This window comes from Populus trichocarpa, chromosome 18 (assembly GCF_000002775.5).
Source record: "Populus trichocarpa isolate Nisqually-1 chromosome 18, P.trichocarpa_v4.1, whole genome shotgun sequence".
Lineage (NCBI taxonomy): Eukaryota > Viridiplantae > Streptophyta > Magnoliopsida > Malpighiales > Salicaceae > Populus > Populus trichocarpa.
In genome coordinates, this window is record NC_037302.2 from 771,593 (window position 1) to 913,154 (window position 141,562).

At 35.6% G+C, this 141,562-nt stretch overlaps 8 protein-coding genes and 4 long non-coding RNA genes across 25 annotated transcripts; 6 read left to right on the forward strand and 6 right to left on the reverse strand.

Annotated features, from left to right (window-relative positions):
• The first annotated feature begins 3,770 nt into the window (after nucleotides 1-3,770).
• On the forward strand, nucleotides 3,771-5,975 carry LOC112324898 (uncharacterized). The gene is made up of 2 exons (XR_002978879.2): nucleotides 3,771-4,573; nucleotides 5,509-5,975. It is a non-coding gene; the product is annotated as an uncharacterized LOC112324898 (long non-coding RNA).
• Nucleotides 5,976-6,085: 110 nt separating this feature from the next.
• LOC18107187 (glutamate receptor 2.2) lies at nucleotides 6,086-79,159 on the reverse strand. 13 transcript variants are annotated; one of them, XR_008058087.1, is made up of 6 exons: nucleotides 78,682-79,157; nucleotides 74,106-75,451; nucleotides 73,661-73,973; nucleotides 73,139-73,545; nucleotides 72,220-73,036; nucleotides 6,086-6,150 (listed from the first exon to the last, which is right to left on the reverse strand). XR_008058087.1 is itself a non-coding variant. In XM_052449103.1 (6 exons), the coding sequence occupies exons 1-6, from the start codon at nucleotides 78,965-78,967 to the stop codon at nucleotides 6,387-6,389; spliced, it is 2,943 nt and encodes a 980-aa protein (XP_052305063.1). In that variant the 5' UTR covers nucleotides 78,968-79,151; the 3' UTR covers nucleotides 6,136-6,386. The 13 variants fall into 13 exon arrangements, 11 of the variants coding, with proteins under 11 accessions (XP_052305063.1, XP_052305062.1, XP_024445286.2 ...); XM_052449103.1 differs by having other exon boundaries at nucleotides 6,136-6,846; nucleotides 72,906-73,036; nucleotides 78,682-79,151; XM_052449102.1 differs by lacking the exons at nucleotides 72,220-73,036; nucleotides 73,139-73,545; nucleotides 73,661-73,973; nucleotides 74,106-75,451 and adding exons at nucleotides 7,071-7,477; nucleotides 7,594-7,906; nucleotides 8,042-9,387; nucleotides 44,972-45,133 and having other exon boundaries at nucleotides 6,136-6,977; nucleotides 78,844-79,146.
• Nucleotides 16,293-20,865, reverse strand: LOC18107171 (glutamate receptor 2.1). The gene is made up of 5 exons (XM_006373105.3): nucleotides 20,440-20,865; nucleotides 18,230-19,572; nucleotides 17,781-18,093; nucleotides 17,297-17,697; nucleotides 16,293-17,204 (listed from the first exon to the last, which is right to left on the reverse strand). The coding sequence occupies exons 1-5, from the start codon at nucleotides 20,708-20,710 to the stop codon at nucleotides 16,575-16,577; spliced, it is 2,958 nt and encodes a 985-aa protein (XP_006373167.2). The 5' UTR covers nucleotides 20,711-20,865; the 3' UTR covers nucleotides 16,293-16,574.
• On the forward strand, nucleotides 21,734-23,499 carry LOC112324992 (uncharacterized). The gene is made up of 2 exons (XR_002979012.2): nucleotides 21,734-22,446; nucleotides 23,195-23,499. It is a non-coding gene; the product is annotated as an uncharacterized LOC112324992 (long non-coding RNA).
• Nucleotides 42,742-75,059, forward strand: LOC127904723 (uncharacterized). The gene is made up of 2 exons (XR_008058089.1): nucleotides 42,742-42,832; nucleotides 74,867-75,059. It is a non-coding gene; the product is annotated as an uncharacterized LOC127904723 (long non-coding RNA).
• A 13,809-nt stretch (nucleotides 79,160-92,968) lies between the features above and the next one.
• On the reverse strand, nucleotides 92,969-97,402 carry LOC18107522 (glutamate receptor 2.2). 2 transcript variants are annotated; one of them, XM_024590184.2, is made up of 5 exons: nucleotides 97,074-97,402; nucleotides 94,407-95,755; nucleotides 94,015-94,327; nucleotides 93,511-93,917; nucleotides 92,969-93,399 (listed from the first exon to the last, which is right to left on the reverse strand). In XM_024590184.2, exons 1-5 carry the CDS (start codon nucleotides 97,360-97,362, stop codon nucleotides 93,052-93,054), a joined length of 2,706 nt encoding a protein of 901 aa, XP_024445952.2. In that variant the 5' UTR covers nucleotides 97,363-97,402; the 3' UTR covers nucleotides 92,969-93,051. The 2 variants fall into 2 exon arrangements, with proteins under 2 accessions (XP_024445952.2, XP_052305069.1); XM_052449109.1 differs by having other exon boundaries at nucleotides 93,236-93,399; nucleotides 93,515-93,917.
• Nucleotides 97,403-103,482: 6,080 nt separating this feature from the next.
• On the forward strand, nucleotides 103,483-103,909 carry LOC112325054 (uncharacterized). The gene is made up of 2 exons (XR_002979061.2): nucleotides 103,483-103,599; nucleotides 103,692-103,909. It is a non-coding gene; the product is annotated as an uncharacterized LOC112325054 (long non-coding RNA).
• Nucleotides 103,593-109,229, reverse strand: LOC7465450 (glutamate receptor 2.8). The gene is made up of 5 exons (XM_002324325.4): nucleotides 107,220-109,229; nucleotides 105,290-106,629; nucleotides 104,865-105,177; nucleotides 104,332-104,738; nucleotides 103,593-104,254 (listed from the first exon to the last, which is right to left on the reverse strand). Exons 1-5 carry the CDS (start codon nucleotides 107,494-107,496, stop codon nucleotides 103,673-103,675), a joined length of 2,919 nt encoding a protein of 972 aa, XP_002324361.3. The 5' UTR covers nucleotides 107,497-109,229; the 3' UTR covers nucleotides 103,593-103,672.
• A 138-nt stretch (nucleotides 109,230-109,367) lies between these two features.
• On the reverse strand, nucleotides 109,368-111,700 carry LOC7465449 (transcription initiation factor TFIID subunit 10). Its single transcript, XM_002324324.4, has 6 exons — nucleotides 111,411-111,700; nucleotides 111,253-111,317; nucleotides 111,008-111,070; nucleotides 110,478-110,535; nucleotides 110,346-110,396; nucleotides 109,368-109,625 (listed from the first exon to the last, which is right to left on the reverse strand). Exons 1-6 carry the CDS (start codon nucleotides 111,525-111,527, stop codon nucleotides 109,545-109,547), a joined length of 435 nt encoding a protein of 144 aa, XP_002324360.1. The 5' UTR covers nucleotides 111,528-111,700; the 3' UTR covers nucleotides 109,368-109,544.
• Nucleotides 111,701-112,423: 723 nt separating this feature from the next.
• On the reverse strand, nucleotides 112,424-116,392 carry LOC7476228 (uncharacterized protein At1g32220, chloroplastic). Its single transcript, XM_002324323.4, has 10 exons — nucleotides 116,177-116,392; nucleotides 115,573-115,690; nucleotides 115,395-115,483; nucleotides 115,254-115,309; nucleotides 115,104-115,159; nucleotides 114,851-114,944; nucleotides 114,006-114,085; nucleotides 113,674-113,716; nucleotides 113,260-113,351; nucleotides 112,424-112,809 (listed from the first exon to the last, which is right to left on the reverse strand). Exons 1-10 carry the CDS (start codon nucleotides 116,230-116,232, stop codon nucleotides 112,630-112,632), a joined length of 864 nt encoding a protein of 287 aa, XP_002324359.3. The 5' UTR covers nucleotides 116,233-116,392; the 3' UTR covers nucleotides 112,424-112,629.
• A 668-nt stretch (nucleotides 116,393-117,060) lies between these two features.
• On the forward strand, nucleotides 117,061-120,282 carry LOC7476227 (disease resistance protein RPM1). Its single transcript, XM_002324903.4, has one exon. The coding sequence runs from the start codon at nucleotides 117,209-117,211 to the stop codon at nucleotides 119,957-119,959; it is 2,751 nt and encodes a 916-aa protein (XP_002324939.1). The 5' UTR covers nucleotides 117,061-117,208; the 3' UTR covers nucleotides 119,960-120,282.
• Nucleotides 120,283-137,120: 16,838 nt separating this feature from the next.
• LOC7476226 (protein GLUTAMINE DUMPER 2) lies at nucleotides 137,121-137,923 on the forward strand. The gene has a single exon (XM_002324902.4). It carries the CDS (start codon nucleotides 137,200-137,202, stop codon nucleotides 137,734-137,736), a length of 537 nt encoding a protein of 178 aa, XP_002324938.4. The 5' UTR covers nucleotides 137,121-137,199; the 3' UTR covers nucleotides 137,737-137,923.
• The last annotated feature ends 3,639 nt before the right edge of the window (nucleotides 137,924-141,562 follow it).

A 141,562-nucleotide genomic window follows, 5' to 3' on the forward strand; every position in this document is an offset into this window, starting at 1 on the left:
GAAAAATTTGAAATTTGAGGAGAAAAGCCCAAATTTGGATGTTTATGGACTTAATTGGATTTTTAAATGAATTTATAGGAGATTTGATTGTAAGAAAAATTGATTTTTAAGTCAATTTGGGCTTTAATTAGAAGAAATTTAAGTTCCGGGGCCAAAATATATTTTTTAGGAATTTATTTGGTTAAATCAAGGGCTTAATTGCATAAATATTGAAGTTTAAGGACCAATTAGGGACTTAATTGAAGAAATCCGAAACCAAGGACCAAATTGGAAAAGGCGCGTAAGTATAGGGGCTGCAACTAACAAAATCCGGGGGCCAAATTGAAGAAATTGAAAGTTTAAGGACCAATTAGGGACTTAATTGAAGAAATCCGAAACCAAGGACCAAATTGGAAAAGGCGCGTAAGTATAGGGGCTGCAATTAACAAAATCCGGGGGCCAAATTGAAGAAATCAGAAGTTTTAGGGTCAATTAGGGAATAATATTGAACGAAATTGAAAGTCGGAGGACTAAATTGAAAATTGGCCAAAGGAAGAAGGGGCAGGAACCAGGCGACGCGTCGCCCGGTACTGTTCATTTTCTTCCCCACCGAGCTGCCCGAGTGGCCGACTTCCAGGCGTGTTTTCTGCCTCGTTTGGCCCCCAAATCCGACAAAGCATGCACCAACATGTCCACCTGGAACCCATTTATCCTGGGGAGTGGTCCGGTTGGGTCAAAAAGGTTTGGAACGGCTCCGTTTTTTGGCCCAAATCGTGCACCTCGGGCAGTCTGCAAATTTGGCAGTTCGAGGTGCACACTTTGAACCAATGGTTTGAATCACTCAAGTCGAATCAAGGGCTGGGACGTTTTTCTGATTGAAGACAAGATTACCCTCTTTCCGGCCCTATAAATAGGATCAATTTTCATGCTCAAAGGGTTGGCAAAGGGGAGCTCAAAGTTGGCACAAAATAAGCTTTTCCTGCCCGGTTTCCTGCAACCAGCCCTCATTTCCAGCTTCTTTTCCCAAACCAGAGCAGCCTCCTCTGCATTCCCCCATCTCCCTTTTACTCGCCCCTCTCTTTGACAGAACACGATCCCTTCACTCTCTCATTTTCCATCACAGCAGCCCCATCCCATTTCCCTTCCGGCAGCCAGCAACAAGGGACAACCCCCTCTCCTGCAAAGCCAAACCAGGGCAGCCCCCTCCCTTTCCTCTCATTCTCTTCCAGCAGTCCCAAAGAAACACTGCCCCCTCTCCCTCCCATCAACACAACGCCAGCAACAGATCTTCACCGCAGCTTCAACAGCCCCAGCAACGCCTCCCGCGGCCTCCTCAGCAGCGACAGCCTCCACAGGAGCAAGCCTCCTCCTTCCAGCTTCTGCACCGGCCAACAGCAGTCCTCCTTCCTCCAGCGACGCCCAGCAGCAACCGGAGTAGCAGCTCCTTCCTCAGTCACACCAACAGCTCCAGCCGAGAGCTTTCCTTCTCCTCAGCAGGAATCTGCTCCTTCTTCTTCCAGCCGGGACCAGTGCACGCCAGTGAAGCCACCAGCCTCCACCGCGGCACCGCCTCCTCCACGCCAGGTGCTCTTCTCCCTCCTCTTTGTGCATCGGTTTGGTTCTTCTCCTGCATGCAGAACGAACAGCGTTCTGCATGCAGGAAGGGGGGGAAATAATTCCCCCCGTTGGTTTTTTAATTAGGCTGGGCCAGATTGGTTCTGGCCCAGCAATATGGGTTTCCTTCTGTGGGCCGGACTGATCCTAGCCCAGCCCATGATAAAATAGATTTTGTTTGGGCCGAGATCGACCCAATACCTCTTGGCCCGAGGTCGGCCCAACACATTTTGGGGCTGAGTCCGGCCCAGTTCGTTGGGCCGCCCCAGCCTAGCCCAATTATATATTATATACTATGTATATTGTATTGTGTTTTGTATTATTTATATCTAGATATATACATAGAAAAATTAATTAATTTCTTCGAAAATTATTCCAAAAAAATATGTGATTTTCTGCAAGTTTATTACTGTATTTTGATCAATATCGGTTTGTATTTTTATACTGTAAAGATACAAATCCGGTATTCAAATACCCGGTTTACATCAAAAACATCAAAGATTTTCAAAAGAATTTTTTTTTTGCTTAAAAAAAAAGAGGGGTTTCTAAAATATCTGCAAAAATATTGTTGATTTTTCCTGTATTTTTTAATCAAAGTGGATTAATATTTGGGTTGTATTTTTATACCGTAAGGATATAAACCCAGTATTAAAATACCCGATTTGCGTCGAAACGTAAAAAAAAAATATACATAATTAAAAAATGGGTTTTGTTTTAAAAATACGGCCTAGTCTCTCCAATATATATATATATATAAATATTATAACATCTTATTTTCACACAACAAAGGAAATTTCAAAACAATATATGTATTATCATGCATTTTGGCTTTAATAACCAGTTTATTCAAGCCATGAGAACTAGGCCAATATTTCAAAAATTCTAAAAAAATCTTTTTGTCTTCTTTTAGTATTTGGGATTACGAATTTATACGTAAAACGTATTCCTGATATTAAAAATATGGGTTTTTTACATAGATGTTAGAACGGTTAGGTTTTTACCCGATAAGATAAGGACCTCCTTATTGAGGAGGACTTTTCTTGAACCATAGACAGACCAACAACTAGGAAACACAACGAGACCTTGAATTTTTATCAGACAAATAAACAATGCAGCTTACCTTAGGTAGGGCGTATTTGGGGTGCTAATACCTTCCCTTTACGCAACCAGTCCCCGTACCCAATCTCTAAGACCAGTTAGGGTTCCTAGTGACCAAAATACTAGGTGGCGACTCCCATTCCATTTTCCACCAACAAAAGACAATATTTTCTTGTCCCTCATATTGGCCAAATAAAGATAGATAAATAGGGACACACATCACATTTAGATTGAAGTTGAATCTTCGCCGCGACGCGTGGGCGACGTGCGACATTCTTGAGAAATATGATTAATGGACTTAGAAGATATCTATTTTCTAACATTAGCAATCACCTTTCTGTTAAGCCCATTCTATTTTTCCTCATCCATATCATAGACTTTATTTTTTGCACTCAAAAGGCAAAGCGAAATTATTGCAATATAGGTGATCTTCCATTATTGTTTTTCATAAAAAATAATTAGAGGAAGTGAGCTTTATCATGCCCAAATCTTTCTTTTCCATTTTAATTGCACAAGAAATTCAATTTACACAGCCAGTGCTCTGATACCACTCTATTGGGAAAACCGGACACCAATTTAACTAAATACACAATTCACAAGTCCCAATTCTTTTCCCTCTTTGTGCAATTAAATTAGGATCAACCAATCAACAAAATTATGCAATCAAGCACACAATTCAACACCAAGATTTTTTTTACATGGAAATCCAGATTCGGGAAAAACCACAGGACCGTAGTTCACCTAAAAACTTCTACTATCAACAAATAATAGGTTCACAAGTGTTCTTCCTTAGCTATAAATAAGGGCTACAACACACACACACACACACACACATATATATATATATATATATATATATATATATATATATATATATATAATGATGAACAACCTATTCTTTGAAATACAACAAGATTAAAGATAGAAAGGCTTGAGAAAATCTCACAACATTAACATCCCTGTTTTCTGCAAAAATAACAAACTTAGACATTATCAATTTTCAATTCAATCATCTAGAATGAAGAGCAATGTATTTGAAAGCTGTTGTCGAAATCTTAGCCTGGTACAACAGCGAACGAACTAGAAATCAGAGAATAAAGACAGACTGCTCAAGCTGTCTACGCGCTCTCTTTTTCTCTTGCAAGGCCATTCTGCCACAATAGTGAAATTTCCAATTTATATGAGGTAGCCAGCACACCTCAACCTCTTTATTCAAATGTGTGGTGTGTGGGTGGTCCCATTGTCATGGTGCGGAACCACCCAACACCTATCAACAAAGAAGTAATCTCCTGTGAGGCCTTTGAAACTAGTGTTCGATAAAGCTTGAAGAAGGTTTAGACCATTCAAAGACACCCCAAGAGTTGCAAGATCTGTTGATGAATTGCTAGAACCATTTGCCTTTTTAAACCCTAAATTTGCAGTTCCACCTTTCTCCACCGCCAAGGCCAACGCCGTTGCAGCATCAGAGGCCCATAATCCAAAAATGTTAAACTCCGCATCAAAAACATCAGGTTGTCTTCGAATTTCCGCTTCCAGGGAACTCGAAAATATTTGAGCTCTCTTGTATTTGGAACAGAAGGCTTAACGCCCAATACCCCTTGCATTGTATCAGTGACAGAAGGATCGGGTGTACTCAACAAATCAGCTGTCAAACAATCAGTCATGATCCAAACAAAGCCTTCAGTCATCATCCCAATCTCTTTTGCTTTGGCAAAAAGCCGAGTGCCAAGAGAACGATACATATGCACGATGAAAACTCTAGTTTGCATTGTCATCAGCTTGTAAAGCTCCTCGCCAATTTGATCATCAGTGGCTGATGGAGAAATGACACTCCGGTAGGGGACTCGAGCTTCTACCGCTTCCAAAGCATCAGTTAAATAAGGTATCACTCCCTCTCCATACTCATTGTCACTGTAGACGAGTACGGCTTCTCTCCAACCATTTGTGATTTTAGCTGCATTAAATAAATGTATTGTAAAAATTAGATTTTGGTGAATTATCTTCTTTCTTGTAAAATAACAAGGGCAGAAGTTCAACTGGGACAAAATTCTTCACTTTGTTATTATTTGTTGATCTTCAAGATAAAGTCAATTATCAAGCAAGTTTTAGTCCAGCCATTTCTAGTTGATTTTTCTTCTTTCTTGTTCTTCTTGTTTTTTTTTTATAAAGAAAATACAAGAAAGTACTTGACTATGAGATAAGCAGATGGCTCAGGCCCAAATAACCAACCAGAGGCCTCATTCTTGATGGCCTCAAGTGCTTTTTTGACACCTAGAAACCGATGGACAAGTGTTTAAAGAGTTGCCATGCCGTATGGATTGGAGGCTTCAAATATCAAACTCAAAACAAGTTTTAACAAAGATGATTAGAATAATTCTATAGAATAATAAAATAAAAATAAATTATTTGTAAAAAGTAACTTATAAAAATTTAAGTTAATTCAAGTTAATTTTTAAAATTCATGATTCGGGTTTTATGGCTAGAATTATTTGATAGTAGGCAAACCTAAAAAAGTAAAGCAAACTTTTTATAATTAAACTTCTCATGTTAAGAATTTATTCATGATTATGATGTAAAAAATGAAATGTCTCTGTCAAAAGTACTACTTTGATAACAAGTATACGGCAATAATGTATTCTTATATATATGCATTGATTACATTTTGCTTTCCTCGTAAATATAAAGAATTTCTACCATTAAATGCTGCATAATTAAGGAGGTAAATTAATTATCATTATAATCAGAAAAAAATAATTAGCATTTTTTTTTTTCTTTCTGAAAACCAATGGATTTTACTAAAGAAGAGATGTTTTACAGAACACGCCATCAAGACAATGACTAACAGCTAAAGGTATAAGAAAAGGGACAACAGAAAAAATGGAGAGGTAGAGAAGGACCTGCGGCAGCTGCTCCGACAACATCTCTCTTGGAGTCCCTAGTGGTGAGGATCAGCCTGGTTTTGTAGCCACCGTGAGTGGCATATAGAAGTCTGAGAGGGCCATTTTAATGCAACTCAAAGCAATATTGACATCAAAACATTCCAAGTCTAGAACCACACCAACGTTCACTCCAACATATGCTGTTGAGTTTTGGGCCAACCCCATTTCTATGAACAATATCTTTAAAGAAAGGAACAAGAAGATCAGAACATGCATTGAAGGGTACCTTTTCTTCATCCTCTAATTTGTTTCCAAACAATTTGATAAAAATCCTTACAAAAACTTGAAGATGGTTGGAAATATGAGGGGGGTTTCTTTAAAACATGGTAACTTAATTTTGGATAATGCTTTTGTTTTCGTTTTCACAACATAATTTCTCTGGAAAGTCTGGAATTTATGTGGCCGCAAACAAGGTATGCAACTGCTTGCATTCCCACAATATCTTGGGAAATTGCTGAAGAAAATCTATAATTTGTGATAATAATTTAATAATTCTGAAACTCAGTTTAATCCTACCTAGCTATAAATATGTTATATATAGTAATTCTATATTTACAATTTGAAGTTCGAGTGTCACAAACGAGGAAATCAAACAGAGTAATATGTATTCTATAGTATTGCCTCCTGCATGTTCCTTTGGACTTTCCCATGAATTGCCAGGCCTCTGATGGCCTACAATTATATTACAATGCTACAACTACATCTACAGGTCTATAAGTTTCCCAGTGTCAAACTGTCAATGGTATCATCTGAAAGTCAATTGTGATCATGTTCTACTTCAAAAGCTGCTAGTCTTTCTTGATTTGGGTTTGTAAGTTGATCAATATTTATTACTACCTCTTGAGATGTTTGCCTATCTGGACTGGAATCAACAAACTCTGTAGAAGACTGATCTCCATCTCCAGGGAAATAACTAGTTTGAACTGAATAGGCCGATGGGCTCGGCGCACCCATACTAGGCAGACTAGTGCCATTGCTGTCATTCAGCCCACTTTTTCTGAAAGTATGGGATTTTAAGTCCCTCTGAATAAAGATCCTGAAGAAATTGCGGACTTTACTCCTTGTGGAAATTCTGGAATTTAAAGGCCTCAACATTTTCCTTTCCTTGTAGACAAACATGACCATGAATATAATGAGAGCTAAGAGTGATGCTACTCCAGCAATTAAAAATAAGCCCCAGAAACTCTTGAGACTAAGGCTGTTAGATGTAACCGAGGTGCTGGAATATGGACAATTGCTTTGTTTTCCAAACCAAGCATTCTCAATTTCCTTCATTTTATCTCCCTCTGTCATGTTTAGAACTGCCCTTGATACATCTGGTACCAGAGGAGAACCTTTAGGGAAAGCCTGAAAATCACAACACAAAGCAGCAAGCCAGTCTTTATCAGGGTTGACAAACTTTGTACATAAAGAGAAATGGAGAGGGGTGAATGAACTTACAAATCCGAAACCGTCTGTTTTAAATGTAGGATCAATCATGGCATATTTAGAGCAATACTTTGACAGAAAGAGCCTCATATATGGTACTTCATCAAAAGCAGCAGCAATACCACCATTTCCACTTCCTTTTGATAAAAGGTCATCACATTGTTCTGTGGAATTATACACAATGAGCTTGGACTCGTCGAAACCCAAGTCTAATAAGATTCCCAGAACAAAAGAACCCTCCTGGTAGCCCACATATTCCCCCTTCTTAACGAGCTCATGTACATCAGTAACTGTAGGCCGCAGCTGCTGGACTGTAAGTAAACTAGTTAGACTGGCAGTGTAGCTTTGTGTGAGAATCAGCACAACAAAACACCATATGATTACCACTGCTCTAGACAAGTTGCTAACAACTATCTCCCCTGCAATCATAGTTGAAAAAAATAAAGATGAAGTCAATTTGGTGTTTGAGACACTAAAACAAATATGGTAAACAAAAGAAGAAAAATTTCAAAAGAGAAAGGGAAAGGAAAATTACTTTGTGCAAAAACCATGGTTGAGAAAGAAAACCAGAAGCTAGTGCCGGCTTGATGTAAAGCAGGCCCTCTAAAATCTTCATTGATTCTGTGTTCAAGAATCCAGATCACAAATCCAATGAAAATAAAGAAACAAAAACTTGTCACCCAGAGATCCCATGTCAGAGGCCTCAAGAAAACCCATGCATTTTTGCTGTTGTTGTCCACAATAGGGACGATCATGGAAACACCACTTTCAGTGTAAGGCAAAGTAAAATCAACATACTGGGATCTGTTGAAAACAATAGTTGTATCTCCAACTACAGCATCAAAATTCTGTTGATAGCAAGCAAAAGAAACAAGATATCAATAAAAATTAGATTTGCATGCATGAATATTGTGTCTCAAATCTTGTTTAAGATATAAAACTGAATGTGATCAAGTATAGGAAAAGGTTGGTGAAAGTTTTACCTTCAAGTACACTTGATATATCAGATCATTGTAAGTTCCAGCTGTCTCGCCGTCAGGCTTGGCAAAGGGGATGTACTCGTAAGGCAAAGCATAAGGCAATGCTTTGACAACAGAATCAAAAACATCTATGCTGTATCCAGTGACGGTTTTGGTGTTAGAACTAGGATCTCTTGTTACTTTCACAAACTCACTGAAACCATCCTTCACAGGCACTCCTATTCTCAACTTCTTCCCATTCGTTGGGATCTCCCAACCCTTGGGAACAGAAGTTGTATCACCCGGCCATATGACAGTTGAAAGATCGGAGTTAGAACCTGAGTACGCAGTCATATTATTTGCTGAGTTCAATGTTTTGACAATCCCTTTGGTTGATGTCCAGAATCCTATCTCTCTTCCCCCATTGCCATTCACATTTATTATCTGGAAAGCTGATGACTGTAACTGTCCATTATCGAAAAGGTAATCTCCCGTAAGACCTTTGAAAGTAATGTTTGATAAAGCTTGAACGAGGTTTGGACCATTTAAAGACACCCCAAGAGTTGCAAGATCTGTGGATGAATTGCTAGAAACGTTTGCCTTTTGGAAGCCTAAATTTGCAGTTCCAGCTTTCTCAACTGCCAAGGCCAAAGCTGTTGCTGCATCATATGCCCATAAGCCAAAAATATTCAACTCAGCATCAACAATATCTGGATTATCTTGTTGGAATTTTCTTTTCCACCGAATTCGAAAAGTTTCGAGATCTTTTGTTCTTGGCACATAAGGTTTCACACCCAATGCACCTTGCATTGTATTAGTGACAGAAGCATTTGGTGAACTCAAAAATTCAGCTGTTAGACCATCAGTCATGATCCAAGCATAGCCTTCACTCACCATGCCAATCTCTTTTGCTTTGGCAAAAACCCGAGCGCCAAGAGATGGAAACATGTGCACAATGAAAACTCTAGTTTGCATTGTCATCAACTTGTAAAGCTCTGAAACAATTTGATCATCAGTGGCTGATGGAGAAATGACACTCCGGTACGGTACACGAGCATCAACTGCTTGCAGAGCATCAGTTAAATAAGGTATCACTCCCTCTCCATACTCATTATCAATGTAGATGGGTACTGCTTCTCTCCATCCAAAGGCTTGTACTAATGCACTTATGGCATTCACCTGAGTTGAGTCATTTTGGGTAGCTCGGAAGAAGAAGGGACTCCTGATGGAAGTGAGAGAAGGACTTGATGCAGAAAATGATATAATGGGCACCTGAGCTTTTTCTCCAAGTTCAATAACAAAATTGGCTTGCATTGATGTTGTTGGGCCTATGATTGCTTGCACTTCAACATTTTTTATCAGGTCCAGGGCTGTACTTGTAAAAGGATTAAGAAAACAATTACCGTATAGATCAATTATTTTCAATAATCAGTAAAGATTAATCATAGAGACTTAATTATGATTATATTGTACTTTATATAAATTAGACTTCTGATAAATCATGAATATAGTGGTTATGCAGAGAAAGCAAGGAATGGATTGTACTTGGCATTTGGGGTTCTCCTGCCCCTCCTAAACAACGAGAAGAAACAGCAACCTAAAAATCAGCACACCTCATCTCCTTTCATTGATATGTCGTGGGATATTTCATGAAGTCAAGCTTGTAAAAAGTGGAGGTTACGAGCATTCATGTAGGGATCAAACCTATGTTGATGGTTTAATATCTGTTACAGGTTCTATTGACTCCTTGTAACAATCTTTAGTACATAGTCTTCGGCTACATCCACTGATCTTTTGCTTTTGTTTTTGAAATGAGTGAAATAATCTTTAATATATATGTAATATAAATAATATAATTATGTTGATTATACGATGAGTGTAATTGATTAATTCTTGAATATTTATATGTTGCTTTATTATTTGAGTACTAATCTATTCTTGAATTATCACTCGTATTATGTAGAATTAAATTATATTTGATATTATATTTATTTGCTTTGATAATTATCTGAGTATCTATTATGTCTTGATATCGGTATACTTGTCAGTAACTTTATGCTAATGGAGTGTAGTTAGTCTATGTGCACATAGTGTTCTATATACCTTGCTAGTGAAAGAGCCAACATGTGGCGACTGATTCTTCCATAGTGATCAGGGCTGCAAAACCTCGTCTGTTATCAGAACCTTAGGGTTTTGTCTATTGTCTGAGCCAATAACTTTGTCTGATCTCTAACATATATTCCTTTACCATATATACTATTATGCTTAATGTACATGTGTGTGTCTATGTGTGTCTATTTGTTTCAGTCCTTATATTTATAAATAACTAAAATATTTATTAAATATTGTTAATCCCTCAATGAATTGGTTGAATTCACCCTTTCATTTTAATATTATTTTAGGTTTTTAGGTTCCATTAGCAGGTTGACCTTTAATTGAGAGTTCCTGCTACTTTATTTGTTGGCATGCCTTACTTGCTTCCACAAGGTTTTTTTTGTTCTGTAAGATTCGATGTTTTAAATGTCAACTATTACGTTGTTTTCATTCAAGTTTAGATTTTTCTTCAAATATTGGATTTTATTTAATGTATTAAATATTTTAAATTATGAATTGTTTTATTGGTTTTGAGGAATATTTGAAAGATTACAAAATACTATGTGAATTCTATATATATTTGTTTTATAATATATATGTTCAAAGGTTAAGCACAGGTGGGTGTCTCCATGACACCGCTCCAGCGTTGCCGGTTTCCGGCTATAAACTTAGAATTTGGGTCATGATAATATAATTATTTTTCAGAGAATAAAAAAATAAATTTAGAATTCACATCTGACAGTTTTTGCACATATAAACATCCCACTAGCTAAAAAAGAATAACAAACCATGTCCCATAGAGTACAGCTCACATATATGACTTTTAGAAGGAAGCTAGCCACAAGTGTAAAAAAGAATAACAAACCATGTCCCATAGAGTACAGCTCACATATATGACTTTTAGAAGGAAGCTAGCCACAAGTCCACAATTTTTGGATGACTTTTGACTCTCCTTACAATACTATAATGTGGTAAGTATTCATGAGAAATCCTTAATTTCATTAAATTTTCCCCACTGCTATAGTCAGTAGTAATGCTAATTAGATCATAGCTAAAGGAAGTTGCAGGGCTCATGATCACATCACGGGGTGAATAAATTTTTACTATTGAATTGTATGCATAAGTATGTTGATCATCAGTTTAAAACAAGAGAGTAAATTTTCAATATTAGATCAAATCAACAGTTTGAGAGAAAGCTGGGATCAGAGAGAGAACCTGCTGCAGCTGCACGAACAACATCGTTCCCGGAGTTCCTGGTGGTGAGGACCAATCTAGTTTTGTAGTCACTATGAGTGGCATAGAAGTCTGAAAGGGCCATGTTGATGCATGTCAAATCAATATTACCACCCGAAAATTCCAAGTCAAGAACCACACCTACATTCACTGGAATTGTTGCTGTATTCTGGGCTACCAGCACTTCTATGAACCAAATCTTTAAAGAAAGAAAGAAAAAGACCAAAGAGAGAAAAGTCTTCGAAGGGATTTTCTTCATCTTGTTGTGTTGTATGATTCTAGTTTGTTTGGTTGAAGCTTGAATGACTGCATCTCTTATTTATAAGGTTTGTTGGGTGTGGAAGATCAATCAAGTCTATAATTGGATGATTTTTTTATATTTTATATTTTTTGCTTCCTAATCAATCAATCTAGTTTGTAACTTCTTGGAAATTGTAAAGATTTCATGAAGATTTGCTTTGGTATTACAATTCTCTTGTTAGTCACTGAATCACATTTTAAGTTAATATGTAAAATACATGCACTTGGGTGTCTAGCTATAATAACTTATTAATTATTGAAGAGTTGTCCTTATACTCTAAGGTATCCCCTTGGTCTGACTTCATCACCGTTTACCTTGTCAAAGTCAAATGCATATCTGCAATGGTTATAGAATATTCAAGCTTGTAGTTACATTGGCATCTAGTTTTCTAATCAGCAACTTTTTAATCGGAAAAAACAATCTTGCTCGTTGCAACAGAAAGAAAGAAAGAAAGAAGAAGCCTAATTCAGTTAAAATTCAGTGAAATCTCAAGCCAATATCATCAAGATTCAACTATAGTTATAAAATTCGAATCAATCAGGTCGACATACGACCTAAAGTCTAACCGATGCCTTCAACATTTTTTTTTCTTGGCAACCAATCATTAAATACTACATGCGTTATTATTTTAATACAAAAGAAGTGATAAGATGATTAAAAAAAATATTTTTCTATGGTTAGAAATCTTCAAATTCAAATGAAGTCTTTAAAATTTTCTAATCGTGACAAGAATGACTACCTTTTAAATTCCTGAACCTCGCTCTATAACCAAAAGAAAAGGAAAAATAGTAAAGTCTTTATCTCAATCTAATTAAGAATAATTAAAATTCTTGGTTGTTATTTTCAAGGGCTAGATCCCTTCAACAATTTTATTTTTCTTGGCAAACAATCATAAAAATACTGCATTCGTTATTATTCTTCTACTGGCCTGACAAGGCCTTGCATAGGAAATTCAATCATTGACTTGACTTGCTTGTAAGCCGGAACCATCGCTTCCATTATCGGAAGCATCCTTTGTCACGTCACAAAATCTATTTTAAAGACACATCGTTTTCTCAAGTTCAACATGAATATTCTAACTTATCTAGCCTAGTTAAGAATTGAGGTAGGTCGTGTCAACTTTAATACATTTGCTGATGGTTGCAAGGATGATGAAATCTGAAAACTGACCTAACTGGAGTCCTCTATTATAAGAATATCTTCGACTTCTGTTTTATATTCTTTTGATTGCTTGGAAGTAATGCATGACAAGTTGACTTTCTCCAGGTTTGTTGTAAGTTAAAACCTTCAATGACTATAACTAGGGGAAACTCCTAAAATACTTCATTTTTATTCATCCAAGTCTACTGCAAATACAAGCCAACAATCATATTTATACTTGTCCATGTGTAAGCCCTGATCCTTAAAAAGAAAAAAAAAGAAGCTTGCAATAAACTATCAGAATCCCTCACTAATTGCTTGACTTTAAGTCCTGAAAAATCAGGATTAAGCTAGGCTACACCATCTATAATCTTTACTCTGCATATATTGATGACACTTTCGCCTTCAAAATTATCTGTACAATCTAATTAATAGCTAAGAGCTAGGTTGGCTTAGCTTGTCACCTGTGACTATGAAGTTGGGAACACCGCTGAATTGAGTGACAAGGTGAATAACAAAGTTGGCACCTAACAGACCGTGCATGTATTAGACCACTGATTTTAGGAAGAGGAACGATTGCCTTGCTGCCAATTGTTGTTGTTAGGACCGCTGTTCCCACGGTATGAACCATTACCACTGTTAAAATTTATATGAATTATTACTACTGTTAAAATTTATGTTGTTGCTGCTGCGCGAGTCACCATCCTTATTCTTTCTTTTAATTAAAATCTAATTAATAATAAAAGATATTATAAGCTTATATAAATTTTAAGCTCAAAAAACTTAACAAGATATGTTAAAAAATAATATAAATTATATTTTAAAATCTCACTTATCAACTCAAGCTATTAGGCTGAATTATTTCTTTGACATTAAGCATTAGGATTGGCAAAGGGAATGTACTCATAAGGTAAGTTTCCACTAAATTTTGTAGTGTTATATTTGGGATCTCTTGTCACTGTCAGAAGCTGGTTGAATCCACCCTTCATTGGCACCCCTATCCTCAACCGCCTTCATAGGCCATATAATAGTTAAAGGATTGGAATTAGAAGTTCTGTACGTGCTTTCGTTGGTTGTTATGTCCAATGTGTTGACAAGCCCTCTAGGTGTCCAAAATCCAATCCCTCTTATTCCATTTCCCTTCACGTTAACTATCTGGAAAGCCGATGGTTGCAACTGCCTATCCAATAACCTGCAAGACCTTTGAAACTAGTGTTTGATAATGCTATAAGAAGGTTTGGACAATATAAAGAGACCCCAAGAGTTGCAAGATCCGTTGATGGATTGCGAGAAACATTTCTTTCTGGAGGCCAAAATCTGTAGTTCCAGCTTTCTCAATTGCCAAGGCAAATGCCGTGGCAGCATCATAGGCTCGTAGTCCATAAATGTTCATGTCAGCATCAACATTGTCTGGATTATCTTGTTGGAATTTCCATTTCCACGAGCTCGAAAATCTTCGAGCTCTTTTGTTCGATCTTGGTACATAAGGTTTAACACCCAATACCCCTTGCATTGTATTAGTGTGGATGAAGTCCATAAATCAGCAGTAATACCATCAGCCATGACCCAAACATAGCCCTCACTCACCATTCCAATCTCTTTCGCTTTGGCAAAAAGCCGAGTGCCGAGAGAAGGATACATGTGCACAATGAAAACTCTAGTTTGCATAGTCATTAGCTTGTATATATAGCTCCTCAACAATTTGATCGTTTGTGGCTGATGGAGAAATGACACTCCGATAGGTGATACGAGCACCTACTGCCTGCAAAGCACCAGTCAAATAAGGTATGATTTCCTCTCCATATCCGTTGTCAATGTAGATGGGTACTGCTTCTCTCCATCCAAATGCTTGAAATAACAAACTAATATGACATTCACTTGAGTTGAGTCATTTTGTTTTCCGCGAAAAAAATATGAACTCCTGATTGAAGTAAGAGGACTTGAAGCAAAAGATGATATGATGGGCACCTGAACCTTTTCTCCAAGGTCAGTAACAAAATTGACTAGCATTTATGTTGTTGGGCATAAGATTGGTTGCATTTCCACAACTTTTTTTTTATCAAGTCAAGGGCTATCTTTTGAGAGAGCACAAGAAAAATTAAGGACTTCAATTCATTGGCATAATCACTGAAGATTAATGGGAAAACAAATGACAGTAGAGAAAGAACATGCAATTAATGGATTACACTTTCTTATAGGATAATCTTCAAAATGAATTTTCAATTAAGGAGGGTCTGAGTCCTGTAATTCTACAGTCATGTCATGTCTTTGGATTTCAGATCTTTGCTCTTTCCTCTGCCCCATCACAAATCAACACAAGACATGACAAGGAAATGCCAAACTTACCGTGATTCGAGCACGACGCAGAGATGTTGGCTGTAAGAGTCCTAAACAAGTGATCACCCATGAAGAAAGCTTTAGCTTATTGTGAACATTTCATCCACTGACCTATAAATTTGAATTCATTTTTGTCAAAATCACAAATTGACTCGTAAAATTAAATTTTACGAGTCAGTTATATCTAACGTATAAAATTGAACTATAAACTTAAAAACTAGTAAAATCAGACTTGACTCGTGCAAAATTAATAAAATCAGTAAAATTAGACTGAACTTACGAGTTTATTGAAAGTATAAAATGAGTGGTTTTCTTGGTCTTGTATGAATAATCGGTCGACTAGTTCTGGGTTTTCCAGAAACTAATCGACCAGTTACCCTGTAATTTTTAGTTTTTTATGTATTTTAAAGTACTTGAACTTTTCTATTGTTTATTTCACTTTTGTTTTAATTGTGTATATATTGTTAGTAATTTACTACTTAGCTAGAATTATCAATATATAATTACATAAAAAAATTTAATTATGATTTTACAATCCTAATTTACATTGTATTTTCTATGTCGTGGAAAAAAATTTGTTTTTGACAAAACTTGTTTGCATCTATCCTGTTTAATCTATAAATAATTTATTTTTACTACTTTCTGAAGCTAATTTTTCAACTGAAGTTTTTCCTGCTTTTTCTGAAGTCCAACGATTTCTATATGAAAAGCAGAGGGGGCAATTCTAAGGCCCACTGTCTACAATAGGAAACACAAACCAAAGAGTACAGCTCACAGAGATGATCTTTGAGAGCAAGTTACCCACAATTTACCAAGACTTTTTTTTTGTACCCTCCTAATTTATGGAAATTATGTTTTTAATCACTAGTCATTTTTATTTGAAAAATGAGATATTAAAAATTTTAAATTTTATTTTGATTTCTTATTAATATTTCAAACAAGGTATTGGAATTAAAATGTTATCCTAATTAATTTTGTCATTTCTATTTCAATTCCTACCTTTCATTCCTATTTGATCCTTTCATTCCTATTAATCAAACAGCATTTAAGTGCTTTGATCACTGGGCAACTTTTCATAATTATAAATATTTTCTTTTCTTGAAGGTGCATCACAAATGTCAATTATTCAGGCCAGCCACCATAACACATTTACATTGGAATTCATCAAAATCTTGGAGGGGGGAACAACACATGTATATATATAAGGAATTCTCCAAATTCGTACAAGGGAGCAGCCCCTTCTGGTCTCTTCCAGGCTTGTTCATTGGATTTTAAGCTATACAATGAACTTGAACCGGTTATACTAAAATTACTGCATATGATAACTACAAGTGTATCGACATTAGTGGTAAGAGTACAATGTATTATAGGACAGCAAGTCATATGAGAACGAGAAAAACCGAGAGTGTAGCTGCGCCGGACCGTTGTTGTCTCAAGGAGTCCGTAGAAGTCCTAGTAGGATTTAGTCCTCTGATGAATAATAGCATGAGACCTTTGATCGGTACGAGTAGGGGTCTCATGATTAACATCAGACTTCTGATTGTCCTTAACAGGCCTCTCTTGATTTGGGTTGGTGAGCTGATCAGCACTTGTTACTTGAGGGGCTTGGCTATATCGAATGGTATCACACCCTGCAGAGGACGGATATCCATGAATTTCAGTGTGAGCTGAATTGCCCGATTGACTTGCCGTGCCCATACTTGGAAGGTGAATCCCATTCCTGTCATTCACTTTGATATGGGATGTGAAGTCCCTTTGATTGAAAATGATAAACAAATGTCGAATTTTACTCCATATTGAAGTTGTGGAGTCAGAGGGTCTCAAGGCTACTCTCCCCTCCTGATGAACAAACATCACTATGAAGATAATGAGAGCTAAAAGTGCAGCTATTCCAGCAATTAAAAATAATCCCCAGAAACTATTGATACTAAGGCTATTAGATGAAACGGAGGTGCCAGAATCTGGACAACTAGTTTGATTGGCAAACCATTTATCCTGGATTTCCTTCATCTTATCTCCCTCAATCATATTCAAAATTGCCCTTGATATCTCAGGTACTAGAGGAGAACCTTTAGGGAAGACCTGAAATTCACAACAAAAAATGGTTGTAATAAACTATAGACTGATAAGCTATAGAGTGAAATGGAAATAGAAAGATGGGAAAGTGAGCTTACAAAGCCAAAACCGCCGGTATTGAAAGTAGCATCAATCATGGTATATTTGGAGCAATATTTTGACAGAAATACTTTTATATATGGCACTTCATTAAAAGCAGCAGCAATACCACCATTTCCACTTCCTTTGGAGAAGAGTTCGAGGCATTCTTCTGGAGAACTATACGCAATGAGCTTGGACTTGTCGAACCCCAAGCCTAACAAGATTCGTAGAATAAAAGAATCCTTGTGGTAGCCCACATACTCCCCCTTCTTAATGAGCTCATTTACATCAGTAACTTTTAGCTGCTGGACTGTAAGTAGGCTAGATAAACTGGCGGTATAACTCTGTGTGAGGATCAGCACAACAAAACACCATATGATTACCACTACTCTAGACAAGTTGCTAACCACTCTCTCCCCTGTAAATTGATAAAATTAAAGTCAATTCCGTGTTTATATATATATATATGTTTAAGTGTTTCAACAGGAGAAGAGAACTTACGTTGTGCGAACACCATTGTTGAGAAGGAAAACCAGAAGATAGTGCCAGCTTGATGTGAAGCAGGTCCTCGAAAATCTCCATTTATTCTGTGCTCAAGAACCCAGACAACAAATCCAATGAAAACAAAGAATAAAAGACTGCTCACCCAAAGGTCCCATGTCAAGGGTTTCAAGAAGAACCAAGCATTTTCGATATTGTGGCCTTCTATAGGAACAATAACGGAGACACCGCTTTCCATGAAAGGCAAGGTGTAGTCGATGATCAAGGATCTGCTGTAGAGAATGGTAATGTCTCCAACCACAGCATCAAACTTCTGTTGGTTGTAAAATAAAATACATAAGAAAGAATATCTCAAAAAAAAACAAAGACTGGCATCAATGTGTATGATAATATTCCAATATTATCATACACATAGAATAAGTACAGAAAAAGATAAAATTAAGTTTTACCTTAAAGTACACTTGATAGGACAGATCATCGTAAGTTCCAGCAGACTTGCCGTCAGGCTTGGCAAAGGGGACATACTCATAAGGCAAATCATAAGGCAATGTTTTGACGACAGTATCAAAAACATCTATGCAGAATCCAGTGACTATTGTGGTGTTAGAACTAGGATATCTTATGACGTCCACAAACTGTCTTAAGCTAGACTTCACCGGTACTCCTATTCTCAACTTCTTTTCTTTTGTGGGAATCCCCCATCCCTTGGGAACAGCAGTTGTGTCCCCTGGGAAAATTACAGTACTTGAAATACTGGACACAGAATTCGGATTCGTACCATTACTAGGAACGAATTGTTTCACAAGTCCTTCTTTTGGTGTCCAGAATCCAATCTCTCTTCCTCCATTTCCATTCACATTAACTATACGGAAAGCTGGAGATTGCAACTGCCCATCAACGAAATGGTAATCTCCTGTTAGGCCTTTGAAACTAGTGTTTGATAAAGCTTGAAGAAGGCTTGGACCATTGAAAGAGACACCAAGAGCTGCAAGGTCCGTTGATGAACTGCTAGAAACATTTGCCTTTCGGAAGCCAAAATTTGTAGTTCCAGCTTTCTCAACTGCCAAGGCCAAAGCCGTCGCAGCATCATAGCCCCGTAGTCCGTAAATGTTCAACTCAGCATCAATAATATATGGATTATCTTGTTGGAATTTCCTTTTCCACCGAACTCGAAAATCTTGGAGCTCTTTTGTACTTGGAACATAAGGTTTAACACCCAGTACCCCTTGCATTGTCCCAGTAACAGAAGGATTTGGTGAACTCAACAAATCAGCTGTCAGACCATCAGTCATGATCCGAACACAGCCTTCACTCATCATACCAATCTCTTTTGCCTTGGCGAAAAGCCGAGTGCCAAGAGAGCCATACATGTGCACAATGAAAACTCTAGTTTGCATCCCCATCAACTTATAAAGCTCCTCAACAATTTGTTCATCAGTGGCTGATGGAGAAATGACACTCCGGTAGGAGACACGAGCATCTACTGCTTGCAAAGCATCAGTTAAATAAGGTATGATTCCCTCTCCATATTCGTTGTCGATGTAGATCGGTACTGCTTGTCTCCACCCGAAGGCTTGAACCAAAGCACTTATGGCATTCACTTGAGTTGAGTCATTAAGTGTAGCTCGAAAATAATAGGTACTCCTAATGGAAGAAAGAAAAGGACTTGTTGCAGAAAACGACATTATGGGCACCCGAGCTTTTTCTCCAAGGTCAATAACAAAGTTGGCTTGCATTGATGTTGTTGGCCCTAAGATTGCTTGGACTTCCACATTTTTTATCAAGTCCAGGGCTGTGTTTTGATAGAGCATAAGAAAATTTAAGAACATGCAATAATCTTTCACAATCAATGGAGATCAATGGGAAAAACCAATGACAAAATGGCAGTTTTGCAGCAGAGAAAGACCGTGCAATTATCAAACTTTCTTAAGAACTCAGTTTCAATTATAAAAAATGGTGGTTTGAGTCGTTTTACAGTTATGTCTTTGGATTTGTAAGCTCTTATCTTTTCCTCTGCCTCCCTCACCACAAATCAAGAAAACACATGACAACCGAAAATTGTTAGAAGATGATGGTAGTTTAGGAGGTAGTTTAAAGGTGTTAATCATCAAGGATTGAAACGAAAATAGTTTGATAGTTAAGATGTTTAGTTGTAGTGGTCTGGTGAAAGTACTTAGTTTATAGTATGGATTCTTTGGAAATGATTGAAGAATGTGGGACAACCAAAGCAAAACTTTGTGAATAGAAATTACAACATACTAGGCAGCAGAGGAGAGTTTTAAGACTTGGATTTTAAGATTAGCATAGTTGTTTTGGCTTGGTTTATAAATGATGGTTGCGTGGCTATTTATAGCCTTCTTAACCGACCTAAATGTAACAATCTAGACAAAGTTTACTACAGAACACACCATACAATTTGCTGAAAATTTTGCCTTTCCTAGAACAATTCTAGAGTACTTTGAATTGTGGACTCTCTGACTTTCCTAGAATTATCCTAACTTAGCTTTGCACCAACTTGTAGTTTGCTTACAATAGCACACCATACAATTTGCTGAAAAGATCTTGATTATTTGCTACGTAATAACAAGTATAGTGATTCATGATTGGAGCATACTGATGATAACATCAAGTTTTAAAAGGTGAGAGTGAGAGAGGGGACCTGCTGCAGCTGCACCAACAACATCTTTCATGGAGTCCCTGGTGTTGAGGACAAGTCTGGTTTTGTAGTCACCATGAGTGGCATAAAAGTCAGAGAGGGCCATTTCGATGCAACTCAACGCAATTTTGCCATCCAAATCACTGTCCAGATCAAGAACCACACCAACATTCACTGGGATAGATGTGTTTTCAGCCATTCCCATTCCTGTGAACAGAATCTTTACACAAAAGAAGAAGAAGGAGAGAACAGCGTTTGAATGGTTTTTCTTCATCTTATTGTCCACCTATGGTCGTGCTGACTCCAGGTTAGTTAATATTTTTTGTTTAAGCTTTGAAGGAAAGATCCCTTATTCATAAAGCTGTGGACCTTAAAAAGTGTAGTTTCCTCACTGCTAGGGTATTCATGATTTGAAAGAGTCAAAGCCAACCATTTTAATAAATTGGTGACCTGAGGCGAGACAATATCATATATTGATAAAAAGGAATCTCCCAGAGTTTAGCAGGCTTGTTTTTTTTTATTATTATTATTATAATAATTGAAATTATATTATTTATTTATGGTTAAAAAAGTTTTTAGGTGTATGGTAATAATTTTTTGTGAAAATATTTTTCGTTTAAAAACGTTTTAAAATAGTATATTTTTATTTTATAAAATTAATTTTTAATATTAAAACAAAAAAAATAAAAAATAAATTTTTTTTAACAAATCTGTCATTCGGCACTCCCAAACGAGAGCCAGCTAAGAATTAAGACTTAAAAGTACATGGACCAGCGACTAAAGACTCTTCCTAGACCACATCTTTTTTTCAATGAATGGGAATGTTTGTTTTCACACTGCACCTTATTTTCAAAATTTTATTTTTAAATTATTTTAATGTATTAGTATAAAAAAAATATTATTTAATATATTCTTATATAAAAAATATTTAATAAACAATAGTTAATGTAATTCCAAACATTATCTAAAATTACAAAATGTTTTAACAAATATTAATAGCTATCAACCACTGTCCCATTAAAAAAATGAAAACAGACTCTTCACCTAACCCATAAGACAACCTCAAAAATCAAAATTACATATCTACCCCTTCCCACTTCTCCCTCCACCAGAAGATAACCAGTTGCGCCAGACCCGGAACGCGGTTTCAAAAATTTAAAATTTTATTTTATTAAAAATTTTATTTTTATATTTTAATTTATTTTAATATAATAATTTTAAAAATATTTTTTAAAATTTAAAAAAATATTATTTTAACACACTTCAATATAAAATATATTAAAAAAAAAACCTCCTAAATAAACCTCATCCACACCTCAAGCCAACGCCAAACTCCAGCTGATAACCCATAGATGCCCTGCCCCCTTCTTCCTCCTTTCAAACCGACAGACAGCCCACAAACCATACGATCTCTTCCCAAAATCCAGACACCAGATATCCCCGCACCATTACTAGCAGCAGAACCGTGAAGACCCAGTAGCGCCACTATCCTCGGCACTATAAAACCTACGCTACAGACGGTGTTTGAAAATACGATTGACTGTATTTCTCAAAATTTTAAATTTTTTTTTAAAATTATTTTGCAGCCCCCAAAATGGGAGAAGAAGGTGTTCTGTCTCTCTTTGTTTTTTTCTTTATTAGCTTTCTAGAGAGAGGTAAGAGCTTCTCTCTCTAGAAAGCTGTTCTGTCATCTCTCACTGTCTCAAGAAGTTTAGCACGGACTTCAACAAGCAAAAGAGCGGGAAAACCTCAATTTAGCTCTCCAAATATGAACTTCACTATCAATCCTCAAGCCTTTTGGTTTTATCAATTTTCTCCTACACATTACAAAATTACAACTACATTACGAGAGAAAAAAACCTAATTCAGGAGGCGTTTAGCACTGCGGATACAGACTCATCTACACTGTGGATTTATAAGGGTTGACGATTTAATCCTAAAAAGAATGGAGGGAGACAGAAAAGATTGTGTGTTTGTTTATTGCTTAGATATCATCACAGCATGTCAAAGGTGCCATTCTTTCTCTTGATTCTGGTTTCATTTAGGGTTTGATTTTGTTGGTCTCATTTAGGGATTGACCAGCTCTGTATTTCGGAGAAAGATCCCCCTCCCCAATTCCCTTTTATCTGTCTAGGCTGATTTTTGAACCGTGAGGATTTTACTTGCTTGCTTAGTGTATTGTTAGTTCAAAATACAATAAAAACGATTCTTAATTAATGGTAGTCTTAAATTTTAAGATTTATCTGGTTGAATGTTCTTTCCTTTAATTATAATTTTTGTTTCAATATCGCAACTGGAAATTTGAGCCTGGGCCCTATAACAGAGATACTAGACTGCACAAGCAAGCTGCTTTCAGGTTTTTGGGTCAAGCCTTACGGGAATGCTTTGAAAATGCAAGTAGTGGAAAGCTCTAATGAAGGAATATTACTAGATTACTCCTTTTGCATGTGTTTGTTCAAAAGATGGATTTCTTTTGTTTGCGAAACACTTGGAACTTGGATTGCTTAGCATGCTGATTTTGTTTTCTGAATTTATGCTCATTTTCCAAAATTACAATTTGGAAGTTTTTGTTTTTCACTTGATTCTTTGCATTCCATTACTTCAGAGATCTCATTCGAACAAGCACAAATCCGTGATCAATCCCATGCACATCATTTTCGATTCCCAACATGCCTGCCGCTTTTTGGATTTCGACAAAAAAAAATTTCCCTTTTTTCTCCCTTTGTAGCTGACACTAACAAAGATCACCGTGTTTCAGGTCCGGTCGGTCTCTAGAATGATCATAGTTGTTTGCCAGGGTTTTCTGTACGTGTTGGAAGGAGGCTGTCCTCAACAGATCTGGAGTTTTCTTCTCTGCTGGAACTGTCCCAGGAAACGTTTGGTAATCAATGAACTCGAGACTTTTCTTTGAGTTTCATGGTTCATATTTTTGTTAGATAAGATATGCAAATTCATCCATGCCTGTAAACAAAACTGATTGAATTAGCAATTTTTCCTTTGATAAATTGCAACATTTGTGCAACCTTTTTTTAAATTTGATGAAAGAAGAATTTTGATGTTTCAGATCTCTGTCTAATACAAGGGCCAACTTTTAAGGCCGATTCAATGCACAAAACATATCTGACCCCGCGGCCAACGGATCTAGTAATCAATATTAGACGTTAAAAATTTGAAGGAAAAATGTTAAGAAAGCAAGATTGTCTTTTAGAAGATATTGGTATTTATTTTGATGCTTTGAAGGGAAACACTTAACAAGTAAGTGCAAATTAGACATAATTTTTTTCTCCACCGGGAGGCCAAACGTGAGACTTTCTTTTAACAGATCAGTCGTGTAGTAAATCTGGGTCACCATTATTACTGGTGGCGTTTATAGAAACGTGCACTCAAGTCCAGTCCACACATAGCGCCTAAACCCAACTAATTTTCAGGTGCTGGCCCAAGCACCCCTTCATGGGTCCGGATATTATACTTGGACCCAATTATTTTAAGTGTTGGGGTGATGTAAGTCTGGATGGTCCAGGCATAACATCTAGACACATTTAATTAGGGTGTTGGGCATGGTTGTACCTAATTTTTTTAGGGGTGCTGAACATGTATCCTAGCACCTTTATGAACTCGGGTACATGCCTCGAGCTCAACATATTTTTTAAAGTTTTTTCTAATACTCTACATATATCTTTTAGTATTTTATATTGATTTAATATATATTATTTTTAGTAGAATATAACTCAAAATATCATAAAAGTGAAGTTACACTCCAACCCCTCATCTTTATAAAAGGACAAGATTTATAGGTTATAAATACCTTATGAATTCTTCAAGTTTCAGGTTCACAATCTCTTTATTCTTAACTTTTTCAGCATATATATTTTGAGAGTCTATCTCTCTAAAATATTATTGTATTTTCTTTCTCTACAAAGTTACTGACTTAAGCAACGAAGAGTCCACACATTCATCAAAGAAAATTTTTCCAGGTACTAACTACTAGACACCACCTATTACCAGCTACTAACCATTTGAGCTTTCTATATTAAGTCATCAAATATCTTGACCAGGAAGAATAAATACGACTGCTTGAACTAAGAGATTAATCAATTATTCAACACATCAACTTTATTTTTAAAAATCTTGCATTTAGGGACTTATCAACTAATATTTCATATAGACTAAGAGTCGAGGATATACCTATTAGGAATCGACTTCTTCCAAAAAAGGAATCGAGAGTCCTGTAAATTTTAGGTGCCATTTACTTCTCATGAAACGCTTTTTCAAGACAAAACTTATTGGTATTTATTTGTTAAGTGTTTCTGCTTAAAGCACTAAAATGAGCTCCAATTTATTTTAAAAAGACAATTTTTGTGTTAATTAATAATAAGTTTACTTTTTCTTCACCATTTTATTATCGTATATAATCAAAAATTTTACTTTGTTCTTACACTAAAATTGTCTTTATAAATTTATTGGTATTTATTTTGATGCTTTGAAGGGAAAAACTTAACAATTAAGTGCAAATTAAACATAATTTTGCTTTCTCCATTGGGAGGTTGGGAGCCCAACGTGAGACTTTCTTGATAAGGATAACGTTCACAATACTAAGATTGTGGATAAACACTGATATTTGTCACACAGTGTTTCATTGTTTCCAGTTCTCTATTCGTTCCTGTCTCTGCATTGTTCCTATCTCTGCAGATGAATCCTTTTGTAACTACAACTCTTATAAAGAGTTTCCATTGTAACAGACTTTACGTGTATATATATGGCTGAGAAAACACTGTTTTACTCAAGCAATTTCAGTTGTAATTTAATTCTTTCATGGTATCAGAGCCTCTCATAGCTAACGCTTCCAACGATCCTATGGCTACTGCTTCAGATTTTTCTCCTTCCGCTGCATTTCATCTTCCAGCTCAAGTTATTTCCATCAAACTCGATGGAACTAATTTCCTTGCCTGGAGTGCTCAATTGCTTCCTCTGTTTCGAAGTTATGGACTCATGGGAATTGTTGATGGTTCTGATCTTTGTCCTCCTCAATTTTCCAGCGAAGAACATAAAGTCCAAGGTATTACTAATTCTGCTTATATGGCTTGGCAGTATAAGGACCAAACAATACTTGGATGGATTATCTCCTCATTATCTCCTTCGGTGGTTTCCACCATTTATGGCCTTGAAACTTCTCGTCTTGCTTGGCAAGCCCTTGGTGCACGTTTTGCTGCACCATCAACTTCTCGAATTTCTCTTATCAAGCGAAAGTTGCAATCTTTGCAACAAGGCTCCTTGTCTTGTCAGAAATTTCTGGATGAAATCAAAACTCTTGCAGATGAACTCACTGCCGTTGGCAAACCTATTGATGATTCTGATCTAATATTATATGTTCTCAATGGTCTCAACTCTTCATTTCATTCATTTGTCATAACGTATATGCTCCTCTCCAAAGAGAAATCCATGTCTTTTTCAGATTTTCATGCAGAACTACTGAACCATGACCTTATGCAACAATTTCATAGTCAGTCTCTTCACCATGAGGCAGGTTCCTATGCTCTTTACTCACATAAACCTGCAGCCAAAATAGGTTCTCGTCACAGCAGTAATAAATCTCGCTTCTCAGGGGCATCTAAAGGATCGGGTAGTGCTTCCTCTCAGTTTCGGCAGCCCCTACCTCACCTCCCACGCCCATCTTCATCAGCTCCTTCTGACTCTCGTTCCCGATCTCCATGCCAAATCTGCAAACGAGAGGGACATCAGGCCTTGGATTGCTTTAACCGCATGAATTACTCTTTTCAAGGACATCATCCTTCCACTGACTTAGCTGCCATGGTTGCAGAAGCCAATACAACTTATTTAACTCAACATCAATGGTATGCGGACAGTGGTGCTAATATTCATGTTACCTCAGATATTGCTAATCTTGCAACTTCTCACCCGTATGAAGGTGATGCTTCCGTGGGCGTAGGTAACGGTACAGGTTTGCACATTTCTCATACTGGCAATGCTTCTATTAAAACCCTCTCTTCTACTACTCTTGCCTTAAATAATGTTGCTTATTGTCCTCAAGCATCAGCTCATCTCCTTTCTATCAATAAATTCTGTCAGGATAATAATGTTCTTTTTGAACTCACTGGTTCTGATTTTTCTGTTAAGGATATCCTGACGGGGAACACGCTCCTGACGGGACCAAGTGATAATGGATTGTATCCAATCAACCTTCGTCAACTATCTGCTTCACCATATCATGCTCTCACAATGACTGTTGGCGTCAAGGCTCCTACTTCCATCTGGCACTGTCGCCTGGGCCATCCTTCCCCAGAAATTCTTCGTCGTGTTATTTCCAAATTTTCTCTTCCAGTTAGTGATTCCATCAATAAAACATCAATTTGTGCACCTTGCCAACTAGGCAAGTCTAAACAATTGCCCTTTTCTGATTCATCAAGAGAATCCACTGCTCCCCTAGAAATAATTCACTCTGATGTCTGGTCCACTTCCACACCTTCCTTGAGTGGTTGTCGATATTATGTTATTTTTATTGATGATTTTTCTCGTTTTTGTTGGATGTTTCCTATTTCAAATAAGTCTGATGTTTATTCTACATTTGTTAAATTCAAACTTTTAGTAGAGAAACAATTTCAATTCACAATTCGACAATTTCAAAGTGATAATGGTGGTGAATACTGTTCCACCATTTTTAAACAGTTTTTAAGGGATAATGGAATTTTTCATCGACTATCATGTCCTCACACTTCTCAACAAAATGGCCTCGCTGAGAGCAAACATCGTCATGTTATGGATATGGGACTTACTCTTCTAGCTCAATCAGGCTTATCAAAGAAATTTTGGGTTGATGCTTTTCTCACCGCTATCTTTATCATTAATCGACTACCCACTAAAATTCTTGATTATGTTTCACCATATGAACGTCTTTTTCATCTTCCTCCAGACTTCACATATTTTCGAGCTTTTGGATGTCAATGTTTTCCATGTCTTCGTCCTTACACAAATGATAAATTATCATATCGTAGCATGCCTTGTATTTTCATTGGTTATAGCTCCAATCACAAAGGATTTCGGTGTTTAGATCCTTCGTCCAGACGTGTCTATATCTCTCGAAATGTGATTTTTGACGAAGAGCAATTTCCTGCACACTCCATTATCACAGGTCCTGCCAACTGCGTCTCCTCCTCAGGTAAGTCTCCAGGTCTGTTCTTCACTCCTCCTTCACATATTTTCTCCTCATCCTCTGATTTTCCTCCTCCCCCAGCAACTTCCTCACCTACCAAGGCTCTTGCTGACCTTACCTTATATGATATTCATACTGCTCCAGCTGTTAATTCAAATGAATACCATCTCCACTCCTCTCTCCCATCTCTCCATTCTGGCCAACCCGAATCTTCTGAATCCGTTCCAATACCTAGTGCACCAGCTCTTAGTCCTTCTTCTGACCACCACCACAATGCCATCCTTAACCTCCAAAATGGTGCCCTGTCTACTCATGAGCCTTCCACAAAAATAATCACTCGATCACAGACTGGTCATCATAAGCCTCGTAGGTTCCCTGATTTTCATTTATATTCCACTCGTCACCCCCTTCAAGCTTTGCATGCAGGTTTGGTTTGTGTTGAGCCCAGTTCCTACGCTCAAGCAGAATCCATACCTGAGTGGCGTGCGGCAATGGACAGTGAATTTCAGTCCTTGTTACAGAATGACACATGGTCACTATGTTCTCGTCCCCCTGGTAAGAATTTGGTTCCATGTAAATGGGTTTTTAAACTCAAACGGCGACCTGACGGCAGTGTTGAATGTCACAAGGCCAGATTAGTCGCTGTGGGATATCTACAGAGAAGTGGGGTTGATTTTCTTGACACATTTAGCCCAGTCATCAAGCCTTCTACTATCAGAATGGTTCTTACCATCGTTGTGTCTTTCAACTGGGATATTCGTCAACTTGATGTCTCTAACGCCTTCCTTCATGGTGTGTTAGAAGAGGAAGTTTATATGACACAACCCAAAGGATTTGTTGATCCTGCACACCCCGAATTCGTTTGTAAGCTTCATAAATCTCTTTACGGGTTGAAACAAGCTCCTCGTGCCTGGTTTAATCGACTGTCCACTGCTCTTTTGGCTCTTGATTTTCAAAGTTCACAAGTTGATCCCTCACTATTTGTCTGTCATCGTGGCAATGTCCATGCATTCTTCTTAGTTTACGTGGATGACATTCTGGTTACCTCAAATGATCAGGATTTTATTACCACTCTTATATCTCAATTACAACTTGAGTTTGCTATGAAAGATCTTGGCCAGTTGACATATTTTCTGGGAATTGAGGCCATACGCAATTCATCAGGGTTACATCTTCGACAAACCAGGTATATCATTGATCTTCTGGACCGTGTGCAACTCACTGGTATCAGCCCATACCGTGCACCTTGTGTCTCCGGGTCTAAGCTATCCAAGTTTGATGGAGAAAGTATTCCAGACCCATCTGAATATAGGCAAACAGTGGGGGCTTTACAGTATATAACTCTCACACGCCCTGACATTGCATATTCAGTAAATCAACTCTGTCAACACATGCAAGCGCCTACTTCTGCTCACTGGACAGCAGCCAAACGTGTGCTACGATACTTAAAACACACACTTGATTATGGTCTCTTCTACAGACCGGGTTCTTTTGCAATCAATGCCTATTGTGACTCTGATTGGGCCGGTGATCCTGACGACAGACGCTCCACCTGTGGCTATGGTGTTTTTGTTGGGTCCAATCTCATATCTTGGTCTGCTAAGAAACAACCTGTAGTGTCAAAATCCAGTACTGAAGCTGAATACAGGTGTTTGGCTCTAGTGACAGCTGAGGTGTATTGGCTGAGAATGTTGTTGCATGAGTTGCAGGTTTCTCTTGCTTCTGCTCCAGTCGTATGGTGTGACAATATAAGTGCCTTAGCTCTTGCCTCCAATCCTATTTTCCATGCCAGATCAAAACACATTGAAGTGGATTACCACTTTGTCAGAGAAAAGGTGGCCAACAAAGATATACTACTTCAACACGTTCCCACCTCTCTACAACCTGCAGATATTTTTACCAAGGGACACACGGCTGATCGGTTCTGTTACCTCCGGGATAAACTTTCTGTGACAGATATCCCTGCCAGTTTACGGGGGAATGATAAGGATAACGTTCACAATACTAAGATTGTGGATAAACACTGATATTTGTCACACAGTGTTTCATTGTTTCCAGTTCTCTGTTCGTTCCTGTCTCTGCATTGTTCCTATCTCTGCAGATGAATCCTTTCGTAACTACAACTCTTATAAAGAGTTTCCATTGTAACAGACTTTACGTGTATATATATGGCTGAGAAAACACTGTTTTACTCAAGCAATTTCAGTTGTAATTTAATTCTTTCATTTCTTTTAACCAACCAGTCATTTGTAGAAACGTGAACTATGTGCTCTATATCATCTCCCAAACCCCTCAACTAAGAGGGCTACGATGATACTAATCATATCTCACATCAACTATCATGTCGAGGGTTTAATTATGCATCTTATAAGCCTTAGTATGAAATAGATTTATATTATTTTATAACATGTATTCTTATGTAAAAGCTCATTGTAATTAAAATTTATATAAATCAATATTATTTTGTGTTTAATTTTATTAAATAAAAATAAAAATAAAAATAAAAATAGTAAATTTATAATTTATAATTTTTTTATTAATAAAACTCTAACACCAATCAAAAAATCATCTAAACCTCATCTCTCCTTTTACGGGATGCCTTTTCAAGAACCCGAAGGTGGAACGTACAATACCTCCTCTTGAGGATCAACCGTCTAGCTGATTCATACCCATATCATCAAATGTGAAAATAAAAAATTGAAAGAGGAGGATTCCGACCCATTTGCATTTACTTGGAAATTTCTCATATTGACATCTAATGTCAACAAGACATGTAAAACAGATACTGTGAACCCGAAGGTGGAGCGTACAAATACCTCCTCACGAGGGTCAACCATCTAGCTGATTCAAACCAGCATCATTAAATTTATTTAACTTATTTGTTAAAAAATTTTTTGGAAGAGGAGGATTCCGAACCATTTGCATTTACTTGGAAATTTCTCATATTGACATCTAATGTCAACAAGACAGGCAAAGCAGATGCACTTGGATGTATGGATAGATCGCGTATGATTCCATGGAGTAGTTTCTGGAGTGGGATTAATACTAATACTAATCAAAGATATTCGTTGTCTTATTTCATTGCGTTTACCTTGACTAAATCAAAGTACATGTGGTCAATGGTTGTTGCATTATCATCAGATTCTAAATTTTAAGGTGTCGTTGGCAAGGGGTTACGCTCCCCCTTCATCGATCTTCTTGAGTATGAATTTTTTAAGACTATATCAAATTGTAAATACATTAGTACGTACAAATAATTGCGGATTACTTATTTAATATCTTGAAATTTCTTAGATCATTTTGCTCGCATGTTAATTATCACTTTGAATGTGAATTTAGGAAGCTGTAAAAAAAATTATTATAATGCGAAAATTGAATGGTTGGTGATGATGCTCTAGAATCTAGTATGCTAAGTAAGAGTTTTTAAACGTTTGAGTTTTTGAACGTTTGGACAATGAAGGATCACATATTCATGTTAATTTTCTATTCTTCATAACTGATGGCCCAGAAGATTGGTGATAGAAGCATTGATTCCTGCAAAATAGTCCATGTTAATAGGATTTTGGAATTCTCTAATGATTAAGTCAGTAACTTCATAGTGAGAAGTTGTAGTAAATGAGTATTAAATTCTAAAAATAAAAATATTTGTTGTTAGCTCATGTATGATATATGCTGAAAATATGTTGTAAGAGAATGAAGATTGTGAACCCCTTATCTAGGTCGTTCAAAAAATATTTATAACTTTTGCACCTTAAACTTGTTTCTTAAAGTTTGAAAGTTTTTTTTTTTCACATTCAAGTGGGGTGGGAGTCTCTTACATCAACATTACGTTAATGCAAGTGTCTTCTTACATAGAATTAGTGGTAAGGGGAGTACCACGTATCTATAGAAGGTAATCCTATATCATTTCATACACAACATTAATACTAATGGGATCAACCCTTATAATTAGTATTAATGTTTATGGACACATAGCTGACTCTTAGAGGAACTTTACAAAGCTAGAGCATAGGGAGATGATGAATCTGGGTTCCCCTATTGTACGTTTAGGTCAGGGACGATCCTAGACCCAAAGATATTGAGTCTAACATCCTTCTAGGTCCAAAGGTACTTGGGTTTAGCTCGTAACTAATCCCAAGAAAGTTGGGTCTGACATCTTGTCAAACCCACAAGCATTTAGGCCTGACATATAACTTAGCCTAGAAGAGTTAAGTCTGACATCTTGCCAGATCCACAAGCGCTTGGCCTTGATACGTGGCTGAGCAAAAAAAAAATAAGTTTGATATCTTGTTAAACACACATGTGCTTGAACCTGGTATATTATAGGGCACAAAGGAGATGGGTCTAACACCTAATTGCCAACCTTTTTTTCCACCAGTTTTGACCATTGTTAAGTTTTTATAATGGGTCATCTTTTTCTTGACCTCTCTATTCATAGAACTTTTGAGTAAATGCATTTTAATACAAAAAAAGTTGATTGATAAGTTGAGTATTTGAAGATTTGAAAAATAAAAAGCACCAAATCCCAGCCTCCTCAACCCATTTCCCTAGATTCTATAATAATGTAAGGGGCTGTTTGGTATCCTTTTATTTTTTATTTTGTTTTTTGTTTTGTTTTAAATGAAAATAAGATACAGAAAGGTATTGGTGTTAGTTTTTTTTTTTTTCAATAAAATAAAAGGTAGCTTTTACACTGTTAGCTTATTATTTAGAAGTCGGGTTTGGTTCCGCACTTTAGAAAATAGATGTGAATCATGCCTAAGCTTGACTAATATTTCTGTAGATGGACTCGAGTCATCCTCAGTTAAGGATGGATCTCCAGGAAGTTCTGTGAAAGCTGAATCCACCGGTGGGCTTGGCGTGACAAATTAAGGCAGATTAATTCCACTGTGGTCATTCCGTTCGTTTTGTCTAGAAATTCTGTAGATCGAGTCCCTTTGAAAGAAGATTCCTAACAAATTTCGAATTCTAGTCCATATGGACGTTCTAGATAATAAGAGCAGAAAGTGCAGCTATTCCTGAAATTAAAAATAATCCCCCGAAACTCTTGAGACTATGGCTAGTAGATGAAATCGAGGTGCCGGAATCTGGACAACTGCTTTGCTTGCCTAACCACGCATTCTCGATTTTCTTTATTTTACCTCATCCAGTTAAATTTAGTATTGCCCTTGATATATCAGGCACAAGAAGAGAACCTTTAGGGAAGACCTGAAAGTCACAAAACGAAGAATCGTCTCAACGCTGAGGCCCAAGAATGGTTTATATGAATTTTATAACAGTATGAACTATGTATGCACTTAAATGAGCATTAGCAAAACAGAGAAATAGGAAAGTGAACTTACAAAGCCAAAACCGCCTGTTTGAAATATAGGAGCAACTGCGGTGTATTTAGTGGAATACTCTGACAGAAACACTTTCGCATATCGCAATTCGCCGAAAGCAGCAGCAATACCACCATTTCCACTTCCTCTGGAGTAAAGGTTGTCGTATTCTTCATAAGATTTATACCCCATGAGCTTGGACTCTTCGAATCCCAAGCCTATATAACAACATTTCCAGAAGATAAGAACTTCTCTGATAGCCCACATACTCCCCCTTCTAATGAGCTCATTTACATCTGTGATTTTAGGCTGCAGCTTCTGGACCGTAAGCAGGCTTGTTAAGCTGACAGTGCAACTCTGTGTGAGGATCAGCACAACGAAACACCATATGATTACCACTACTCTAGACAAGTTGCTAACCACTCTTTCTTCTGTAAATATAAACATAAACTGGTTAATTTGATGTCTGAGACATTTGCATTCATAATTTTGAGAACCTGAAATTAAACAAGCACACATATATAAATATATGATTTTATTAAATATATGACCATGTATAATCTCTATTTAAAATATTTTTTCAAAAGAATAAGAAAATTCTTTGATTCTTCCCTTGGATTTGGTACATAGTGACTTGATTTATTTGTGAAATTAAACCAAGATTTGTGCTTTGCAAGAACTCCAATTTTGGTGTGTATTGTGAAGCGAGATTTAATGATTTAATGCTTTAAATAAGTACTTTTGATTTGTCTTCAAAGTGTTGTTGATGATTTGTCTTCAAAGTGTTGTTGAAAAACTCCTATGGAACGTTTAGGCTTGATTCAACAAAGCTTTGTTTTTTATAGTCGTCAAGCATAAATGAAAGAAGCTTGAAAACTTTTGAGAGAACTTCTTTACTTGAAGAGAGAGATTTCTTATTTAAAAAGTTTGTCTTGAAAAAAATTTGTATCTCCAAAAATTCCTTACTTCTTTTTCTTGGTTGAGACCTTCTATTTATAGAGGTTTATATGGCTCTCAGGTCTTTTTTCAATATGACATTATTTTATTGATTGTTTTTTTATTGATATGATCTTGTATTTATGACAAGATATATCTTGAATATCTAATTTTAGTGTCAACCTTTCATTGACTAAGAAATATATGAAAACACATTTATTTTATAAGTTATTTATTTCAATTTTAATTTATTTTTTTATTAAAAAATAAAATAAAAATAACATACAGTAAAATTTGATGGGTAAATGTTTTTTGCTTCTACCATATGAGACACATATATATATTGGAGTACTGCTTCATAACAGGAGAAGAGATTCATAAGGGGAAGGAAGATTACGTTGTGCAAAACCAATGGTTGAGAAGGAAATATTTTTTTTATATATAATAATAATTGAAATTAAAAAGTATTTATGTTTGTGTGGTAGTTATTTTTTAAAAAAATATTTTATTGTTTGTTTCGGCACTTCCAAACTAGAGCCAGCTAAGAATTAAGATTTAAAATTGTGTTTGGATGGGAGATAACTTATGCCTTTTTAAAATAAAAAGTATGTCTTTTTTAATTTTTTGAGGTATGGTATGTGTTTAAAGAATATTGTAAATCCACCACACCTACCTCCAAGCCAAAAAGTACATGGACCAGCGACAAAAGACTATTCCTAGACCACATCTTTAATGTTTATTTTCACAGATAATTTTATTTTTAAATTATTTGAATATATTGACTTAAAAAATAAAATTTAAAAAATAAAATTTAAAAAATAAAATTTTATATATTTTAAAATAAAAATATTTTAGAAAACAATAATTAATGTAATTTCAAGCATTATCTAAAATTACAAAATGTTTTATAAAAGATTAATTGCTATCAACCTGCACTGTCCCATCAAAATAAAAATATGAAAACAACAGATTCCTTTTACCTAACAAATAAGACAACCTTAAAATTTAGAATTACATATATTAGATGCCCTGTCCCCTTCTTCCTCCTTTCAAACCGACAGACAGCCAGCAAACCATCCGCTTCCCAAAATCCAAACACCATTACTAGCAGCAGAACAGTGAAAATCCAGTTGTGCCACTTGTTGGGGATTCGGACCGGTGATGTACTGATAATTGCCCATTGAAAGCTAAGCACACTGATATATAATTTAACGTGGTTCGGTAACCGCCTATATCCACAGAAGAGGTCTATATTATTAGAGATACAGAAAATATACAATACAAATACATAGAGGACAAGGATCACTTCACTCTTTCTCTCTTCTTCTCTTCACATCACTCTCTACTCTCTCTCTCTCTCTCTCTCTCTCTCTCATTTTGCTCTCAAATAATACATCTATTTATAGGCATCAATGGTAAGGCAAGAGGCCATAAATTATGGCACAAATGGTGGCAGCACATGGGTTGCACCATTTTTGTCAAATGGTTGATGCAATTTCCATTGTAGCCTTTTGACAATGGCAACCTTACATCTTAGGGTAGGCTACACATGTTGCTGCCCATTAAATGGCAACATCCCAACAATCACCCCCTTTGACATTTATATGGGCAATTGTTCTCTTGCCTCTTCAGCACAAGCTTGCATCCTACAACTCTTCCAAGCTTACCATTCCGAGAGCATCTTTAGCCAAGTTTACATGTACTTGCTACACCTTTCAATCACCAGAATTACCAAAGCACACCCTTGCTCACACCAAAGGATCACTTCAACCAGATGGTCTCCCACATCACATCTGAAGAGTGTTAACGCTTGTCTCTAGGACACAACATTCCCCTTCGAGCGTATCAACCATGCTCGATCCGGAATGATTTATCAAGCTTCACACCAAAGCTTACAACACCCCCTCAAACGGATATTCCAAGTGCGACAGTCATTATCTAAGTATCTCAATATGACCACAAGCTCACCACTATTCCAAGAGTCTACTCATCCAGGAGTTGCGTCTGCCCTCTGTTCCACTCTAGGAACCACGCCTTACTTCTCCATGAGTCTCCCACTCTTAGTCTTAAGAGTCCAGGTAGCTCTCCACCTTTAACCATGGGGACAACCCATTAATTAAAGGTTGATCCATATCTGTCTTCATACTCTGAGTATTACAATGCCAATACCAAGCTCACCACCTTGACAGGAGTCAACTTGTTTCAGGAACTTGCGCATGCCCTCTGCTCCTTCATAGTAGTCGCGTCTTAATGCTCCATAAGTCACCCACTTATCTTCCAAGGCAAATGTCTTCTAGTTCATTGATCTTTAGCATGGGGGCAATATCCATGAAAGTCAATCTTGCATTTGTCTTCATACTCATCATAGCTACTCCATTGGCTATCCATACACCTGTCCACTCATATCTAGCCATCACATTAGCTCTGGGTGTTCTGAACTGGGGCTCCTATCATGGCCCTCACACCTTTTCTAAGGTGTCTCCGCTCGTCGTCATGCGGCAGTCTAATCTTGGGCTCATTTCATGGCCCTCACACCTTTTCTAAGGTGTCTCCGCTCGTCGTCATGCGACAGTCTAATCTTGGGCTCATTTCATGGCCCTCACACCTTTCATCTCAGGTGTCTTCGCCCGTTGTTATAGGACGGTCTGATCTTGGGCTCATATTGTGGCCCTCACACCTTCTCTCCAAGGTGCCTTCACTTTTCTTAGGCGGTCGCATCCCCCTACAGCTGAGATGCTTCAGAGTGGCTCTAAAATTCTCTACCACCATGTGAACTATAGGAGAGATCACTGCCACTGACCACATAGAAAGAGAAAGTTGCGGTACACACCTCACAATCCTCCATCTCGATTTCTATGTTTGGAGCATCTATACCTTTCTGCTTGACAGCTCCACCTACACCAACTCTCTTTGGTGTCTTCGCCTTTCATGATAGGCGGTCCTTTTATCACAGGCGTTTGCACCCCCTCAATTAGGTGTCTCCACAACAACTCTCTTTCCATCTTCGCATACATTGGAAAGTCTTCGCCTGTTGCCTTTATTAAGAGCACAAGAGACTTCTTGTTGTACAACCTTCACATAGTCTCTGCTCTGAGCTTCATCTGGGAACTCTTCTTCTCCTTGCACCTGTTGTCTCATTACAATACCTCATTGGATCCTTCGGGTACTTTTGCACAATCTCCGTGTGTCCTCGTGCAATTTCTGTTCTCCAGATTTCTCCAGATTCCTTGCTTATGTTTGACAGCAGCTTATCCTGTCACAACACCTATCCAAGTCAAAATAGGGTGTCAATCTTTATCCCTTTGCTGTATTTCTCTTCCATTATCAGGGTCTTCATCAATTCTCCCTTCGAGAAATCACAGTCACCGAATCTAACTTCTTTGGAGAAATCACCACTTCATCAGATTCTTGATCATATGGAACCCAACTGTTCCTTTGTGTCATCATCCTGCTAGTCTTCAACAGTTTCATAACAAACTGTTACATAAACGAAAATAGTACCGTATGGATAATCCTTCAACTAAGCAAGTTCCCAGGAAAGATTGGAGGGGTCACACCGGTCTCGCTTAAAAATCAATCTCTTAAACAGAACTTCTTAGGCCATATCTATCCATCGTATTGTCTTTCCGTATATACAACCATTTGCTAGCTTTGTTGCGGCTTTCCTTTACAAGTGATCTGAGGTATCCTAGTTTTATACCTGATTTCTCAACATCTGGCGAGACTACCAGTGCATAGATTCGTCAAGATTGGTCTTCATCAATTTCCACTCTCCACCTCAAATCATCCACATGATCGGGTCTCCAGAGTGTCCCAATTTTGCCTTCCCTCAAGGCAACTGAAAAATTCCCCACTTAGCAGTTCAACACACATAATTGGGCAAACGTGTGTGACTTCTTCTTCATCTTTATCGACCACCATGATGACCTTCAAATGCCCCATGATCGGGCAATCTCTCTTTAATACTTCACCACCACCACTTTCGGTCCAAATCTCAACGATCGGCCCATACCATTGCATTCAGAACGATCAAATTAGCTGGAAACAAGTCTAAAATCATCCAAATCGCATTTCAGACGGCTAAGATTTGATCAAAACAATTCTGGCCTTATCAACGGCTCAGATTCAATCTCAGATCCAGTTGCACGTAGACTCCGCTACACAGAATCCTATCCCTCAGCTCGCGACTCGACTCAACTCAACTCAGCTCCACTGGGCTCGGTTCCACTCTGCTCGACTCGCGGCTGATGACGTGGCAGATGGGTCCCACTGTGCTGACGTGACAGCTAACTAGACGCTGACATGGCATGCCAACTGTGCATATTGACGCCCATGCTTACGTCATGATGATGTCATCCTTATCCGAGTCAGCCACGTGGGTCAAGTCGTTTGGTATTCGGGTCAGGTTAGCCCATCCAGGTGAAGAAGACACATGGCACGCGTGAGGCGCATCGGCGCACGTGGCCAGCCTGCTCGCCCGCGCGTGGGGGCGCGTGCAGCCATGTCCGACGTCTGATTTTGACGCGGTTTTCACCAGTGTGCTCATCTCTTTCTCCTCTACACAGTGGTATGGTCAAAACACAATTTTAACAACTTTCATTTTTGAGCAAAATCAAACACCACTTGAAACCATATGCTTTAATACCACTTGTTGGGGATTCAGATCAGTGATGTACTGATAATTGCCAATAGGAGGCTAAGTACACTAACACACAATTTAACGTGGTTCGGCAAACCACCTACATCCACGGAAGAGGTCTATATTATTAGAGATAGAGAAAAGATATAATACAAATATATGGAGGAGGAGGATCACTTCACTTAAACTCTACTCCTAGCTCTTACACAATGCTGCATATGGCAGCAGGGCTGCTGCCATCTTTCTCTCTTCTTCGATCTCTTCACATCACTCTATACTCTCTCTCTCATTTTGCTCTCAAATAATGCCTCTATTTATAGGCATCAATGGTAAGGCAAGAGGCTATAAATTATGGCACAAATGGTGGCAGCACATGGGTTGCACCATTTTTGTCAAATGGTTAGTGCAATTTTCGTTGTAGCCTCCTACTTCTTAGGGTAGGCTACACATGTTGTTGCCCATTAAATGGCAACATCCCAACACCACTATTTGATACTATAAAATCTATGTAATTAAAAATATTGTTGAAATTATATTTGTAATTTTTATATTTTTAAATTGTTTTAATATATTAATTAAAAATAATTTTAAAAAATAAAAAATTATTATTTTAAAATAAAAAATTATTTAAAACCACAATCACTTTCGTACATACAAACCCAAGCGTTACAACCTGCAACAAAAAACACACTCGATTTTGGCCAGAAATTGCAACCCCATTCTCACCCAAAAAAGAAGAACCACTGGCAGCTGAGTGGAGGAAAGTCGCCTCCGAATATATGACCAGTGCTATGCATCTCCTTTTGGCTTACCCACAGACCCATCATCGAAACCCCAATGGCATACTAACGGTTACCTCAGACCACCCCTCTGACAGCCCCCAAAAACTGATTTCTCCCCCTTCTCTCTCATGGTCTCCGCTGGAAATTCCTAGGCCGATCTGATGTGGCACTTCAGTTGATACAAGCCTTCAATTCTTGATTTGGGAATCAGTAAAAAAAGATCAGGCTGGTAAGACAAGTACATGCCATCAAGACAATGACTAACAGCTAAAGGTATAAGAAAAAGGACACCAGAAAAAATGGAGAGGTAGAGAAGGACCTGCGGCAGCTGCTCCGACAACATCTCTCTTGGAGTCCCTAGTGGTGAGGATCAGCCTGGTTTTGTAGTCACCATGAGTGGCATATAGAAGTCTGAGAGGGACATTATAATGCAACACAAAGCAATATTGACATCAAAACATTCCAAGTCTAGAACCACACCAACGTTCACTCCAACATATGCTGTTGAGTTTTGGGCCAACCCCATTTCTATGAACAATATCCTTAAAGAAAGGAACAAGAATATCAGAACATGCTTTGAAGGGTACCTTTTCTTCATCCTCTAATTTGTTTCCGAACAATTTAATAAAAATCCTGACCAAAACATGAAGATGGTTGGAAATATGAGGGGGGTTTCTTTAAAACATGGTAACTTAATTTTGGATAATGCTTTTGTTTTCGTTTTCACAATATAATTTCTCCGGAAAGTCTGTAGAATTTATGTGGCCGCAAACAAGGTATGCAACTGCTTGCATTCCTACAATATCTTGGGAAATTGCTGAAGAAAATCTATAATTTGTGATAATAATTTACTAATTCTAAAACTCAGTTTAATCCTACCTAGCTATAAATATGTTATATATAGTAATTCAATATTTAGAATTTGAAGTTCGAGTGTCACAAACGAGGAAATCAAACATAGTAATACGTATTCTATAGTATTGCCTCCTGCATGTTCCTTTGGACTTTCCCATGAATTGCCAGGCCTCTGATGGCGTGCAATTATATTACAATGCTACAACTGCATCTACAGGTCTATAAGTTTAATTCCCAGTGTCAAACTGTCAATGGTATCATCTGAAAGTCAATTGTGATCATGTTCTACTTCATAAGCTGCTAGTCTTTCTTGATTTGGGTTTGTAAGTTGATCAATATTTATTACTACCTCTTGAGATGTTTGACAATCTGGACTGGAACCAACAGACTTTGTAGAAGACTGATCTCCATCTCCAGGGAAAGAAATAGTTTGAACTGAATAGGCTGATGGGCTCGGCTCACCCATACTAGGCAGATTAGTGCCCTTGCTGTCATTCAGCCCACTTTTTCTGAAAGTATGGGATTTTAAGTCCCTCTGAATAAAGATCCTGAAGAAATTGCGGACTTTACTCCTTACGGAAATTCTGGAATTTAAAGGCCTAAACATTTTCCTTTCCTTGTAGACAAACATGACCATGAATATAATGATAGCTAAGAGGGATGCTACTCCAGCAATTAAAAATAAGCCCCAGAAACTCTTGAGACTAAGGCTGTTAGATGTAACCGAGTTGCTGGAATCTGGACAATTGCTTTGTTTTCCAAACCAAGCATTCTCGATTTCCTTCATTTTATCTCCCTCTGTCATGTTTAGAACTGCCCTTGATACATCTGGTACCAGAGGAGAACCTTTAGGGAAGGCCTGAAAATCACAACACAAAGCAGCAAGCCAGTCTTTATCAGGGTTGACAAACTTTGCACTTACAATACATAAAGAGAAATGGAGAGGGGTGAATGAACTTACAAATCCGAAACCGGCTGTTTTAAATGTAGGATCAATCATGGCATATTTAGAGCAATACTTCGACAGAAAGAGCCTCGTATATGGTACTTCATCAAAAGCAGCAGCAATACCACCATTTACACTTCCTTTCGATAGAAGGTCATCACATTGTTCTGTGGAATTATACACAATGAGCTTGGACTTGTCGAAACCCAAGTTTAATAGGATTCCCAGAACAAAAGAACCCTCCTGGTAGCCTACATACTCCCCCTTCTTAATGAGCTCGTGTACATCAGTAACTGTAGGCCGCAGTTGCTGGACTGTAAGTAAACTAGTTAGACTGGCAGTGTAGCTTTGTGTGAGAATCAGCACAACAAAACACCATATGATTACCACTGCTCTAGACAAGTTGCTAACAACTGTCTCCCCTGCAATCATTGTTGAAAATAATAAAGATGAAGTCAATTTGGTGTTTGAGACACTAAAACAAATATGTTAAACAAAAGAAGAAAAATTCAAAAGGGAAAGGGAAAGGGAAAGGAAAATTACTTTGTGCAAAAACCATGGTTGAGAAAGAAAACCAGAAGCTAGTGCCCGCTTGATGCGAAGCAGGCCCTCTAAAATCTTCATTGATTCTGTGTTCAAGAACCCAGATCACAAATCCAATGAAAATAAAGAAACAAACACTTGTCACCCAGAGATCCCATGTCAGAGGCCTCAAGAAAACCCATGCATTTTTGCTGTTGTTGTCCACAATAGGGACGATCATGGAGACACCACTTTCAGTGTAAGGCAAAGTAAAATCAACATACTGGGATCTGTTGAAAACAATAGTTGTATCTCCAACTACAGCATCAAAATTCTGTTGATAGCAAGCAAAAGAAACAAGATATCAATAAAAAATAGATTTGCATGCATGAATCTGTCTCAAATCTTGTTTCAGATATAAAACTGAATGTGATGAAGTACACGAAAAGGTTGGTGAAAGTTTTACCTTCAAGTACACTTGATATATCAGATCATCGTAAGTTCCAGCTGGCTCGCCGTCAGGCTTTGCAAAGGGGATGTACTCGTAAGGCAAAGCATAAGGCAATGCTTTGACAACAGAATCAAAAACATCTATGCTGTATCCAGTGACGGTTGAGGTGTTAGAACTAGGATCTCTTTTTACTTTCACAAACTCACTGAAACCATCCTTCACAGGCACTCCTATTCTCAACTTCTTTCCATTCGTTGGGATCTCCCAGCCCTTGGGAACAGAAGTTGTATCACCCGGCCATATGACAGTTGAAAGATCGGAGTTAGAACCTGAGTACGCAGTCATATTATTTGTTGAGTTCAATGTTTTGACAATCCCTTTGGTTGATGTCCAGAATCCTATCTCTCTTCCCCCATTGCCATTCACATTTATTATCTGGAAAGCTGATGACTGTAACTGTCCATTATCGAAAAGATAATCTCCCGTAAGACCTTTGAAAGTAATGTTTGATAAAGCTTGAACGAGGTTTGGACCATTTAAAGACACCCCAAGAGTTGCAAGATCTGTGGATGAATTGCTAGAAACGTTTGCCTTTTGGAAGCCTAAATTTGCAGTTCCAGCTTTCTCAACTGCCAAGGCCAAAGCTGTTACTGCATCATATGCCCATAAGCCAAAAATATTCAAATCAGCATCAACAATATCTGGATTATCTTGTTGGAATTTTCTTTTCCACCGAATTCGAAAAGTTTCGAGATCTTTTGTTCTTGGCACATAAGGTTTCACACCCAATGCACCTTGCATTGTATTAGTGACAGAAGCTTTTGGTGAACTAAAAAATTCAGCTGTTAGACCATCAGTCATGATCCAAACATAGCCTTCACTCACCATGCCAATCTCTTTTGCTTTGGCAAAAACCCGAGCGCCAAGAGATGGAAACATGTGCACAATGAAAACTCTAGTTTGCATTGTCATCAACTTGTAAAGCTCTGAAACAATTTGATCATCAGTGGCTGATGGAGAAATGACGCTCCTGTACGGTACACGAGCATCAACTGCTTGGAGAGCATCAGTTAAATAAGGTATCACTCCCTGTCCATACTCATTGTCAATGTAGATGGGTACTGCTTCTCTCCATCCAAAGGCTTGAACTAATGCACTTATAGCATTCACCTGAGTTGAGTCATTTTGGGTAGCTCGGAAGAAGAAGGGACTCCTGATGGAAGTGAGAGAAGGACTTGATGCAGAAAATGATAAAATGGGCACCTGAGCTTTATCTCCAAGTTCAATAACAAAATTGGCTTGCATTGATGTAGTTGGGCCTATGATTGCTTGCACTTCAACATTTTTTATCAGGTCCAGGGCTGTACTTGTAAAAGGATTAAGAAAACAATTACTCGTATAGATCAATTATTTTCAATAATCAGTAAAGATCAATCAGAGAGACTTAATTATGACTTTATTGCACTTTATATTAAATTAGACTTCTGATATATCATTAATATAGTGGTTATGCGGAGAAAGCAAGGAATTAATGGATTATACTATGCATTTGAGGTTCTCCTGCCCGTCCTAAACAAAGATAAGACACAGCAATCTAAAAATCAGCACACCTTTTTTTTTTTTTTTATAGTAAACGAGTGAATTATATATTAAAATCAGCACACCTCATCTCCTTTCATTGATGTGATCTGCGATATCTAATGCAGCCCAGCTTGTATAAAAATTGAAGTTGAAGGTTCTAAGCATATAAGTAAAGATATAACTCAAATAGACTATATAGATATTCTAATAGATATTTTTATAGACTATTAAAATAAATCTAAATTCAAAATAAGATTTAGTCATGTCAGACTAGGTTATTAGCTTAAAACTACGATAATGAGAGATTTGGTAATTAGATCAAGCTCAAATTTCTCAAGATAATAAGCAGTTTTTCTACATGAAACTATTTAGTTTTTTTTTTCCAGACCATTTGATCTCCCATAAGTAGGTTTAGAAATTGCTATTTAGACTAGTTTTGTTATTTTTCCTATGATTTTTTGGATTATTTATTTATTTTGTTTAATTCTTTTTATGCCTTTAAACTTTAAGTTATTTTCTAATAGAGATAAGTTTTCTGATGAGGGTCACCATATATTTATTTTTCAGGAATAAAACTATGAATTAAAAGTTCATATCTTCAACTATTTTTACTCATTAAAACTTTTATGTTTTTTGTGTTATTATTATCTTGTTAGCTTCCACCTACATTAATATATTTGAGATAAATATTATAAATTTAAGAGTTTTGTTGTGTGTTATTTTAAGGGTTTTAAGAAAGAATAAACCTTGTTTCTTGTTGTATCATGTCCACTGATCCATTCCTTTATCATGTCCAGTACTAATCTCAATCCCATTTAATAAAAAATAGATTAGATTAAAAAATAAAAAAAAACATTATTACAATTAATAATATTTTGTGAGAAAGAGCACAGTAAAATCTCTTTCTTTTTTAGTTTTTTTTTTTATGTTTTTCACATTTAATAATATAATAATAATTATGAAATGACATAATTAACAATACATCAATTAATAAAATGATGTGGACAAATATAATGATATATAATAATTTTATTAGCTTGGTCCATAATCATATTTAGTGAACTAAGGCTTAATTAGATAACAAGCATTAAATCTTTAGGTGTTTGCTGAGGAGGTGATGGATTTGCTCTCCACGATATCATTATTTTTTTATATAATAAGCGAGATGAATTATTAAAACAGCTCGTTTAAGGTTCACGATTAAAGTTTCTCATAAAATTTAACGGGAGGAGGGTTTTAACCTTAGTGCATACATAAAACATAGTTGGAGCAATGATTTATAACCGAAGCAAGCTGACTGCAGAATCAAGAAAGAGGAGGGAGAGAGAGGGAACCTGCAGCAGCTGCACCAGCAACATCGTTCTTGGAGTCCCTGGTGATGAGGACCAGCCTGGTTTTGTAATCACCATGAGTATCATAGAAGTCTGAAAGAGACATATTGATGCAACTCAACCCAATCTTGCCATCCAAGTCATTGTCGAAGTCAAGAACCACACCTACATTCATTGGGATTATAGATGTTGAGTTCTTGGCCATTCCCATTTCAAAGAAGAAAATCCTCAAAAAAAGAAGGGAAAAGAAAGAGAGAGCAGGCTTTGAAGGGTACTTTTTCCTCATGATCATATTGTTGTCTACTTGTGGTTGAGCTGATTCCAATTTGTTGGTTTAAGCTTGAAAGAACTCTCTCTGATTTATATAAGGCTGTGGCCTTTAGGGTACTTCAAACATGTGGATCCTTAAAGCCTAGAAGAAGATCTCAGAACAGTGGTTGGAGAGGGCCCGACTATTAATTTAAGCGTTGAAAAACAGGAGAGGTTTCCTGAGTTTTGTTGCAAGGAAATTTCATGCTTTGATCAAATACGTTCCTTGTCTCTGATTTCACCGTCGGGGTTACCCTCGACTAATTAGAAATTTCAGCATATGGTTGATGTTTTTTTTAAAAATGTGTTTTATTTAAAAATATATTAAAATGATATTTTTTTTATATTTTAAAAATTATTTTTAATATTAGTGTATCAAAATGATTTATAAACACTAAAAAAATATTAATTTGAAATAAAAAAAATAAATAAAAATTTAAAATTTTTCAAAATATTTTTAAAACATAAAAATAAATATAACATATGATAGCTTCATACTTGTTAGACTGTTTGAAGTGTTGGCTTAAATGATAAATATAAACAATGTAACGTATGGTTGCTTACTTGTTAGACTGTTTGAAGTGTTGGCTTAAATGATAAATATTTTTGTTTTCAGGATTATTATTTTAAATTCAAATCTAGAAAAAATTGTAAAAATAAAATAAAATATGAATACTTCAATCCGACTGTGAATAATTTATTTAAAACTCGATCGAGAGGGAGAGCTGATAGAGAGAAACCTAATCATACTCGATTCCTTATTCCTTCTTGCAGCCAAACAATAGCTTTTATGGGAAAATCTAATTCAATAAATTAATTATCATCCCATTAAATCTCAATCCTATTATATTATTTTAAGCTTAAAAAACACTAATGTGTTGTCAACCATACATTTTCTCCCTTACATCATCATATTGTTTTGGATCTTTTCGAATGTTTTCTTGTAAACAAGCATCAAACAGTGCACGCTTGATTTTCTTCAACTCAAGACAATATTTGTATATGTAAGTCGTCTATTTCACTTACTAAGATAATGAATAGCATCCTTTCGACGAAGCATCCTTTGTCATGTCACAAATTTGTTTTCAACACAAAACGCCATCTCATATCAATTAAGTTTGAGGTGTGTCTGATTATGGTAGCGGTTACTTTTCAAAGTGTTTTTTCTTAGAAATGTATCAAAATAATATATTTTTTTATTTTTTAAAAATTATTTTTGACATCAGCACATCAAAACAATCTGGAAACACCAAAAAAAAAATAATTTGAAGTAAAGAAAAAGATAAAAAAAATTAATTTTTTTCAAAAGCGCTTTTGAAACGCAAAATAAATGGGGTTTATACTGTCACCTACTTCTTATTTGCTATCTAAATCTCAATCATCCATTTTCTAGACTAGCTTAAGATATTGAAATACTTCATATAAGCTCACATTAAGTTAGTTTATATATATATATATATATATATATATATATATATATATATATATATATATATATATATTTCTGGACGCGACTCACGGGTGGGTATCCGTGATGGCTATTTTCAAGAGCCAAACCACTAGGAAGAGCCTGCCAACTCGAGGTCCCTAGTCAATTACACAGTTACATGTGGGTTGGGAAATTCAAGTGGTGGGATATTTCGAATTAGGGATGTCATCTCCCCCTAGTTGACTCTTTACCAATTGAGCTACTAGCTCACTTGTAGTTTGTAGTTTAATTGACATCCATTTCTCCTTTCTATCACGAGAGACTTGGGGTTCAAGTGTGTAAGAAAACAATTAAGAAAAAAAAAGAAAGTTGGATGATTTGTATTTTTATCTCAACTCAACTCAACTCAAGTTATTAGATGAAGTTTTAAAATATTATCATCTAGCTCTCTTCGTTTCTTCCTCCTTGTTGTGACCTAAACCCATTTACACAAAGAGATTTTTATTTTTAAGCTTTAGTTTAGTTCAAGAAAGGTTGAATAAGCAAGTAAGTAGTTCCCTCTCATATTATTTTCGATTATGGTTTGTTTATAGAAGGATTAAAGAAGAGATTAAGGTTTTGTTATGATTTTGATGATGTGTTATGGGTTAAGAAATTTGTTTCAACTTTGGTAGAAAATATGGACATAATGCTCTGGAGGTTGAGGATAAAAAATTTAATTTTGGTCCTTGATTTATGAAAATTTCTTTTAGTCCCTAAACTTTGAAAAATTATAATTTGACCCTTGAAATGTATTTTGGAATTCTAGGCCGTATTCTTATTAGGTTAAGGGTGATGAATCTCATTTTGATAATTGATATATGTAATTTAAAGTTTAGTTCCTCAATTTTGGAAATTTTGAGTTTAGTCCCTGAACTTTAAAAAATTTACAATTTGGTCCCTAGAACGTAAATTGAGATTCTGGACCTGAACTTTGGAAAATTTACAATTCGGTCCTAGAATGTAAATTGAGATTCTGGACCGAGTTGAGGATGGATTATAGGTGAAATTTCAATATGATTATGTATTTATAGTTTGGTCCTCCAATCTTGGTAAAATCACGTTTTGGTCCCTGTTTTTTTGGAAATTTGTCATTTTAGTCCTTAAACGTATAGACTAAACCTGATTTTCTTATATGCATTAGAATCTTTTATTTGTGTTGTTTTTTAGTTTATTATGTATTTTTGTTGTAGGTTCTTCTAACGATCTCCATAGAATTTTCAGGTCTTTCATCTAATATTCCTTTTACTTCTATATTTTTTTGGGTGAGTAGGATAATCTTTAATATACATGTAATATAAATAAATTATGTATGTTGATTATATGATGAGTATGGATGATATTCTTGAATATCTATATATATGTTGATTTATTTTTCTAATACTCATTAGTTTCTTGAATATGTATTCGCATTAAATTATATTTTATATAACATTCAGTTGCTTTGATAATTATATGAATATCTGTTATGTCTGGATATCGAACTTGTCAGTAACTCCATACCAACGGAGTGTAGTTAGTCTTTGTGCACATCGTATATGTATTCCTAGCTGGTGAGAGAAGCACCAGCCTGTGCGCGTCTAATTATCCCAAAATGGTCACCTTTGGTGTTATCGGATCATCTTCGGGTGTCATCGGATTATCTTCGGGTGTCATCTGATCTCTGACATGTATTCCACTACCATATGTTAATATACTTAGTATGTATATTTATATCAAGATATGTATGACTTACAAATTATTAATATCTAAGATGTATATTAAATGTTATTTCCTCACTAAGTTGGTTGAACTCACTCCTCATTTTATGTTATTTTCATGTTTTTAGTTTATGTTAGCAGGTTGATCTTGTTATTTGTTCCTGCTTCTTCGCTTTTGTTTGGCATGTCTTGTTTGTTTCCGCGAGGTTTACTTTTAATTTGTCTTAGAGTGCTCCACCATTACACTATTTTATTTAAAGTTTGGGTTTTATATAATGTAACACGTATTATGAACTCTTGTTTTGTTTTTATCTGATAAACAGATATTTTAAAAGTTTATAAAATGTTGTGTATTTTATATAATTTGTTTTATGATATGTATGTTCTAAGGCTTAACATAGGTGTGGTGTTCTGCTGGCACCGCTCTTGCGTTGCCGGTCATGGACCCGGGATTCGAGTTGTAACAATTAGTTATGCCTAGTAAATTAGAGTGGTTAATTTATGATTAAATCCATGAATTTTCCTTTTGTGTTGAACCATTGAAATTACAGTCCCAACTATCGACTGTTCTAAGGGAGATTTTAGGAAGGAATATACAATATAAAATATGCCAGTTTTTTCTTTTTTACTTAAATAGAAATTAAGAATAAAAAAATTTGAAAATGATTGATGCCTAATCTCCAACTGACAATAGAGTTATTGTCATAGACTCAAGTTTTTTGAAGTAACACCAAATATATGGCTACTAGATGATTGACCTACGCTGCGCTACGGGTCAAGTAAAATTTTTCTTGAACGTAAAAACAAAGCGGCACATGTAGTTCACCCCTTGGTCCGACAAGGCTAATTTTTGCACCGTTGAGTTCATATTAAAGAACCAAACCCTACACTATGGAATGATCAAAATATGTTTTTGACAACTTTAAAAATTTAGACATAGCTCAAAAAGTCTTCTGTTTTTTATAAACGAAGCTCTTATACCAATTATTGGTGGGAGAGACCACTGATGGTGGTTTTGAAACACTTAAGGAAGATAAAACAATTTGTATTATTTCATAAACAACAAGCTTACAAAAATTGCAAGCTCTTAAACACTCACCTTCTCTTTCTCTCTACTGTTTCTCTCTTTTATTTCTCACACTCAATAATATAGACTTAGTTGCCTATTTATACAGAAAATGAAAGTGTGAAAAATTAGATTTTAAGTGTGAACACAAATGGCTGGTGGTAGTGTGAAGGCGCCTTGCGGCTGTGGTTGGTGGCAGCCATCCTTGTCCTTCTAGAGTGGAGGTTGAGTTTATTGCAACATGCATTGATAGTTATTTCTTAAAGAATTGATTTGTAAAATGCCCTCATGAATATACCATCTATGTAAAGATAAAGGAAAGTGGTGATACTCTTATTGTATGCTTGTATATAGATGACTTGATCTTTATAGGATATTATACAAAAATATTTGGAGACTTCAAGAAAGCAATGATCAAAGAGTTTGAGATGATGGTTATTGGTCTTTTGACATACTACTTAGGGATTGAGATCAAGTAAGGAGAAGATGGAATTTTTATGAATCAAGAGAAGTTTGTAAAAGAGATTCTCAAGAAATTCAAAATGAAGGATTGTGTAAAAATGAATACTCTAGTTGAGTGTGGAGTGAAGATGTCAAAGAATGATGAAGGAAAGATGATAAACTCTACAACATTCAAAAGCCTATTTGGGAGTTTGAGATACTTGACCTGCACTCATCCAGATATTCTCTTTAGAGTATGACTTGTAAGCAGATTATTGGAGAGACCAATTATAACACATTTCAAAACATTAAAGCGAATCCTTTGGTATATCAAAGTTACTATTGATTTTGGCTTGATCTTTGGATATTCTAATAGCTTTGAACTTATGGGTTATATCTATTGTTACCCATTTTTTGGGATCCCCACACAAAAAAAGAGAAAATACAAAAAAATCAAAAAATTATTGTCGGGCGAAAACCAAAATATATATGTTAGTGAGAAGAGAATGTCAGAGCACTTAGAAAATAACCAAAGATTGGTTAAGGAAAATCAAAAATACAAAGATTAAAATTTGATAGTATATTTCTTTTACTGATAAAGGCCCTATCGACAAAGGAAATTTAATTTCAAGAAGAAAAGTCCAAAATCAGATGTTTAAGGACTCAATTAGATTTAATTGAAGGTTTAATTGAATTTATGAAGGGTTTAATTGCAAGAAAATTGATTTTTTAAAGTCAATTTGGGTTTTAATTAGAAGAAATTAAAGTTTAGGAGTCGAATTACAATTTTTAAGAGTTAATTTGGTTAAATCAGGGGCTTAATTGCATAAAAATTGAAGTTTTATGGGCAATTAGGGACTTGATCGCAAAAATCCAAAACCAAGGACCAAACTGGAAAAGATGTGCGGATATAGGGGCTAAAATTGACCGAATCAGGGGCCAAATTGAAAAAATGAAAGTTTGTTGATCAATTAAGGGTCAAAATGCACAAATTCAAAACCAAGGACTAAAGTGAAAAAGACAGCCAACTTTAGAGCTGGTATTTGAATTTGGCAGGAATGCAATTGAATTGATTCTTAATCAAAATCTGAATTGAGGGCTTGATTCAAGAAATAAAAAATTATGGACTAATTTAGAAATAGAAACCTTTTGGCGCCTTTTTCTTTTAAATGAAACAACTTGTTTTGTACAAAATGACGACGTTTCATTCACTGTTCCGTAAAAAAAAAAAGCTGAAAACAGTGTCGTTTTTTTATGGTACAGTTTGCCATCTTCTTCCGTTGGATGCGCTGAAGGCAGGGGAAGAAGGTTTTTCTTCCCCTCCTTTACAGGGTTTATCTCCCCCCCTCCCCTTACTTGCCCAAAAACCTCATCACAACACACACCCCCTCATAGCCTACCACCATGATGAAATGGGCAAAGGGAACAAGCCCTATAGGCAGCCCTGGGGCGACTACACAGTGGCAGCCCAAGCCACCCTACCCCTTTGCCATGACTGGATAGGGGTAGGCTACCTCTCTCCCCTTACCCTTTATAAATACCCTCTCACCAGGAGGTAGAAGGGGGATGAAAGGATGAAAAACAAAGACAAAAAACAAAAGAGATGAGGAAGAACAAAAGAAGAACAAAAGAGGAAAAAAAAAACAGAGGAAAAGAAAGAAAAAGAAGAAACATGTGCCTCTACACAGAAAGGAAAAAATAGCAGCAACCATCATTTTTCTCCCCACCGCCATTTGGAACCATTGTCATTCTGCCACCATCACCACCAACGCCATCGCCAGGTCAGCCTCCCCTCTCCTCCTCCTCCTTTTTCTTCTTCTCCTTCGGTCGCCCTTCGCTATTCAAGTGAACAGTGGAGAGTTTTCTCCATTGTTTTCTGTACGACCCAAACCAAAATGGTTGGGCTGGGTCCAACCCAGTCCCATAAAAAAAAGATTTGTTGGGCTATCGTCGATCCAACACTCTTTTGGGCCAACATCGGCCCAACCCCTGTCTCGGGCCGACCTCATCCCAATTTCTTCTGGGCCGATCTCGGCCCAGCCGGGGTGGGCTTAGCAGGCCCATCCTAATATATATTAATTATAAACAAAAAAAATCCAAAAATCCTTTCAAAAATTTTGTGATTTTCTCGTAGATTTTCCTACCTTTTTTTTATTATTATTAATATTGGTTTGTATTTTTTTAGACTGTAAAGATACAAATCTGGTATTAAAATACCTGGTTTTCTCTGAAATGTTCCGAAAAATAGATATAGAAAAATAACAAAAAAAAAATCTTATTTTCATGCATATGGCCAAGTCTCTCAAAAATATATAAAAAATTCATATCGCATTTCTATACAAAAAATCAAAAAAATATGTATTAGCAAGCATTTCGGGCTTTAATAACCAGTTTATTAAAGCCATGAGAATTAGGTCAATATTTCAAAAATACCAAAAAAATATTTTGTTTTCTTTTAGTATCTGGGATTATGAATTTATATGTAAGATGTATTCCCGATATTAAATAAAAAAGGTAGTTCTTTTTTTATAAACATTAGAACGATTAGGTTTTTATCTAATACGATAAAGATAACTCCTTACTAAGCAGAACTTTTCTTAAACCTTAGACATACCAACAATTAGAAAACATGGCAATACCTTAGTTTATATTAGACAATTAAACAATACAGCTTACCTTAGGTAGAGTGTATGAGAGGTGCTAATACCTTCCCTTTACGCAACCAATCCCCGTGCCCGATCTCTGAGACCAGTTAGGGTTTCTAATGACCAAAATACTAGGTGGCAACTCTCATTCCCTCTTTCCACTGGTAAAGGACAAGAATTCCTTATCCTGTCCATTTCCCCACACCATACCATGAATTTCAAGAGGATGCTCGCCGCGACGCCGCATACGGGCGACAATAGTGATAGTGATTGGGATGGAGATATGTATGATAGAAAGAGCCCTACAAGTTTTATTTTCTACATAGAAGACACAACATTCACATAAAGTTCAAAGAAGCAACCTATAGTCATATTATCAACTTGTGAAGCTGAATATGTAGCTACTATAGCACGTGTTTGTCATTCCATATGACTAAGAAGATTATTGAAAGAGTTGTGAATGCCATGAGAGAAGCCTACGAAAATTTATATGGACAACTCATCAGTCATTGCTTTAGCAAAGAATCCTATGTTTCATGATAAAAATAAGTATATTGACACAAGATTTCATTACTTACGAGATTGCATTACAAACAAGAAAGTTGAAGTCAAATATGTGAAGACCCAAGATAAAGTCGCAAATATTTTCACCAAACCACTCAAACATGATGTTTTTGCCAAAACGAGAGATATGCTGGTAGTTATAATTAAAGAAATCAAGTTTAAGGAGAGATGTTGAAAGTAAATCAGATTTTGGTTTTTCTGTAAAATAAAGGAACTGATCTACCGGTTGAATTAAATGAATTGGTTGACTGGTTCAGAAATGGTCAATCGGTTGAGTTAGCAAAATACTTTTCCTTATCAGTTTAGGTTTTTCTTTTATTAAATTAATTATATGATTGTTTAAGATTTTTTACCTATAAATAATTTTGTAATCAGAATTTGAGAGATGTAATACAAAAAAGAATAAGAATGTATATTGGAGAAAACACTTATTGCAAAAACATCCTCTCTCAAATTTTTCTTGTTCAGTTTTTTTTTTTTTTAAGATTATCTTCTACCACACCTAGAGTTTCTCTTGATTTGGGAGGACAAGCTGATTGATATTTTGTACTTCCTCTTGATCGGGTTGTTGTGCATTTGGATCTTGATCATCATCATTGTCTGCCGGTGGAAGATCTCCAGGGATAGCTATGTGGATCGGATTCAGTTCACTTCTACTGGATGTTAAGTCCATTTGAATGAAGATTCTGAACAAAACAAGAACTCTGCTCCATGTTGTTGCTCTTAAATCAGAGGGCTGCAAGAGTACTGCTCTGTGCTCGTAAACAAATATGGTTGTGAAGATCATGAGAGCTGAAATTGAAGCAATGCCAGTAATAAGAAATAATCCCCAAAAACTCTTGAGACTAAGGCTATTAGATGAAACTGAGGTGCTGGATTCTTGACAACTGCTTTGTGTGCCAAGCCATGCATCCTCAATTTCCTTCTTCTTATCTCCTTCGGTCACATTTAGAACTGCCCTTGATACATCAGCTACAAGAGGTGAACCTTTAGGGAAGACCTGAAACGCAAAAAAGAATCCACATGAGAAATTTTGTGTGCTCATGCACGAAGGATATATCAGACAGAGACAAGAAGAGCAGGAGGAAGGAAGAGAAGTGATCTTACAAACCCGAAACCGCCAGTTTTAAATGTTGGTTCAATTATTGTATATTTCGAGCAATACATAGATAGAAAGAATTTCATGTATGGCACTTCATCAAATGCGGCAGCAATGCCACCATTTCCACTACCTCTGGAAAAAAGCTTGTCGCATTCTTCTGGAGTATTATAAGCCATAAGCCTGGAGTCATCAAAACCCAAGTTTTTCAGGATTCCCAACACAAAAGAGTTCTGCTGGTATCCCACAAACTCCCCCTTTTTAATGAGCTCATCAACATTAGTAACTGTAGGCTGGAGCTGCTGAACGGTAAGCACGCTACTTAGGCTGGCAGTGTAGCTTTGAGTAAGAATGAGTACAACAAAACACCATACGGTTACAACTATTCTAGCCAAGTTGCTAACCACCCTCTCCCCTGTAACATAAAGAACATAGGTATCATAAACATCAAGTCAATGTTTGAGATTGAAGTGCTTTGAGAACTATAAACTCAAAAGGTGAAGCGAAATTACTATGAGCAAAAACCATGGTTGAGAAAGAAAACCAGAAGCTAGTGCCTATTTGATGCGAAAGTGGCCCTTGAAAATCTTCATTCATTCCGTGTTCAAGAACCTAGACCACAAATCCAATGAAAACAAAGAAACAAAAGCTTGTGACCCAAAGGTCCCAAGTCAAAGGCTTCAAGAAAACCCAAGCATTTTTGTTTCTGCTGTCTTTGATTGGAACGATCATGGAGACGCCACTTTCCGTGTAAGGCAATGTAAAATCAACGTACTTGGACCTGTTGGCTATGATAGTTGTATCTCCGACCACAGCGTCGTAACTCTGTTTTCAGTAATGCGTTACCTATAGGAACGGTGCTAATGTGATGAAGCATAATATAGAAACATGAGAGGGGTTTTACCTTTAAATACACTTGATAGACCAGATCATTGTAAGTTCCAGCAGACTTCCCACCAGGCTTGACAAAGGGGATGTACTCATAAGTTATGGCATAAGGTAATGCGGCAACTGCAGCTTCGAATATAGCTATGCAGTATCCAGTGACTGTTGTCATATTGGAATTGAGATCTGTTGTATCCTTCACAAATTGACCGAAATTGCTTGAACTCGGTACTCCTATCCGCAACTTCTTCCCATTTGTCGGAATCTCCCAGCCCTTGGGAATAGAAGTTGAATCCCCTGCCCATATAACAGGTGCCAGACTGGACTTGGAAGTAGAATAAGTACCAGTGGTATTTGCTATTAAGGGTTTTTGCGAGTCCCTTTCTCGGCATCCAAAATCCTATCCTCCTTTCTCCATTTCCATTCATATTAACTATTTCAAAAGCCGATGGTGTAACTGTCCATTAATGAAGAAGAAATCTCCAGTTAGACCTTTAAATCTAGTGTTTGATAATGCTCGGAGGAGGTTTGGACCATTTTGAGAGATTCCCAGATTTTCTAGATCAGTTACTGAAGTGTTAGAAACATTTGCCTCTCGAAAGCCTAAGTTTGTTGTACCAGCTTTCTCAATTGCCATGGCCAATGCTACAGTAGCATCGTAGGCTTGTAGTGCATAAATGTTTAACTCAGCATCAACCATGTCTGCATTATCTTGTTGGAATTTCCTTTTCCACCGTAACCGAAAATTTCCTAGCTCCGTTGTTTTCGGAATATAAGGTTTAATACCCAATACCCCTTGCATAGAATCAATGACAGAAGGATCTGGTGATGTTGAGAGACCTACAGTCGGCCCATCAGTCATGATCCAAACGTAGCCTTTACTCATCATCCCAATCTCTTTAGCTTTGACAAAAAGCCGAGCGCCAAGAGAGGCAAACATGTGCACAATGAAAACTCTTGTTTGCATTGTCATCAACTTGTAAAGCTCCTCAGCAATTTGATCATCAGTGGCCGATGGAGAAATGACACTCCGGTAGGGTACATGAGCATCAACTGCTTGCAAAGCATCAGTTAAATAAGGTATAACTCCCTCTCCATATTCGTTGTCCATGTAGATAGGTACTGCTTCGTTCCATCCAAAGGCTTGAACTAATGCTCCAATGCCATTGACTTGACTTGAGTCATTTTGTGTAGCTCGAAAAAAATAGGGACTCCTGGTGGACGTAAGAGAATCACTTGATGCAGAAAATGATATGATGGGCACCTGAGCTTTTTCTCCTAGATCAATAACAAAATTAGCTTGCATTGATGTTGTCGGCCCTAAGATTGCTTGCACTTCCACATTCTTTATCAAGTCCAAGGCTGCGATTTACAAAGATGATCGAGAACAAAAGGATCGACTTAGCATTTTTTTTTTTTAATGATTAAAGATTAATGGAATAGATTTACGCATACTCATATCAAGAATATGTTGGTAATCCAACCAATAAATCATATCTTTTATATGAAAAAGACTTGAGAAAAAATCGAAATCAAGGTTCTCTAAAGAAGTGACTCATCACTAACAAGCAGACAGATTGAGTACCCTACTAACAGTAAATCATAGCAAGCAATCATTAAGATTTCTCTTGTTACTGCTTTAACTTTTTTATCTCCAGCTGGTGGCTAGATTTATGCGGTTGACTTTCAAAGATGGGCAGATCATGACTATATATTTTGCCTCTTTGCATGTGATATATACTAGGCTTATGCATGGTCCTAGACAGTAATATCTTAGTTGTTATTTAATTAAAAAAATAGCTCGACTAAGTTTGATAATTAATCTAAATAAACTTATGATCTAATCAAAAACTCAATCTGGCTCAGGACTAGGAGTACTGGAGTTTTTGGCAAATCTGATGGGAGTCCTAATGGCCTAATTACTCTGTATATGTAAAATGTAGCTCTCTCTCTAAATTCTTATATCTCTTTATCATCTGTCTTGGCTTTGAACAGCTTGGTCCATGTAGTAAATTTTTTTCTTCAATTTCAGACATTCAGTGTATTAATGCATCTATATAGAAAATATTGTAGGCATACTATATAGAAAATTAATATTGTAGTCATACTCTTGTATTGTAACCTCCACTATTACTATTATATATTGCCTTACACATATATATAGAAAGGGTTGGCTAACCAATAGGTTAAGCCTCCTAATTATTCTCAACTTTGTATCAAAGCCTTCTGTAATCAAAACTCTTTTTCCCTCTCCCTATGGACTCTACTACTACTGCTGACTTCTCCCCCCACCAAATCGGTGGTGCAGCCTAGCCGGCGAACCACTTAGAAGCTACTGCTACTAGTTCTTTCTCCCACCAGTAGCAGCCTCAACCTGCAGAGCAGAACCATGGTTCCTTCTCCCATGTTTTTGTCGTCCCTCTTCACATCATGGGGACAACAACTTCTTCTATCATTGCGATGTCCAACACTCATCAAGTGGTCTCATTGAAGCTTACAAACACCAACTATCTCTATTGGCGAATGCAGATGAAGCCATATCTTCTTGGTCAAGGTGTTTTCCATTTTGTCGATGGCTCAGTGCCATGTCCTCCCTCTCATGTTTCTGACTGTTCTGATGGTTCTTCTTCAGCAATCAACCCTTTTTTTCTTCGTTGAAAGCAATAGGATCACCTTATTTTATGCGTGTTACTCTCCTCTCTCTCCATGGACGTCTTGCATCTTGTGGTAGATTGCTAGACTTCTTGTATTTGGCGTACTCTTGAGAAAGTGCTCGTTTCTCCATCGAATTCTTGCATTATGCAACTCCATGGGGCTTTTCAAGATATTTGGCAAAGAGATGCTTCGGTTACTATATACATGCATCACACCAAGTCATTATTTGATGAATTGGCTGCTGCTGGCCGACTCATCTCTCTTGAAGACTTCAATCTCTATATATTTCATGGTCTTCGTGGTGAGTTTAAAAACTTGGTAACTAGTCTTATGACCAAGGCAGAACCGTTGTCATATGCGAACCTTCACAACCATCTTCTTACTCATGAGTTTCTGCATAAGATTTCTTTTCCATCATTGGCCGTAAATCCACCTCTGCTGCCCACACCATCTTTACTGCCCTATGCTCATCTTGCCTGGCAATAGCACAACTCCAATTTTAGGCGTAACAAAGGTTGTTCCCGCGATAACTGGCGCTCAACAGAAACACGTACAATAGCAATGGCAAGTCTGATTTTCATGGCTCTCATTCTTCTACTCCCATGGACTAAAAGCAAGGTCATTGGCAGCAGCCTAGACGGCCTGCTGCTTGTGGGTAGTGGTCTCCTCATCGGTCCTTTGAGCAGAACATCAAGTGTCAACTATGCTTCTTCTTTAGCCCCACAGCCCCACACTATACTTAGTTTTGCAGTAGTCACCAGTCCTCTACCCATATTGTTGTTGGTCCGGTTTCTGCCCCTACTTGGTTCCCGGACACCGGTGCGAACCAACACGTTACGCCTGATCTTGCGACTCTGACTGATTGTGCACCCTATCTTGGTAATGATCACTTGCATGTTAGTGATGGTTGTCGCACATGTGCGGCGTCGCGGCAAAAACATCCACCCTCAAATTCTATTTTATCTAAAAATGTGGCAAATGTGGGGAGACAAGGAATTCTTGTCTTTTATTAGTGGAAAAATGGAATGGGAGTCGCCACCTAGTATTTTGGTCACTAGGAACCCTAACTGGTCTCAGAGATCAGGTACGGGGACTGGTTGCGTAAATGGAAGGTTTTAGCACCCCAAATACGTCCTACCTAAGGTAGACTGCATTGTTTTAATTGTCTGATAAAATCTAAGGTCTTGTCGTTTTTTTTTCTAGTTGTTGGTCCGTCTATGGTTTAAGAAAAGTCCTCTTCGGTAAAGAGATCCTTATCTTATCGGGTAAAACCTAACTGTTCTAATGTCAACAAAAAAAAATTAATATCCGGAATACGTCTTACATATAAGATCATAACCCTAGATATTAAAAGAAAACAAAATAATTTTTTTGGAATTTTTGAAATATTGGCCTAGTCCTCGTGACTTTAATAAACTGGTTATTAAAGCCAAAATGCATGCTAATATAAATTTTTGAACCTTTGTTGTATGAAAATATGATATGTTTTTTTTATATTTTTTTTGAAAGACTAGGCCGTATGCATAAAAACTCAACATTTTATTTTTATATTTTTATATTTTTTTATGAAAACCAAGTATTTTAATACCAGATTTGTATCTTTACAGTATAAAAATACAAACCAATATTGATCAAAATGCAGTAAAACAATATACGAGAAAATCACAAATTTTTTTGAAAATATTTTTTGAATTTATTATTATTTTTTATTTTTATTTTTAGGCTGGGTCCAGCTCAGCCCTTGTGGCTGGGCTGGACCCAGCAGTCCTATCCGGGTCACTGGCCTAACCCAATGACCCGGCTGACTAAGGCCTGCATGCATGAACTATTCACGCATGCAGTTCACTTCGCACAGTGTTATATAACTACAAAAGACAAAATGCAAGGAAAAAAAAAGAACTTACCTGGTGCGGGGAGGCAGAGCTAAAGACGATGACTGGACGATTCTCCTGGGCTGACATGCGGTGGCTCTACAGGCGATGCTGCTGGCGGTTGCTGACTGGAGAATGGCTTGGACGGTGGCCGGCCTTTCTTCTTCTTCTCCTCTGTGTTTTTTTTCTTCTGCTTTGTTCTCCTCTGTTTCTGTTTTCTTCTTCTGTTTCTCACGGTGCTGTTGCCGGGTGTGCTGTGATGGCTCTGAAGGCGGTGCTGCTGGTGGTTGCTGACCGGAGAATGGCTTGGACTGTGGTCGGCCTTTCTTCTTCTTCTTCTCTGCGTTTTTTTTTCTCCTGCTCTGTTCTCCTCTGTTTCTGTTTTCTTCTTCTGTTTCTCACGGTGCTGTTGTCGTGTGTGTTGCGGTGGAGGTTGCTGGCCGGTGGAGTTGCTGTGGGAGGCGACGGTGGCTCTTCTCCTCTCTGTGCAGAGGCGTGAGCCTTTTTTTTTTCTTCAGCTTCGTCCCTCCCTCTCTATCTCGTTTTTTTCTCTTCCTTACGTTCCCCCTCTACTGTTTTTCTTTTCCATCAGGTCCTTCTCCCCCTCCTTCTCCTTTTTTCCTCTCCTTTTTCCCCCACTGTTTTCTTTTTCTGCTGTCTCCTTCCTCTTTTTCCTCCTTTCTTTCGGTCTTCTTATCCTGCTTTTATAGGCAGAGACAGCCTTGTGCTGGTAACGGCCGGCTTGTAATCTGCATGTAGAGGGATCACAGCCTTAAAGCATGCTCCATAACGGATGCCATGCTGCAGAAAACGCCTCAGCCTTTACTGCTGAAAACGGCTGTATGGAAGAGACAATGAATAGTGTCCAAGAAACGGCGCCGTTTCAAAATTCAAATAGATACTTCTGAATTTTTTTGCAATTTTGTAATCAAGCCCTCGAAAAAATTGTAATTGGATCCCTTGATTTTAGCACCTTTTCCGGTTTGGTCCTTGGTTTCGGATTGTTTCAAATAAGTCCCTAATTGGCTATCAAACTTCAATAATTATGCAATTAAGCCCCTGATTTGACCAAATCAACTCTTCAAAATTATACTTGGACCCCAGAAGTTTAATTTCTTCCAATAAAAGCCTAAATTGACTTAAGAAATCAATTTTCTTGCAATCAAACCCTCCATAAATTCAATTAAACCTTGAATAAAATTTAATTGAGTCCATAAACATCTGATTTTGGACTTTTCTTCCTCAAATTGAATTTTCCTTATCAACAGGGCTCTCACTGTCAAATTTCAACCTTTTGTATTTTTTGAATCTCCTCAACCAATTTTGGCATTTTTTCGGCATTCTAGCATCCTTTTCTCGCTCCTATTATTTTTTGGATTTCTTCTGAATATGTTTTTGATATTTTTTTGTATTTTCTCATTATTTTTGTGGGAACCCAAAAATGGGTAACAACAATTGTAAGGGTCTATCCATATCCCATATTGGACATAACATGTTACATTCCCCTAAACGCACCTTTACATTATCTAATGTTCTCCATGTTCCTCACATTACCAAACCATTGCTATATGTTCAGAAATTTTGTCATGATAATAATGTTTATTTTAAATTTCACGCCTTTGTGTTTTATGTAAAGGATCTCACCACCAAAGCAATGCTCTTTTCTTTTCAGGGCAATGATGGTCTCTATGTTTTCTCTAAGTCTTCTGCCACCACCATTCCTCAAGCTTATTGGTCTCCTTATGTCTCTGCCACTGCTGATCTGTGGCATCGTCGATTGGGACATCCTACTTCCTCTATTTTTAATTTGTTAGTTTCCAAAAATAAAATAATGTGTGCTTCTAAACGCTTTCTTGTTCAATGTCAAGCTTGTCCGCTTGGCAAGTCGTTGCGTCTATCATTGCGACTTACGGGCCATAAAACTATTACTCCATTTGATTTAATATTTAGTGATGTTTGGGGTCTTGCTCCTATGTTCTCTTCTGATGGTTTTCGTTACTTTGTTATTTTTATCGATGCACATACAAAATATATATGGTATTTTCCGCTTGTTGCAAAATCTGATGTGTTTTCTATATTCCAATGTTTTCAAGTGCTTGTTGAGCGTCAGTTTTCTCACAAAATTAAATCTGTTCAAACTGATTGGGGTGGTGAATATCAGAAGTTAAATAGTTTCTTTCAAACTATTGGTATTCGTCAGAGGTTAATCTGTCCTCATATGCATGAGCAAAATGGCAGTGTTAAGCGTTGTCATCGTCATATTGTCAAAACTGGTCTTACACTCTTAGGCCAATGTAGTGCTCAATTATAATTTTGGAATTATGTGTTTGAATCTTCCATATGTCTCATCAATTGCATGGCTACTCTTGTCCTTCAAAATCAGTCTCCTTTTGAATGTTTGTTTAATCATACTCCTGATTATGATTTTCTACGTACTTTTGTGTTCTTAGGTTATAGTTCCTCGCATCTTGGCTACCGTTGTCTCGATTTTGCATCTCAACATATATATGTCTCTTGTCATGTTCGTTTTCATGAAAGTGTGTTTCCTTTTGCAGCTTCTGAATAGATAGCACACCCCTCAGCCATTCCCTCAAAGAAATTAGGCTAAGTTCGACCCAAAATAGTTGGCCAAGATTGGCCCAAAAAAGAGGTTAGGCCAATGTCAACCCAACAATATCTTTGGGATACTGGGCCGGACCCGACCTAGTATTTTGGTCTGGGCCGACACTAGTCCACCTCAGGAACAATAGACTCTCCACTATTCACTTGTAGAATAGTGGAGGAGGGAACGAAGAAGAAGAATAAGAAGAGAAGGAGGGAGAAGAAGAAGAATAAGGAGGAGAAGGAGCTGGTAGTGGCTCACGGTGGTGCTGGCGGCGACTAGGCAGATTAAGACAAAGAGAGAGAGAGAGAGAGGTTATTGTTCTTCTCTTCTTCTCTATTTGTTTTTTTCCTGTTATCTTCTCTTGTAAGTTTCCTTCTATTTTATTCTTTGTTCGTCTGTCTGGTTCCTCTGTGTTTGTTTCGTCCCCATCTCTCCTATTTTTTTCTTTTTTTTTTGTTTCTTTCGTTCTTTTCCTTCCTTTTTTTGTTCCTTTTTGTCCTCACCCACACCTCCTGGTAAGGGGGTATTTATAAAGGGCAGGGGGAGAGAGAGTTACCTTACTCTTGTCTAGTCACACCAAAGGGGTAGGGTGGCTTTGACATCCATTATGTAACCGCCCACAGAGCTTGTCCCCTCTGCCCCTTTCATCATGGTGGTAGGTCATGAGAGGGTGTGGGTTATGTTAGTGTTTTTGGGTAAGTGGAAGGGAAAGAGAGAGATAGAGGGAGAGACGTTGCAAAGGAGGGGAAGAACATTTGTTTTCCATCTTTATGATGACAATCTTTCTCTAATTATTTGTTTTATCATATATAGTGTAGCAGTCTCTATCAAAGTAAAGAGCATAACCTTTTTTCATTATTTAGCCTACGCTTAATAAATTATTTTTAAACTTTAGGATAAGCAATGCATCGTTGACAAATTCCATACCTTTCTCCATCTCCATATTATAGAATGTACTTATATAGGAAATACTGTATAGGAAATATTGTAGACATACTTTTGTGTGGTAACCTCCACCATTGCTATTGTATATTGCCCTACACATATATATAGAAAGGGTTGGCTAACGATTAGGTTAAGCCTCCTAATTATTCTCAACTTGGTATCAGAGCTTTCTGCCGTAAGAACTCTTTTCTCCCTCCCTCCCTTTGCAGTCGGCCCTCTCTTTACTTTTTCTACATGGATTCTACTACTGCCACTGACTTCTCTCTCTCCACCGGTGGTGCAGCATAGCCGGCCAATCATCCCCAAGCTGTTGCTGGTGGTGTCTTTTCTCCCCCACAGCAGCCTCCACTTGCAGAGATTATCTCTGATTCTTCCTTCCAAGTCTCTACCATTCATTTGCCTCTCATGGGAACACACACTCCAGCTATTGTTCCTGTAGCGAACACCCACCAAGTCGTTTTGTTAAAACTTACAAACACAAATTATCTCTATTGGAGAATGCAGATGAAGCCATATCTCCTTGGTCAAGGTGTTTTTCACTTCGTTGACGGCTTAGTGTCGTGTCCTCCATCTCATATTTTTGACAATTCTGCTAGTTCTTCCTTTACCATCGGCCCTTTTTTTCTTCGTTGGAAGCAATAGGATCAACTTATTTTGAGTGTTTTACTCTCCTCTCTCTCCGTGGATGTGTTGCATCTCGTGGTAGATTGTTTTACCTCGCATTGTGTTTGGCGCACTCTTGAGAAAGCGCTTGCCTCTCCATCTAATTCTCGCATCATGCAACTTCATGGCTCCTTTCAAGACCTTTGGCAAGGTGACTCATCAGTTAGTATATACATGCAGCAAGCCAAATCGTTATTTGATGAATTAGTTGCTGCTGGTCGCCCCATGTCTCTTGAAGACTTCAATCTTTATGTGTTTTGTGGCCTTCGTGGCGAGTTCAAAGACTTGGTAACGAGTCTCATAACCAAGGCAGAACCGCTGTTGTATGCTGATCTTCACAGCCACCTTCTTACCCATGAATTTCTGCACAACTCTTTCCATTCCATGGCTGTCGCTTCCTCTCTGCTGTCTTCTTATTCTCTTCCGCAACAGCCACCTCTGCTGCCAACACCACAGTTTGCTGTTGGGAATATTTCTGCTACGCCTTGGTTCCCCGACCCGGCGCAAATCAACGTCACACCTGATCTTGGAACTCTGACCGATTTTGCACCCTACCTTGGTAATGATTATTTGCATGTTGGTGACGGTAAGGGCCTTGACATATCCCATATTAGACATACTACATTACATTCCCCAAAACACATGTTTACCTTATCTAATGTTCTCCATGTGCCTCATATTACCAAACCGTTGTTATCTGTTCAAAAATTCTGTCATGATAATCATGTTTATTTTGAATTTCAAGCTTTTATGTTTTATGTGAAGGATCTCATCACCAAGGAAGTTCTCCTTTTCGGTCAAAGTCATGATGGTCTTTATGTCCTCTCCGAGTCTTCTGCCACGTCAGTTCCTTAAGCTTTTTGGTCTCCTTGCATCTCTGCAACTGCCGACCTGTGGCATCGTCGTTTGGGTCATCCAACCCCTCGTATTTTAAATTTGTTAGTTTCTGGAAATAAAATCGTATGTACTTCTAGACATTCTCTTACTCAGTGTCAAGCTTGTCCTTTAGGCAAGTCGTCCCGTTTGTCATTACGACCTACGGGTCACAAAACTTCTACCCCTCTTGATTTAATTTTTAGTGATGTTTGGGGTCCTGCTCCTATGTTTTCTTCTGATGGCTTTCGCTATTTTGTTATTTTTATCGATGTGCATACCAAACATATATGGTATTATCCGCTTGTTGTGAAATCTGATGTCTTTTCCACTTTTCAACGTTTTCAAACACTTGTTGAGTGTCAGTTTTCACTTAAAATTAAATCTGCTCAAATTAATTGGGGCGGTGAATATCGTAAATTAAATAAATTTTTTCAGACCATTGGTATTAATCATCGGTTAATTTATCCTCATACTCATGAACAACATGGCACTGTTGAACGTCGTTATCGATATATTGTCAAAACTAGCCTGACCCTTTTAGGCCAGTGTAGTGCACCATTGTGATTTTGGAACTATGCTTTTGAATCATCGGTATACCTTATGAATCGCATGCCTACTCATGTTCTCCAAAATAGATCTCCGTTTGAGTGTCTGTTTCGTAGCACTCTTGATTATAACTTCCTATGTATTTTTGGGTGTCTTTGTTTCCCCCTTTTGCGTCCATATCATGCTCATAAATTAGATTTCCGGTCTTCTCCTTGTGTGTTTTTAGGCTATAGCTCATCCCATCTTGGTTATCGTTGTCTTGATTTAGAGTCTCATCGTATTTATGTCTCCCGTCATGTTCGTTTTCATTAAAATGTCTTTCCTTCTGAGAAGTCTGAATAGGTAACATCCTCACCGGTACCTCCCACACAACATACCTATCTTCCATCTTTGCACCCTCCTCCAAGTTTTCAGCCTACTGCTCACCCAACTGGCCCTCCCAACAACCCAATTTTGCTCTCTATCGCACCCCACAAGACCACCCTTTTACCCATAGCTTCTGCCACCCCTTCATCCCCATCCCACACTGCCATACTGTCACCATATACTTGTCTTTCCAATGATCATTGTGTAGGAACAGGTTCTCCATCATCGTATGCGCATGTTCTCTGGTCTGTTGCAGCAGAGCAGCCAGGTTCTGCTACAGAACATCCCAGTTCTGCCGCAGCCTCACCAGCTTCTGCAATACCGACCAGTCCATCCACTGTTTCTCCAGCTGGTCTACAGCTCTATGTAGACCTCTCTTCATATCCTCTTCAGCACCTTCTAGGTACAGGTCACATTACTCCATGTCCAGCAGCTTGTCAACATCCCATGGTCCTCCGTCCAAGACAGCCCAAAACAGCATTGTCTACCGCCACTACCACAACCTCTGTTGCCTCCTTCAACTGGGTAGTTTCACCTCCATCTCATGAGCCACTTGTTTTTAATGATGCTAACAGATATCTGGCGTGGCATAGTGCTATGCGTGAGAAAATTCAGGCCTTACGCGCAAACAGAACTTGGACCTTAGTGTTGTTTCACCCCTCTATGAATGTTGTTAATAGTCGGTGGGTGTACAAGATTAAATGCAGGTCTGAAGGTAGCATTCAGAGGTATAAAGCGCGTCTGGTTGCTAGAGGTTTCACTCAGCAAGAAGGTATTGATTACTCTGAAACCTTTAGTCCTGTCATCAAACAGGCGACCATCAGATTAGTCTTCTCCATTGCCGTTTCGTGTGGTTGGAAAATTCATCAGCTTGATATCATAATGCCTTCCTTAACGGTGTTCTTGGCGAGGAGGTCTACATGAAACAACCTCCAGGTTTTGTTGATTCTGCTCTCCCCTCTCATATGTGTCGCTTCATAAATCCCTATATGGTTTAAAACAGGCTCCGTGGGCTTGGTGCACTCGTCTGAATGATTTCCTGTTATCTATTGGTTTCTGTGCCTCTAAGGTGGATACCTCATTGTTAATCTTCTCTGTTGGTGCTAATATTTGTTATCTTCTGGTCTATGTTGATGATATTCTGCTTACGGGTAGCAACTTTCTTCTACTCTAACACCTCATTCAGCTACTGAGCTCAAAATTTAAGCTTCGCGACTTGGGTTCTGTTCATTATTTTTTGGGTATAGAGGTTCAGTCTACTAGTATGGGTCTTATGCTCCACCAACATAAATATACACTTGACATCCTCATTCGGGTTGGTATGTTATCTTGCAAACATGTTGATACTCCTATCTCTACATCCAAAGCTACCATTCTGCCCGATCCATTATTTTCTGATGCTACACGCTTTTGTTAAATTGTGGTTGCTCTTTAATATCTCACTTTTACGCGCTCGAATATTTGCTTTGTTGTTAACAGAGTCTGTCAGTTTATGCATGCTCCTACATATTCTCATTGGGCTGCCGTGAAATGCATCCTGCGTTATCTTCGGGGTACGGCATCCCATGGCTTGCATATAATTACTCGCAGTTCTTCTTGTGCCTTACATAGTTTTACATAAGCAGATTGGGCAGGCAGTGTTAAGGATAGAAAATCTACGGGTGGTTACTTTGTGTTCTTTAGTCAGACGTCGATTTCGTGAAAATCTGGTAAGCAACACACAATTGCTCGCTCTTCTACTGAAACTGAGTACAAAGCCTTAGCCGATGGCAGTGCTAAGGTTATTTGGCTTCAGTACTTATTAACAGATCTCCAGATCCGTCTGCTTCTACTCCTATCATCTGGTGTGACAATCTTGGTGCCATTTATTTGTCTGTGAATCCTATCTTTCATGCTCGCACAAAACATGTTGAGGTTGATCCTTCACCCTCAACTTGAGGGGGCATATTATAGAATGCATTTATATAGAAAATACTATATAGGAAATATTGTAGACATACTCTTGTGTGGTAACCTCTATCATTGCTATTGTATATTGCCCTATACATATATATAGAAAAGGTTGGCTAATCATTAGGTTAAGCCTCCTAATTATTCTCAACTCTCCACGATGATATTGCCTAATGATATTGCCTTTTACTTTTGCCTTGAGCATTGCATTATTTCCAAATTTGAGTTTAGAATTGATTAATGAGTCTCGGTTGGTCAAAATAGTATCCTTGCTCGTCATGTAGTTGTTGCACGAGCTATCAATATACCACGCATCTTTCTTGTCTTTAGTGGCAACATGACAGCATTAGAATAACTTCTCTTCATCATCATTCTTCTCACAAAAATTGCTTGGTGATTATTTTTGTTGCGAGAATCCTTTTCTAAATGTCCAAATCATCCACAAGAGTGACAGTGTGGCTTGCCACGGTTTCAACAATCTTTCTTTAGATGATTTGTATTTTTACAAATGCTACAAAAAGGATATTTTCTCTTCGACTGGTTACCTCTTCTTCAAAAATATTATTTTCTTCTAAAAATTTCTCTTCTAGAATTCTCCATAAATCTCTGGGCATTATATCTCTCGACAGAGTCTTCTACATAGCTACTCAATCTTTTTCATGTGCTTCCAAAGAGCCCACTAGTTCAGCTACTGACAAGGTTGCTAAATCTTGCGATTGCTCTATAGCAGTAACTATAAAACTAACTAGAATTTGTTCAACAACCCTTTAATCATAAAATGTTTTTTCCTAGAGATCTCATTTGATTTACTACTAGTTTAATTCTTCCTTGATAATCTTTAATAGTCTCATAATCTTTCATTTAAAAGTTCTCTAATTCCCTTCGTAGTATTTGGAGTCTAATGATACGTACCTTAGAATCACTAAGAAACTCCTCTTGCAAAATATCTCAAGCTTGCTTTGCTGTTGAAGCTTTAGTAATCCTTGTTAAAATTGTATTAGCTAGTGACTATTGAATCAAATAAAGAGCACTAGCATCCTTTTGCTCTTTCACCTCTAACTCCTTCTATTGTGCTTCTTCTAAAATTGAGATATTTTCTAGGATGTTTAATCCCTTCACTACAGTATCCCAAAGCTTTTGAGACTTGAAAAGTTTCATCATTTTTATTTTCCACAAATCATAGTTGTTTCCATGAAAAATAAAAAGTGGCATAGAGATAGATTTTGATGAATTTGTGGCGGCTATAATGAACCCTAATGCCCACTTATGATCAATTATGCTTTGATACCATTGTTAGAAGATGATGGTAGTTTAGAGGTTTTAATAATTAAGGATTGAAATGAAAATAGTTTGATATTTAAGATGCTTAGTTCTAATGGTTTGGAAAAGGAGGACTTAATTTATAGTTTGAAAATGATTGAAAGATGTTGACACACAAAGCAAAACTTTATTAATAGGAAGTACAACATACTGGGCATAAAGGTTTTAGTACTTAGATTTAAGATTAGTATAGTTTTTTTTTTTTTTTTTTTTTTTGATAAGCATACAAGATAAAGCCAAGATATAGCAGAGAAAAGCAACCAAAAGGTCGCAATACAAAATTGGTACATCAAAGTAAAAAAGGAATCCATCAACATATAAAGATCGGACAACATAATATCAATCCGGCAAAACTATATCTATCTCCAGAATCACAACAGCCAACATCTTCAAAAGAGATTAACATAGTTGTTTTGGCTTGGTTTACAAATAATGGTTGTATGGTTATTTATAGCCTTCTTAACCAATCTAAATGGAACAATCTGGATAAAATTTACAACCATAGCACACCATACAATTTGCTAGAAATTTTGCCAACCCGCTAGACAATTCTAGACTACTTTGAAATATTGTGGACTAGAAGTCTTTCTTTGACTTTTCTAGAAACTATCCTAACTTAGCTTAGCTCTAACTTGTAAATTAGCTTTTGAAGTATTTTCTACAATTGATTTCAGGAATCTTAATTACTTAACAAAAATAAATAGTTACTCTCGCATGCTTTTCAATCTATCTGGTATCACATTCTTCAATAACCCATTTGAGATCCTCGACATCACTAATAACTTTTATGCATGTCAAAAAAAACACACACATCACACACTCTTTCCCAATATCTCCTTTTGCTCTCTTATGGTCACACCATCAAAAAAATCGCATAAATTTAGAAGATGTTTTTTTGGGTGACTTTGATAGCAAGATATGGGTTCATGTAAGCATTCGAAGTTAATTCAAATAGAAAAGATCTTGATTATTTGCTACGTAATAATAAGTATAGTGATTCATGATTGGAGCATACTGATGATAACATCAAGTTTTAAAGGGTGAGAGTGAGAGAGGGAACCTGCTGCAGCTGCACCAACAACATCTTTCTTGGAGTCCCTGGTGTTGAGGGCTAGTCTGGTTTTGTAGTCACCATGAGCGGCATAAAAGTCTGAGAGGGCCATTTCGATGCAACTCAACGCAATTCTGCCATCCAAATCACTGTCCAGATCAAGAACCACACCAACATTCACTGGGATAGATGTGTTTTCAGCCATTCCCATTGCTGTGAACAGAATCTTTACACAAAAAATGAAGGAGAGAACAGCCTTTGAATGGTTTTTCTTCATCTTATTGTCCACCTATGGTCGTGCTGACTCTAGCTTAGCTAATATTTTTTGTTTAAGCTTTGGAGGAAAGATCCCTTATTTATAAAGCTGTGGACCTTAAAAAGTGTAGTTTCCTCACTGCCAGGATATTCATGATTTGGAAGAGTCAAAGCAAACCATTTTAATAAATTGTTCACCACAAGACGTGGACCTGAGGCCAGACAATATTGTATATTGATAAAAAGGAATCTCCCAGAGTTTAGCAGACTTGTTTTTTATATATAATAATAATTGAATTTGTGTTATTTATTTATGATTAAAAAACTATTAAATTAATTTTTAAAAAATATATATTTTTTTAGAAATATATTAAAATAATAAATTTTTTATTTTTTAAAATTAACTATTATATTAAAACGATAAAAAAATTATTTTAAAAGAATTAAGACTTCAAGTACATGGAACAGCGACAAAAGACAATTCCTAGACCACATCAATGTTTGTTTTCACACTACACTTTATTTTTAAAACTTTATTTTAAAATTATTTTAATGTATTAATATAAAAAATAAATTTTAAAAAATAAAAAATATTTTTTAATAAAAAAACATTTTAATAACAATAGTTAATGTAATTCCAAACATCATCTAAAATTACAAAATGTTTTAATAAATATTAATAGCTATCAACCACTGTCCCTTAAAAAAAAAACATGAAAACAAAAAATTCCTTAACTCTTCACTTAACCGATAGGACAACCTTAAAAAAGTAAATTACATATATACCCTTTCCCACTCCTCCCTCCACCAGAAGAGAACCAGGAGCGCCAGACCCTCCAGCCATGCCGCACTCTTCCTCCACACCATAAAGCCAACGCCAAACTCCAGCTGATGACCCATAGATGCCCTGTCCCCTTCTTCCTCCTCTCAAACCGACAGACAGCCCACAAACCATCCGATCTCTTCCCAAAATTCATCACAAGCAACAAAAAACACACTCGATTTTGGCCAGAAATTGCAACCCCATTCTCACCCAAAAAAGAAGAACCACTGGCAGCTGAGTGGAGGAAAGTCGCCTCCGAATATATGACCACTGTTATGCATCTCTTTTTGGCTTACCCACAGACCCATCATCGAAACCCCAATGGCATACTAACGGTTACCTCAGACCATCCCTCTGACAACCCCCACAAACTGATTTCTCCCCCTTCTCTCTCATGGTCTCCGCTGGAAATTCCTAGGCCGATCTGATGTGGCACTTCAGTTGATACAAGCCTTCAATTCTTGATTTGGGAGTCAGTAAAAAAAGATCAGGTTGGTAAGACAAGTACATGCCATCAAGACAATGACTAACAGCTAAAGGTATAAGAAAAGGGACAACAGAAAAAACGGAGAGGTAGAGAAGGACCTGCGGCAGCTGCTCCGACAACATCTCTCTTGGAGTCCCTAGTGGTGAGGATCAGCCTGGTTTTGTAGTCACCATGAGTGGCATTTAGAAGTCTGAGAGGGCCATTTTAATGCAACTCAAAGCAATATTGACATCAAAACATTCCAAGTCTAGAACAACACGAACGTTCACTCCAACATATGCTGTTGAGTTTTGGGCCAACCCCATTTCTATGAACAATATCTTTAAAGAAAGGAACAAGAAGATCAGAACATGCTTTGAAGGGTACCTTTTCTTCATCCTCTAACTTGTTTCCAAACAATTTGATAAAAATCCTGACAAAAACTTGAAGATGGTTGGAAATATGAGGGGGTTTCTTTAAAACATGGTAACTTAATTTTGGATAATGCTTTTGTTTTCGTTTTCACAACATAATTTCTCTGGAAAGTCTCTGGAATTTATGTGGCCGCAAACAAGGTATGCAACTGCTTGCATTCCTACAATATCTTGGGAAATTGCTGAAGAAAATCAATAATTTGTGATAATAATTTACTAATTCTGAAACTCAGTTTAATCCTACCTACCTATAAATATGTTATATATAGTAATTCAATATTTACAATTTGAAGTTCGAGTGTCACAAACGAGGAAATCAAACAGAGCAATATGTGTTCTATAGTATTGCCTCCTGCATGTTCCTTTGGACTTTCCCATGAATTGCCAGGCCTCTGATGGCCTACAATTACATTACAATGCTACAACTATATCTACAGGTCTATAAATTTCCAGTGTCAAACTGTCAATGGTATCATCTGAAAGTCAATTGTGATCATGTTCTACTTCAAAAGCTGCTAGTCTTTCTTGATTTGGGCTTGTAAGTTGATCAATATTTATTACTACCTCTTGAGATGTTTGACTATGTGGACTGGAATCAACAAACTCTGTAGAAGACTGATCTCCATCTCCAGGGAAATAAGTAGTTTGAACTGAATAGGCCGATGGGCCAATACTAGGCAGACTAGTGCCATTTCTGTCACTCAGCCCACTTTTTCTGAAAGTATGGGATTTTAAGTCCCTCTGAATGAAGATCCTGAAGAAATTGCCGACTTTTCTCCTTATGGAAATTCTGGAATTTAAAGGCCTCAACTTTTTCCTTTCCTTGTAGACAAACATGAACATGAATATAATGAGAGCTAAGAGGGATGCTACTCCAGCAATTAAAAATAAGCCCCAGAAACTCTTGAGACTAAGGCTGTTAGATGTAACCGAGGTGCTGGAATCTGGACAATTGCTTTGTTTTCCAAACCAAGCATTCTCAATTTCCTTCATTTTATCTCCCTCTGTCATGTTTAGAACTGCCCTTGATACATCTGGTACCAGAGGAGAACCTTTAGGGAAGGCCTGAAAATCACAACACAAAGCAGCAAGCCAGTCTTTATCAGGGTTGACAAACTTTGCACTTACAATACATAAAGAGAAATGGAGAGGGGTGAATGAACTTACAAATCCGAAACCGTCTGTTTTAAATGTAGGATCAATCATGGCATATTTAGAGCAATACTTTGACAGAAAGAGCCTCATATATGGTACTTCATCAAAAGCAGCAGCAATACCACCATTTACACTTCCTTTCGATAGAAGGTCATCACATTGTTCTGTGGAATTATACACAATGAGCTTGGACTTGTCGAAACCCAAGTCTAATAGGATTCCCAGAACAAAAGAACCCTCCTGGTAGCCTACATACTCCCCCTTCTTAATGAGCTCATGTACATCAGTAACTGTAGGCCGCAGCTGCTGGACTGTAAGTAAACTAGTTAGACTGGCAGTGTAGCTTTGTGTGAGAATCAGCACAACAAAACACCATATGATTATCACTGCTCTGGACAAGTTGCTAACAACTATCTCCCCTGCAATCATAGTTGAAAAAAATAAAGATGAAGTCAATTTGGTGTTTGAGACACTAAAACAAATATGTTAAACAAAAGAAGAAAAAATCGAAAGGGAAAGGGAAAGGAAAATTACTTTGTGCAAAAACCATGGTTGAGAAAGAAAACCAGAAGCTAGTGCCCGCTTGATGTGAAGCAGGCCCTCTAAAATCTTCATTGATTCTGTGTTCAAGAACCCAGATCACAAATCCAATGAAAATAAAGAAACAAAAACTCGTCACCCAGAGATCCCATGTCAGAGGCCTCAAGAAAACCCATGCATTTTTGCTGTTGTTGTCCACAATAGGGACGATCATGGAGACACCACTTTCAGTGTAAGGCAAAGTAAAATCAACATACTGGGATCTGTTGAAAACAATAGTTGTATCTCCAACTACAGCATCAAAATTCTGTTGATAGCAAGCGAAAGAAACAAGATATCAATAAAAATTAGATTTGCATGCATGAATCTGTCCCAAATCTTGTTTCAGATATAAAACTGAATGTGATCAAGTACAGGAAAAGGTTGGTGAAACTTTTACCTTCAAGTACACTTGATATATCAGATCATTGTAAGTTCCAGCTGGCTCGCCGTCAGGCTTGGCAAAGGGGATGTACTCGTAAGGCAAAGCATAAGGCAATGCTTTGACAACAGAATCAAAAACATCTATGCTGTATCCAGTGACGGTTTTGGTGTTAGAACTAGGATCTCTTTTTACTTTCACAAACTCACTGAAACCATCCTTCACAGGCACTCCTATTCTCAACTTCTTCCCATTCGTTGGGATCTCCCAACCCTTGGGAACAGAAGTTGTATCACCCGGCCATATGACCGTTGAAAGATCGGAGTTAGAACCTGAGTACGCAGTCATATTATTTGTTGAGTTCAATGTTTTGACAATCCCTTTGGTTGATGTCCAGAATCCTATCTCTCTTCCCCCATTGCCATTCACATTTATTATCTGGAAAGCTGATGACTGTAACTGTCCATTATCGAAAAGGTAATCTCCTGTAAGACCTTTGAAAGTAATGTTTGATAAAGCTTGAACGAGGTTTGGACCATTTAAAGACGCCCCAAGAGTTGCAAGATCTGTGGATGAATTGCTAGAAACGTTTGCCTTTTGGAAGCCTAAATTTGCAGTTCCAGCTTTCTCAACTGCCAAGGCCAAAGCTGTTGCTGCATCATATGCCCATAAGCCAAAAATATTCAACTCAGCATCAACAATATCTGGATTATCTTGTAGGAATTTTCTTTTCCACCGAATTCGAAAAGTTTCGAGATCTTCTGTTCTTGGCACATAAGGTTTCACACCCAATGCACCTTGCATTGTATTAGTGACAGAAGCATTTGGTGAACTCAAAAATTCAGCTGTTAGACCATCAGTCATGATCCAAACATAGCCTTCACTCACCATGCCAATCTCTTTTGCTTTGGCAAAAACCCGAGCGCCAAGAGATGGAAACATGTGCACAATGAAAACTCTAGTTTGCATTGTCATCAACTTGTAAAGCTCTGAAACAATTTGATCATCAGTGGCTGATGGAGAAATGACACTCCGGTACGGTACACGAGCATCAACTGCTTGCAGAGCATCAGTTAAATAAGGTATCACTCCCTGTCCATACTCATTGTCAATGTAGATGGGTACTGCTTCTCTCCATCCAAAGGCTTGAACTAATGCACTTATAGCATTCACCTGAGTTGAGTCATTTTGGGTAGCTCGGAAGAAGAAGGGACTCCTGATGGAAGTGAGAGAAGGACTTGATGCAGAAAATGATATAACGGGCACCCGAGCTTTTTCTCCAAGTTCAATAACAAAATTGGCTTGCATTGATGTTGTTGGGCCTATGATTGCTTGCACTTCAACATTTTTTATCAGGTCCAGGGCTGTACTTGTAAAAGGATTAAGAAAACAATTACTCGTATAGATCAATTATTTTCAATAATCAGTAAAGATCAATCAGAGAGACTTAATTATGACTTTATTGCACTTTATATTAAATTAGACTTCTTATATATCATTAATTTAGTGGTTATGCAGAGAAAAGCAAGGAATGGATTATACTTTGCATTTGGGGTTCTCCTGCCCGTCCTAAACAAAGATAAGACACAGCAACCTAAAAATCAACACACGTCATCTCCTTTCATTGATGTGATGTTGGATATCTGATGCATCTGAGCTTCTATGGAAATTGAATGAATATATTGAAAGCCTAATAAATATTTTTATAGACTATTGATCCAGATTCAAAAGAAGATTTAGTTGTGGCAAATTAAATTAGTAGCTTAAAACTGTGATAATTAGAGATTTATCAGTTGGATAAAGCTCAAATTTCTCCAAATAATTTTACTAAGTAGTTTTTCTATATAAAAATATTGTTTTTTATCGGACCATTTGATCTCCCAAAACTAGGCGTAGAAATTACTATTTAGACTAGTTTTGTTATTTTTCCTATGAATTTTTGGATTATTTATTTATTTATTTATCTTGTTTTAATTCTTTTTATGCCTTTAGATTTTAAGTTGTTTCCTGATGGAAATAGATTTTCTGATGTATTTAAAGGAGGGTCACCATATATTTATTTTTCAGGAAATAAAACTGTAAATTAAAAGTTCATAACTTCAATCCTTTTTACTCATTAAAACTTTTATGTTTTTTTTGTGTTATTATTTTCTTATTAGCTCCCGCCTGGATCAATATATTTGAGATAAATATTAAAAATTTAAGAGTTTCTTCCTTACAGTTTTGTTGTGTGTTATTTTAAGGATTTTAAGAAATAATAAACCTTGTTTCTTGTTGTATCCTGCATCACTACTAATCCATTGCTTTATCATGTCCACTGATCTCAATCCCAGCTGCGCTAGTTGTTACTGATTTCCCTTCTCGTACTATCAGTTCAAATTCTAGGATAATATGAATCTAAGTTTTTCTCCTTTTCACCCACCAATAATTTTGCTCAAATAATTAAGATTTGGCGTAGCATTTGAGGATGTAGCTACTGATGGCTACAGCACTCCAAAACAGCGCACAACCTCTATTACATCAGCGTTGCTGCCGACAACAATTAGCAAAATAATTTATTAAATGAGTTAGTAAATCCTAAATTATTATCCAAGCAAAAGCTAAACAAGTGACTTCTTTGGCACGGATTATTCAATTACTAGGTAGCTTTTAGTTACTGTTTTAAGAAAGAAAAAACAAAGACATAGGGGACCAAAAACATGTTTTCATGTCCTTCATGTTTTTGAAAACTCTAAAATTTACTCTAAAATTATTATAGAAACATATTTATTTGTGTGTCCTTCTCTATCCTTCTAAACATGTATTTGTTCTTTCTATATTTTTATTTTTTTAATTTTAATGTTGAAGGATGAAATAAAAAAAATCAATTAAAAAAAATGACCTAAGTAAACCCAGATAAACTACTAAACTCACGACCTTGGTCATGAGATCTAAATAATCCAATAGAAAAAAAAATTAAAACAAATTATGAAGCTCAATCCCCAATCAACCAAGTATTGAAAGATAAAATTGAAAAATATTTAGATAAAAAAAAAAGACACAAAAAATACTCGAGTCAACCTAGGTTAACCTGTCAAATTTATTACCCAAGTCATGAGATGAAAATAACCTCATAGAAAACAAACTAAAACAAATCTTGAAACATAACTCACAATTAACCCAATGTTAAAGGATAAAATTGAGAAAAAAATTCAATTAGGAAAAGGGAAAAAAAAAAACTCAAGTCAATCAAGTTATCTCGTCAAACTCGCAGCCCAAATCATGAGACTGGGATAACCTCATAAAAATTAAATTGAAAAAAATTATGAATAAACCTAATATGGAAGAACGAAATTGAAATTGAAAAATCCATAAAAAAGGATACAAATAAATAACTCGAGTCAGCCCAAGATAACTCGTCAAACTCGTGACCTGAATCATAAGATAGGAATAATCTTATAGAAAGCAAACCAAAACAAACCACGAAACTTATTCTCAATCAACCTAATATTGAAGGATGAAATTAAAAGAAAAAAAGTTAATTAGGAAAAGGAGAAAAAAAACTCAAGTCAACCGAGTTAACTTGTTAAATCTGTGGCCTAGATCATGAAACTAGGATAACCTCATAAAAAATAAATTGAAAAAAATTATGAAGTTCAATCCCTAATAACCCTAATATTAAATGATAGAATTGAAACTAAAAAATTAATTAAAAAAACATAAAAAATGACTCGAATCAAACTGAGTTAACCAACCAAACTCATGACTCGAGTCATGAGACAAGAATAACCTTATAGAAAGTAAATCATGAAACTTAATTTTCAATCAACCCAATGTTAAATGATGAAATTTAAAGAGAGAGAAAAAAACCAATTAGAAAAGGTAGAAAAAAACTTGAGTTAACTGAGATAACTTGTCAAATCCAAGGTTCAAATTATAAGATTAGGATAACCTTATAAAAAGTAAATTAAAACAAATTATGAAGTTCAATATCCCCAATAAACCTAATGTTGAAGGATGGAATTGAAATTGAAAAAAAAAGATTATATTATAAAAATAAAAATAAAAACACTATATTTTGTGAGAAAGAGTAAGTAAAATTCCTTCTCTTTTAGTTTTTTTTTAATGTTTTTCACATTTAATAATATAATAATTATTATGAAATGACATAATTAACAATACAGCAATTAATAAAATGATGTGGACAAATATAATGATATATAATAATTTTATTAGCTCGGTCCATAATCATATATAGTGAACTAAGGCTTAATTAGATAACAAGCATTAAATCTTTAGGTGTTGGCTGAGGAGGTGTTGGATTTGCTCTCCACGATATCATTTTATATATATATATATATATATATATATATATATATATATATATATATATAATAATCGAGATGTATTATTAAAACAGCACCGTTAAGGTCCACGATATCATTTTAGATTTAATGAGAGATTGTGATACAGAAGTTTCTCATGAATCATCCGTCTAAATTTAACGGACGAGGGTTTTAACCTTAGTGCATACATAAAACATAGTTTGAGCAATGATATATAACTGAAGCAAGCTGACTACAGAATCAAGAAAGAGGAGGGAGAGAGAGGGAACCTGCAGCAGCTGCACCAGCAACATCGTTCTCGGAGTCCCTGGTGACGAGGACCAGCCTGGTTTTGTAATCACCATGAGTATCATAGAAGTCTGAGAGGGACATATTGATGCAACTCAACCCAGTCTTGCCATCCAAGTCATTGTCCAAGTCAAGAAGCACACCTACATTCACTGGGATTATAGATGTCGAGTTCTTGGCCATTCCCATTTCAAAGAAGAAAATCTTCAAATAAAGAAGGGAAAAGAAAGAGAGAGCAGGCTTTGAAGGGTACTTTTTCCTGATCATATTGTTGTCTACTTGTGGTTGAGCTGATTCCAGTTTGTTGGTTTAAGCTTGAAAGAACTCTCTCTTATTTATATAAGGCTGTGGCCTGTAGGGTACTTCAAATATGTGGATCCTTAAAGCCTAGAAGAAGATCTCAGAACAGTGGGTGGAGAGGGCCCAATCATTAATTTAAGCTTTCAAAAACAGGAGAGGTTTACTGAGTTTTGTTGCAAGGAAATTTCATGCTTTGAAATTTCCTTGAAAACTATCCCTCCGAGGGCCCAACCATTAATTTAAGCTTTCAAAAACAGGAGAGGGGTTTACTGATTTTTGTTGCAAGGAAATTTCATGCTATGAAATTTCCTTGAAAACTATCCCTCCCCGAATTGTAATGTAAAAGAAGTCCAAAACATGGAAGGATGTTGGGATATGGTTAAGTAAATTAGATTTAGAAAAATATCAAATAATTGCTTAACATATATAGTTCCTAAAACATTGGAAGCAAATCACACTTCATACGAAAAGAGATTGAGAGGACAGGAGGAACAAAAAGTCATTTCCCTTTTCTTATTTTTCTTGTTATACATGTCAAGATGACAAGTATTTGTATGACTTTTCCCCCTGGCTTGTCTGCTGTTACCGATCAAATATGTTCCTTGTCTCTGATTTCACTATCGGTTACCTTGACTAATTAAATCAGTGGACGTACGTATGGTTGCTTCATACTTGTTAGACTTTTTGAAGTGTTGGCTTAAATGATAAATATTTTTGTTTTCAGGATTATTATTTTCAATTCAAATCTAGAAAAAATTGCAAAAATAAAATAAAATATGAATACTTCAATCCGACTGTGAATAATTTATTTAAAACTCGATTGAGAGGGAGAGCTGACAGAGAGTGCCCTAATCATGCCTATAACAACAAAACAAAGAAAGAAAGGTATCCGATTCCTTATTCCTTATTGCAGCCAAACAATAGCTTTTATGGGAAAATCTAATTCAATAAATTAATTATCATCCCATTAAGTCTCAATCCTATTATATTATTTTATGCTTAAAAAACACTAATGTGTTGTCTAGCATGCATTTTCTCCCTTGCATCATCATATTGTTTTGGATCTTTTCGAATTTTTTCTTGTCAAACAAGCATCAAACAGTGCACGCTTGATTTTCTTCGATTCAAGACAAGATTTGTATATGTAAGTCGTCTATTTCACTTACAAAGATGATGAATAGCATCCTTTCGACGAAGCATCCTTTGTCATGTCACAAATTTGCTTTAGACACACTGCGCCATCTCAGACTTGAGGTGTTTCTAAGCGTTGTAGTAGTTGTTTTTTAAAATATATTTTTTTAATTGTATCAAAATAATATTTTTTATTTATTTTTAAAAAATTATTTTTGACATCAGCACATCAAAACAATCTGGAAACACCAAAAAATTAATTTGAAGTAAAGAAAAAAAATCAATTTTTTTCAAAAACGCTTTGAAACACAAAAACAAATGGGGTTTATACTATCACCTACTTCTTGTTTGCTATCTAAATCTAAATCATCCATCTTCTAAACTAGCTTAAGATATTGAAATACTTCATATGAGCTCACATTAAGTATGCTTATAAGTTTGTAGTTTATATATATATATATATATATATATATATATATATATATATTTCTAGACGCGACTCACAAGTGGGTACCCATGATCGATGACCATTTCAAGAGCCAAACCACTAGAAAGAGCCTGCCAACTCGAGGTCCCTAGTCAATTACACACTTACATGTTGGTTGGGAAATTCAAGTGGTGGGATTCAAACTAGGGATGTCATCTCCTCTTAGTTAACTCTTTACCAATTGAGCTACTAGCTCACTTGCAGTTTGTAGTTTAATTGACATCCATTTCTCCTTTCTATCATGAGAGACTTGGGGTTCAAGTGTGTAAGAAAACAATTAAGAAAAAAAAAAGTTGGATAATTTGTATTTTCATCTCAACTCAACTCAAGTTATTAGATGAAGTTTTAAAATATTATCATCTCGCTCTCTTCTTTTCTTCCTTCTTATCATGACCTACACCCATTTACACAGAGAGATTTTCATTTTTAAGCTTTAGTTTAGTTCAAGAAAGGTTGAAGAAGCAAGTAAGTGGTTCCATCTCATATTATTTTCGATTATGGTTTGTTTATGGAAGAATTAAAAAAGAGATTAGGGTTTTGTGATGATTTTGATGAAGTGTTATGGGTTGAGAAATTTGTTTCAACTTTGGTGGAAAATATGGACATAATGCTCTGGAGGTTGAGGATAAAAAATTTAATTTTGATCCTTGATTTATGAAAATTTCTATTAATCCCTAAACTTTGGAATATTATAATTTGACCCTTGAAATGTATTTTGAAATTATAGGCAGTATTATTATTAGGTTAATGGTGATGAATCTCATTTTGATAATTGATATATGGAATTTACAATTTAGCCCCTCAATTTTGGAAATTTACAATTTAGTCACTGAACTTTGGAAAATTTGCAATTTGGTCACTGGAATGTAAATTGAGATTCTGGACCGAGTTGAGGATGGACTATAGGTGAAATTTCAGTATGGTTATGTATTTACAGTTTGGTCCTCCAATCTTGGTAAAATCACGTTTTAGTCCCTATTTTTTGGAAGTTTGTCATTTTAGTCCCTAAACTTAGGAGACTAAACCTGATTTTCTTTTATGCATTAGAATCTTTTATTTGTGTTGTTTTTTAGTTTATTATGTATTTTTGTTGTAGGTTCTTCTAACGATTTCAATAGAATTTTCGGGTCTTTCATCTAATATTTCTTTTATTTCTATATTTTTTTCAGGTGAGTAGAATAATATTTAATATACATGTAATATAAATAAATTATGCATGTTGATATTCTTGAATATATATATATATATATGTTGATTTATTTTCCAAGTACTCATTAGTTTCTTGAATATGTATTCACATTAAATTATATTTGATATAACATTCAGTTGCTTTGATAATTATATGAATATATGTTATGTTTGAATATCGAACTTGTCTGTAACTCCATACTAACAAAGTGTAGTTAGTCTTTGTGCACATCGTATCTGTATTCCTAGCTGGTGAGAGAGGCACCAGCCTATGCACGACTAATTATCCTAAAGTGGTCACCTTTTATGTCATCTGATTATCTTCGGGTTTCATCTGATCTCTGACATGTATTCCACTACTATATTAATATGCTTAGTATATATGTTTATATCAAGATATGTATGACTTACAAATTATTAATATCTAAGATGTATATTAAATGTTATTTCCTCACTGAGTTGATTGAACGCACCCCTCATTTTATATTATTTTTAGGTTTTTAGTTTATGTTAGCAGGTTGACCTTGTTGTTTGTTTCAGCTTCTTCACTTTTGTTTGGCATGTCTTGCTTGTTTCCGCAAGGTTTACTTTTAATTTGTCTTAGAGTGCTCCACTATTACACTATTTTATTTAAAGTTTGGGTTTTATATAATGTAACACGTATTACAAACCCTCGTTTTGTTTTTATCTGATGAAGAGATATTTTGAAAGTTTATGAAATGCTATATATTTTATATAATTTGTTTTATGATATGTATGTTCTGAGATTTGGCGTAGGTGTGGTGTCTTGCTGGCACCACTCTTGCATTGCCAGTCATGGATCTGGAATTTGAGTCGTGACAAATAGTTATGCCTAGTAAATTAGAGTGGTTAATTTATGATTAAATCCATGAATTTTCCTTTTATGTTGAACCATTGAAATTAGAGCCCTAACTATTGACTGTTCTAAGGGAGATTTTAGGAAGGAATATACAATATAAAATATGCTAGATTTTTTTTTACTTAAATAGAAATTAAGAATAAAAAAATTGAAAGTGATTGATGTCTAATCTCCAACTGACAATAGAGTTAGTGTCATAGACTCAAGTTTTTTGAAACAACACCAAATAAATGGCTATTAGATGATTGACCAGCGCTACACTACGGGTCAAGTAAATTTTTTGTTGAACGTAAAAACAAATATTCAAATGTTGCTAATGTTTTTTTCCTAGCAGAAAAAAATTAAATTGTGTAAGGGTTTACCCGATGTAACCCGATTGATTTTATTAGGCCAAAAACAACCCATACAACTCGTGAAAACAAATTTTGACTAAACAAAATTTTAAGATAATATCTTTTCTTACTATTAAAATAACAATATGTTGGATTGACCTTGGACAACCCAGGTTAACGTGTTAAATTCATGACCTGGGTTATGAGACTATGATAACCCTATAGAAAGCAAATCAAAATAAATTATTAAGCCTAATTTCCAATCAACCTAATATTGAAGGATGAAATTGAAAAAAAAAATCAATTAAAAAGAGGACCTAAAAAACAACCCGGGTTAACATGTCAAACTTGCAACCCGGGTCATAAGACCGAGATAACCCCATGAAAATAAAATAAAAAAAAATTACAAAATCCAATCCCTAACCAACCCAATATTGAAGGATGAGATTAAAAAAATCAATTAAAAAAAGAACATGAAAAACAACCTGAGTCAATCTACTAAACTCATGACCTAGGTCATCAAACTAAGATAACCTTATAGAAAAATATTAAAAACAAATTATCTGATTTAACCTGGATTAACCTGTTAAATCCGCGACTTTGATCTTGAGACCAAGATAACACCATATAGAGAAATTCAAAATAAATTATAAAGCTCAATTCTCAATCGCCCTTGTACAACCTAATGTTGAATGATGAAATTTGTAAAAATCTTAATTAAAAAAATGACATAAAAAATAAGTCGAGTTAACCGTTAAGCACTATTATCGAGTCATGAGACCAGGATAACATAAAAAAACAAACCATGAAGCCTAATTCCCAATTAAACACAAAATTAATTGATGAAATTGGAAAAAAAAGTCAATTTAAAAAAAAATAAGTCAATTGGGTTAACCCGCCAAACTCATGACCCAAGTCATGAGACGAGGACAACTTCATAACAAATAAGTTCAATGTTGAAGAACTCATGACCTAGGTAATGAGACCGATATAACCTCTCAGAAAGAAAAAAAAAACGACTTGATTTAATCAGGGTTAAAATCTCAAAACTCGTGACCTTGATCTTAAGACCAAGATATTCTCACAAAAGCAAATCAAAATAGATTATGAAGCTCAATTCTCAACTAACTTAATGTTGAATGATAAAATTGAAAAAAAAATAATTAAATAAAAGACACAAAAAACAATCCGAGTTAATTCGGGTTAATCCGTTAAGTATTATTCTCGTGTCATGAGATCAAGATAACCTAATGAAAACTAAATAAAGCAAATCATGAAATTTAATTCTCAATCAAATCAATATTAAAGAATGAAATTAGAAGAAAAGAAATTAATTTTGAAAAAGAAAAAAATCTGAGTCAATCGAGTTAATCTGTCAAATCATAACCCATCAAACCTAAAATCAATATTATAAGAGTATGATAAATAAATAGAAAAAAAATCAAAATTAAACAAAAAAAAATATTAATTGAAAAAAAAAACGACAAAACAAAACACTAGTGATTTGTGAGGAGGCTGGGTACACTAAAACCCCCCTGCTTTTTTTAGTTTATAGTTAATTAATATATGAAATGAGAAAAGCCTTGAACCAGATGATAACAACAACTCGAAGGGGAGAATTTGTAGGAGGTTAAAACACCTGGAAATTGGTGCACAAAAAGGTTCTTATGGGTCAAAATCGTCTGATTGGTTGGTGCATTTGACCTGTAATGGATGGCTAATGTGATTAGTTGGGTAAGGAACCAGGTCCGTGCTATAATTTCTCACCGCTAGCTAGAACATAGAGAGGAAAAGGTCCATATGCACGTTATTGGGTGGGGACTCAAACTTCACCTTAGTTTACCAGCTCCTTCACCATACAAAAACATGCATTGCAAAATACTCTTGGTTGTTTTTTTTTTTTTTAATATCATGGGCACATTTTTGGACATAATCCATTGGTTATAAATAGTTACTTTCAAGAGCCAAACCATGGGAAAGAGCACACTCACTCAAGGTTCTCAGTCTATCACACACTTTCGATTGAAATATACAAGTGGTAAAATTCAAATTAGGAATGTTTTTTTTTTCCTAGTTAACTCTTTACTACTTGACTATTGCTTGCGTAGCTACTAGCTCACTTACCAGTATTGGTTCTGATCAAATATGTTCCTTTGTCTCTCATTTCGCAATCGGTTAGACTTTTTGAAGTGTTGGCTTAAATGATAAATAGTTTTGTTTTCAGGATTATTATTTTAAATTCAAATCTAAATAAAATTGCAAAAACTTTTTTTTTTATATGAATACATCAATCCGACTGTGAATAATTTATTTAAAACTCGATTGAGAGGGAGAGCTGATAGAGAGTGCCCTAATCATACTTATAACAACAAAACAAAGAAAGAAAGTTATCTGATTCCTTATTGCAGCTACTTTTCTGGGAAAAATGCTAATTCAATAAATTAATTATCATCCCATGAAGTCTTAATCGATCCTATTATGTATGCTTAAAAACCTCTAATGTGTCATCTAGTGTACATTTTCTCCCTCACATCATCATATTTTTTGGATCTTTTCGATTTTTTTTCTTGGCAAACAATCATCAAACAGTGCTCGCTTGATTTCCTTCGATTCAAGACAAGATTTGTATACGCCAGTCGTGTATTTCACTTACTAATTAAGATAATGTAGAGCATCCTTTCGACGAAGCATCGTTTGTTGAATGGCCACTGTGGTGCAATATGTGCTGGAAATGACAATTGTCAGGAGATGGAAATGGGAAGGCCTATATATCTGTAGTAAGAAGCAATAAAGTTGAAGATAATATTAACAACCATTTCTGTTTCTTTTGTTGCAGAAGCAACTTCAAGTACATGTTGTTTTCCATTTTTTAACTTCGTTGACTTTAACTAGTTTGCAGTAGCAGTGGTTTGAGTATAATTCAATACCAAGACGAAATCTCATATTTTTAAGGGTTAACATCAATCTTTTATTAAAAAGTCAAAATCAATGAAATTTTTTATTTTTATTTATTTTTATTAAAAAACCAAAAGCGATAAAATATTCTATTTTTAGGGATTAATGTCTAAATGTTTTTATTAGAGAAACCTAAATCAATGAAATCTCTGTAGTCTTGTGATTCCTGTAGTTCAGATTACCTTGATTACTTCTGTTTTTGTGTGCTGAATTTGTTAAACTCGAAACCATTTGGTTGTTTATCCTGCCTTTAACAGGCTTTATTTTATTTATAAAAAAAAAAAACGTAGCATCCTTTGTTATGTCATAAAATTTGTTTTCAAGACACAGCACCATCTCATATATATCAAGTTCAAATTATACTGCCACCTACTTCTTTTTTGCCATCTGAAATCCCAATCCCAATCATCTATCTTCTACAATAGCTTAAGATATTGAAATACTTCATATCAGCTGACTTTAATCAGTACAGGGTATGCTAACGAGTTTGTACTTTAACTGGCATCCATGTCTCCCTTCTATCATGAGAGAGTTAGGGGTTTTGAGTGTGTAAAAAATCAATTAAGAAAAAACAAGAATATAGAGATAATTTGTATTAGATAACAAGGTCTAGTATACTATTTATATTATTTTATAACACCTTGAATGTTAAAATTCAAGCATTAGCTGGCCCTTGATTATTATTATTATTTTTTAATCAAGCTAGGGTCAGACTTTGCTTTCATGATATATGGATATCAAGATACGATGACTATTTATTATTTTCATTTCTTCAATCGTAGCTAACAGGAAGATAAATTTCCCATGAGCTTATATCAGTCTATCATTCATTATATATTCAACTCAGTTGTGTGTAGAATGTTTAGAGGGCAAACAATTTCCCATGAGCTTTCCAAATAAGTCTACATCTAGAGCAAATCAACCCCTACAAGAGATACATACAAATATATGTGGTCCTATTCAGCCATACTCATTTGATAAAAATCTATATTTTCTATTTTTTATTAATTATTATAGTAGAAAAATATGGGTATATTTCTTAAATGAAAAGTCTAATGTATTTAATTATTTTAAAAAGTTTAAGGCATTATTTGAAAAAAAAAGTGGTTACTCTATAAAATCACTTAGGACAGATAGGGGGTGAATTTTGTTCTAATGGGTTTTATAAAGCTCAAGTTATGAAAAGACTCCTAACAGTGCTTAGATCCCTACAACAAAATAGTGTGGTGGAGAGAAAGAATAGAAGAATTCTCAACATGATGAGAAGCATGCTCAAAACTAAGAAGATGCCTAAGAAGTTTTGGGTTGAAGCTGTAGATTATGTTTTTAATTGTCAAATAGGTATCCTACGAAAGGCTGGAATGGCATGACTCCACAAAAAGCATAGAATGGAAGAAAGCCAGTCAAACATGATGTTTTTGCCAAGACGAGAGATATGCTAGTAGTTATAAAGAAATCAAGTTTAAGGAGGGATGTTGAAAGTAGTTAAGATTAGAGAGATAGTCTTTTGTATAATTGTGATGAATGATTGATAAACCAACCATCCCTTTGTATTTATACTTTTAGGGTTGTATACAATACAATAGTGGAATGTATTACACATAATAACTATCCCTATAATGTATTTACATATAAACTGGACTCTTTCCTTAATACACCCCGTCAAGCTGAAGGTGGAGATTCCACCCGAAGCTTGGATCTAAAATAAGCAAATGAGACTGGAGGGAGAGGCTTGGTAAGAACATCCGCGAGTTGATCCTTTGAAGAGATGAATCGTACCTGAATTTCTCTCTTAGCAACGCGATCACGGACAAAATGATAATCAACTTCAACATGTTTAGTACGAGTGTGGAACACCGGATTGGCAGATAAGAAAGTAGCCCTTAAGTTATCACACCATAACGTGGTCATGGACGAAGTGGAAATCCGAAGTTCTGCCAATAAAGAACGAATCCACAAAATTTCAGCAGTACCATCAGCCAAGGCTTTGTATTCTGCTTTTGTAGAAGATCTAACAACAGTGCGTTGTTTCCCGGATTTCTATGAGATAGGTGTAAAACCAAGGTACACAAGATACCAACCTGTTGATTTTCGATCGTCAATACTACCTGCCCAATCAGCATCTGTGAAACCATGAAGAGTCAAGAGAGAGTCTCGAGTAATGTACAGACCACAGGTTGCTGTAGCCTATAGGTAACGTAGGATACGTTTAACAGCAGCCCAGTGATCATCAGTAGAGGCATGCATAAATTGACATACTTTGTTGATTGCATAGCAAATATCAGGTCTAGTGAAAGTAAGATATTGCAGTGCTCCAACAATCTGTCGATACCGTGTCGGATCAGAGTGAAGAGTACCAGGCACAATTCCTAGTTTAGAGGAGGTAGACAGAGGAGTATCAACCGGTTTGCAGGAAGCCATACCTGCTCGTTGGATAATATCGAGTGCATACTTATGTTGACTTAATAAGAGACCCATAGCTGTAGGTTTAACTTCAATGCCCAAGAAGAAATGAACATAGCCCAAATCCCGAAGCTTAAATTCTGTTTGCAGTAAAGTAATCAATCTATGAAGCAAGGCTGAGTTACTCCCGGTCAGTAAAATATCATCCACATACACAAGTAGATAAATCATGGCACCATTAAGAGAGAGAATAAACAGAGAAGTGTCAACCTTGGATGCCTGAAATCCAATGGAAAAGAGGAACTCACTCAACCTGTTGTACCAAGCTCGAGGTGCTTGTTTCAAGCCATACAAAGATTTATGAAGAGGACACACATAAGATGATTTAGCAGAATTAGCAAACCCTGGTGGTTGTGCCATGTATACCTCCTCTTGAATAATGTCATTCAAGAAAGCATTATAAACATCCAACTGGTAAATATTCCAACCATACGACACAGCAATAGTGAGCACAAGACGTACCGTTGTAGGCTTAACCACCGGGCTAAACATCTCCAAATAATCAATCCCCTCTTGCTGAGAGAAGCCGCGGGCAACCAATCGTGCTTTATATTGGTCAATCCGACCATCGGCATGGCGTTTAATCTTGTACACCCACCTACTACCAATCACATTCATAGACGGATGAGAGGGCACCAATGACCAAGTGTGATTAGAGTGAAGTGCCCGAATTTCCTCCTGCATGGCATTATGCCAAACCAAATACCTGTTGGCATCCTTAAAAGACAGTGGCTCCTGTTGAGGTAATGTTGCAACCCGGGAGGAAGTTACAACACTGAAGTTAGCATCCTTGGGTGGACGTGGTCGAAGCAACATAGGATGGAGGTGGGCCGGCTGAGAGAAGTTGTTATCAACACTGGCCGGTATCTGCTGAAGCTGGAATTTGGACAAATCAACACGTAGATTAATTCCATGAGAGGAATCAGAGGAAAAACCTGATGAGGAGCTCAATATATGTGCAGGTCGTGGGGTAGAAAAAGCTGTAGAATCTGCTGGAGTCACCGCTAGAATAGGGGAACCAGCAGGGGAGCTAGCAGGAGCAAGCTGAACCTGTACTGCATGCGAGGGTGGCGAATCTGAATCTGTACCTATAGCCTGATCATGATAATAACATGCAGATAATGGTAAGGGAGCCAAATGAGATGTAGGTGGTGTGGGGGGTAATGGTGGAAGGGTTGGAGATGATGGCTTTGGATGATATAAAGTAACCAGTATAGTGGCAGCAGTAGAATTTATAGGTGGGACTGCAATCTGTTTAGATTTACCTAGAGGAAAAACATGTTCATGAAACCGGACATGACGAGAAAGATAAATATGTTTGGATGACAAGCCAAGACATCGATAACCTAAATGAGAGTTACTATATCCTAGAAAAACACAAGCAGATGAACGAAAATCTAACTTATGAGTATTGTATGGACGGAGGAATGGAAAACAAAGAAACCCAAATGTTTGAAGAAAAGGATAATCAGGAGATGATTTTAAAAGACATTCGAAAGGACTCTTATAATTAAGAACCCGAGTCGGCATGCGATTAATCAAGTAAACAGAACTTTCAAAAGCATAACTCCAATATTTAAAGGGAGCGTGACATTGCCCAAGAAGGGTAAGTCCAGTTTCGACAATATGTTTATGACGACGTTCAACCATGCCATTTTGTTCATGGATGTGCGGGCAAATCACACGGTGATGAATACCAATTGTTTTAAAATACGTATTGAGTTTTTGGTATTCACCACCCCAATCTGTTTGAACAGATTTTATTTTTAAAGCAAATTGACGCTCAACGAGTGCCTGAAATTGATGAAAAATATTAAAAACATCAGACTTAGCAACCATCGGATAAAACCAAATAAACTTTGTATGAACATCCACAAAAATAACAAAATACCAAAAACCGTCTAATGACAACATAGGAGAGGGAGGGACCCCAGACATCACTAAAAATTAAATCAAGAGGAGCTAGAGTTTGATGACCCGTAATTTTTAAAGTCAAACGACATGACTTGCCCAGAGGACATGCAGGACAATTAAAATAAAAAAAATTTGACGTACATGACACTTTTTTATTTTTCACCAACAAATGCAGAATGCGTGGGCTTGGATGCCCAAGTCGACGATGCCAGATATCAGCGGAAGTAGAGAGACATGTAGATGAGAAAGCCTGAGGCAATGACATGGCAGACGACTCGGACAAAACATATAGATCATCTCTACTCTGACCGGAAAGAAGCACTTTCTTTGTCATGAGGTCCTTAACATAAAATAGACAGGAATGAAATTCAAAAAAACACGTTATTCTCAAGGCAAAATTTTTGAACAGACAGCAGAGGTTTTTTAATGGCAGGAACATGTAAAATATTGGATAAAGTAAAGGTGTGTTTTGGGGAATGAATTTTAGAATGAGCAATATTGGAAATAACAAGGCCCTTACCATCACCAACATGCAGATGATCATTACCAAAGTAAGGTTCTAAACTCGTCATAGTAGCAATATCTGGCGTTACATGATGATTTGCTCCCGTATCAGGAAACCATGTGACAGGTGATGTTGCGGGAGCATTATTGAATGCAAGATTGGCATTGGCTTGGAGATGATGATTAGCCAACTGAGAGCACTGTTAGGCAGTATGCCCATATTCATAACACAGCTGACATTTTACACTGTGATTATACCCACCAAAACGATTACCTTGTTGCCCAAATTGTCCTGATAGCCGAGAGGGAGATCCAGAAAACTGTCCTGAGGAGAATCGGTGTCCCTGTTGCCCAAATTGTTGACCTGAAGTATAGCTATTGTTTCCATTATTTCCACAATAAGCATTGTTGTGATTATTATTATTTCTCCAGCCCCCACAAAAACAGCCTCTTTTAGCATTATTGAAGTCAGAGTGATTCTGCATAAAGAAAGCAGCTAGTTGCTGCGTTGGGGTTGGTAACAGAGGTGTTGTTATGGTTGGTTGGAGAGCAGCTTTGTGGAGAAATTCATGTGTAAGTAGACTACTATGGAGATCAGTGTAGAAGATGGGATCAGCCTTGGTGGACAAGCTGGTGACAAGATCTTTAAATTCACTACGTAACCCCCGAAACACATATAGGTTGAATTCTGCCAAGGAGATTGGTCTGCCAGCCGCAGCAAGTTCATCAAACAATGCTTTTGCCTTCTGCAAGTAGGTGCTGGCAGAATCATCATGCTGGCGTAACTCTTGGAAGGAACCGTGAAGTTGCATGATCCTGGAATTTGAAGGAAACGCAAGAGCTATTTCCAGCGTTCTTCAGATATTATGGGAGGTGTTACAATCCATAACTAAATGCAAAACTTCCACTGAGAGAGAGGATAAGAGGGCACTCATGATTAAGTGATCTTGCTGCTTCCATGTTAAGTATGCAGAATTGACAGAGGATGAAGATACCACAGCAGATTCCAGATGAGAAGGAGGACATGTTGATGTGCCATCAACAAACGAGTATACGCCTTGGCCCAAGAGGAACGACTTCATCTGCATCCTCCAATACAAAAAGTTTGTATTGGAGAGTTTTAAAGACATTACCTGTTGCGTGTTAGGGAGAGATATGATGGCAGGAGTAGGGGACACACCATAGGTGGTTGTCGGCGCCATAATAGAGTAAAAAGATTGGGGTGCAGATGTAGCAGAATAATGAAGTTCTTGATTGTCCATAAGGGAAAGAAGTTTGGCAGATGACGTTCTTGATATTTAAGAAGGGAAGAAAGTTGCAGATGACGTTCTTGATATTTGCTGGAAGAAGAGAACCGGATGTAAGGAAGGAGTCTTTAAAGAAGACTACTGGGAAAGAATGGAAGAAGAGAACCGGATGTAAGGAAGGAGTCTTTAAAGAAGACTACTGGGAAAGAATGGAAGAAGAGAACCGAATGTAAGGAAAAAGTTTTTAAAGAAGGCTGCTGGGAAAGAAGGTTGTTAGATGATTGTTTTGCTCTGATACCAAGTTAAGATTAGAGAGATAGTCTTTTGTATAATTGTGATGAATGATTGATAAACCAACCATCCCTTTGTATTTATACTTTTAGGGTTGTATACAATACAATAGTGGAATGTATTACACATAATAACTATCCCTATAATGTATTTACATATAAACTGGACTCTTTCTTAATAAAAGTAAACCAAATTTTGGTTTTTCTGAAAAATAGAGAAACCGGTCTACCGATTGAATTAAATGAATCGGTTGACCGGTTCAGAAATGGTCAATCGGTTGAGTTGGCAGAATTTTTTTCCTTATCAGTTTAGGTTTTCCTTTTGTTAAATTAATTATATGATTGTCTAAGACTTTTTACTTATAAATAATTTTGTAATCAGAATTTGAGAGATGTAATACAAAAAAGAATAAGAATGTATCTTGGAGAAAACACTTAATGCAAAAACATCCTTTCTCTCAAATTTTTCTCGTTCAGTTTTGTTTTTTTAAGAATATCTTCTACCACACCTAGAGTTGCTCTTGATTTGGGACGACAAGCTGATAGATATTTTGTACTTCCTCTTGATCGGGTTGCTGTGCATTTGGATCTTGATCATCATCATTGTCTGCCGGTGGAAGATCTCCAGGTATAGCTATGTGGATCGGATTCAGCTCACTTCTACTGGATGTTAAGTCCATTTGAATGAAGATTCTGAACAAAACAAGAACTCTGCTCCACTGTTGTTGCTCTTAAATCAGAGGGCTGCAAGAGTACTGCTCTGTGCTCGTAAACAAATATGGTTGTGAAGATCATGAGAGCTGAAATTGAAGCAATGCCAGTAATAAGAAATAATCCCCAAAAACTCTTGAGACTAAGGCTATTAGATGAAACTGAGGTGCTGGATTCTTGACAACTGCTTTGTGTGCCAAGCCATGCATCCTCAATTTCCTTCATCTTATCTCCTTCGGTCACATTTAGAACTGCCCTTGATACATCAGCTACAAGAGGTGAACCTTTAGGGAAGACCTGAAACGCAAAAAAGAATGATCCCACATGAGAAATTTTGTGTGCTCATACACGAAGGATATATCAGATAGAGACAAGAAGAGCAGGAGGAAGGAAGAGAAGTGATCTTACAAACCCGAAACCGCCTGTTTTAAATGTAGGCTCAATTATTGTATATTTCGAGCAATACATAGATAGAAAGAATTTCATGTATGGCACTTCATCAAATGCGGCAGCAATACCACCATTTCCACTACCTCTGGAAAAAAGCTCGTCGCATTCTTCTGGAGTATTATAAGCCATAAGCCTGGAGTCATCAAAACCCAAGTTTTTCAGGATTCCCAACACAAAAGAGTTCGGCTGGTATCCCACAAACTCCCCCTTTTTAATGAGCTCATCAACATTAGTAACTGTAGGTTGGAGCTGCTGAACGGTAAGCACGCTACTTAGGCTGGCAGTGTAGCTTTGAGTAAGAATGAGTACAACAAAACACCATATGGTTACAACTATTCTAGCCAAGTTGCTAACCACCCTCTCCCCTGTAACATAAAAAACATAGGTATCATAAACATCAAGTCAGTGTTTGAGATTCAAGTGCTTTGAGAACTAAAAACTCAAGAGGTGAAGTGAAATTACTATGAGCAAAAACCATGGTTGAGAAAGAAAACCAGAAGCTAGTGCCTATTTGATGCGAAGGAGGCCCTTGAAAATCTTCATTTATTCCGTGTTCAAGAACCCAGACCACAAATCCGATGAGAACAAAGAAACAAAAGCTTGTGACCCAAAGGTCCCAAGTCAAAGGCTTCAAGAAAACCCAAGCATTTTTGTTTCTGCTGTCTTTGATTGGAACGATCATGGAGACGCCACTTTCCGTGTAAGGCAATGTAAAATCGACGTACTTGGACCTGTTGGCTATGATAGTTGTATCTCCGACCACAGCGTCGTAACTCTGTTTACAGTAATGCGTTACCTATAGGAATGCTGCTAATGTGATTAAGCATAATATAGAAACATGAGAGGGGTTTTACCTTTAAATACACTTGATAGACCAGATCATTGTAAGTTCCAGCAGACCTCCCATCAGGCTTGACAAAGGGGATGTACTCATAAGTTATGGCATAAGGTAATGCGTCAACTGCAGCTTCGAATATAGCTATGCAGTATCCTGTGACTGTTGTCATATTGGAATTGAGATCTGTTGTCACCTTCACAAATTGACCGAAAGTGCTTGATCTCGGTACTCCTATCCGCAACTTCTTCCCATTTGTCGGAATCTCCCAGCCCTTGGGAATAGAAGTTGAATCCCCTGCCCATATAACAGGTGCAAGACTGGACTTGGAAGTAGAATAAGTACTCGTGGTATTTGCTATCGAGTTAAGGGTTTTTGCGAGCCCCTTTCTCGGTATCCAAAATCCTATCCTCCTTTCTCCATTTCCATTCATATTAACTATTTCAAAAGCCGATGGCTGTAACTGTCCATTAATGAAGAAGAAATCTCCAGTTACACCTTTAAAACTAGTGTTTGATAATGCTCGGAGGAGGTTTGGACCATTTTGAGAGATTCCCAGATTTTCTAGATCAGTTACTGAAGTGTTAGAAACATTTGCCTCTCGAAAGCCTAAGTTTGTTGTACCAGCTTTCTCAATTGCCATGGCCAATGCTACAGTAGCATCGTAGGCTTGTAGTGCATAAATGTTTAACTCAGCATCAACCATGTCTGCATTATCTTGTTGGAATTTCCTTTTCCACCGTAACCGAAAATTTCCAAGCTCCGTTGTTTTCGGAATATAAGGTTTAATACCCAATACCCCTTGCATAGAATCAATGACAGAAGGATCTGGTGAGGTTGAGAGACCTACAGTCGGCCCATCAGTCATGATCCAAACGTAGCCTTTACTCATCATCCCAATCTCTTTAGCTTTGACAAAAAGCCGAGCGCCAAGAGAGGCAAACATGTGCACAATGAAAACTCTTGTTTGCATTGTCATCAACTTGTAAAGCTCCTCAGCAATTTGATCATCAGTGGCCGATGGAGAAATGACACTCCGGTAGGGTACATGAGCATCAACTGCTTGCAAAGCATCAGTTAAATAAGGTATAACTCCCTCTCCATATTCGTTGTCCATGTAGATAGGTACTGCTTCTTTCCATCCAAAGGCTTGAACTAATGCTCCAATGCCATTGACTTGACTTGAGTCATTTTGTGTAGCTCGAAAAAAATAGGGACTCCTGGTGGAAGTAAGAGAATCACTTGATGCAGAAAATGATATGATGGGCACTTGAGCTTTTTCTCCTAGACCAATAACAAAATTAGCTTGCATTGATGTTGTCGGCCCCAAGATTGCTTGCGCTTCCACATTCTTTATCAAGTCCAAGGCTGCGATTTACAAAGGTGATCGAGAACGAAAGGATCGACTTAGCATTTTTCTTTAATGATTAAAGATTAATGGAATAGATTTATGAATACTCATATCAAGAATATGTTGGTAATCCAACCAATAAATCATATATTTTATATGAAAAAGACTAGAGAAGAAATCGAAATCAAGGTTCTCTAAAGAAGTAACTCATCACTAACAAGTAGACAGATTGAGTACCCTACTAACAGTAAATCATAGCAAGCAATCATTAAGATTTCTCTTGTTAATACTTTTTTTTTTTTTTATCTCCAGCTGTTAGCTAGATTTATGCGGTTGACTTGTAAAGATGGGCAGATCATGACTATATATTTTGCCTCTTTGCATGTGATACTAGGCTTATGCATGGTCATAGACATATTTTTTGAATTCTAGTTTTACTATAGTTTTAATGATAAACTGGTCCACGAATAATATCTTGATTATTATTAAAAAAAATAGCTCGACTAAGTTTGAAAATTAAGCTAAATAACCTGATGATCTAATCAAAAACTCAATCTGGCTCAGGACTAGGAGTACTGGAGTTTTTGGCAAACCTGATGGGAGTCCTAATGGCCTAATTCCTCTGTATATGTAAAAAGTAGCTCTCTCTCTAAATTCTTATGTCTCTTTATCATCTGTCTTGGCTTCGAACAGCTTGGTCCATGTAGTAAATTTTTTTCTTCAACTTCAGACATTCCAGTGAAACTCTAATTTTGTTTTTTTTATTATCTATTTTATGCATGTAAGTTCATGTATATTAAAAAGTGTTACCTTTTTCAGTTATATAAAAATAGAAAAACAATTTCTTATGCTTCCAGAGAATACATATATTTGGCAGATGGCATACTCATGCGTTCATGACCCCTAAGGACTACATTCCCAGCAGAATATAATAACACTGTAAATCATAATAGTTATAAAACATTGCCCCTCTACAGAGATCAACCTGGTGACACGTTGATCCAAAATTCAGTCTAAATTAAGTTTAATTTTAAACTAATTTTTTTTTTTTATCAAAACCATATTATTTCATTTAAAAAAATTAAAACAACATTGTTATTAAAAAAAATAACACCTTAACATGTGGGTTGACTCGGCCGACCGCTACTCAAGTCTTGCATCAAGTCAAATCTTATGCCAAGTCTTATAACTATGCTACATAATTAAGGCCTGAATCTTCTATCAAGGCTTTTTTAATAATCAGTCCAAAGGAATTATAAGCAATGTATGACCGAAAATAGAGCAAACAGATACTAGATATTGAAATTAAGGTCAGAGAGAAGAAATGGAGAGAACCTGCAGCAGCTGCAGCAACAACATCTTTCTTGGAGTCCCTGGTGGTCAAAACCATCCTGGTTTTGTAGTCTCCATGAGTGGCATAGAAGTCTGAGAGGGCCATGTTGATGCAACTCAATGCAATATTTGCTTCCAAATAATCCAAGTCAAGAACCAAACCTACATTCACTGGAATAAACGTTGTGTTTTGAGCCATTACCAATTCTAAGAAGAAAAAATGGACAGAAAGGAAAGAAAGGAATGGGAGAACTTGATTTGAAGGTGGGTTTCCCCTCATATTTGTTTCCATTGAGATGTTGGTTAGTACTTCTTGATTAACGGGTTAACTAAGCATTTATAAGATCGTGGGATTTGACATTTTGACATTAAAAACTGAAGAATTTAGAACAGTGTTCATGGAGATCAGTGGCCAGCTGTATTGTTTGAAGTAGTGAAAAAACAATTGTGATAATCCAAACAATCACTTCTAAATTATGAGCTAGTTTAGTCAACAGTTGACACTCTTTATTTTATTTCTTTTTATTCTAATTACGATTTTTGACCATCTTTGTGTTACATTCCATTCATTGTTTGCGAAAGATTACCCCGAAGGAAGCCCGCCTGCAAGAAATCTGGTTTTAAGTGCCCCCACCACAACCGACAAAAAGAAGGAACCGATCCCCAAGTCCCAAAGATGGATAAAAGGCTGATCTATTAGGGTCTACATGGAATTTTCTTTCTACAGTTGTATAATGGACTCAATTAGCTCTAATTGATGCTTTTCTTTCTATTTATTTATTTATTTTTAAAAGATTTATCTATTTAAACCTTTGGATAACACAGTTATAAAAAAAAATGTTTGTCAAACCTATAAAAAGAAATGTTTGGTCAAGTGTTTTAATCTCAAAAACACTAAACAATGTTATAACATGTAAAAAAAAAATGGGAGGGTGAAAAGAATGAAGATCGTTTGGTATTGTTTGGTTTCTGTTTCTGTTTCTAGTTTTTTATTTTTATTTGCAATTTTCTTGTTTTTAAACTCATAAAACTTATTTGGTTGAGCATTTTTAAAAAGAAATATAAACTTACTCTCATTTGGATATTTAAATCAGTGAAAGTAATATTCATGTAAAGTAGTAAATTATGGTACTATCTCTTACTCAGTGCCGACTCAATTCTTGATTGCTTCAATCTTGAATTAGGATATTTTGAATAGAATCTCGTTTGATTCTGTTAGAGAATAATATAAATTATATCTAGAGAACTCACTTAACAGCTTAAACTATTGGGTTGAGATGGTTCCTTAACATAGTATTAGAGTCATGATGACCAAGCGGTAACGAGTTCAAATCTTACCATCCCCATTTATATGATAAAAATTAAACACAAGATAGTATGAATCTGTTCAAGTTTCAAGCCCAAATGACTTTCACTTAAGGATGTATATTAAAAAATAATATAAATCATATCTTGAAACCTCACATAACAGTTTAAGTTATTGGATTGAGATAATCTTTTGATATACTCCAAACGTTGTTATTCTTAGATGCCTTACACCCAACATCATCTCGATTTCTGGTTGCCTTTATTTTATTCAAATTGATCCTAGTGTAGCCAATAATGTTCACACCTAGTCTCAGCCCCGACCTGCATCGCCTGAGGCTGATTCGGGCTTGACCCTGCCAACACTTGATACTTGGTCTAGGACCACTTGCGCTTGGGATCGATCCCAACTCAACCACTAGGGCATCAAAGACCCATTGTGGCTCGACCCTACACAGCCCTTAGGGCATCTTGGACCTAGTTTTGGCTCCATCCAACCCCCGGGGTATCCAGTATTGACCTAAGCCTCAAGGGCGCTCTGGATTCAATCTTTAACCAACCCGAGAGCTCCAAATTTGGTTTTAGCCTAATCACGACCAAAGTCCTAAATAATAGGTTAAACAAGTTCTAATATAAAAAAAAATAGTTTTGAAAACTTTTTGTCAGTTTTTATGTATCAAAAATAAAAAAAATGAATACATTACCAAACAACTCCTAAACTTTTGAGGCTAATAAAGCTACAATTTAAGTGACAGCAGTATCTTTATTTCCTCGAGAGATCTGTAGTTCACCTTTGTAACCAATAAAGTTTTAAGATTTTATTTTTTCAAAAATAATTGTAAGATACCATCGTTCTCGTTGCTCCCTGAAAATAAAAGGAGAGGTATTTCTCTGTAACCCAAGAAGTATACACGGTTGGTTTCTGCATTAAATTTAAATATCTAATTGAAATCTTTTTATAGCGTTATAACTTGAGTCCCAAGTTAAGCAATGCAGTGCAGTGTAAATTTAATTAGTCAAGGTTGACTATTATGAAAGAGTGCATATGTTGTTGCCTACAATGCAAGTCAAGGTTTGTGTATGTTGGTCATCCATTGAATAACCTCGAAAGACCGTGGCAAAGAAGAATGAAATTCAAAGATGATCTCTGTAAATCTATGCATCTCTAATAATTCTAGTCCGGAAATGACAGCATGACACCATATCTCTCTTTCCAGGAAACATCGACCTGCATGTCCTGCTGTCGTAGACAAAAAAAAAACCTGCAAAGTCAACGCCCAATATTAAGGTTGCTGCGTCTCATTCTCGGTCCAATACTTGCAATATCAACATAAGATTCAGATTCGGTCTCGATGCGTGAAAGTTTAGGTTTAAGGATATCCTTACTGTAGATACCAAAATAAAAGGGTGATCATGTGAAGCTAATTGACAAGGGGTTTAGTTTACCTAATGCCGGGTTCAGTTCTCATCTTTTTCTGCAGCCAGGTGCACTGACTAATTAATCTGAGTTCCTGCATAAAGATTTTCACTGTTCTTGGGGAGGGAGTATTGATTCTTTCATTTTGGTTAGAGTGTCAGATTTTGTCTCATTCAGCATATAGCTATAGGCTGGAAATGATCGGCTTTGAATGGTTAGCCCATCTGCATACGTTGATCGACAGTAGGAGAGAAAAACAACTGGAAAACATTACCACAAAGACCAGGTTCATCTAGTACAGAAATATCTGAATGGTTTGTAAAATGAACCCTGTAATGGATGACTAATGTAACTGGTTTGGTTATGAACAGGTCCATGCATGGGATAAGTTCTCACTACTGGGAATTTGTAATTGTACATGTTCACTATCATATATATGTTATGACTTGATGATGCAGTTGGTTCTTATCGGTTGTCATAACTTGTATAATTGAATAGCCTTGCAAGGATGTTTTTGGACCAATAGGATGGAGCTCGAGAAAAGAAAAGGCATGGGTTGCGAGAAGTGATTGGCTTGATGAAAAGGTCCATGAATTTCGATCCGACCACTATTTGATTGTGCTTAAATTTGACACTAACCACCATCCAAAAAAAACTTCAAATTAGGCTTAAAAGGTGATGTTTGGGATTTGTTTATTCAAATTTTCTATTTTTTTATTGTTTTTTTTTTTATTTTCAGATTTTTTAATTGGTTAGAGTTAGTTTTTTAAATTATGTAAGGAATTATAAACCTCTAAAAAAAAGACTACTTGAAGAAAATATATTGAGTAATAAAACTTCAAATCAAGTACTTGCATCATAAAGTGCTTGCAACTTTCAATTCAAGTACTATAAATCAAAAGGTGAAAGAAATTACTATGTGCAAAAACCATGGTTGAGAAAGAAAACCAAAAGCTAGTGCCTGCTTGATGTGAAGGAGGGCCTCGAAAATCTTCATTTATTCTGTGCTCGATAACCCAGACCACAAATCCAATGAAAACAAAGAAACAAAAGGTTGTCGCCCATAGGTCCCAAGTCAAGGACTTCAAGAAAACCCAAGCATTTTTGTTTCTGTTGTCTTTGATTGGAACGATCATTGAGACACCACTTTCCGTGTAAGGCAACGTAAAATCGACATGCTTAGACCTGTTTGCAATAATAGTTGTATCTCCGACCACGCCATCATACTTCTGTTACGGTGTAAGGTATGATGCATTATGTACAGGTATGAGGCTAATATGGTGGTGCATAACATAGTGTTACGGTGTATGGAAAAAAGATGAGAGAAGATCAGTTTTACCTTTAAGTACACTTGATAGACAAGATCATTAATGTAAGTCCCAGCAGACTTGCCGTCAGGCTTAGCAAAGGGGATGTACTGATAAGTCATGGCATAAGGTAATGCTTCAACTACAGCATCAAAAATATCTACGCAGTATCCCGTGACTGTTGTCATATTGCAACTGAAATCTCTATCGTCACCTTCACAAATTGATCGAAACCATTTACAGGCACTCCAATTTGCAACTTCTTCCAATTTGTAGGAATCTCCCAGCCCTTGGGAGTAGAAGTTAAATCCCCTGCCCATATAGCAGGCGCAAGACTGGACTTGGAAGTAGAATATGTTCTAGTGGTATTTGTTGTCGAGTTAAGGGTTTCTGTGATTCCCTTTCTCGGCGTCCAAAATCCAACCCTCCTTGCTTCATTTTCATTCATATTAACTATTTGGAAAGCCAATGATTGTAGCTGCCCATTAATGAACCGGAAATCTCCTGTCAGACCTATAAAACTAGTGTTTGACAATGCTCGGACAAGGTTTGGACCATTTTGAGAGACCCGAAGATTTTCAAGATCAGTTGCTGAAGTATTAGAAACATTTGCCTTTTGAAAGCCTAAGTTTGCAGTACTAGTTTTCTCTATTGCCATGGCCAATGCTATAGTAGCATCGTAGGCTTGTAGTCGATAAATGTTTATCAACAATGTCTGAATTATCTTGTTGGAAGTTCCTTTTCCACCGAAACTGAAAATTTTCTAGCTCCTTTGTTTTTGGAACATAAGGTTTGACACCCAACACTCCTTGCATGCATCGATGACAGAAGGATCTGGTGAACTTGGGAGAGATGCAGTCAGCCAAATCATTCGCGATCCACACATAGCCTTCACTCATCATCCCTATCATAACCTAATATTTTACTCTTTTTATTTTTATTTTATCTTATTTTATTTTTTATAAAAATATTAAAAATAAAATAAATAATGATGAAAAAATAAAATAAATATATGAAAAATAAAATAAATGAAGAATAAATTGAAATTTAGGTTAAGACAACATAAATTGAAAGTTTTGGGGACTTAATTAAACTTTGGATTAGTTTAATTAATCAAATCAAGAACTTAATTGAAGAATTGATAAGTTTGGGGACTTAATTGAACTTGAAATTAGTTTAATTAATGAAATTAGGGGCTTAATTGAAGAAATACCAAAGTTTAGAGCCAATTAAGGACTGAATTGAATGATTCAGAACACACAAGGACTTTCTTGTAAATTCCGCTAAAATCCAGGGGTCCAATTAAAATTTATCCAGGGGCTTGATTACAACATTGCAAAACGCCAATGACCAAATGGAAAATAGCCATTTGAATTGGGAAAACGGAGCCGTTTCAGGAAAAAAAAAAAACTATTCATTGCCTTCTTCTTCAGAGACGGCTTCAGCAGTAGAGCCGTTTCAGCAGTAAAGTCACTAAAACTGTTTCAGTCATGGGGCACGTCTCACGGCTACTATCCCTCGCCCCCATGATGCATGCCGTTACCAAGCCTGCCGTTACCAAGCTTCTACCGCATGGCATTCTCTGGCCTTATAAAAGCCAGAGAAAGGCCACTAACCAGAGGGGAAAAAACACGAAAAACGGTGGAGAGGGACAGACAGACGAAAAAAACAGAGAGGCTGAAAAAAAAAACAGAGGGAACCGGGGCTTTTTCCTAGAGAGAAGAACGAACAAATAACAGGGAACAAACACAAGGGGGCTTACACAGAAGAAGAACAGAACGGAGAGGGGGGAACAAAAACAAAAAGCAGGGGAACAGGAGAAAGAGAAACCCAGGAGCAAAGGAACAGAAGAACGAGAAACCCAACAACAAAGGAAGGAACACAGAGAACCAGTATCCATCGCTTTTGTCCCTTGATCTCCAGAACCAGAGGCAACAAAATAAAAAAACAGAAGCAAAGGAAGAAACCCAGAGAGAAAGACAAAAAGAAAACGCAAGCAGAAAACACAGAAACCAAAACCAGAATTGCCATCATCTTCATCCTTTCAGAACCAGGTGCGTTCGTTTGCATTCTCATAAATCTGCAAATGAGAATTGACACTGTGCGAAGGTAATTTATAGGTCTGACAGGAGATATCCACTGTTCTCAGAGAACGATTGTTTCAGTTTTTGTCAGAGTGCCAAATTCTGTCTTTGGCATGTAGTTACAGGCTGAAAATTATCGACCATGAATGGTAAGGCCTTCTGCTTAAGTTGATAGTTGGGAATGAGAAACATCTTTCAAGAGGAATGGATGCAAAAGAAAGATCAAGTTATAATGCTAATGGCAGACTATTCTAGTTCAAGCAAAGGTAAGATTGTTTGATCTAAATATAAAATATAGAGTCAGATGAAACTAGATATCATTCTAATTACATGGGATTCGCTATGTCATCGAATCCATTTGTTCTGAAAGCCATCTGCATTGCACCGATGTTCAAACTCAAATCATCAGCACTCTAGTATGTACCCTAAGTACAATTACTTTTCAATGCTGCAAGCACTATACCTACTCGTGTCACAAGTTTTAAGCAATCAATTTTGTAATCTACAGGCTATGTCAAAAGCTGCTCGCCTCTCTTCAAATGGGTTGTTAAGCTGATCGATATCTATTACGAACTCTTGAGATTCTTGCCTATTGGGAGTTGAATCATACTCTGAAGAGGGTGGATCTCCAGGAAATTCTGTGTGGACTGAATTGGCTAATGGACTTGGCTCGCCCACATAAGGCAGATTAATACCACTTCTGTCATTCACTTCATTTTTTCTGAATGCATGAGCTGTTAGGTCCCTTTCATTGAAAATTATGAACAAATTTTGTATTCTGCGCCACATTGAAGCTCTGGGATCATCAGGACTCAAGACTCTCCTTTCCTGGTAAACAAACTTGACTATGAAGATTAAGAGAGCTGAAAGTGAAGCTATTCCAGCAATTAAAAATAATCCCCCGAAACTCTTGAGGCTAAGGCTATTTGATGAAATTAAGGTGCTGGAATCTGGACAACTGCTTTGTTTTCCAAACCATGCATCCGCGATTTGCTTCATTTTATCTTCTTCAGTCACATTTAGAATTGCCCTTGATACATCAGGTACTAGAGGAGAACCTTTAGGGAAGACCTGAAAGTATATGGACATATGAAACTGTGCACTTACATGAGCCACTGAGAAAAATGGAGATAGAGAAGTGAACTTACAAAGGCAAAACCAGCCATTTTAAATGTGGGATCAATCATGGTATATTTGGAGCAATACTTCGACAGAAAGAGCTTCATATATGGTGCTTCATCAAAAGCAGCTGCAATACCACCATTTCCACTTCCTTTGGAGAAAAGTTCATCACATTTTTCAGCTGAATTATACATCACGAGCTTTGACTTGTCAAAACCCAACTCTAACAAGATTCCGGGAACAAAAGAACCTTCCTGGTAGCCAACATACTCCCCCTTCTTAATGAGCTCATTTACATCAGTAACTTTAGGCTGTAGCCGCTGGACTGTGAGTAGGCTTGTTAAACTGGCAGTATAACTTTGTGTTAAGATCAGCACAACGAAACACCATATGATAAGCACTACTCTAGACAGGTTGTTAACCACTCTCTCCCCTGCAAGTATAGTTCAAAAGGGGCATCAGTGAAGTATAAAGATGAAATCAGCTAGGTGTTCGAGATATCAGTAACGTATATGTTAAGAGTAGGAGACAATAAATTTAAAAGAGGAGAGGAAATTACGTTGAGCGAAAATCATGGTTGAGAAGGAAAACCAAAAGCTAGTGCCAATGTGATGTGAAGGAGGGCCTCGAAAATCTTCATTTATTCTGTGTTCAAGAACCCAGACCACAAATCCAATGAAAATGAAAAAACAAAAACTTGTGACCCAAAGGTCCCATGTCAAAGGCCTCAAGAAAACCCATGCATTTTTGTTATTGTTTTCTATGATAGGAACGATCATGGAGACACCACTTTCCGTGTAAGGCAAGGTAAAATCAACATACAAGGACCTGTTGAAGACGATGGTTGTATCTCCCACCACAGCATCATATTTCTGTTGGTAGTAGCCATGAAATTAGATATTCACCAATTTCTGCCTAAGCAAGATTCAGATTTTATGTTGAATGATTGCAGTGTAATTAGACAAGGTGATGAAGAACGTTTACCTGCAAGTACACTTGATAGACCAGACTATCATAATTTCCAGCAGTTCCTCCATCAGGATTTGCAAAGGGGATGTACTCATAAGGCAGAGCGTAAGGCAATGATCCCACTACAGCTTCAAAAACATCTATGCTGTATCCCTTGACTGTTGTGGTGTTAGAGATGGGATCTCTTGTCACTGACACAAACTGACTGAAGCCATCCTTTACTGGCACTCCAATTTTCAACTTCTTCCCGTTTGATGGAATCTCCCAACCCTTGGGAGCAGCAGTGTTATCACCAGGCCATATTACAGTTGAAATATCAGACACAGAAGACGAATTCATACTTTTAGTTGTTGTTGAATTCAATGTTTGCACAAGTCTTTTCGTTGGTGTCCAGAATCCAACCGTTCTTCCTCCATTGCCATTCACATTAACTATCCGGAAGGCTGATGCTTGTAACTTCCCATCAACAAAAAGGTAATCTCCCGAAAGGCCTTTGAAGCTAGTGTTTGATAAAGCTTGAAGAAGGTTTGGACCATTTAAAGAGACTCCAATAGTGGCAAGATCTGTTGATGAATTGCTAGAAACATTTACCTTTTGGAAGCCAAAATTTTCCATTTTCTCAACTGCAAAGGCCAATGCCGTTGCAGCATCATAGGCCCATAGTCCATATATGTTCAACTCAGCATCAATGATGTCAGGATTATCTTGTTGGAATTTCCTTTTCCACCGAACTCGAAAATCTTTGAGCTCTTTTGTCCTTGGAACATGAGGTTTAATACCCAGTACCCCTTGCATTGTATCGGTGACAGAGTAATTAGGTGTACTCAATAAATCAGCAGTCAGACCATCAGTCATGATCCAAACATATCCTTCACTCATCATTCCAATCTCTTTCGCTTTGGCAAAAAGCCGAGTGCCAAGAGATTGATACATGTGCACAATGAAAACTCTAGTCTGCATTGTCATCAACTTGTAAAGCTCCTTGACAATTTGATCGTCAGTGGCTGATGGAGAAATGACACTCTGATAAGGGACACGAGCATCAACTGCTTGCAAGGCCTCAGTCAAATAAGGAATGATTCCCTCTCCATACTCGTTGTCAATGTAGATGGGCACTGCTGCTCTCCATCCAAAGGCTTGAACTAATGCAGTTATGGCATTCACTTGAGTCGAGTCATTTTGTGTAGCTCGGAAAAAATATGGACTCCTGATTGAAGTAAGAGATGGACTTGATGCCGAAAATGATATGATGGGCACCTGAGCTTTTTCTCCAAGTTCAATAACAAATTTGGCTTGCATTGATGAAGTTGGCCCTATGATTGCTTGCACTTCCACATTTTTTATCAAATCCAGGGCTGTGTTTTAAAAGGGGATAAGAAAGAACAATTATAATTGATATCTTGCTATCATAATCAATAAAGACTGATGGAAAATTCTAGTGAAAGCATGCTAGTTCTTTATATAAGATAAGAATTTTGATGTCAAGAATATAGTGGTATTGAATCATATACACTAACCACAAGTTCCCAAACAAAGATTTTGTAGCATGTCTTTTTCTTTTGAATTTTTAATACTTCTGTGAAGTCAATGATCTTTGTGCAGCAGAGTGATGAAGTACCAAGTGGACCAGTTCTAACGCCTCCATTGTGAAGTAGAATATATCTAGTCTACAATATCATAACACAGAGAGAACACAGCCTACATAGATGACTTTTAAAAGCAACTAGTCGTGGCTTATGAAGACCTGGGTTTTTAGGTGGATTCCTATGAACAGACAAAGAGAGGTTGCAGCCTTGCAGGTTGATCACCTCATTTAAGTAAAGAAGATATACAATATCCATCACTAGATTGTTGCACAAGAAGGTTAACCATAGGTCTAAAATATTAAACAGTGATTCGGAATTAGAGCATGCTGCTGATGAAATAGAGAGGGGGCAGAGAGAACCTGCTGCAGCTGCACCAACAACATCTCTCTTGGAGTCTATGGTGGTGAGGACCAGTCTGGTTTTGTAGTCACTGTGACTGGCATAGAAGTCTGAAAGGGCCATGTTGATGCAACTCAACCCGATATTTCCATACAAAACATCATCCAAGTCAAGAACGACACCAACATTCACAGGGATAGATGTTGTGTCTTGGGCCACCCCCATGGCTACGAAGAAAAACTTCAAAGAAAGAAAGAAAAAGAAAGATGGAACAGGATTTGAAAGGTTTTTTCTCATCTTGTTGTGTGCCTAGAAGACAGTTTTAGCTTTTTCTTATATTTTTTAGATAAAAAGGGAGGACAACAAGGATCAAATGGAAAATATGTAGCATGAGAAAACCAACAGACTAGTCAAAAGCAAAATGACTAGAGTAGATGAACACAGGGAAAGAACAGGAGCATGAGAAAACTAAGATACAACGTGGATTGATCTAGAAAGGAAAGGACTCTTACTTATAAGGGCACAGCTCTATAAAGATACAACGTTTCATCATCGTTTACCTTGACTGAATCAAAATAAATGTAGTTAATGACCATAGAATACTCAAGCTTGTAACTACATTGGCATCACATTTGCTATTACAGCCAAAAGAACAGCTTTTACTTAAAGATAGATTGTTTATTGGAACCAAACAAAAATCTTACCCTACGTAACCCAAATTCAATTCAGTTAATATTCAGTTAAGTCTTAATACCGTCTAATTAATGATCATTGATTGGTCAACAAATTAAATTTCAGGGCACGTTCATGGCTTCGAGTTTACCTTTTCAATCTTGTTCTTGGTAAACAGTCTTAAAAATTTGTATGTATTATTGTCAACTATTCAAGACAAGGTTTGTGCCAGTCATGCATCTTGTTTGCATGATTAAGGCGATTAGAGTTCGCAAATGAAGCAAAACACACGTTCATGGCTCAGACTCTTCCTTTCAAACTCTCTTCTTGGTAAACAGTCATCAAACCTTGCATGCGTTATCGTCTACTATTCAAGACAAGGTTTGTGTCAGACAGTCAGCTGCTTACTAAGATTACGGTAAGCAAATCTATATATTTAACAAGGCTCTCTAGAGGAAGCATCCTTTGTTTTTAGGAACATCACTATCTCAAGTTCACCTTCCAGCATTTCGACGGAGGCCAATTGTTCTCTAGGGTTTGATTCTTTCATTTTGTCAAGGGTCAGAATTTTCTCTCACGATATGGCAATCTAACGAACTGTAGCTGATGATTGCAAGGAAGATATGAGAGTCTAGAAGCTAAGTAGAAGAAACGTAAAAAAATAATTATTTTCCTTACTTGTGCACGATGTGTGACAGGTCGACTTTCAACTATTCAAAGTCCATACATGAATTCAATTGTCTTGATCATTATACTTGTATTTTAATTTAGCTAGCTGATTGATTAAAGAGTAAAAATTTATTGATTTACATCCACGGTTTGAGCAGTATCCAGAGATAAAAATTATGGTCCCAACTGTTAACTGTTTACGGGGAAAATTTGGGAGATGGAAATAGCAACTTTTTTGTAAATGCCATTGCATTATTCTTTTCAACATCCCAAGTTTAACATATTTTCTTCTGAAATTTCGAAGAAAAATCAAAAAAATGTCAATAGATTAAAGACCAGGTTTTTTCTTTATTTTTTCTTTGACCTGAACCAGTCTAGCCCCCAAGTTGAATAGGTGTCTAGTCAGCCTCTCAGAATCACCATCCATGATAGAAACATCAACATCTACTCAATTTGGAGAGTTTCTAGTTGGCTAGGGAATGGGAAAAGACTTGGGACAGCATGGTAGCAACTTTAAGGCTAAAAACTTACAGAGTGCTGATAAAAACCACTATTTAGTAATAGAGGTGAGGTGAATTACAAATGCTTCTCTAAAGTATTTGCAGAATTACAAGCATCATCCAAATGCTTTTATGCTTGACAGCAACCCCCTCATGTTTCCTACCCTGTACTATATAAATTTGACAGAAACCTTGACAAAAAACCTCGGTAGGGTTGAAAACATGAGGGGGTTTCTGTCAAACATAAAACCTTATGGATGGAGCTTGTAATTCCAGAATACGTAATACGTAGGGAAAGTCTGGGATTTTCCCTCTTACTTTAGAAGATGGACAAAGATCAAAGATGAATAGTATCAACCAGCTAGGAAGAAACAGAAAATCCGAAGGAGGTAAAGAGATGATAAACTAGCACCAGCAGTGATGCTATCATGAAGATACAGAGATGTATATGGACTTGACATACAAAACTAAGTTCACAATCTTATTATAAAAATTTAGCCCAAATCACTCTTCTCTTGAAGCAGGATCCATCCCAGTCGATGGGCTATCAGCAAAATACTCCTGGTGCTTCACGTTTACACCATACTGCTCATTCAATTATAGCAAAGAATCAACATTATTTGATAAGAAAAAAGAAAACTGAAATGGGAAGTGGGAACTGATTTTAAGTGCAGACCTTAGTAGTTAGTGTCAAAATTTTCTCAAGCAGATGAAGCCAATTACATGACTATCCCTTGCACAGTTATTACATGCATGTCCTATTAACATTCGACATTATGTTGCATTTTTCAAAATCATTTTTCATTTCTTATGCTCTATCATGCACAAGTTCTGTGAAATAAATTATACAGCAAATCAAGGGATTCTTATCTGCCCACTAAAACAATCACCCCAACAAGTCAAGTTAAAGAAAATCAATATGTTGAATAGCATCCATTATTCTACTTCAAGTTGAAGTGGAAAATAAAAACAGCATAGCTTCAAAAGTGGCGGGCATACATTAATGAGCAATGAGAGAAGAAGATACTTGTCCTTTGTTGGCAGGTAAAAGAATCTCATGAGATTGATATCATACTGAGTCATTTCAATAAAATTATTTTCAAATCTTCCAGCTCTCACGACTGTCCAAACAATCAATGACAATGCTCATCTATTTTCAGGTTGAAGTTAACTGAAATTCTAAATCGCAGGCAGGAATCATGCATCCTGAGATCTTAGAAAATACAATATGATTATAGCAAGGGATAACATAGAAACTAAGCCCGCCTAAACAAAGAATGAGACAGAACAATTTTTTGGGCTTACCTCACTCAGAGCCTTCGACAGATCCTCCATTGTCAAAATTAGGCGCTTTTCCTGTAATCATAAAAAAGTTAAGACCAGTGCAAAACAGTCTATATAAACAAACATAAGATTGCAATGGGACTACTGTAGCACCTTTTGCTGCTTGTCCCTTTTGTCTTTAACTACTGGTGCCGGCCGTGCCTTGCATTGCCTACAGCACCGATGCATAACGTTAATGACACTATCACTTGGACATTGAAATCTTTTAAACAATCCCTTTGGTGAACACAAAGAAACTTTACAATTCAATTAACTCCTAGTTCAGATGTTGAATCAGCTGTCAGCAATCGGGAAAAAAAAAATTAACCATTTCCATTCCATGCTTTTTATACCACAGATCATATTTTACAAGAGCTTCTAACCACAAATTTAACCAGGAATCTAGCAAGTTGGGTCAAGTCCAGAATCTCAACATGCAACAAGATAATTTACTTAACATTTCCCCAAAAAAGATAATAGTTTTATACAGTTGCCACCATCTTCAGCTCCAACCCTAGACATGATCTTCCACTTCAAAAACCCTAACCCCTCCCCCATTCCACCACCCCACACACACACATCAAAATTAATAAAAATGCTAAAATCCATTAAAATCAAAACCAAAAACACTGAACAGTACATACTGAAGAGCATCAGTTGCAACATCTGCAACAAACTTCTGTGTCGCAACAGCTACTAATCTAACCCTGCAGAAAAAATAGGAAAAAAAACCCCATAAACGTCAAAAAAAAAATTCCAAATCCCTAAAACAAACCACATTAATTAAAACACAACCCATTATTTCAAATTCAAAAACAAACCCATTTCAGCTACAACAATAACCAATTAATTTATGCTTTTTTTGGAACAAAAAGAAAAGGGTACCTACAATCTGACATCAGGACATTGAAACCCACTTTTAGCCAAGTAATGCTCCACTAATTCATCAGGAATCTGAACCACCAAAATCATCACTGTCAAAAATAATTAAGAAAAAAAAAGAAATTTAAGCTAAAAAAAAAGGAATTTCTAGAGGCGGAGGTTCACAGTGGGAGTGTAATCCATTAAAGAAGCGAGGAATTCAGTGAGAACGGCATCATCATCATGCCTTGCTTCACTTGATTGCTGCTGTTGCTGACTGTTACTGCTGCTCGTGTTGTTCATTGTTCTCTCTGATTCCCGATTTCTTTTGCTTCTTTGATTTTGTATGCTCGAAGTCAGCCTCTCTGTCTTGCCGGTAAATTTCGCAAATTAATCTGTTCTGGGCCTTCTGGCCTCTTATAAGAACCAATATTGACTTCTTTTTTTCCCTTAACAGACGAATATTTATTCTTACAGTGGCAATATGAGTCCGGGTACCGGGCTGAGGAGTCAACCCGGTTACATGCTAACACGGGACCCCTAGGTTTGAAATTAAAACAGGTGATTTATTCTATTAAAACTTGTTTAATTTTAAAAAAATAAATTTAAATAATATTATTTTAATTTTAAAAAAAAATCTTAAAATAACACCACTTGATCAAGCCAGGTAGCCTACCCAATTCATTACCCAATATATTTTTTTCAAAATATTTCATAAGTATAATTGTTGTTGTATTTGCAACTACAGATTTTGAAGAGAATATGTTTGGCTTAGAGCTTAATTATGATTGTTGGTATAGTTATTATTATGGTAAAAAAAAAAGAATAATTTGTTTGAAAAAATGTTGAGGTAGAATTTGAAAATTATACGAGTAAAAATGAATTGGAAATATTCAAGGAATATTGTTCACTCATACTTCATCAATTTAAATTAAATCACATATTAATATTAAAATCGATATGATTTTCATTTCTACTTACATATATTTTTTAAAAATCATACTAACTTTAATATAACTATTAATTAATACGTACAGTATAGTTTAAATAGATAAATTTAAATGGATGGAGCACATAGCAATCAAAGAACTCGCAGAATTTCAAGGAATGCAGCCCTGAGCACTTTAGAGAAGAGAGCATCAGCAAAGGTGATAATACAAAGCGATCATCCAAGAACTGATTCATCTTGCACTAGGGAATTAATGACATTATTCTGTGATTTCAGATTTTATTTCATCAGATATGTTAATGCTTGCTTTGTTTCCAGTTCACCAAATATTACAAGTCCAGCAGCTAACATCTTGAGAATTTACAAAGAAGAAAACAAATGAAATCTTCATATTCATGAACGGACTCTATATTTGGTGGGTAAATACGAGAGAGAGAGAGAGAGAGATCAACAAATCTATGCTGCCCCTTGCTGGCTATACCGCTGTATTCCGGAAACGTCTATGATGCCTGGAGGGAAAACTGGATCAGTTGCTGCCCTTACTGCAACTTTTGCCACAGCAGTAACATTGACAGGGGGGGTGAACAAGGGCCCAACAAGGGGAAGCTGTTTGAGTGGTTTTGCATGTTGAAGAACCTGCAGCGGGATTGCAATTCATAAATTACAATGAACCTCCAAATAACAGGATTGAATACAGTAGCTTACAAATCCTCCATATCACATTTTCAAGCATTTCTCCCATGTAAATGATAAAATGGCAACATAACACTCCTTGAAACTTAATTTCTGGTGACTGCAATCTTAGAATGCTCCTATAAGACAAAGTTGCAACCTCCTTTTATTCCCTTAAGAGTTCTAAGAACTAGTCTGCATAGGTGCTTAAAGACCTAAAACTAGGAACAAATTGCAAGATGCATAGATGAGGACCAATAATATTGAGAATTTGAAAAGTCATCGCAGGGTATGCCGTTGTTTCGCAAACCTAAAGCTGCCAAAAGCTGCAGCATGGATATATATCATTCAAGTGTAGTTTGGGATAACCTAGTAATCTAGATAAATATACGAGAAGGAAGCACGAGAACTTACCATCTCCAATGGAGAACCAATCACACCTAGAGGTAACTTAACACTTCCAACATTGCGAGTTCCGTAAATAAACCCAGGCCTGAGAATCACTCCTAAACAAGGAAACATGAAACATTTCATCAGATTTAGAGTTACTATAATCCATAACATAAGATATTAATATGCTGTCAGCTACAAGGGAGACATATATCCACATTACTAATCAATACAAACACTGGTATTCTAAACTACAAGATTTTTGAAAATCAAATACAACAAAAGGAGTACCAAGATATGAAGGATGAAATCAATAAATCATAATAGCATTTCACCTGAAGGAACTTTTACCACTTTCCAGATCCAAAAGTTTTAGGACAGCTCTATGACAGGAATAGAAAGAGTACAAGTAACAAGAATGAAAAGAAAAAAATTTACCTCCGTATGCAAACTTGGTCAATAACTCTGTTTCAGCAGCTTTCTACTTCAAACAAACCACAAGTAAAATGCTTAATGAGGTAAGAATGATAAGAAAAGGGAAAGGTAAATATCATGACAACACTTGAAAGTTTTGATTCTTCTTGTGATATAACTATTTAGTATCAAAATATGTGTTACAGAAATCAAACTGAATCTATGTATAATACAAACTAGTTTTTTTAAAGCTTTAGAAAACAGTCTTTGTTTCCAGAAAACAGAAGATGTAGATGTGCCATGCCAGACATTCGCATTAAAGTGACATGATTCGACAGCAAGTAATGAAATAGTACCTTTCCCTCATAATATCCTTGCAGCAAGTAATTGGCCAAGCCAAAGTCGGCAGAAGAGATGTAAACAAATCTTTTAACACCTATAGCAAATAAGCAATCAACTATCAAATCCAATCCACTAAAATAAGTAAAAATTGGGAGGTAGCTCAGCTGGTAGGCCACACGCAAGTTCCCAGGGTATTTATGAGTTCAACAACATCCCCTCACCGAAACCAAAAAGAAAAAGGAAATGGTAGAAATGGAACCACCTACTCTCTAACAGTTTACTTATTGGTGGGGCCAAAAACATGTAAAAGGATATAAAAATTCACAAAACTTGAAAAAAATTTCTTTTGCTATCAGTGTAACACAGCATGCTGTTAGATTGCAGATGTACTACGAAATGAAAAACCAAAGACCGTGCTAGATCAAAATGCCTTCTAGAATTTGCTTCCTTTGAGGATGATTGAAGAAATAACTAACGATAAGAAATTGAGAAAGAAACACAGTGCCTAAAATTCTCTCCTTCGTTTATTCACAAATATCCACACAACCACAACTTTGGATGACATCTATGACCATTAGAATACCTAATTTATTCGTAACTCCAAAATATGAGAAGATTCATCATAAAGGATCCATTCTCAGAGAAAATTCTAAGTTTCTAACAATGGGCGGAGCAACTTCAAGTGAACTAGGATTCCCTCTTACAACAACTGTGAAACAGACTTAAGCCTCTGAGGGCTTCTATTTGGAACAGCTTTCCAACACTTACGCACAACTCATTAGTTATGAATCACCACAAGGCCGCAAGAACGAACTATATAAATAAACAGCAGAAAAAACTTAGCTTCCTTTAAGTATACCTTTTTCTGAAGCAGCTCTAATTGCATTAATATTTGCAGTTCCATTAATCTTATACATATAAGACTGTGAGCCAAAACCACCTACACAAGAAATCTAGAAAGCAGACACAAATTAGCAGAAAAGAGCAATCACTCATTAAAAGAGAGGAAGAAGAAGAATCACATCCTGTGTAGCAAAACCACCATTGCACACATGTGCGCGTGCGCACAAAAAAAAATGTAATTTTGGTGGAAAAGTGAGGAGATCACATACAACAGAGGTGACCCCATTTAGAGCTTCCGTCCATGAATAAGATGAGAGTAGGCTTCCTAGAGAAAGAAGACTGTTAGAAACAAAAGTTTACAGGCATCATGACATCAAAAGCATGGAGAGAAAAAGAAAGCACCATAGAACAATGCAAACCTTGATGCCAAATCACATTGTTAACCCATGCATCATGTATCGATGGCCTACCAGACCTGAAAGGAACATGAACAATTAGACATCAACTGAGAACCACTAACTATCAATAAAAAAAATTACAGCTTTAGAGGATCACAATACCTGCTCAGGCTAGCAACAGTTAAGCCACGGTCTACAGCTTCTTTGCAGATATGAGAACCAACAAATCCATTTCCACCCAATACAAGCAACTGCATTGGCTAGCATATCAGTCAAAATATACAAAACAATAAACTAGAAGATATCAAAAGCGCCAACTATGGTTCATTATCCAGCATACCTTCTCTGTCGAGGGTGGAGGTACATTTACTGTCTCAGCCTCCTCAACTTTAAAGGGTTCATCGACCTTATTAGAATCAGTTGATAGATATCTCCCATTTCTTGATGCAGCAATTGTACTTATTCAAAAAAAATATAATAAACTAATCAGAAAATGCAACACCTTCACATTTGGTAACACCACAAAATCATACATTCAGTTGCCATCAATTATTCCATTCGCAAAATATCTGCATGCAAATAAAAGAAGAAAAGCCCCCAAGGATCATTGCCAATTCCCAAAACATCCTTTTTTTTTCATTTTTGGCATTTTCCAATAAAAAGAGAAGCTTCTAAACACTCACAATCATACAATTCTCAAATCAAAAGCACCCCATGTCTTTAAGGAAATCACTAACTCTTAAAATTCCCTTCAAGAGACAAGTAAATAACACAATGTAATCTTACAAGAAATCAATGTCACGCAATATTAAAGAAAGAACCCATTTTTTCCCTAAATAGAAAATAAACCACAAAAATAAATTTTACATACTTATCAATATAAATAATTCTTGACATAGCAGGAGATAAAAAAAACCCAAGAAATGAAACGAAACGAAACGTACAATAATTTGGAGAGGGAAGTTCTTGATTGGATCAAACGTGAAGTAAGAGGAGTCATTTAGGTGATTTGATCATAAGAGAGTTTTGGGTTCTTGAAGGATCGGCTTCAGTTTTTCTACTTCTTCCTTCGCTACCAAAAAAAGAGCACGGTCCAACTTCCAAGGCGAAAGAGAACACATGGCGCTTGATGGAGGCAGGTCTTGGGTGCATATGTGGCTTGACGTCAACCTTCAATTTTATGTCATTTATTTTTTTTTTTACGAGAATCAGCAGTTTGATTGAAAAATCAAGGACAAACGATAACATGTCTGCGTGCGTCCATTTGGCATTGTGATGAAATGTGATAGGAGCTGTTTTAATAGTGATTATAATTTTAAAAGTTATTTGATTTTCTTTTTTTTCATTTAAATTATAGTCTAAATTTGAATTCGATGAAAACTATAATTTATAAATTTTTTAAAAAATATATCTTTTCAAACCACAACCATACTAATATTTAGCAATGTAGTATTATAGAGTATGATATTAGTATTGTATTATTTTCTATAGTATCAAATATACACTTTGTATTAAAATGATATCTTTATATTTTTTATTTTTGATATTATCATATCAAAATTATTTAAAAAATTTAAAAATATTAATTTAATTATCTCTGAATTCAATGATATTTTAATTATTTTACCGTATTTTTAAAAGAAAATAGGTAAAAAATGCTCCTACCTACCGTGCATTATTTTTTGCCTCAAAAGATATATTAGTTATTATTCTGTGAAAAAAACAATAAAAAAAACTATTATATGTCCGCCGACAGTCAAGGCCACTTGTGTTTTGTTGATAAAGACTTTGATCATTTTATAAGGAGTTCGTCAAAGGTTTAGGTGGGGTATCCCTGTCAAAATAGAGTTCCTGGTAGCTTCCTGCCCATGTGAAAACACGTATGGAATACAGCATTTGATCGATCTGACTATATGTGAGGCCTTAATTTGGCGAGAGAAAAGAGATCGGGATTGGTGATTCTGGAGCAAGAAGCCATGGACATGATCGCAGTGCAGGTGGTGCTCGAGAAACTGGCTTCCTTTGTGGCAGAAGAAACACGGTTCTTGGGAGGAGTTAGAGGGGGAATCGTTGAACTACAGGATGATTTGTATAGCATGAAATATTTCCTTCAGGATGCGGAAGAAAGGAGTGAGAGTGATCAAGGACTGAGAGACTGGGTCAAACAAGTGAGAGATGTGGCTTATGATGCTGAGGACATTCTTGAAGAGTTCATGCTCCGGTTTGCTCCATCTCACGGGAGTGGTTTTACCCATCATCTTCGCAATTTATATCGTTCCATCCGTAAATTAAGTGCGCGGCACCGGCTGGCAGTCCAGTTACAAAGCATTAAAGCAAGGGTGAAAGCCATTTCAGAGAGAAGAAATGCATTTTCTTTGAATAGGATAGACATGCCATCAACCTCCAGTGCTACCGTAGAGAAATGGCATGATCCCCGGTTGGCTTCTCTTTACTTAGATGAAGCTGATGTCGTGGGGATTGAGAACCCAAAACATCTACTGGTTTCGTGGCTTGTAGAAGGAGAAGAAAAGCTCTCCAGTATCTCTGTGGTTGGAATGGGTGGGTTGGGAAAAACAACCCTCGTAAAGAAAGTCTATGACAGCCAACCCATCAGAAGAAGCTTTGATACCCATTGTTGGGTTACAGTTTCCAAATCATTTGCATCCACGGAGCTTCTACGAGTTGCTCTGCAGGGGTTTCTGGTGACAGCAAACGAACCTGTTCCGGATAATTTGCAATCAATGACTAACCTCCAATTAATTGATGCTCTAAGAGATTATCTACAGAGAAGGAGGTATGTCATTGTTTTGGATGATGTATGGACTGTAAACGCTTGGGAAACAATAAAGTATGCATTTCCTGATTGTAACTGTGGTAGTAGAATTATCTTCACTACACGTTTAAGTAACTTGGCTGAATCTATAGAGAACAGTAGTCATGTTTATGATCTCCAAGCTTTACGAGAAAATGAAGCTTGGACCCTCTTCTGTATGAAAGCCTTTAGAGGGGAACATAAGGCTGTATGCCCTCCAGAACTGGAAAAGATGTCTCGAAATATCTTAAAGAAGTGTGAGGGACTGCCACTTGCAATTGTAGCAATAGGAGGCCTACTGTCGAAGAAGAAAAATGAAGGTTTGGAATGGAAGAAAGTCCATGACTGCCTAGCTACAGAATTGAAAAGTAACAACGACCTTGGGAGTCTACGTAGAATACTTCAACTAAGTTATGATGATCTTCCTTACTACCTCAAGCAGTGTTATTTGTATTTAAGTGTATTTCCAGAGGACTATTTGATAAAAAGAATGAAGTTGATCCGGTTATGGATAGTTGAAAGGTTTGTGGAAGAGAAGCAAGGCTTTACAATGGAGGAAGTAGCAGAGGAATACCTTAATGAACTCGTGAATAGGAGTTTGATCCAAGTGGTGGAGATGAATTATTTTAATAGGGTCAAGACATGTCGTGTTCATGATCTAATGCGAGAAATCATTCAAATGAAATCCAGGGAAGAATCTTTTGTTATGATAGCAAACGGAGCAAGAATCGGCCAGAATGAGAAAGTTCGGCGTCTATCAATCCATGAAAACTCTGAGGAAGTACATTCAGATATGAGATTTCCTTATCTGTGGTCTTTGTTGTCATTTTCTTCACATCATTCTTTCGAGCATGGTTTTCGCAATTACAAGCTGCTGAGAGTATTGAATTTAGATCGAGCTCCCCTTTCCAGCTTCCTACCTGAATTGGTTGATCTGATTCATTTGAGATACTTAAGCTTGAGATGGACCATGATAAGTGAGCTTCCAGAGTCCATAAGGAAGCTCAAGTACTTGGAAATACTTGATTTGAAAACGAGTTTTGTATCTTCTTTGCCTGCTGGAATCACACAACTGACATGTCTTTGCCAGCTCCGTAACTATCGACACAGTTTCCAGCCATCGTCGTTCTTCCCAGACACTCATGGAATGAGAGTTCCATCAGGAATAGGAAGATTGACGAGCCTGCAGAAATTGGGAAGCGTCGAAGTGAATGAAGATTATGAGTTAGTCAGGGAGTTGGGGAAGCTAACTTCGTTGAGAAGGCTGGGCATTTTAAAGCTGAGAGAAGAGCAGGGAATGGATCTATGTTATACTTTGGACAGGTTGAAACACCTTACTGCATTGTATCTTGTTTCACTAAACAAAACTGAATTCTTACAATTTGACTCTCTTTCATCTCCTCCGAAATATCTCCAACGACTATATCTCAAATGTAGTCTTCCAGCTTTACCAGGATGGATAGCTTCACTCCAGTATATTTCCAAGCTAGTGCTTCAATATTCTAATCTGAAAAGTGATCCTCTCAAGGCCCTCCAGAAATTGCCTAGTTTGGTGTTGCTTGAACTCCGTCAAGCTTATGCAGGGGAAGAACTGTGTTGTGATCCTAGTGGATTTCCAAAGTTGAAGAAGCTAGGTCTCCATGAACTGGAGAGATTGCGGCGCATCAGAATAGCAAAAGGATCAATGCCTGGGTTAGAGAGGCTAGACATCACAGCATGCACGGTGCTAGAAACCGTGCCGGATGGGATTGAAAACCTGAACAATATAGAAGACCTGGTTCTGTGGCATATGCCTTCAACATTCATCAAGACAATAAAGAGGTACAGTGAAGATTTCTGGAGAGTTCAACATGTCACAACAATCACCCGTATCTACGAGAGCCGGGGGAGATGGGTCTCTGAAACTCTTCTGTAATTAGAGGGGTACTAAACTACGTAGAGGACTACAGTTTCCGGAAAATCATGATCTCTGCCAAGTTCCTCAGGTCTGTACAGACGTTTCATCATGTAATGCTGAGCCTCAGAAAACAGAAAACTGCTGCTCCTCCCTCCTCTTCTCTGCTCCCTCGTCTCTGTTTTGCTGTTGTTGAATCTTCCAACCTGCTATCTTGCCCATGTTTGTCACCACTAAATTTTGGACAGCGTCACTTTATAGACATCAATACGAGTATATTTGGGATTTGTCAAATGTTTATGTTATATTTTATCAAATTTTCACAACTCGAGTTCGTTTTGCAAGTTCACATCAACTTTTTTTATGCTGGTTTTGTTTTATTCGTTTTGTAGTAATTTATTTATTTCTTTTACTTGAAAAAAAAGATGAGAAAAAATAGAAATAACTAAAGATTCAAAAGGAAAAAAACAGAACCAGAGTTTCGATCTTGAGTGATAAGATTTTTCAAAAAACATGTAGATATGACAGAGAGACGGAGTATTGCCTCTTAGACCCAGGAAGAAGGTATGAAATTAATTCAGTCAAATTATATTCATTTTACGAATTAAGAAGAAGCAAACATATATATTGACACACAGTAAGTATAAAAATATATAGCATAACAACAGCAGGGAATAGGTGCAGATGGAGAAGATACTAACAAGAAAACAAAAATTGCAGATAACTTCGACCCGTATAGCAAATCGATACCTCTGATAATTTTGTGAATATTTCTATTAGCAATGGCAGAGTGCTGAAGGAGGCATAGGATATAACAAGTGATTGTGCATGCTCCATAGGTGTTTTTAGGAGTGTGGTTGCGATTGCTTTTCAAAATGTTTTTCATGCTGAAATGTATTAAAATAATATTATTTTTTTTTCAAAATTATTTTTGAGATCAGCGCATCAAAACGATTCAAAACATAAAAAAATTAATTTTTAGTAAAAAAAATTATATTTTTTTAAAACACGGATTAACTCACGTTTCCAAACATTTAGACCTATGAATAAATGACATAACCAGTCCAGGAAAAATTAACAGCTTCAAACCCACATCTATACAATTTTCTATAGTATTAAAAATACACTTAGTATTAAAATGATGTTTTTTAGATTTTTTATTTTTAATATTATCATATCAAAATTATCTAAAAATATTAATTTAATTTTTTTAAGTAAAAAATAATTTAAAAAAATACTTTCAACAATAAACACTCACGGGATATAAACCTAACATTTTATATTAGAGTAATTGGGTGCAAAAGCTTATGTCTTTTATCTTTTTATTAAAACATACTCTAAATGGTGTGGGGGAATCAATGTTCCCCCACACACATTTCACAGTGGATTACAACAGTAATCCACAGTGATTCTTCTTCTTCTTCTTTTTCTCGTTTTTTTTCTTTTTTTTTCAAATTTTTTTTTCAACTTTCCTATTTTTTCTTTTTTTTTCATTTATTTTTTTTTTTCAAAATTATTTTTGTTGATTTTACCTTTAAAATATTGACCTGGTTAAAATTTTTGCTTTGTAATTTTTTTTCTTTAAAATACTGTGAATTGTTGCGATGTTTTTCCACATAGTTTTTCTATTTTATTTATTTATTTTTCAAAATTTTATTTATCGATTGTTTTTTAATATTAAGCTGATTGAGAATTTGAAACATACTCTAAATGGTGTGGGGAATCACTTTTCCCCCACACACATTTCACTGTGGATTACAACAGTAATCCACAGTGATTCTTCTCCTTTTTTTTTTTGCTAACTTTTCCTCTCTTTTTTCTGTTTTTTTTCCTTTTTTTTTCATTTATTTTTTTTTTAAAATTATTTTTGTTGGTTTTACCTTTTAAATATTGACCTGGTTAAAATTTTTGCTTTGTAATTTTTTTTCTTTAAAATACTGTGAATTGCTGCGATGTTTTTCTACATAGTTTTTCTATTTTATTTCTTTATTTTTCAAAATTATATTTGTCGATTTTTTTTAATATTAAGCTGATTGAGAATTTGGTTTTGTAATTTTTTTCTTTAAAACATTGTTGATTGCTACAGTGTTTCTCCGCATGGTTTTTTTTCTCCAAAATTATCTTTTTTTATTTTATTTTTTAATATTGAGCTGGTTAAAAATTACAGTTACAATATGTTAGGAAATCACTGTAACTTTTTTTGAAAATTACTGTTGATTGCTACAATGTTTTTTCCCACATGGTTTTTTTCTGTTTTTATAATGTTTTTTCCTAAAATTATCTTTGTCAATTTTATTTTTTAAATGTTAAGCTGGTTAAGAATTGCAATTACAAGTAAATACAAGTTTTTCCTCACAAAATACTATGGATTGATACAGTTTTTCCTCACAAAATACTATGGATTGATACAGTTTTTCCTCACATGGTTTTCTTGCAGTTTCTTTTGTGTTTTCTTTTTTTGTGATATTTTTTTCCAAAATTATCTTCGTCAATTTTTTTTTTTAATATTGAGTTGGTTAGAATTTAACTTTGTAATAAAGCTTAATTATGTGGGGAAAACATTGTAGCTTTGCTCATAAAACATTGTGGATTGCTACAGTGTCTCTCCGCATGGTTTTTTGTTATAACTTTTTTCAAATTATCTTTTTTAATTTTATTTTTTTAATATTGAGTTGTTTGTAAATTATAATTACAAGTCATTACAAATAAGGCTAAATCATGTAGGGAAACAATGTAGCTTTCATCACAAAACACTGTGAATTGCTACAGTGTTTCCAACATGATTTTTTTTTCTTTTTTTAGTGTTTGTTTTGTTATTTTTTTTTCTAAAATTGTCTCTGTCGATTTTTTTTTAATATTGAGCTGATTAAGAATTTAGCTTTGTAATTTTTTTCTTTAAAACACTATGAATTGTTGCAGTGTTTTCTCATGTGATTTTTTTTATGATTTTTTTCAAAATTATTTTTGTCGATTTTTTTTTTAATATTGAGTTGGTTAAGAATTATAATTACAGTAAAACTAAATCATATGAGAAAAGTGTTGTAGTTTTTCTCACAAAACATTGTGGATTGCTACAATATTTCTCTAAATAGTTTTTTATTTTATTTTATTGGGAAAAACGCTATAGTTTTCCTCACAAAACATTGTCAATTGCTACAATATTTTTTCTCGTGGGTTTCTTTCCTTCCAAAATTATCTTTGTTGGTTTTTTTTTTAATATTAAGTTGGTAGAGAATTTAGCTTTGTAATTTTTTTTTTTTATTAACTGAAAAGTTAAATCATGTGGCGAAAGCACTGTATTTTTTCTCACAAAACACGGTAAATTGCTACAAATTATTTTGTTCAATCTCTAAGCTTTTGATTACCAACACAACTTTTTTTTTCGTCATGAAATATTTACTCCATCATACCTTTAATTTCTATTACTTATCTAGCGCTGGTTCATAATTATAACGCTATTAAGTGTATTTGTTTTATAAGCCCGTGGCAGCGCGCGGGCATGTCATCTCGTGGTTATTAAACATGGTCCAATATGATATATTATTAATCTAAAAAACTTTTGATTGAGAAGCTTGATAAGACTTCAATTTAGGTTGGAAACCATTAAAAAACATGAATAATAAGACTAAAATTAATCTAAATTAAAATAACAAGTACAAGTGTTCGAGATTGGGATGAAATATGATTTTTAAAATAATTTTTTATTTAAAAATATATAATTTTTTATTTTTTATACTAGTACATTAAAAATTTAGAAAAAAATACTAAAAAACCTGAATTTAATGTTTTTAAATTAAAAAATATTTTTACAAAACATTTAAAAACAAAAACTATACCAAACACCCATGTAATATGATTGACCCATGATCTAATTCGACCAACAAAAGATATTAGATATCGACCAAGGCATGTGAAATTTTGCGTTTGGGTTAGGAAATAGGAAATACAAGACAAACTCTCGATGTGAATCAAGACATCCCATAAACGGAGCAAATTAAAACTTTACAATAATAAATTGCATAAGATAAAATAACAACACAAAATATACCTTTGTGAGCACATCAATGGAGCAGGCTAATTGGTTGATAGTATCAGAATATTTATTTTTGTGTTTCAATCTACTTTTTAAATTATTTTTTGTTTAAAAATTATTAAATTAATATATTTTTAGATATTATTTGCTAATTTCAAATAACTAATATAAAAAATATTATCTTAATATACTTTCAATTAAAATATATTTTTTAAAAATATTATACAATGCATCACTAAACACATTTATAAATTCCTAAAAGATAATTTAATAAGAATTTTCACGTGAATCAATACACTGATCATTAAACCTGTGATTTATATGCTTAATTTTAATAAAACATCAAATATATAATTTTTATTATTTTGATCCTGATTTTTTAAAAAAATTCTTGATGAGGATCTTATATTAATATTTATCAAATTTTTAATTAAATTTGTTTCCAATTGATGCCATTTCAGTGCATAAAACATGCACATCAGAAAAAAATGTTAATATTAATTAATTGTTTTTAATCAAATTTTCTGTAAATGGACCCATTCTAGTATATTAGACTTAAAATATCAATGAAAGGACCCAATCAAGAACGCTGGAAAGATTTGGGACTTAATTGATAAAATTTATAGATCTGGTATGCAAACGCAACCGAGAATGATTATAAAATTTTTTTTCTGTCCGACATGTTTTAGCATCCACTAGTTACATGCCCCGCGCGATGCCGCGGGTCAATTATTTTTTGAATTTTAAAAATAGCCAAGATCTAAAAGTGTTAGGTTTTTTTGCAAAGTTATATCCAAGAATCTCAGGTTTGGTTGCAACGCCTGACCCAAGAGTAATGTTTATAATATTAATAATAACATTAAACTTGGGTTAACCCTTAGCATAAAAGTGTCTGGACTGCAATACCAGACCCAATAGCATTGGACGTGGGTCTGACTGCAAAGTCGTATCATAAAAGTGTGATAATTAAATAGATTAGTTAAAAAAAAACCAACAGGAAAAAAAAACTAATGAAAAAAAAGAAAAAAAAAGATGAATTAATTGGGTTAACCCTTCAAACCAGGTTAACCCGTCATACCTTGAATTCGCATCGTGAAAGTTTGATAATTAAAAAGAAAAAAACAAATTAATGGGTTAACCCAGAATTAACTGGGCTAACTCGTCAAACCAGGTTAACCTGTTAAACCCGGAATCCGTGTAATGAAAGTTTGATAACTAAATAGAAAAAAATTTAACATCAATTTAAATTAAACGAAAAAAATTAATTTAAAAAAAAAGGCATCAGCCTTTTCACTGTGGACTGCACTGTGCAGTTCACAGTCAAAGGCATAAAAAAAAACTAAAGGCATCAGCCGAGAACTACTTAGAAAAAAATTTAATATTAATAAACTAAATTAATTAAATAAATAAAATTAAAAAGAAAAAATAAAAGAAAAAAAACCTCTAAGAAGAAAAAAAACTAAATAGAAAGAAATTTAACATTAACAAACTAAACTAAACGAAAAAAATAATTAAAAAGAAAAAAAAAGCAAAAAAAAATAAAATTCAGGTTAACTCGTCAAACCAAGTTAACCCGTTAAACTCGGGATCCGTGTCATGAATGTCTGGTAACTAAATAAAAAAAAGTGAACATTAACAAACTGAACTAAACAAAAAAAATTAATTAAAAAGAAAAAAAATCCGGGTTAACTCGTCAAACCATGTTAACCTGTTAAACTCAGTATTTGTGTCATGAAAGTCTGATAACTAAATAAAAAAAAATTTAACATTAACAAACTAAATTAAACAAAAATATTTATGAAAATAATAATAAAAAAAAAATTGACGGGTCAACCCGGAATTAACTGGGTTCACCCGTGAAACCAGGTTAACCTGTGAAACTCGGGATATGTGTCATGAAAGTCTAATAACTAAATAGAAAGAAATTTAACATTAACAAACTAAACTAAACGAAAAAAATTAATTAAAAAAAACAAAGAAAGAAGCAAAAAAAAATCCCAAAAATCATTAAAAAAACAGCTAAAAAAACTTAGACAACTTAAAAAAAAAACCGTCTAAAGAATCAGTGTTTTACTGTGGACTGCACTGTGCAATCCACGGTAAAACACTGATTCTTTTTAGCTATTGTTATAATAATAAGACTGGGACTGGGTTTGGGCTTAAAGTGCTTTATGCTGTGGGAAATATATATAGTAAGATTGACTGGGACTGGGCTTGGTCTTCGTCTTGTTCTGATGTTATTTGGTGATCTGGGAAATGGGTTTGTACCAAAAAATCTGTATCGGTTACTGAATCATTTAACTGTATATAATGTTTGTACGTGTGATTATAATTATTTTTAAAATATTTTTTATTTAAAAATATATTAAAATAATATATTTTAAAATTATTTTTATACCAACACATCAAAATAATTTAAAAAAATTAAAAATATATTAATTTAAAAAAAATTAAAATTTTTAAAAATATAGATTAGACCACGTTCCAAATGGTTGTATATCAAATAACACTCCACAGGAGAGTGTAAATAACTGATATATTGATCATGTATCCATCCGTGTTTGAGTTTTATAAATATTTTTTGCTGTGCTGTGTTTATCATATTATTCTAAAACAGGTTGTCAAATTTGTTGGCATCCATTCCTGGGGGGGATCTCAGCTTGATTTTCAACAAAATTGAATCATAGTTCGTGTTCTAGTTTCCAATGCCTCTTGCATTGCATGGTCTTGGTGGATCCTCGTGAATTTATTTGCCGTATACAAAGACACGGAGACAAATTGAAAAGAAATGATTATTTTGAGCTCACATAAACTGGTTTATGAATGTATGTGTACTTGTTTTTGTTGGCATCTAGCAGTGCAGAGGTATCAAGAACAAGACTAGTACTGGACCACGTAGGTCACTCAACTTGGCTTTGGTTCGAGTGTACTGTATTGACCTAGGTGTAATACCAAGAAACCGAAGCTGGTGGTAAAGGTGATGAAGTGGATGGTAAGGTAAGTGGCTATGGAGTTATTGTTTACCATGGTGTTAATCATTTCTTGGTTTTCTTGTGCAAGCCTGTTTTATGACTGTTATGGAGGCACCGACGGTATTCCATCTGAGAAACTCGTAACACATTACAACTCGTGGATAATTAAGAAGTATATATGATCTGTCCCTTTTAGAGGTTAAATGCAAGGATCGATGATGAGTACAAGTCTGCATCGTTATTATGGCTAGTATTTTGTTTTCCAAGGATTTATGTTCTTCAATGTCCTGCATCAAAAGGGTTTTCTTCACAAGTTCCATGAGAGATCTGGCCACAAATAGAGTCAAGTCTTCCCAGTGTCGAAGCAGGTGGAAAACAGGCTCTACAGGAGAAATTAATATATCGACCAGTTGCGGCACAGCAAAGAAGCTAACAGAACGGCGGCGTGAGCATGGGACAGAAAGTCTATAGAGAAGACATTTGGGGCTAGATCGATGCTCTAAAATACAGATTCGCTGCTTGACAAAACTAGTATATGTTTGCTAGGATGCCTTAACAACTGTTTTCATTGGTCAAAGCACTGCAAATATATACTTTTCACAAGGCAAGTTTCCATCTCTTTTTTAACCCCCAAACCACCATGTTGCTTTGGCAGCCACTTGTGAATTGGTTGATCTCCAAGATGTCATCTAGTTTTCTTTCGTAGATAGAAGAAAACCCTAGTTTATGAGTATAATTTTACTACAAATCAATTGTCAAGTGTTTTCTCAAGATAAAATTGAAAAAACAAAACCACTCATGACAGAGGAAAAACAAGCCCAAGTCCAACATTTTTTTCTCCTTGAAAAACCTTTACCCCCATCTCGCAAGTTTAACGTTTTTTTTTTTTCTTAATGCTAACCCCCTTAAAACTTCTCCGGAAGTTCTATAGAACATAATTAAAGAGTGATTTTCTATCCCTTTATCCCCATACAAAAAAATATTCTTAATTTAAACGTAGGGGAAGGTAAAATGTGGAAATGCTCGATCCACTAGCTCTAGCTTCTAGCATGGGGAAGTGGAGAGAAGCTTTGTTCTGATAGCAATAGCACAGTAGGGTGCGTGATGTATAAAGGCATGCAACATAGCCATCTATGAGTGTTTGTGTGTGTGTGTGTGTGTGTATCGGGCCACTCTATAAGCTGCACTTTTTGTTGTATGAATACGAGAATAACTTGCGTTTATGTCTAAAGATTTGATGCCATTGTTCTTTAGCAATTTGTAGGGAAACAATCTCACGCAGTATGGATAAGTCCCTATCATTCTAGCTAGGTTCATGTCGATTCCACAATCAATCTCATCTACTTCAGTTTAAAATGCTGCTATACTATGTACGGGTAGTAAATTTGTACAAGTATATTACATAATATATATTTTATTATGAACATTTCCATCCAAATATGGATAGTTTGTTTAATACCCACTAATCAGTGAATAAATTATCTAAAAAATCCACCAAATCTGAAGATGTTATCTCTGTTTTGAAGGCTCTAATGCCTAATTAAAGTTCATTTCAATTGAGAATAAAAGTCCAAAATATTTACCTAACTATTCCTCTTCAATATTCATCTGTATGGGTTATGAACTAGAGTAGTACTGAGGCACATGCATGAATCAACAATACAGTCATGTTAATGTCATTGCTCATCAACGGGAATACTGAAAAAAAAAAAAAAAGACGGGACTTATTGCCCAACTCAAAGATTTGGCCTACAAGAGTATGTGCGTATCCACCTATATATGAAGGCACATATACAGACATATCTTCAAGTGGATATATGTGGGACGCTATCTGGGCAGTACCCTTATCTGCAGAGAACATAGAAAAGATAATTTAATGTAAATAAATGGAGCTCTAAATACGTCATAGATCCACCCCAAGTGGGGGAATAAGTGCTTGTTCTCCCATTTTATGTGTTGTGACAGAAGATTCCAACAGCAAGTCTTTGATGGAGCCTCTTTTCGTTAAGTATGAGATTAGTTTGGAGGCAAAATCTTTTGATTAGAGACTGTAATGCAGTGAATTTGGCCCAATTCAAGTGCCTCATCCACTACTAATAGCTAGCTTAATTCAATGTTGTCTAATATTATATAATAGTAACAACAATTCTTGTCATGATGGGAAATGATATTATTAGATCTCTTCTCTTTAGGTTTTAGTGACTTCAAATAATTGTTGCAGTATAAACAAATAGAGGAGCTATGAACTTGATCAAGCCACTGATGAATTAACTTGAAATCATGGAGGGCCCGACTTAAGAATGATGTCACCTTATTACCACCACTTTTAGTACATCCAATATGTGTTTAGAAAATGATTATTAGGGTAAAAAAATAGAGGGAATTATCTTGATCAATAATTAATTAGTAGTCTCATCGGATGTAAGCAAGATTAAAAAAAAAGCCCCCTTTTCTAGTATAGCTAGCATGTATTGATTATAGAGAGTGAGATTTTTGTGAATCTCTTTATGGAAGCACCACAACTAGTCTCTCTTAGCTTAGAACTAGCCATGGCAAGGCACGTCTGCTATTATATATATCAGGTGGTCATTCATGGTCTACTCTCTTAAATGGAAGCTCCATTTGTTATGGTGCATAAAGATCAGAAATTCACAAGCTATCTCATGTGATTCAAATATGGGACATGAAATCATCGGTTCTTAAAACTTGATCACTTTTGTTTCTTCACAAATCTTAATCACTTAATGTTGAACCTTGTGGGTAAATATAGACATGTCATTAATGATGAGGAAACCCTTATTAAGACATAAACCATGATTAGGAGAAGGAAAAGTGTATGTGGAATCTGACGATCTCTAACGTTTGTACTTTGTGGATCAAGTAAAGGTGATATATACACTATTTAAGTTGAAGAATAAAAGTTGGGGGCATGCTAATTTCAACTCCAAGTTGCTTCAAGTGGAAGGGGAGAAGAATATCATCAGTACATATTTGACATTAAAAATGAAAATTAGAGCTACGAATCAAGCATCAAGATGAGCATAAAACATTACGGGAATGAGCTATGTAAAAAAAAAAAAAAAAGATCCTCTCAAAAATCTGAAAAAGGTTATATATATAGGTTTTTTTCTGGAACAACGAAGATAGATAGGGTTCTCTCTTTTATATATAAAAAATAATAATATGTTTCTTCTACTAATTAAATTTCATCATACAACAATTGAAAAATCAAAGACATAATAGTATCAAATTTCTTTGATTAATTTACATGAAATTGGCGTATTAAATAATTTTCCTGGTGGATACCGGGGCCCTTAAAGGCATCTCTCTATATATTCATTCCACAAAACTGGAAAAACTACCAAGCATTGCTTACTATTAAAAAAAAAAAAAAAACTACCAAGCATTGCTCCTCTTTGTGCACTGATCTTTTAAAATATTATAAAATTTAGCGACTATGCAAGTGACTTGAAGCTACTTTAGTCCTTGCAAATGTACGTTTAACATGGTGGAAGGTGATGGAATATGGGTGCCCACAGACCAAAATCAAATAAATAATTAGCACCATGAGAGATGTGGGAGCTATACACTTGTACAATTTGGATAACATTTGATCCTTCAATGCCCCACCATTTACTCGTCGGAAGTGCTTGCTCCATCACTCTTTGTACGATCCTTGCATGATTTGTAATTACTTCAATTAAAATATAAAAAAATCTCAAGAACACAGAAAGAGGCCAGGGACCAAGAGCCAAGTTAGAAGAAGCGAGAGAATTAATTAATGGCTATGGACCCCAAAGGGAAGGTGGCAAGCAGGGCATAAAGTAATGGTGATTGGGGACAAGCTTGATATATACCTCAGCAATTTCCCACCTTATTTGTTTCCTGCCGGCCTTGCTCTTTTTCCCTCTTGGATACTTTCCCTTTTAATTTCTAGATACAACATTAATAATGTAATCAGAATTGTTCTTTTGTAATTCACCACTAACCCACAAAGATTGCTGAGTTACATGCATGGTTTAGGTTTCAGCCCATCGTTAAGCCCTACGTGGCTTAAACCATGGATTAAACCCTACATGGTTATAGGTATAGGGTCTGAATCCGAAAAATAGAAAGAGTATTGTGACCAGCCATGGATTTAACCCTACGTGGTTCAGCTATAGAAGTCCGTGGGTGGGTTAGAAAGTGCAGTCGAATTATGTTCTTAAAAAAATATTGAGTTTTTTTAATAAAAAAATTATATATTTTCATATTGTTTTGATATGATAATGTAAAAAATAAATTATAAAAATAAAAATAAAATTTAATTTAATATATTTTAAAATATAACATTTACCACAATCCAAGCATGCTGTCAATTAAAGGTGTATTCGCACTCTTGATTTTTTTTTCTTCTCGAGAGAAATCCCTCGGGCATTAAAAGCTCATGTCCAATATGTATGTAAAGTTGTAAACCTGTCTTTCTCCCATTCATCGATGGAGCATGTCCTCCATGATGAGCAGACTTAAAAGAAAATATCATAGAGGAAAAAGAAATATGATTAGGTGACTTGCCTCACTGAATTTCACGAGCCAACCGACTGCCTATGGCTGGACTAGCACATCTGATTCATTAATGCAATTAATTTTTTTCAACAACTTTTTAAAGTAAAACTGAAACGTTTAATTTCAAAAAAAAAGGGAAAAAATTGACATTTCATTATAATCATCTGAGAATGAATTCACTAACTAAATCACTTGAATTTAATTAAATCAATTATATAAATGATCCAAAAAAATAAACAAACGTAGTTGAATTAGATCTTAATTAGATAAATATTTGAATTAATATTTCGAGTCAAGCAGTATTTCAAAATATATATATATATATAATTTATAGTGGCTAATTTATTTATTTTCTGTGTTATTAGTCATGTTTTGAATTTAGAATGTTAGAAAAAAATATATATCTAATGTATTATTTCATTGTAGATACCAATCGAAAAAGATTATAATCTCGAAACCTATATTTCATCCGGTTCGAAGATCACTTCATTGTGTTTGCATTTTCATTAGAGTATCCAATTTCATTCGGTTCATTTTCAACCGAGTTAGAATCTGATTCCAATCACAACGAAGAAGAAACACGGTTGTCTCTACTGAAACTACCGATCATAAGCGAATTTCAACACTTCCCATTGTTATGGCTCCACCATAGCTGGAGATCCTCCAAAGTCCAACCCACCTAGGGAATTTTGTACACAAAATTTATCAACTTTATGCAGCCTTTTAAACTGTTTTACATCTTCACGGACAATACTGAACTTTTAGGACTTAATTTTATGTGTGCAGCACGCCAAAACTAAATGCCCTGAGGAGGGACCGAGAGCTCGCCTCCCACATGATCAGATACTCTGTGTGATTTTCGATGCATGTCATCAGTCGATATATATCCCTAATTAAACCATGGCCATGTATCTCTTTACATGGGAGACCACGTTAGAGATCTTCATCCATGTTGCATGAAACCATAGCTCATGTGTTGATCTATAAGTTGTGGTATTCTACTAGCATCTCTTTGATGGGTGAGAGAGATCCTTCTTGTTTAAAAATCAAATCGCATGATTGTTTTTTGATTCTTTATTTTATTTATAATAACTATGTTTTAAAAAAGATAGCGATAGAAATAATTAGATGGAATAATTCTTCCCTTGTCAATTGATATTGAGAAAATGAAATCCTGACAAATACCAATACTAATTATAAACAAAATGATACCAATTAAAACAAATAATTCTCGTGGTCCATAATAATAAAAAAAAAAGGAATTTGCAGCATTAAACAACTTGTATCTATAGAACATCCAACATAGATAATGATTAAATAGAAGTTAGTATATATTTAATTGTAAGATAGGAAACATCATGAATATTTTTGTCATTAGGGTAGCCATCCGTCCATTTCATCAATATAAACAAGACATATTCTACTAATAAAAAAAAAGTATAAATCCATGAGATATTATTTGTAAAATGGTCTCACTGAATCTCATATTGCTTATAAAGCAAATTCCTATATAATTGTGAAACCCATATGAGATAAAGATGAATAGGCTATTCTTTTTTTACATGTATCATAAATATATTTTTAACATCATAAATTTTTTATCTAGTAAATATTTAAATGAATCATGTATTTAAGACTCCATGTGAATTAATTTGAATCTAAACAGATTTTGCATGCAATAAGATGAAATGTGATGTTAAGATTAACTAATTAATCTGAATCAAACTCATTACTTGAAATGAATACGCAAAAATTAATATTGTTTTATTTATTTTATTTTTTTATAACAAAGAATTTGGATTTGAAAGTTAAGTAAAATGAGATTTGTGAAAGTCAGATAAATAAATTATTAATCTGAATCAAACCCATACTTGAAAGTAATACATAAAAATTAATATTTTTTTATTTTTTTATTGAAATGAATACGCAAAAATTCTAGTGCTAGCTAGATAAATTTAGACGGATATGTTGAAAATTTAATGCGAAAATTAGGTAAAATGAGATTTGCGAGCCTTGTTGATGATTTATATAAATAGAAAGATGAGAATTTGTACAGATTTATAGTGATATGATTTGAATAATGATTGTACAAGTTCTTACACGAGCCATAATTACCTGAAGATCTGTGGCAAATTCTACACATGATCAGCTGATCATTTTGCCTGTTGCATTGCATCAACAACTATTCATCGATCGCATATATCCATCCCAATATCACTTTATAGAAAAGTCTAGGGCAAATCAAACCCTAGCCTATCAAGGGTTTTACCTTCCTTGCACGTTAAAAGCATTAAAAAAGGATGTAAAAGTGCATCCTTTCTCTGTGCGAATTTAGGATGGGGCAGATTTTTTCTGGGCATGGTGTATCTTTTTCAGAGAGAAAACTCACAGTAGATTGCTGCCACTTTACCCACAATGCTTATTCCATTTTATCTCTTGCAAAATGATTATGGTCTCCCCATAGGTGCACACATCTCATCGCCTCAAAAAGTTTATTGCTTTTTTATTTTATTTTATTTTTATAATGAATATATACAATCTTTAACATGATTCACGGCTGAATAATTATTTTTAAGAATCAAATACGGAAGAGCCCACTAATTTAAAATTTATAGTTCATCGCATATTTATATATAAATTAAAAATATTCTTTTCTTTTAATTAATTTTTTATCACTTAATTATGGTCAGCCGGGCTACGCTAAAGACATGGATCCTAAGCAGCACGAAATTGGTTCTCCTGTATGGCTAAATTTAGGAGCATGGTAGCATTATTGCGAGCTAATAAAAAAATGGTGATGATATTATATGGAAACATGCATAAACATAACCCTTCTGGCATCAGATAGTGGAGGTTTGAAGCACAGCCTTATTATCTATTATTTAATAATGAAGATTAAGAAATCACTGTTGTTTAGGATTTGCTTAAACCCCATGATCATCACCGAAAGTGTAGTTGTTCTTATTTTCCAGGAAGCCACACCCTTTAGGCTTAGCTAGCTAGTGCAACTGTGCAAGTGCCATTTTGCGTGTTTAGCATGATAAATATATAATGGAGTCACACCCTTGAGGTGTTGCTTTGATATTGATTCTTGCTGGGAAGAAGTTTTTTTCCATATAAATTATTATTTCATGCTTCGTTTAGTTTTTGGTAGAGCAGAACAGTGATTTTCAAACTATTTTTTATTAATATTTTTTAAGTGTTTTTTAATAGTTTTAATATATTGAAGTCATATTATTAATTAAAAAACACTTTTATAAAAATATTATGCATGGTATTACTTAATACACACTAATTAAATATGAGAAAAATAATTTGAAAGCATTCTAACCATTAATAATAATAATAGATATTAAATGATATGATAAACTATGAAAATATATGGTGAATTCAAATGGAGAGAGAGCAACGAGGAAATTAATGTATTAGGCTGACATAATATATAGTTTCTCATTGCTTTTAAAGTATGTGATGGGATCATACCGTTTGATGCTATGAATCCAATTAATAATTCTAACCAATCGAAAATTAAATGTCTGCCAAACTTCAACATCACAACGTCAAATGATCATGAGCCAGATATATGATGCCTCTACTGTGCATGATTTCATCAAAAAGGAGGAGGCATTTTGGGATGATTTCATCTCATCTTTCGAGGGCAGCATTCTACGAAAATCTGTGATTATCAACAGAGAAGAACACCAAGTCCTTTCATCGAAAACAGAGGATCAACAAGGACTGTGTCAATCTACAGATGTTACTGCGCACAGTAGAAGAATATTTAGAGCATAGAACAAAAATGATCAATGCATAAGAATATTACTTCATAACATCGTCGTGCATGAAGACAAATTGTCTCCGATATAAGTTGCATCGCAAGTGGAAAAGGAAATGTGTGAAATCCATGACGGTATCGTGTCACGATCGATCAATTGTTTTCTTAGCAAAACATATGAAGAATGTCGACCCAGATGAAAACCCAAAAATATTGTTCTGATGTGATGAATTGTCTTCCACTAGATATAGATATGGATACTAACTAGTATAGTTGGAAAAAAAATCTTTTGATATGATATCACGTAATTTGTATAATAATCATTATAAGACTTGTTCTAAGAATTAAGTCGAGGGTTAATCGTGTAAACCTATAAATTAGCAGTTTTATTTAAAAGAATTTTATTAAAATAATATTGTTTTAGCTATAGTAATAAAATTACATTGTTTTAATTAAAATAATATAATTTTAAATCGAGAAATTATTTAATTTATCCTAGCTAAGTTAAGTTTGATAATTGTTATCTAAATTTAAATTTTATTTATATTTTATATTAATTGTGAGGTGTTAAAAAATTATTGTCATATGGTGTTACTCAAAACTCAATAAATTTATTGATCATCAAAAAAACAATTCTTCATTAAATCATTATGATAGCAATTTTAATTTCCATTAAATATTAAATTGCAGAGAATATCAATTTAAGTTTTTTTTTGTTTTTGTATTAATCTCATCCCACTGCATTGGAGTGAACTTTAAATCTAACCTCTAATTAAAAAAAAATTAGGGTTCATGCAATTGGAATTAGACACAAACATGTCAAATGGCCTCAACTTTAAGATTCGATCAGAATATTTATTTTATATGAGGAGATTAATATATTTCTAAAAGTAAAAGGAACCTTATTAACTGATAAATCACTATATTCTAATCAAATCAAAGATCATCATGGGGGCACTACTGCTCTCTCTTGTCATTGCAATTGGATCTGTAGGGTCCACTCTAAAATACCCTAGGCCCCACCAAAGCACCCATTGGAAACATACACCTTCAGAGACACAGGATCATGTTTCAAGGGACTCGCTCCCATTTACATCCATACATCACATATGCACATGAAAAGTGTCACCGCGGGGGGCCAAATCCGTGACACGCAAGTAAAAAGTACAAGAGCAAAACATTTTTTAGCCCCTGTAGATGTACAAATGCTCCATCTTAGTCCTTACAATTCAGAATTTTCAATTTTAATTAACCTGCTAATTACCATAAATACATGATGAAAGTATGCTAATAAATTCGAAACATAAAAGAATGTCTTTTTTTTTTCTATCACCATTAATTTTCATTGATAATGGGGACATTTTTTACTATAACTCAAAACTCACAATCATTCAAACTTAAATTTTAATTTATTAAAAATTAATTGGTTAAATAGTCATTAGATTAAGTGTATGTTGGTATTATTTTAGTTTTTACTGTTGTATTTTAAAAATATAAATTTTAAAAAAAATATAAATTATAGATTTTTTTTATTAACCAATATTTCAAGAGGGAGTTTTTAGTGGGATCAATGCAAAATTATAATATGTGTTGATCAATCAAACACTTTTAAATTTATAATTAAGATAAAACACGGAATGCACTACACCGCACCATCAAAACAAACAAAGCCTAAGCCTACTTATGTGTTGAAGATTTTGAAACAAATATAAGATTATAAGATTAGTATGTATATTTTAAATTATAAGAACCGATATGGAATATGTGTATATCTATAGGGATTAAAGTGTAGTTTATCCAAAGCCCAAACCCATCCACATTTATAAATACCACTCCCCTACCCTCTCCATTACCCAAACTAAACCCACTTTCTTCTCTTCCTCCCAACCAAAGCCTCTTCCCTAAGAAGATAAAAACATTAAAATAAACCCAAAAAATGAGACACATTAGCCACCTTGACACCACCATCAGCACCACAAAGGCAGCAGCCACTTCACCATCACCACCAGCAGTAGTCCAACCTCGCTCACCGTGGCACTCACCAGTGCCATACCTCTTTGGAGGTTTAGCAGCTATGTTGGGGTTGATTGCTTTTGCTTTATTAATCTTGGCTTGCTCTTATTGGAGAATTTCTGGTCGTTTAGACAGTGAAAATGAAGGTAATGATCTTGAAAGTGGAAATGAAAAGGAAGGAAAGCCAGAGAATAAGGTTTTTGAAGAGAAGTTTTTGGTTATTATGGCTGGAAATGAGAAGCCAACATTTTTAGCCACTCCTGTTTGCAGCAAAGCCTCTTCCTTTGTAGCCAAGATTGATAACCAAGAAGAAGCGAAGACGGGGAGTACACCTACTGGTCATGATGACAAGGTGAAAAATCAAGAAATGATTGGTGACAGCCATGATCAAGCAGCAACAACTACAACTGAAGAAAATACAGAGACGCAAGAGAACCAGCAAGCTCAAGAACAAAATTAAGCTCCAATGAGCAAGAAATAAATCGTATTTGGAGAGGAAAAACACTAAAGAGAGTGTTTTTTTCAGGGAGTTTTCTTGTATTGCTTCTCTTTTGTTATTTTCGTGGTTTTGTTCTTGTACTTCTCCGGGAAGTGTAAATTTTGCTGAGATGAAATAGTTATTAGCAGAAAAAGTTCTCTTCTTTAAAGCTAATTACAGCTAAATTTTGCCTAGTAATCATGATTTTCTCCATAATTACTTCTCCCAATATCTCCTTGATTCATTTACAGCCAGCTGCAATGACCAGCTTCCATTGATGGGAGCAAAATGGAGCTTGAAATCAATCACTTAGTATTGGTTTGAGCATCAATGGGAACAACTTTTGTGCCTCTACATGCAAAAAATTGAAGTGGGTCTTGGTGCTTTAAAATTTTTAAAAGGTATTGAATTTTTTTATATATCATGAATATGATACCTCAAGGAATCATCTTTTGCACAAGGGATTGTTAATTCAGTTGTGAAAAAAGTTCTAATGGAGGGAATAAAGTAAGAATAAAAAACGACTTGAAGAGTCATCATATTCTTTAGATGGCCTTTCCCTTAGTTTGGCTGCCGGAAAATTCCAAGGAACAAATTACCGGTGAAGTGCAATGACAAGAAATTAAGTAGTACAATGTACTATTCCCACTGATCACATTATTAATGAATAATTTACTGTTTGTTTATGAGATTTGTGCTGCTTGCCTTAATGTCAGTGCAAAAAATGGGTGGTGCATGAGTGATGAAGATGGATGATGTCTATTTTTCTTCGATTTTTATGCAAATTAAGTCCATCTTTCCTTTATCTTTGGTTGATGTTTTGTACTATAGTCGAAGATATAAAAACTATCTTTTTTTATTATTTTTCTAAAACAATAATCACACACTTCCTAAATGATTCCTGTTTTAATATTCTTAATCCAGTATAAAGATTAATTTTATATCATTAATCAGTATAATAAATCCAATGACATGAATTAATTTATCCTCAGGTGAATTTCTAGAAAGTATTTAGAAGTGCAGTAATTATTATATTTTAAAGTGATTTTTATTATTAAAATAATAATTTTTTATTTTAAAAAAATTATTTTTTATATTAATCCATCACGGTATAAAACTACTTAAAAATATATAATTTATAACAAAAAATTATAACAAGAATTAAAACGTAGAAATGAACTCGGAAACATGTAACATTGGAAGAACAGAAGAAAAGATCCTTTGGCCAGGTGGGTGATTCATTTTCAATTTTCCAACAGGAAGTACTGATAGGTGGCAGGGAGTTAGGGTGGGGCCAGGCTTTTAGAAGAGGACACGAGAAAGATGAGAGGCCTTCGGTTACTTTCTTCGGAATATGAGGACACGTCGTGTTCTCTCACTGGACCGTGCTCGGTTGAAAGCAACGTGCAAGCTTTAGCAGCAGGTTGTCTGCGCGCGGAGATGCGAAGCCGCTTTTGTTAACAAATGCTCCCCAGCTTTCATTTTTTTTTTTAATTAATATTTAATGGACACCTTTTTCCTTATTATTATTATTATTCCCCTGCAATGGGCAAGAAATCTTGATAATCTACATAAACAAGCCAAGGCCATAATTGCAGGACATCACTTGCTGATCAAGTAAAGAGGAGGTGAGAAGCAAAGTAAATCGGAAGTTCCTTCATTTGGGTGGTGTGTTTTTGTCAAATTTGGATCTTGTTCTAAGTTCTTCCTTCCTTCCTTGAATTCAACAAGGTTTTGATGATGCATGCTTCACTAGCACTCGGATAAAGTTTTTGAAAAAAAAATAAAAATACAAGCTTTTCAAAAAAAAAAATTAAATCTAATTATAAATCAAAATATCTAAAAAAAACTATTTGTGTTGATAAATATAAAAAACAAAGTATTGATATATTTATTCAACTCGTCTAGTTGCAGGTCAAATAATCTTTTTTCCAACACAGAAGAATTAATGTGTATGTTTTACTAACACGTTTTTTTTATATCAAGTAAAAAATATAACCATGAATCACAAAATCAACGCTTAAATATAATTAAAATCATATGCATTAATAAACATATGTAAAATCTCAAGCTAATTTTTAACGTAGTCAAAAAAATGAAACAATATTGTAATTACTACAGTGAAACATCATTTTTTTAGTCTGTGTAGAATAAATTTTCAAAAACAAAAAGTTTAAAGAAAAAAAAACATTAAATTTTTTTTACAAAAGAATAATAAAAAAAAGAACAAAAAGAATGGTATAAAGAGGCCAAGTGTAAAGAATAAAAAAATAATATTTTTTTTCCAAAAAAAGTGTAAAGAAAAAAAAAGAAAAACTAAAAACAATTAAAATCATGAATTTGGCATGCAAGTTATAATTTTTGTTTAAACAAGTGCTAGGTATACATGCTGCTCCAATGTGTTTTTTTACATGAAAAAATAAAAGTGTCATTTGAAAAGCCTATGCAATCATCTAACTAAATAAATTGATAACCATTTATGTAAATAAAAAAAACATTGTTAACAATAATCAAGAAAGAACCTGTAAAGATAAGATATTTATCCAATTATATTTACTAAAAAATTTTATTTAAATAAATAAAAAACAAATCCACCATAAAAAAACTCATGGCTTAAATGATAAATACAAACCTAAATGACTGAATAAACTCATACCATAAAAAAATATTATGAAATGTCGAACACATCAGAAAAATGCAAGGAATGGACACTTGCCGATGTGATAAAAACATATAAAAAAATAAAAAAAATCCTCTTGTGAACTCGGCAACCAACCTGAGTGAACAAATCAAACATATGACCTAATACATGAAATTGAGGTGATCTCATAAATAGCAAAGCTAAAAAAATACTAGCAAAACAATATTTGAAAAAAAAAATACTTTAAAAAAAGGACTAAAGTCGACCCAGACTAATATTCCAGATCTATGAATCGGGACATGAAACTAGAATGACCCCATTAAAAGCAAACCTAAAAAAACAAAGAAGCAAGATTCTTAACCAAACAAATATTGGGGGATAAAATTGAGGAAAAATATCAATAAAAAAACAATGCAAAACAAATAACAATTAAAAGAATCAAGACTAAATTCAACATAAAAATCAACTGAAATTAAATGTTAAGGGAAAATTTAAATGAAATTAAATGTTTAAGGGATGGAATTGAAAACAAATAAATCAATTAAGAAAATAATTAAAAATATAACAATTAAAATAATTGGCACCAAACTTGACATAAAAAATCAATGAAAAGAAATTTTCAAGGATGGAATTGAAGAAAAACAAATAAATCAAGAAAATGATTGAAAACAAAAAAAATAGCAATTAAATGATTGAGAACCAAATTTGATAATGAAAATGACCAACAAAATCAAACAACTAGGAACGAAATCAAAAATAAAATCCAATTAAAAACAATCAATGTAAATAAAACAATTGAAATTAAGATAAAAAGGATTAAATAAAAAAAAATGAAATTGAAAGGCCACTATAATTTTTTGCATGGACAACACTAAATTCGAGAAAGAAAGAGAAAAACCAATTGACATGTTGTTACCCATTTTTGGGTTCCCACCAAAAAAAAATTGAAAATGAGAAAATACAAAAAATATATCAAAAAATATTCGAAAGAAATCCAAAAAATAATAGGAGCGAGAAAAGGACTGGAATGCTGAAAAAAAAAGAACAAAATTGGTTGAGAAGGTTCAAAAATGCAAAACGTTGAAATTTAACAGTATATTTTTTACTGATAAGAGCTCTGTTGACAAATAAAATTCAAGTTGAGAAAGAAAAGTCTATAATCAGATG

What these genes read in the sequence shown, in the direction of transcription:
- LOC18107522 (XM_024590184.2), bottom strand. Translation starts at nt 97,362, where the DNA reads ATGGAAACAAATATGAGGGGAAACCCACCTTCAAATCAAGTTCTCCCA. An exon ending in TCTATCAAGTGTATTTAAAG is followed by an intron (nt 94,328 to 94,406) that starts GTAAAACCCCTC and finishes TACTGTAAACAG; the next exon opens with AGTTACGACGCTGTGGTCGG. An exon ending in AACCATGGTTTTTGCTCATA is followed by an intron (nt 93,918 to 94,014) that starts GTAATTTCACTT and finishes TTTATGTTACAG; the next exon opens with GGGAGAGGGTGGTTAGCAAC.
- LOC7476227 (XM_002324903.4), top strand. Translation starts at nt 117,209, where the DNA reads ATGGACATGATCGCAGTGCAGGTGGTGCTCGAGAAACTGGCTTCCTTT.
- LOC7476226 (XM_002324902.4), top strand. Translation starts at nt 137,200, where the DNA reads ATGAGACACATTAGCCACCTTGACACCACCATCAGCACCACAAAGGCA.
- LOC18107187 (XM_024589518.2), bottom strand. Translation starts at nt 45,260, where the DNA reads ATGATCATGAGGAAAAAGTACCCTTCAAAGCCTGCTCTCTCTTTCTTT. An exon ending in AACCATGGTTTTTGCACAAA is followed by an intron (nt 41,506 to 41,626) that starts GTAATTTTCCTT and finishes CAATGATTGCAG; the next exon opens with GGGAGACAGTTGTTAGCAAC. An exon ending in ATTGTCAAACATCTCAAGAG is followed by an intron (nt 6,468 to 40,486) that starts GTAGTAATAAAT and finishes ACATCTCAAGAG; the next exon opens with GTAGTAATAAATATTGATCA.
- LOC7476228 (XM_002324323.4), bottom strand. Translation starts at nt 116,232, where the DNA reads ATGACTCCTCTTACTTCACGTTTGATCCAATCAAGAACTTCCCTCTCC. An exon ending in CAATGTGATTTGGCATCAAG is followed by an intron (nt 115,160 to 115,253) that starts GTTTGCATTGTT and finishes TTCTTTCTCTAG; the next exon opens with GAAGCCTACTCTCATCTTAT. An exon ending in TAGAGCTGCTTCAGAAAAAG is followed by an intron (nt 114,086 to 114,850) that starts GTATACTTAAAG and finishes TATTTGCTATAG; the next exon opens with GTGTTAAAAGATTTGTTTAC.
- LOC7465450 (XM_002324325.4), bottom strand. Translation starts at nt 107,496, where the DNA reads ATGAGAAAAAACCTTTCAAATCCTGTTCCATCTTTCTTTTTCTTTCTT. An exon ending in TCTATCAAGTGTACTTGCAG is followed by an intron (nt 105,178 to 105,289) that starts GTAAACGTTCTT and finishes TACTACCAACAG; the next exon opens with AAATATGATGCTGTGGTGGG. An exon ending in AAATGGCTGGTTTTGCCTTT is followed by an intron (nt 104,255 to 104,331) that starts GTAAGTTCACTT and finishes ATATACTTTCAG; the next exon opens with GTCTTCCCTAAAGGTTCTCC.
- LOC18107171 (XM_006373105.3), bottom strand. Translation starts at nt 20,710, where the DNA reads ATGAAGAAAAACCATTCAAACGCTGTTCTCTCCTTCTTCTTCTTTTGT. An exon ending in AACAATGGTGTTCGCACAAC is followed by an intron (nt 17,698 to 17,780) that starts GTAAGTTCTCTT and finishes ATCAATTTACAG; the next exon opens with GGGAGAGAGTGGTTAGCAAC. An exon ending in ATACCGGCGGTTTTGGCTTT is followed by an intron (nt 17,205 to 17,296) that starts GTAAGCTCACTT and finishes TGTGAATTTCAG; the next exon opens with GTCTTCCCTAAAGGTTCTCC.
- LOC7465449 (XM_002324324.4), bottom strand. Translation starts at nt 111,527, where the DNA reads ATGAACAACACGAGCAGCAGTAACAGTCAGCAACAGCAGCAATCAAGT. An exon ending in TAATGGATTACACTCCCACT is followed by an intron (nt 111,318 to 111,410) that starts GTGAACCTCCGC and finishes TTGGTGGTTCAG; the next exon opens with ATTCCTGATGAATTAGTGGA. An exon ending in CAATGTCCTGATGTCAGATT is followed by an intron (nt 111,071 to 111,252) that starts GTAGGTACCCTT and finishes TTTTTTCTGCAG; the next exon opens with GGTTAGATTAGTAGCTGTTG.